Source organism: Sarcophilus harrisii, chromosome 1, assembly GCF_902635505.1.
Source record: "Sarcophilus harrisii chromosome 1, mSarHar1.11, whole genome shotgun sequence".
Lineage (NCBI taxonomy): Eukaryota > Metazoa > Chordata > Mammalia > Dasyuromorphia > Dasyuridae > Sarcophilus > Sarcophilus harrisii.
The window spans coordinates 647,158,461-647,297,644 of NC_045426.1; the positions used below are offsets into that span (position 1 = coordinate 647,158,461).

At 45.2% G+C, this 139,184-nt stretch overlaps 7 protein-coding genes and 3 long non-coding RNA genes across 21 annotated transcripts; 4 read left to right on the top strand and 6 right to left on the bottom strand.

The window, feature by feature from the left end:
* Positions 1–10,425: 10,425 nt before the first annotated feature.
* Positions 10,426–15,288, top strand: ATG4D (autophagy related 4D cysteine peptidase). 2 transcript variants are annotated; one of them, XM_031947522.1, is made up of 11 exons: positions 10,426–10,641; positions 10,778–11,127; positions 11,464–11,538; positions 11,638–11,811; positions 11,897–12,218; positions 12,300–12,364; positions 13,620–13,750; positions 14,563–14,641; positions 14,726–14,802; positions 14,891–15,010; positions 15,080–15,288. In XM_031947522.1, exons 2-11 carry the CDS (start codon positions 10,824–10,826, stop codon positions 15,260–15,262), a joined length of 1,530 nt encoding a protein of 509 aa, XP_031803382.1. In that variant the 5' UTR covers positions 10,426–10,641; positions 10,778–10,823; the 3' UTR covers positions 15,263–15,288. The 2 variants fall into 2 exon arrangements, with proteins under 2 accessions (XP_031803382.1, XP_031803381.1); XM_031947521.1 differs by having other exon boundaries at positions 10,428–10,641; positions 11,455–11,538.
* Positions 15,289–15,331: 43 nt separating this feature from the next.
* Positions 15,332–24,990, bottom strand: KRI1 (KRI1 homolog). Its single transcript, XM_031947520.1, has 19 exons — positions 24,827–24,990; positions 24,665–24,738; positions 24,312–24,417; positions 24,049–24,163; positions 22,433–22,487; positions 22,099–22,148; positions 21,474–21,570; positions 21,270–21,347; positions 20,063–20,193; positions 19,804–19,930; positions 19,158–19,253; positions 18,620–18,790; positions 18,221–18,296; positions 18,040–18,116; positions 17,691–17,838; positions 17,333–17,463; positions 17,134–17,198; positions 16,525–16,620; positions 15,332–16,434 (listed from the first exon to the last, which is right to left on the bottom strand). The coding sequence occupies exons 1-19, from the start codon at positions 24,918–24,920 to the stop codon at positions 16,014–16,016; spliced, it is 2,208 nt and encodes a 735-aa protein (XP_031803380.1). The 5' UTR covers positions 24,921–24,990; the 3' UTR covers positions 15,332–16,013.
* A 566-nt stretch (positions 24,991–25,556) lies between these two features.
* Positions 25,557–27,602, bottom strand: CDKN2D (cyclin dependent kinase inhibitor 2D). Of its 2 annotated transcripts, none has more exons than XM_031947524.1 (3): positions 27,515–27,602; positions 26,930–27,103; positions 25,557–26,746 (listed from the first exon to the last, which is right to left on the bottom strand). In XM_031947524.1, the coding sequence occupies exons 2-3, from the start codon at positions 27,068–27,070 to the stop codon at positions 26,384–26,386; spliced, it is 504 nt and encodes a 167-aa protein (XP_031803384.1). In that variant the 5' UTR covers positions 27,071–27,103; positions 27,515–27,602; the 3' UTR covers positions 25,557–26,383. The 2 variants fall into 2 exon arrangements, with proteins under 2 accessions (XP_031803384.1, XP_012397378.1); XM_012541924.3 differs by lacking the exon at positions 27,515–27,602 and adding an exon at positions 27,369–27,477.
* A 629-nt stretch (positions 27,603–28,231) lies between these two features.
* Positions 28,232–38,071, bottom strand: AP1M2 (adaptor related protein complex 1 subunit mu 2). 2 transcript variants are annotated; one of them, XM_031947523.1, is made up of 12 exons: positions 37,876–38,071; positions 37,255–37,411; positions 35,182–35,249; positions 34,959–35,089; positions 33,695–33,842; positions 33,189–33,315; positions 32,216–32,364; positions 32,038–32,109; positions 30,682–30,840; positions 30,139–30,264; positions 29,125–29,200; positions 28,232–28,811 (listed from the first exon to the last, which is right to left on the bottom strand). In XM_031947523.1, exons 1-12 carry the CDS (start codon positions 37,915–37,917, stop codon positions 28,789–28,791), a joined length of 1,278 nt encoding a protein of 425 aa, XP_031803383.1. In that variant the 5' UTR covers positions 37,918–38,071; the 3' UTR covers positions 28,232–28,788. The 2 variants fall into 2 exon arrangements, with proteins under 2 accessions (XP_031803383.1, XP_003760513.1); XM_003760465.3 differs by having other exon boundaries at positions 32,216–32,358; positions 37,876–38,019.
* Positions 28,769–30,197, top strand: LOC116420748. The gene is made up of 3 exons (XR_004231167.1): positions 28,769–28,841; positions 29,763–29,891; positions 30,109–30,197. It is a non-coding gene; the product is annotated as an uncharacterized LOC116420748 (long non-coding RNA).
* Positions 38,072–51,664: 13,593 nt separating the features above from the next.
* LOC116420749 lies at positions 51,665–61,781 on the bottom strand. Its single transcript, XR_004231168.1, has 3 exons — positions 61,702–61,781; positions 52,794–52,889; positions 51,665–52,149 (listed from the first exon to the last, which is right to left on the bottom strand). It is a non-coding gene; the product is annotated as an uncharacterized LOC116420749 (long non-coding RNA).
* SLC44A2 (solute carrier family 44 member 2) lies at positions 53,253–77,991 on the top strand. Of its 6 annotated transcripts, none has more exons than XM_012541939.3 (22): positions 53,253–53,389; positions 65,973–66,021; positions 66,385–66,458; positions 67,672–67,756; positions 67,976–68,060; positions 68,251–68,370; positions 69,365–69,425; positions 69,514–69,637; positions 69,846–69,929; positions 70,218–70,330; positions 70,675–70,806; positions 71,447–71,546; positions 71,925–72,017; positions 72,251–72,335; positions 72,486–72,748; positions 73,004–73,098; positions 73,221–73,324; positions 73,814–73,887; positions 74,012–74,082; positions 74,331–74,419; positions 75,322–75,406; positions 75,896–77,991. In XM_012541939.3, the coding sequence occupies exons 1-22, from the start codon at positions 53,353–53,355 to the stop codon at positions 76,015–76,017; spliced, it is 2,145 nt and encodes a 714-aa protein (XP_012397393.1). In that variant the 5' UTR covers positions 53,253–53,352; the 3' UTR covers positions 76,018–77,991. The 6 variants fall into 6 exon arrangements, with proteins under 6 accessions (XP_012397393.1, XP_023352348.1, XP_031803385.1 ...); XM_023496580.2 differs by having other exon boundaries at positions 76,381–77,991; XM_031947525.1 differs by lacking the exon at positions 53,253–53,389 and adding an exon at positions 54,653–56,148.
* Positions 77,992–88,276: 10,285 nt separating this feature from the next.
* ILF3 (interleukin enhancer binding factor 3) lies at positions 88,277–113,295 on the top strand. 4 transcript variants are annotated; one of them, XM_031947530.1, is made up of 21 exons: positions 88,618–88,856; positions 91,435–91,486; positions 97,771–97,880; positions 97,970–98,196; positions 98,310–98,487; positions 99,226–99,373; positions 100,683–100,774; positions 101,143–101,238; positions 101,706–101,817; positions 102,247–102,344; positions 102,935–103,046; positions 103,166–103,276; positions 103,515–103,714; positions 103,948–104,118; positions 105,057–105,194; positions 105,450–105,626; positions 106,120–106,273; positions 106,498–106,551; positions 110,787–111,155; positions 112,329–112,460; positions 112,581–113,295. In XM_031947530.1, exons 3-21 carry the CDS (start codon positions 97,878–97,880, stop codon positions 112,712–112,714), a joined length of 2,706 nt encoding a protein of 901 aa, XP_031803390.1. In that variant the 5' UTR covers positions 88,618–88,856; positions 91,435–91,486; positions 97,771–97,877; the 3' UTR covers positions 112,715–113,295. The 4 variants fall into 4 exon arrangements, with proteins under 4 accessions (XP_031803389.1, XP_031803390.1, XP_031803388.1 ...); XM_031947528.1 differs by having other exon boundaries at positions 88,622–88,856; positions 106,117–106,273; XM_031947529.1 differs by lacking the exon at positions 91,435–91,486 and having other exon boundaries at positions 88,277–88,856; positions 106,117–106,273.
* Positions 113,296–122,666: 9,371 nt separating this feature from the next.
* Positions 122,667–124,940, bottom strand: LOC111719155. The gene is made up of 3 exons (XR_004231169.1): positions 124,587–124,940; positions 123,942–124,147; positions 122,667–123,422 (listed from the first exon to the last, which is right to left on the bottom strand). It is a non-coding gene; the product is annotated as an uncharacterized LOC111719155 (long non-coding RNA).
* Positions 124,941–136,083: 11,143 nt separating this feature from the next.
* On the bottom strand, positions 136,084–138,638 carry LOC100930678 (beta-1,3-galactosyltransferase 2-like). Its single transcript, XM_003760477.2, has 2 exons — positions 138,345–138,638; positions 136,084–137,292 (listed from the first exon to the last, which is right to left on the bottom strand). The coding sequence occupies exon 2, from the start codon at positions 137,277–137,279 to the stop codon at positions 136,209–136,211; it is 1,071 nt and encodes a 356-aa protein (XP_003760525.1). The 5' UTR covers positions 137,280–137,292; positions 138,345–138,638; the 3' UTR covers positions 136,084–136,208.
* Positions 138,639–139,184: the final 546 nt, after the last annotated feature.

Sequence of the window (139,184 nt, forward strand, 5' to 3'; positions counted from 1 at the left end):
TTTCACCGTAGGTAAGTCACTTAATCTGAGAGTATATACCTTTCAAGGGGATGTTGTAAAGAGAACCTGATAAAAGGGAGTTCAAAGTACCTTTGTCTCTTGTCCCCCCACAAAACAAACAATCTGATCCTCCTCCTTACTCTCTCCAGTTCCACAGTCCTTTTTTTTTTCCAAGGTTGGAAACTTGAGAATTTTCTCCAACTCCACCCTCTCCCTTGACTCCACACATAGATTCAGGCCAAACCATCTATTCAACAAGCATTTATTAAGCACCTCCTAGGTACTATGCAAGCCCATGTTAAGCACAATCATGAAACACTACTTATTCTTAAGGAGTTTACATATTTCCTATAAAGTCCTATTGGCAATATACCCCCTTCCTTGGTAACCTCATTCCATCCCACTCTCAATTTTGCTTAAGATCAAGTTTTCTTGCCTGGAGTTTTTATTGAAAGAATTACTTCCTTGTTGACCTTCAGTATCTCTCTGGATCATCCATCCTGTACAGCTCCCTCATTAATGGGTAGTACAGCATAATATAAACAAATTTATTAAACATCTACTGTGCAGCAGTGATAAGCACTAGGGGAGATGCAAAGTTCATAGAAGTCTCATAGAAGGCAGAGGCAACCACTGCTGGGACTCAGAGTGGCCCAATATATCCACCCTTCCCTCCTCTGTACCTCACCATTCTGTTGTGTCCCTGGTTCAATGCTGACTTATCCCCAGAGAAAGTAGATCCTCCAATTCTCACATTTATTGGCTCATCAACAACCCCCTCTCCCCCATTCCTAGCCAGGCTACTCCAGGAGCATTCTATTTTTGGTTCTAGTTCAGAGTTTCCACAGAAAAAAGAAGGAAAAAAAAGTTAACCAGGTACAAACATTACATCAATATTGACAGAACCTTTATTCCCATGTATTAAAAAAAGAATGCTAAGCACAAAAGAACAATAGTGTGCATTACAGAGTGATTAGAATAGAATTTAGCAGCTTATTACTACTAGCAGAGTCAGGTGGAAGGACAGCATAATGGTTAAGCCTAGTTGGAAATAAAGTAATTTTTGAAATGCTGCTAATTAGCCAGTCCACATTTCATCCCCACTGAGCACATCCCCATCAAACACCAAGCTCTATCTTCTCTCTAGTGGCCAAAAAACCCTCTTGGTTTCAGCCCACGTTTTAGACCAATAGTTCTCAAAGTGTTGTCCAGAAAATCCTGGGGGTCTCTGAAACCCTTTCAGAAGATCTATAAATTTAAAAGTTGTTTTTATTTCTAAAGTGATAAATATACAGAAATATAATTCACATAAACAAAAACTTTTGGACAGACCCTCAATAATTTTTAATAGTATAAAAATGCTGAGAACAAAAGTTTGAGAATCACTGTTTTAGACATTCTCCCCTGGAGATCACTGAAGCACCAGGCACAGGCTTTCCCTTCCTTCCATCAGCCACTGCCAAATCCTGGCTGGTGAGGAATGTTTGCAGGTGTTGTGAGTTCCCTCAAGGCCCTGTCCCACATTGATTCATTGTTGGTGGAGTTGTGAACGAATCCAACCATTTTGGAGAGTAGTTTGGAACTATGCTCAAAAAGTTATCAAACTGTGCATACCCTTTGATCCAGCAGTGTTACTACTGGGATTATATCCCAAAGAGATCTTAAAGAAGGGAAAGGGACCTGTATGTGCACGAATGTTTGTGGCAGCCCTTTTTGTAGTGGCTAGAAACTGGAAACTGAATGGATGTCCATCAGTTGGAGAATGGCTGAATAAATTGTGGTATATGAAAATTATGGAATATTACTGTTCTGTAAGAAATGACCAACAGGATGATTTCAGAAAGGCCTGGAGAGACTTACACGAACTGATGCTGAGTGAAATGAGCAGGACCAGGAGATCATTATATACTTCAACAACAATACTAGATGATGACCAGTTCTGATGGATCAGGCCATCCTCAGCAACGAGATCAACCAAATCATTTCTAATGGAGCAGTAATGAACTGAACTAGCTATACCCAGGAAAAGAACTCTGGGAGATGACTAAAAACCATTACATTGAATTCCCAATCCCTATATGTATGCACACCTGCATTTTTGATTTCCTTCACAAGCTAATTGTACAATATTTCAGAGTCTGATTCTTTTTGTACAGCAAAATAACGTTTTGGTCATGTATACTTATTGTGTATCTAATTTATATTTTAATATATTTAACATCTACTGGTCATCCTGCCATCTAGGGGAGGGGGTGGGGGGGTAAGAGGTGAAAAATTGGAAAAAGAGGTTTGGCAATTGTTAATGCTGTAAAGTTACCCATGTATATATCCTGTAAATAAAAGGCTATTTAAAAAAAAAAAAAAAAAAAAAAAAGGCCCTGTCCCAGAGGAAAGACACAAAAAGAGGGCTCTCCATCTCCGGTACCACTTACCTTATATGTGTTCATAGCTTTCAGCTAGCACCCTCCCACTCACCCCTAGGGTATCTACACTACACTATTCCCCACCGTGGGTCATCTCCAGTTGTCCTGATCCAAATCTTGCCACTGGACCCAGATGATTCTGAAGGAGAAAGTGAGACCGAGGACTCTGCTCAGCCCTGACTCACTTTAACCCAATTCACTGGCATGTCATGACATTCCCTTCCTGATGCCATAGTCTTTTTATGGGAAGGAAAGACACCAACAATGCATTAGTATTAGTTGTGGTGTATGAAGGTTATTATTCTATTAAAAATGAACAGGATTATTTAAGAAAAACCTGGAAAGATTTACATGAACTGATGAGCGAAACAAGCAGAACTAGGAATACAGTGTACAGAGCAACAAGAAGAATGTGTGATGATTGACTATGAAAGACTCCGTTCTCAGTGGTTCAGTGATCCAAAGCAATCCAGTAGATTTTGGATAGAAAATACTACCTGCAACCAGAAAAAAGAACTAGAGAGATTGAATGTAAATCAATACATCCTCTGTTAACTTTTTCTGGTTTTTTTTTCTCTCCCATAGTTTTTTCCTTTTGTTGCTTTTTTCTCCCAACATGAGTCATAAAACAATGTGTATTAAAAATAACTAATTAATTAGTTTAAAAAGGATGAACAAATCGCTCCCCCGGGGACCCAACTTCCATTTGGACGGTGCAAATCTCCTCCTTCTCCATTCGACATTTCTGATTAGCAGTTAATAACAGGACTTAAGTCATTGATGAGTTATACGTGACCAGGAATAGCCCCTCCTCCCCCAGTAGGAATAATGACTGAACATGCTCCAAAATGTGTGTGTGGGCACCTACTCTATAAAACATTGCCCTGGTCCTTATGGACTTCCCAGACTAGTAGGAGGACAGGATGCCCAGGCAAGTAATAACACACATTGCACTTGTTAGTGCAGTCGAGTTGCAAAAGAGAATACTTGGGTTGTGGGGGAGGGGTGATAATGATAATGATGGCTTACATTTATATCCTTTCATCATTATAATCATATGACAACAGTTTGTTTGCATGATACAACCCCCCTCCCCCTTTGTTTTTTGCAGATTAGGAAACTAAGGCTCAGAGAATTTAAGGTACTTGACCAATAATGTCCAGGACAGAATTTGAACCCCATTCTCTTTTGCCTCCAAGGCCAGGGTTCTTCTGCTCGTAGCAGAGGTCCCACACTGTATCCACATCATGGAAGTGGTATCTGAATTGGGCTTGAAAGGATGGGGAGGAATTTACTGGATAAAAGATCTCCTCCTTTCTCTTCTATAAATAGACAAAACAAAAATAAGCAGATCCTTCCATTCCTCCACAGTAAATAGGGAATAACTTCCAAGCTGTGAGTGGGACATTCAAGGCCCTGCCCACTGACAGCCTCCCCACCTTATCCCACACTCCTCCTGAACCTTCCGCTCCTGCCAGATTGGTCTTCCCAGAGTCCCCACCACAGGACTTTTGGGGGGAGGAGAGCATTCCATAAAGCCTTCTATGCCTGCCAGCTGCGATGATTCATTTTGCCGTCTGCCTCCAGCTCCTGGGAGATGTTATCCCCTTGACTTGGGATGCCCCATCATTCCCTTCCACCTTACTCACCTTCCTCCTCCAGGAAGTTTCCAGGGCAGCCCTGAATGCTCAATCCAGTTATCTACACCCCGCTGTGTTCAGTGGGAGCCAATGACTGAGGCCAGGCCAGCTTGCTCTTAGAAGGGAGAGTGTTGGGTCTGCAATCGAGACAGGATTCCAAATCTAGCCTCAGGCACTTACTGGCCATGTGAGTTTAGGGAGGTTTCACCTTCATTTTTACCATCTGTAAACTGGGAATAATCACAGCATCTACCTCCCAGGGTTGTTGTAATCCTCCAAGGATTAAGTGAGAAAATATTTTTTTTTTCACTCTTCCTGTCTTCATAGTAGAGGGGGCAGATTTTTTCCTCCCTGAGGAAATTGGGGTTAAGTGACTTGACCAGGGTCACACAGCTAGGAAGAACTCGGGTCCTCCTGATTTCAGGGCTGATGCTCTATTCACTGGGTCATCTACCTGCCGCGAGGGGGAAATTTTTTTTAACTTTTTATTCTTTTTCAAACAAAGACAAAATGAGAAAAGAAAAAGAAAACTTTTCATCCACACAGCAGAACATAAGATTCAATATAAACAATAAATTTCCACTTCAAGAAAAATCTATGTAATACATTGTTTTCAAAACCACTCAGCTTTTCTGTTCTTCCTTTTAAAAATTTTCCCCAGTTACATGTAAAAAAACAACATTGGGAGGGGGGTTATACGTGTAAAATCATTTTTTATGTATTTCCTTATGAATCATGTTGGGAGAGAAAAATCTGAACAAAAGGGGAAAACCCCAAGCGGGAGGGGGAGGGGGGAACAAAAGAAAAAGTGAATATGTGTTCACTTGTAGCATGTGTTGATTTATATTCGGTCTCCCTAATTTTCTCTTTGGAAGTGGATGGTGTTTTCCATCCAAAATTTATTGGGATTGCCTTGGATCACTGAATTGCTGAGAAGAACCACATTTATCATAGTTGATCATCACAGTTTTATTGCTACTGTGCACAATGTTTTTCTGGTTCTGCTCACTTTACTCAACATCAGTTCATCTAAGTCTTTCCAGGCCTTTCTAAAATCAGCCTCTTCATCATCTTTTATAGAATAACAATCTTCCATTACTTTCATGTACTATAACTTATTCAGCCATTCTCCAACTGATGGGCATGTACTCATTTTCCAATTCTTTGCCATCACAAAAAGAGCTGCTACAAACATTTTTGCACATGTTAGTCCCTTTTCCTCCTTTATGATCTCCTTAGGATCCAGACCCAGCAGAGACATTGCTGGATCAAAGGGTATGCACAGTTTGATAGCTCTTTGGGCATAGTTCCAAATTGCTCTTGAGAATGGTTAGATCATTTCATAACTCCACCAATAATACATCGATGTCTCATTTTTCCCACATCCCCTTCAACATTAATCATTATTTTTTCCTGTCATCTTAGCCAATCTGAGAGGTCTGAGGTAGTCCCTGAGTTGTTTTAATTTGCATTTCTTTGATCAATAGTGATTTAGACCATTTTTTTCCCCAGATCACTATAGATGGCTTTAATTTCTTCTGTTCTGCGATGGCTATCAGATAGTAGGTGCTTAATGTATGTTTTCATCCTTCCTTCATCTTCTCCTGTCTGTCCAATGAGATTGTGAACTCCCAGGAGATAGTGTATAGGGGCCAGGGATTCACAGTCTATGGGGAGCCCTAGAGTTATTTCCAAGTTTTCTTGAGCCGAGATTTAGGTAAGTATCCCCAGTTTTATAGTGTGGACAAATTAGACAGCATATCTCAGCATCATAAAAAAGCAAGTAAATTTTTTGTCTCACCCATAGTTATTATGATTTTTCAAATCCAGATAATGGATTGATAAAGGCAGATTCACCTTAAAGCATTTCTAAACCCAACACAACTTTTTTTTTTTTTTATCATCTTGTATTTTCTCAATCAGTCAATACCGAGACTGCAATTACTATTATGTGGAGCTCTGCAAATTTAATATTATGTGGTCTGGTAGGAGGTGAAGAGATTGATCACTGTGATAACATTTCATTCAATGTGTCTAAGTCAAGAACAAAGTGACCTGTCCCCATTCCATCTTGGATCAGGATAGCTGTACTTGTAAGTCCAACAATTCAATTAGCAAATAGTAATTGGGCACCTGCTACATGTGTTGGACCAGGAATCAGAAAGACCACAGTCTCAGAAATTTACTAACTCTGACCCAGCTGCCTCAGTTTCCTCATTTGTAAAGTGAAGATAGTAATAGTAACTACCTTCTCAGGCTGTTTTGAGAAGCGAGCAAGCTAAGACATTTGAAAAACACCTTTACCCACCTTACTGCTGTTGTATAAATGCTAGTTTTGCAAAGGAGGGAATATGGCATTGTGGGAGGAGCCAGGCAGTCCAGAGTTCTGCCTCTCTGACATACACACACTAGCTCTAGGATGCCAGGAGAGAAACCCAACTTTTCAGAATCTCTGGTAAATTCTCTCTACTTATACGTTGCAGAGAAGGACTGATTGAGAAAATACAAGATGATTAAAAAACAAAAGTTGTGTTGGGTTTAGAAATGCTTTAATGTGAATTTGCCTTTTATCAATCAAATCCATTATTTGGATTTGAAAAATCATAACTCCACCTTTACCAGGGGAGTTTCTCTTCGAATTTCAGGTTACAAGGATGAAATCATAGATCTAGATCAGAAAAAAAAAAATTCACAGGCTCTGTGCCAGCTCCTGGGGAAAAAAAAAAAAAACAATCCAAACAATCCTTGTCTTTAGGGAGCTTGCTATTTGGATGGGGGAGCAAGACACGTAAATAAACAAACAAGTATAAGATCCTTTGAAGATGGAGCTAATGCTAACTAATTAGCACTAACAGTCGGGGGAAGGTTTGGGGGAGGAGATGATCCCTGAGCAGAGCCTTGAAGGAAACTCAAAGATTTACAGAGGGATGGGAGCAGCCTCTTCCCTACCAGCCTCCTCCCCATTTTGCAGATGAGGAAACTGAGGCTTAATTTATTTACAACCACCTAGCTAAGAAGTGTCAGAAGTAAGATCTGAACTTTCCTCTTCCCGGTGCTTATTTGCTGTGCCAGAGAGGCAAGGTTGAGGAGAGGCCATTCTGGGCATGGAGGACAGCTTGCTTGTGTACCAAGGCAGGGAGGTGGGAAATGGCTTTAGAACCTGGGATTCAGCTAGGCATCCAGTTCTGCTGGAATGGAGGGAACTGGAAGAGGAGGAGAAATGCATGTGTAAAGGTAGGTTGGAGCCACCTTGTGGGAAGTAGTTAGTTTTACCCTGCAAACAATAGGGAGCCACTGAACATTTTTGAGCAAGGAAATTGGTAAAACTTGTGTTTGCAGAAGTTACTTTGGCAGCTGGGTGGGGATTTCTTCATAGATCCTGCTCTGCTGAGTCATTATGTTACAGAGATAATTGGGCTCTTGAACTTTATGCCAGAAGAGACCATTTGAGTAATTTTCTATTTGTTGAAAGGGAAGAGGAAGGGAATAAACATTTATATATCTCCTACTACGTGACAGGTCATGTGCTAATTCGAATTTTATCATTTGGAAATGCTCAAATGTTCTCATTTGACTCTCACAGGTTATTGAGATGTATAATTCCCATTTTACGGCTGAGGAACTGAGCAGACAAAGGTGAATGACTGGTCTATGGTCACAGAGTTTATGTTTGAAGCTGGATTTGAATTCAGGTGTTTCATCTCCAGTAAGTCCAGCACTATCCAATGTGCCACCTGGATACCTATTGGAAAAGTGTTGAGTGTGGTTCTCATTTGTCCATCTAAAGTTAGACAACTACGGGGCAGAGTGAATAGAGTTTTGGGTCTAAAATTTGAACAAATCTTCTTCCTAAGTTCAAATCTGGTCTCAGATATTTATTAGCTGTGTGACTCAGGGCAAATCAATTAGCCCTGTTTCCTTCAGTTTCCTCATCTGTGAAATGAATGGAAGCAGGAAGTGGCAACCCATTTCAGTATCTCTGCCAAGAAAACTGCCAAATCGGGGATTTTGATGATGAAGAGTTGAACATGACTGGAAAGATGACTAAACAGCAGTAGATATATCTGGGGCAAGCATTCGTCCCCCGTGAATTAGACCTAAAATCCAATAAGAGTCATGGATGATCTGTTGGAGAAATTTCCGAATTTTAAGGATACTAACTGATCAACACAAAAGTTTCATTCCTTTTTGGATTGTATTACATACAAACATCCTCTCATTGACATCACACGGCAGCCACAGTTTCCAAAGAATCAGTTGCTACTGACCCAAAGGACAACACGGCAGGCACATTCAGGTGGGTGTACTTCCAAGAATGACCTAACCAGGGGGAGTAGAGTTAGAGATATAATAGGTTAGGAAAGGAAGTTTATGACTGGAAAGAAGCCAGTCTCTAATTCAGGTAAACAGATTGGTGTTCATCCTTTGTTCTGGAAAATCAGTGACCTCACGAGGGGGATGTCTTGACTTGCAAGACATTGATCTCACTCTCTCCTACGGAGTCACAGGAGTGCGGTGGTAAGACCCGGGGGAGGACCACTAGCCATGGCCCCCACAGGAAAATGAACAGAGGAAGGCCTTTGAGATACTGAGTGGCCTTAGGAGAAAATATGGATGGGAAGGTAGGGGTGGGCTCTGTTTATTGCCCTGAAGAAGCCCACACAGGAGAGAATGCAGATTCCATTTGATTCGAGGCAATGAAAAATGGAAATGGCAGAAGGCCATTACAGGAGTAAAGAGAAAAGTTAAGTGTAAGAAGGGTTATAGCCAGGTAAGTGAGAGAAGGGGGTATAATTGGTATGGTCCTGGATTCAAATCTTGTCTCTGTCACTGTAAATACTGAAATCTTTAGATTTCAGACTCCTCCGCTATAAAGTGGGAGAGAAGAGGAGGGAAGGTCGAACTAAGTGACCACTAAAGTAAAGAAATGTTCCTCTCAATAGCAAAGATCCTAAAGTTCACAAAGCACTTGACGCAGTTTTCATTTTGTTCTCAAAAACTCTGCTGCCTAAAGGCATTTGGAGAACTAGCGTAATAGGGCAGCTCGGAGGGGCCATCGGGATGGGGCCGGAGGCTTTGTGGTTCAGGTCCCGTCTCTGTGTCACGGTTCGCCCTGAGAAGGGCGGTGATTTGCCCAGGGCCAGCAGGGGTCGGAGGAGGAAGCTGAATCCGAGCTTCCTGGCTTTGAGGAGGGCTCCCTACCCTCAGGGGGTCTCTAACAGGCGTTAGCTGGATGGTTCAGAGGGGTCGCACACAGCTCATGGCGGGCTTCCGACGTTAAGGAAAGATGCTCGGACTTCGCCCTGTGGGCAGTCCCCAAGGTTCCCGAGCAGCGAGAGGAGCGAAGCTGTGCTTGGGGAAGGCTAACGCATCTCCCCGCCCAGGGCAGCTCAGCAGGGGGGAGCGGGGCTTCTCTGAGGCAGGTCGGGAGGAAGGGCAGGACTGGGGGAGCGGGGGCGCAGAGGGCTCGGGGCGTTAGCGAAGGGCTGGCGGCCGACTAGGGAGACCCGCTTAAGCAGAGAAGGAAGGGCCGGCGCAGCCGGGCCTGGCTCTTCTCACGCTCCAAGAGCGCCCCCTGCCCCTCCAGCCTCCTCTCCGGACCAGCGGGGCGCCCAGCGGCTTTCAGACCCTGGGCCAGATTTGGACTCGGACGCGCGCGGGCTGCTGGGAGTCAAGAGATCCCGGGTCCGAGGGCTCCGTGCTCCGCTCTGAGATGCTGCTGTCGCCGGGCCCGGCTCAGCCGAGCACCAGAGTGGCGAGGCTGGGCGCGTTGGGCGGGACCGGCTCTGGGGGCGCTGGCCCCAGTTAGCCGCGCCCCCTGCTCCGGACTGAGGCGAGGCGACCCTGATATCCGGAATGAGCCCAGGGCCGGCCCCGGGACCCCTAAGCCGCACGGTTCCGGCACCGACCCGGGCCACGGCCCACTTCTTCCTTTTCTCCCGGATCCTCCCTTAAAGTTCCCCTCCGCCTCGCATAGACTGCCCCGACTCCAGGGCCGCCCTGAGAGCCCCGCCCCGCCCGAGCTCCTCCCCGCCCCGCCCAAGCTCCTCCCCGCCCCGCCCAAGCCCCTCCCCGCCTCGGGCTCAAGCCCGCCTCCAGCTTCCCCGCCCTCTGCCGTTCGTCCCCCGCCCCCCAGCGTCTGCTGCACCCCCGAGTCGCACCCGAAGCCCGGCCTAGCTTCCGCTCCTCTAGACCCGGCCCCACCCTCTCCCCGCCCCCAGCCCGCCCCGGCTCCCCTCGGCCTTGGCCCCAGCCCCTCAGAATCGCCCAAGGTCCGCTTGCCTCAGGTGCGCCCCCGGTGCACGCCCCGCCGCGGGCTGCCACGCCCCGGGAGGCCCCTCCCCCCGCACTCCCCGCCGGCCCGGGCAGCGGCCGGGGCGGGGCCTCGCAGGGCCCGGCCTTCCGGGAGCCGAGCGGCGGCCGCTAAGATGGCGCTGGCGAGCGCCGCCGGAGCCAGGCCCCCCACGAGAGCCGGAGGCAGGCGCGGGGCTGCAGCGGCGGCCGGGCTGGGCTCCGAGTCCGAGTGAGCCGCGGCCGGTCCTTCCCGCTCCTGCCCCTGCCGGGGCATGAGCGCCCAGGTAGAGGGGGCGGGGCGGAGCGGGCCGGGGGGGGCGGGGGGAGCGGAGGAGGAGGGGCCCGGGACCCCGGGAATGCCCGGCGGCCCTCGGCCCCCCGTCGCGGCCCTCGGCCCAGCCCCGGCTCTCCCGCCCACAGCCCCGCGGCAGCTGGCCGAGCCCGAGCCCGAGCCGGACCGAGGCCCATGAATTCCGTGTCGCCCGCCGCCGTGCAGTACCGGAGCGGGAGCCAGGACGACGTGTGCCGCCCCGAGGCCAGGAAGCCGCCGCGGGCCCCCGGAGCTCGCGGTCTGGCGGCCGGGGCAGGATCCGGAGGCGGCGGCGGCGGCGGAGGAGGAGGTAGAGGAGGTGAAGGAGGCCACAATGGCCTAGTGGCCGCAGCCGGAGCAGCCGCTTCGGCCCCCCCGGGCCCTGCCCCCCCCAGCGAGCCGGACGAGGTGGACAAGTTCAAGAGCAAATTCCTCTCCGCCTGGAACAACATCAAGTATGGTGAGGACGGGGCTGGGGGGGGTTGGGCTGGGAGAAGCGGCGTGGGCCCCGGGGCAGCCCCGTAGTGGGAGGCGCTGGGAGAGCGGGGGCGGCCCGTGGGAAGGACCGGAACGCAAGGACTGAATGGGTTGGGGAGGAGGAATGGAGACCTGGCAGCCAGAGGTAAGGAAAAGCCGGCACTTGGGTCCCGGCCCCAGGGCAGTCCTGCTAAGTGCCGAGACTCGGAGTTGGAATCCCCCAGCTTCCAGGGCACCCGCCTGCCCACAGGCTGCCTGCCCCGGGTCTCTGCTTCCATATTCCCCTCCAATCCGTCTCTCCTTCCTTGAGGCTGGACAGTTCGCACCAAGACCAGCTTTAGCAAGTTGTCCGCCGTGCACCTGTGTGGCCGTCGGTACCGCTTTGAGGGGGAAGGTGAGCATGGTGGGGCCGGGAGTGAGCCATCCGGGCCTTGTTCCCCTTGGGTGGGGACCCAGGGTCCTGCAGGCCCCTGCAAGGAGATCTTCTCCCTAGGTGACATTCAGCGGTTTCAGAGGGACTTTGTCTCCCGCCTGTGGCTCACGTACAGGAGGGACTTCCCTCCCCTGGAGGGGGGCAGCTTGACCTCAGACTGTGGCTGGGGCTGTATGCTGCGCAGCGGGCAGATGCTGCTGGCCCAGGGCCTGCTTCTGCACTTCTTCTCCAGGGGTGAGACTTAGTGGGAGATTCTGAGGGCAAGAGGAGGGACGGGGATGAGGGCTCTCCACTGGCCTGACCCTCTGCCCTCCGACAGATTGGACTTGGTCAGAAGCTGTTCTACACCCCGGCCCCAGGGAGCCTGAGCTCCTCAGAACCATGTCTCCTTCTCGGGCCGGAGCAAGCTGGCAGCGGGTTCCCTCGCCAGCCTTGGGCCTAGGTCGGGCCACCTGGACCACCGGCGGGGCCCTGAGCCCCAGGGAGTTTGAGCAGGAGGAGCAGCACAGGCGCATTGTTTCCTGGTTTGCTGATCAGCCTGGGGCTCCCTTTGGCTTGCACCGGCTGGTAGAATTGGGCCGAAGCTCGGGCAAGAGGGCAGGAGACTGGTATGGTCCCTCTGTGGTGGCTCACATCCTCAGGTGAAGTAGTCACTGGTCTGGGAGGCAGAGGGGGGAGCTAGGGGTTGCTGCTGGAGCTCAGGGCTGCTCTCTCGTCCTCAGGAAAGCCGTGGAGAGCAGCTCAGAGGTGGCCCAGCTGGAGGTGTATGTTTCTCAGGACTGTACAGGTGAGGGGCCCCCAGAGGCCCAGAGACTTCACCTATTTTCCCATAGCTCACAACCTCTCATGGTAGGAAGAGTATGACGGTGAGAGCCAGGGACCAAGGTTTCTAGAGCCGAGGCCCTAGTCATCTTTCTGGGCCTGAGCTTCCCCATCTTTAAAATAAAAATGATTTAATTCAGTTCTTCAGCCATCTTTTAAGCCCAGTACAAGGTGCTGAGGATCCAAAGATGAAGAACTACACGGGCCCTGCCCTCAAAGATCTTACACTCTAATTGTGACAGGAGATGTCGTGACTATGACATGAGGTCAGGAAAGGAAAGGGTCAGATTGAAAATAATTTGGCCCATGTTAGAATGAGCGATAAAGAGCCATGTGAAATAAGGGTCGGAGGTGGAGGCCATATCATTGAATGGATTGAAGAGGGGAGAAACTAGGGGCAGGGAGACCCAGTTTTCCAGGGAGATTACAGTATTCCAGATCTGAGAGGTGATGAGGGCCTAAGCTGGGCCTGTGGAATTGTCAGGGCAAAGCCAGATAGGAGGATTGGATAGGATTCAAGGGATAGGACTTGATTGGATTCGACAAGTCAGTTTTCCAGGTTGGGCCCCTGAGGAGAATGAAGCTATTCATGAGTAAAGAGGCAAGGAAGTTGTAGGGAAAGTGAAAATCTTAGAATCCCAACAATCTTAGAAGCGAGCGCATTCCAGGATTGTGGTGAAAGAGGGCAGGAAATTCTTCCAAGAATCAAAAGTTCTTGGGCCTTTACCAGGACCCTGGAAGGAGCATCTCTGAGTAGGGAAACTAGAGAGCCAAGGAGATAAAACTGTCCCTTCTTCTCAGAAGAGGCCCTGACTCAGAACCTGTTATTCTCACTTTATGCACAGTCCAAGCAAGCCTGGTTATCTGGTTCCCCAGCTTCAGGCTGATTAGAAAGGGCAGGGGACATGGAGAAGGGAGGCCTGATAAGGAGGGAGGAGACAGAAAAGTCAGGGTAAGGAAGGACTGCTTACAAAGCTGGGCAGCTAAAGGCTGTTCATTCAGCAGAAGCACACTTTTAGTAGTAGAGAGATCTACTTTGCATACTTAATAAAACCCTAGAAATTAGCTGGACCCACCCCCTCATTTTACAGAGGAGAAAAATCTCTCCAGATTCACACAGGTGAGAATGACAGAACTGACATTTGGCCTGAGCTCACATCCTGCCCCTTCCCTCATACCCCATTACTCTTGCTTCTCTAATGGTGTTCATGTTTTCTCAGTCTATAAGGCAGATGTGGCCCAGCTAGTGGCCCAGCCGGACCCGAGCACTGAATGGAAGTCCATCGTCATCCTGGTGCCAGTGAGGCTGGGTGGGGAGACTCTCAACCCTGTGTATGTGCCCTGTGTCAAGGTAGGAGTCCTTCATAACCCTTTTAAGTGGTTTGGGAGAAGGGTACTTGGGGCTCTGGGGATCCCGCACCCTTCCACACTGCTCTGGTACCCTAGGAAAGCTGTCTCTCATTTTCTTGCTTTTTGCTTTTTTGGGAGGCAATTGGGGTTAAATGACTTGCACAGCTAATGAGTATCAGAGGCTGGATTTGAACTCAGGTCCTCCCATTTTTTTTTTTAAACAACAAAACTGTTTCAGTACCCATCAGCTGGCTTTGGATCCTGTTTCCTGGGCCATTGCATTCATCCTTGAGTCCTGTCATCCCATTTTTATTAGCATGAGACAGTGGGGCAATGGAAAGAGATAGCCGGGGCTAAATGTGTAGTTGCCCTATTGGCTACTAGAGTGACTTTCTGGTTCTTGGTCCTTTTCCTGCCCCATAAAAGGGGACTAAACGAGGTGATTTCTGAAGTCCCTTCCGGCTCCTTGTCTGACTCAGAGCAGCAGGGGCAGCCAGGTAGTGAAGCGGCGGGGGCACCCGGCCTGGGACAGTTGTTGGCTGCGGGACATTGGGCAACTTACTTAACCCCAGTTGCCATAAGGGTGTAGAGTTAGAGCTAGAAAGGGCCTAGAGGCCATCTGGTGTTTTTATACATGAGGAAACAGGTCTGGAGGAATGAGTACTTGCCCAAGGTCACAAAGGGATCAAGTGAACTGACACCACTTGCTTTTCCTGTTGCCTGTGTGCTCTCACAGTCCCCTCTCATGGGGTCTGAGGGGGCCGCTGCAGGAGGAAGGCAGGCCCTGAGTCCTGTCTCTTCCCCTTTCCCCAGGAACTCCTGCGGCTAGAACTGTGCATCGGAATCATCGGCGGGAAGCCCCGGCACTCGCTTTACTTCATTGGCTATCAGGGTGAGTGTGGCCTCCCCTACCCGCCCTCTTGTCCCCTCCCCTGCCCCTTGTCCACCCCTGCCTCACTGCCTGCTTCCTCCACAGATGACTTTCTGCTCTACCTCGACCCCCACTACTGCCAGCCCTTTGTGGATACCTCCCAAGAGAGCTTCCCCCTGGAGGTCAGTGAGGTGCTGGGCCGAGCCTGGGGAGGGGCCGGGAGGTTGGGCAGTGCGACCCAAAGGCCCAAATCTTCCTTCTGGCTTGCAGTCCTTCCACTGCACGTCTCCCCGGAAGATGGCCTTCAGTCGGATGGACCCCAGCTGCACCATTGGCTTTTATGCTGGCAACAGAAAGGAGTTTGAGCTGCTGTGCCTGGAGCTGACCCGGGTGAGCTGGCCCGGCTGGGGGATGGGGGGGTGGGTGCCTGCAGCCCTTCTGACCACGGCTCTCCTGCAGGTTCTCAACTCTTCCTCGGCCACGGAGCGGTATCCCATGTTCACACTGTCTGAGGGCCATGCCCAGGAGTACGGTCTGGAGGAGGTCTGCTCCCAGCTCACCCAGCAGAGCCTCCGGCTGCCCCAGGCCGGGAAGCTTGGCAAGGCCAAGAGACCCAGCTCAGAGGACTTTGTGTTTTTATAGCAGGGACAAGGGGAAGTGGTGTCTGTAATATATACGTACATACATATATATATTTTTTATTTATATACATGTGATGGAGCTGCCCTGCAGATGGAGGGGGTAGCAATATTCTCAGGCTCACTGGGGATTGGGGCTGATTACTGATCCTCAACACCTTTAAAGCACTCCTGCCCCCCAGTGCATGGGGGTGACTGGAGGGCAAGACTGTGATTCTGCTGTAGCAACATGTTTCCACTGGAAATCAGCCTGGGCTGGGGGGGAGGGGGGGAGGACTGGGAGGGCTGGGCTCTCCCTTCCCTTTGGCTGGGTTGTAGCCCAAGGGTGAAATTAAAGCTCTACTTGATAAGTGTCTGAGTGCATTGAGCTGCTTCCTAGGGCAGGCTGTGGGCAGAGGGCAGGAAGTCTGCTGACAGTTGTGCCCTCTGGGGCCAAAAGGAGGAAGCCTGTCCCCCAAAAGATGACCCAGCCACAGAGACTTGAGAATTGAGATCTTCTAGGCCATTCACCAGTTGTATAATCAGGATCAAGAACTGCTCCAAGATCCTTGGAGGTCATTTAGTTCATTCTCATTAATCCAGAGGGGAAATGGGGCCCCCCAAAAGAAAGGTCACACAGGGAGAAAGCGCTTGGCCCAGACTTGCTCAGCAAGTGCCCCTCAATTGGGGTGTTATATATAAACCTACTTTTATTTGACATTTTCAGCTCTCCCCTCACCCTAAAGGCAGCTGTGGGGACAGGAGAGCTGGGAAGCTCAGGCAGGGGCCTGGGCCTGGGGCTGGGCTCGGGCCCGCTTCTTCCGTTCCCGGCCCAGCTGCCGGTAGTGCAGCCGCTTTGCATTTAGCCCATAGGCCTGCAATCTCTGGTGGCTGAACTCGAAGCCTCCCAACTTCACCCGGGGTCCCAGAAGTCTCCCTTTCTTGCTCCGAAGACTCTTCTTGGGTCTTAGAGGTGGGGCCACCTGTGGCCCAGATAAGGGCCCGGTCCCATCTGGCTTCTCCTGGGTCTCTGCAGCAGCAAGGGGGGCCATGCTTTTGTCTTTGGGTACCAGGAAGTCCTCCTCCTCCTCCTCCTCAGAGGTGCCCTCCAGTTTGGGCTTCTTCCGGCTCTCATTCAGGGCCTCCGGTCCTTGGCGTTTCCTGAGTGGGTGTGCTGGATCAGAAGTCTCCTCAGTCCTGCAGAGAGACAGAAGCCCAAGATTGCTCTGTGGCCCTCAATTACGAATGGGACCAGTCTGTTGGATCCCCCCAAACCACGTGACTCACAGTTGGGCAAGAGACTGCAGGATCTGCTGCTTCTTCCGAATGTTCTTTGCCTTCAGGTTGTACTGCTTCTGCTCCCGCAGCTCCTCCTGCTCTGATCTGCAGACCCATTAGGCCCCGTCAGCCAGGGCTCCGATAGCCCCCCAGGCCCAAAGAGCTTTCAGTAATCTCCCCCTGCCCCCTCATAAGACCTATTCTCAAGCAGCTTACAACCTATTTTAGGAGGTGGCCAGCTCGTTCATAGGAGAAAAGAAGAGCTTTAGTCCAGGGCTTCTTAGCCCATCTCAAAATAATTTTTCTGAATGTGTAAAGCACAATACACAGAATTACAAGGGAAATGCTTATCTAAATGTGTTAAACATTCACAAACCCTAGGCTAAGAAACTGGCTCTGGACCTCAAGCACAATCAGAGAGCTAAGAGGTGACTGGGGGACTCACTTTCAGCCAGGAGGCTTGTGGAAGGTTCCCTCCCTCAGAAGTGGGCTTTAGAGGGTGGGATTGACTTCAGAGCAAATAGCTGCTCAATGTGGGGTGGAGGGAAGAGGCAAAGGAGCGGGAGTAGTCCACAGCCACCTCCCTTAAGCGGCAGCGCACCCATGAGGAGGCCTCACCTGTACATGCAGGTCTTCTTGAGGGAACACCAGCGATTGAGCTCCTTGTCATCCGAGGCCAGGATCTGCATGGGCACAAAGGAACACTCGGGTGTCCCACAGCGTCCCACGGCCTCCCACAGGGTCCCACAGCCTCCCACAGTCTCCCTGGACCCAGGCTGACTGAAGGAGAAGGGGGTGGGCCGGGGAGCTCAGCTACCTCCTCTGTGGTCAGGCCAAAGTCGCAGGGCACCACCGAGCGATACTTAAAGCGACAGGGCAGGTCGTCGATGATGTCCTCGTAGTCCAGCCTGTAGTATTCGTCCAGGTACTCTTCGAAGGTCTTGTTCTCTAGCCAGACAGAGCAGGGGCCCTTTCAGAGGTTCGGGCCTCCTCCCCCAGAGTGGGGGACGGACAGGAGGCCTGGTCCAGGGCCCAGCTCCCCTCACTAAGCACAGGAGGCAGGTGCGAAGAGCTGGCCTCTGGGAGCTCAGGGCAGTGGGGGCTAAGCCCTCCGCGGGTGACTCTGCTGCCCAACATCAGATAAAATTATAGGGAAAAATTACTCTGGGACTCACCAGGGTCAAAGACAGGCCTGTCCTGGCTGACAACTTCGGCAAAGTGGGACTTCCGTCTCTTCTTGCCAGCCAGCGGTACATCCCACTTTTTTTTTTTCTTCTTCCCACTCCTGACAGATGGTTGACTGGGGTCATAATCCGCGTCCATCTGCCAGAAAGGTTCATGTGGGTCACAAGAGGCTTGTGGGTAGGGAGGGCCCAGACAAGCTCACACTAGCCAGAGAGACGGCACTGGGGAAACTTAGGGAGGCCAGCCCAGGAGTGGGGCTCTGGAATCTGTCCAGCCATCTGCCTCTCTGCAGGAAGTGCGGGCTGGCCGCTCAGACCCATGGGGTCAGGGAAAACGTACAATGAAGTCGGGGTCCTCGCAGTGGGGTTCCGCTGCCTCCTCCTCGGCCCCCGTCCATGTGTCCCAGTTCCATTCATCTGGTTTGACAGAAGAAGGGGGGAGGGTCAGCTGTTTGGTCAGCACCCACCCCCTCCAGGGTTTGGACGAAAGGGGCCGGGAGACACAGGGAAAGAAGACTCACCGTCAAAGCCCTCCTCCTCCTCAAACTGCGGCTTCTCCTCCTCTCCAATGCCGTAATACTCCTCTCCAAAGCACTTCTGCAAAAGGGGGAGGGAGAAGGTCAAAGAGCACACTGACCACCCGGAGTAGCAGCACTGTGCGGGGGCTCCATCCATCTCCTCAATAATCACAACGCAGGTTAGTTAGGGTTCCGTGGGGTCTGAGGGGGAGACTGGGGCCCAGGGAAGCCAGAGCTGGGACCCATCACTGAGCCCAAAGGTGAGGAGGCTGTGGCCCTTGAGTCAGAGGGGAGGGGCAGGCCGAGTGTTTAAGCTGAGAGGGCACGGCGAGAGCCGATCGGCCCGGAGGTCGGTCCCTGGCGGCCTGGGGCAGGCTTAGCCCAGAGGCGCAGGGCTCTTACCTGCATGAGCTGGTCATGCGTGGAGGGGTCGAAATCTCCCTCCAGGTCAGCCTCCTCGAAAGCCCCGGCCTGGTTGCCTGTGATCTCCCGCAGCTTCTCCAGTTTGTCTAGAATCTCTCGGCGTTTCAGATTTTTCAGCTGCTTCAATTCTTCCTGCTTCTTCAGCTTCTCCTGTCGGAGGGAGGAAAGGCTGCAGACCCCATTGTCTGCCCCACTGTGGGGCTCCTGCTCACAGGCCTAGGGGGAGGGTCTCCGAGGTCCTCTAGTCCGGGGCCTCGTGTGCCCTCCGCACCCGAGACTTTTTTATGTGATCCAGGTACATAAACCAGGTAGACAAACCAAACATAAATCAAGATTTCACTATTCCCACGTTGTTATGAGATCCCACCTGAGATCTCGAACCACACTTAAAGAAGCTTTGCTCTAGGCCACGCCCCTAATTTTACAAACAGTGAAAATGAGGCCCAAGGTGCACACTTCCCACTCCGGGCGCAAGATCTTCCCACCGTTCCCCAAGGGCAGCCCCAGAGCTCCTTACCTTCTTCTTGCGCTCCCGGGTCGCCTCCCGCTTTTCCTTTCTCCGCTCATCCTTCCTCCGCACAGAGGAGGTGATGGTCCTGGGGTAGGTCTTTACCTGTAAAGGAAGAAGGCCACAGGCCTTGAGCCACGTCCAGGGGACCACGGCCCTCCTTGCCCCCTTCCCCCAGGAGGAGCTGGGTGGGAAGGGATAGCGCGGAGCAACAATTCACCCTGACAGTGTTTTGCTCACAACAGCTCTGGGAGACGGGCACCACACATTATGTGTTGGCTTAAGACCTAGAACAGGAACTTCTGTCCTCCCACAGTGAAGATGAGTCTCGGGGGTTGCTTGCAGGAGGTGAAGTTAAGTGACTCGCATGGGATCAAACAGCCCAGCCATGTCCAAGGCAAGCCTCGGACCTGGGCTTTGCTGACATTTGGGGCCAGCTCTCTCCCTAGTACCCCAAGCTCCTGCCCAAGCTTTATAGGAAAGAAACAAGTATGTCAGGGCCCTGTGCAAGTGTCCGAGAAGCAGTGCTTCCCCGTTAGTCACCAGAGTGAACACCTGTTGGGCTCCTGTGTGCCTAAAACCCCACAGTGGGAGAGAGGTCAGACAAGGGCTCCTGCCCTCCCAATAGTGGCTGACCGAAGCTCAGGGCCCTTACCTGCTCAGCATCTGGCTCCTCGAAGCGGAAATTGTACTTCCTCTCAAAGTCCTCCTGCTTCTTCAGGAACAGCTCCCCCTCGTCAGAGGAATCATCCACCACCAGCTGCCCTCCGGCACCTGGAAACCTGGGGGGAAGGAGGAAGCCAGACTTAATCCCTCTGGAGCTGGCACAGAAATCCAAGGCCCCGGGCCAGCCTCCCTGCTTCTCCCCAGCCACATTCCACAGCTTTAAGGGACAGGGAAAAGCTGCTGCTTACCCTTCGTCCTCCTCCTCTTCCTCTTCTTCCTCCTCCTCCTCTTCCTGATAGCCTTTGTTCAGAATGTAGTCTCTCAAGAATTTCTCCCCATCATCCAGCTGAGGGTTGCTCCAGTACTCTCTGAGGTGGGTCTGTGGATGAAGAGGACTGGAGATGAACCTGCTCCCCCGAATAATCTTCAGGGAGAAGAAGGGCTGCTAAGCCCGGGCGGAAGCTTCACTTGGGGACAGGGCCCAACCTGACCCCATCAGGGCCGAACCCCCGCACACGAAGCACATTTGGGGATAAAGTCCCCAAATGGTGGTTTACAGCACCATGTGAGGTCTCATAACTTAATGTGGAGATTGCAAAATTATTACTAAACGTGTGATTTCTTACCTATTTTATGTAACGCTATACCTAGGGTCACATAAAAATTTCTCAGGCAAAAAGAGGTATTGAGCAGAAAATGTTTAATAATCCCTGATCTATGAACCCCTTCATCCTCATGAATGCCTTCCTTGTCACCCTGTTCTCCTCCTACCCCCTTCCCCTGGCGTGGAAGCCTCAGGGACCCTCTGCCCATCCAATGAGTCAGCTCCCCTACCTCCCCCGCTCTGAGTCATTCCTTCCTCTCTACTCACTGGGCCACAATCTAGTTAAGTTACTCACTGATCCTTCCGGACCACGGGGATGTCCTGTCTCCGAGCTTCCCCATCTGCTGCCCACAATCCATCCTTTAGGGCAGCCAAAGACATTTCTAAGCACACCTCTGACCTCCTCATTTCCTGCTTAAGTGGTTTCTACTAGGTGGGGAGCTTGCAGAATAAAACACCAACTCCTGGTCTAGCATCTAATGCCCTTCAGCGTCCTACTAACCGCTTCCTCCTGGCTGATGCTCCATCTGCGCCCCCCAAACATTTGCCCGGAGCGCCCGTATGCCTCAGCTCTGCCTCTCAGATGCTCTGTCCTGGTCCCAGTTTCAGCTCGGGCTCCCCGAACTCTCAGATCCTCGGCCGCTGGCCTTTGGCGCTCTCAAGCTTTTCTTTAGGCCACCTAGCAGCCCCTCACTCTCCTTTCCTGCCCCACTGTCTGCACTGTGTCCTCCCAGGACTCCTTGAGGAAGAGGACGGCTGATCAGTTTTTACCTTTTACCTTCAGTGCCTTGTGCAGAGAGAATCTACAGGTCTGTTGAACTGAACCAAATGAAAAAGAAATGCTTTCTCACCAGCTCCTTCAGGTCTTCCTTGTCTTCAGCGTCTTTCTGCCCCTTTAACCAGTCTACATAGTCAGCCTCTTCCCGAGCCTGGAAGGAGAAGCAGAAGAATGAAGGCGGACCGGAAGCCGTGCCCGCGGACAAGCTCTGCCCTCTCCACCCGCTGCCTCCCAGGACGGGGCCCTGGCTGCACCCTTCCCTCGGGCCCTCCCTCACCTTCTCCTCCTTGGTTTTGGTCCGTTTCTTCAGCAGACTGGAACCACCCTCGCCTGCACTCTCCTCCTCATCGCTGTCTGCGACAAACTGCCGGAAGCTGCCCCAGAGAGAGGAGACTCAGTCCAGTGATGTGGTCTACCCGGACCCCTGACTCTGCATCTCTCCCATGGCCCACCCTACAGACCCGGCCTGAGCAGGTCAGGAGGGGTTCACAGAGGGAGGGGGCCTACCCTGGAGCCCATATCTTTATCCTGCCAAGGTTCTCTGGTAACGAGCATGAAACTGAAAAATGGTTTTCTATTTTAAACATCCTAGGGACTAATTGGTGTTTAATCAAGTGTCTTAAAACCCCTGCAAAAAAGGCTTTTTAATTCTTTGGGGCTCTTCTGTTATGTGATGGAGAGAACACAAAAAGGAGCTTTGGCAGCCTGCTTCTTTTAGGGCTTAAAAGCAGATGTGGATGGAGAGAGCGGAACATAAGGAGGACCTCTGTGTGGGCCAACAAGCCCAGAGGGGCAGAAACACTGGCTATGTTTTGCAACTCGAATCTCTGCTTGGCCTTTTACTGGCTCCCACCAGGCTCCATCTGGCCCTCTCCCAAAGGCTTACTTCCATCCAAACGTACCTCTCTTTGAGGCGCTTCTGTTCTTCAATGTAACTTCTGGAGGTGGTTTGCTGGGCAGGAAAGAGAATGGAGGGCTGTTAGGGCAGTAAAGACCCCTAAGGAGGCTGCTGTGAGTCCTCCCCCCTCCCAGACATGCAGCTCCCCTGCTAGGACCAGGTTCCCCCTTCCACCCCGAGGAAGGAACAGCAGGGAACTGGTTCATCTCCCAGGCTCATTCAGGGACAATGTTGAAAGAGATGACCATCCTATTACCCAACCAAGAAGCATCTCTTCCGCCCTTACTGAATGCCAGATGCTACACTACATGCAGCTGCCACAAACACAAGGTGTTTACCCGATGCTTCTGCCTTTCAGCTTCTTGGTCAGAGTCCTCCTCGTCTACATACTTCCTGCAGGAAAATCAGGGACACCAGTGGGTGCGTGGGGACAGTTTTTCCTCCCCAACTCTGTAAAAAGACCCCGGCCAAAGCCACTGAACACGTATCAGGTCCTTCAGGGCTCCAGAATGGATTTACAGGAATACTCTTTTAAAACTGAAAGGAACCTAAGAAATCACTTAACTCAATTCATCCATTTCACAGACGAGGAAATTGAAGCTTGAAAAAATAAAATAATTTGCCAAGGTTACAAGTATATTCCCATGCTGAGACCTGAGCCCTGGTCCTTGAACTCCACACCTAACTGCCTCCATGGCAATAATTCCATTCTGAGGTTATTTTATCATATCTTAAGTATTTCCTTTACAACACCTTGGGTAAATAGAAAAGACAAGGCTTATTTATCATACGTATGGGGAAACTGAGGCTAGGAGATAGGAGATAAAGCGGCTTTCCCTAAAGTTACACAACTACCAAGCATGAGAACAAGAATCTGAATCTGGGCTGTGCCTCAGTTCACCCTACCACTGGTAGCCAACGGAGAACAGCAGTGGGCGAGTCAGGAAGACCCAAGTTCAAATCTAGCTTCAGACACTTGAATAACCTTGGCAAGTCCCTTGGGCAGTCTGCCTCAGTTTCCTCAGCCATCATATGGGGATGATACTAGGAGCGGCTCCCCAGGGTTGCTGTGAGGACCAAATGACCCTACTGTTGTAACCCTGGGCAAGTCACTTAACCCAGTTTGGCTCAGTTTCCTCATCTGTACGAGGAGCTGGAGAAGGAAAGGACAAACCGCTCCTACAGCTTTGCCAAGAAAACCCCACATGGAGTCATGAAGCATCAGGCCCAACTCAAAATGACACAAAGCCAGCCACTACCACGTGTGCAGCCCTGTGTGCGCTAGGCAGCGGGGAAACACAGACAGCCAGGAAAGCTTTGTGGGGTCGGGTGGAGAGAGAAACCGTCCACAAGTAACGCCACTACGCAGCTCCTACGCGTCAGGCACTGACTCTGAGAAAGACCGGGAGCTCTCGGGGCGCGGGCACCGGCTGTCCGCACAAGCAGCAGCCGGAGAAAGGTGGAGCCGGTCACCGGATGGCAGGCCCCGCCTGAGGGGGCTCGCCAGTCTGCGCGCTCTAAAGGGCCGGCCTTCACCGGGCTCTGGAGGCCTTGGAGACTGTGCGGCAGAAACAAGGGCGGAACACAAAGTGTGTACGGGGGCTACGGCCCGAGAGCTACTGCTGGGTCAGCGTGGCGAGAAAGAGCAGCAAAGCCGGCCATCACTAGGAAAGAAAACAAGGAGAGGAGGGGGGGAAAGGCCCGTGCCTACAGCGGCGCAGGGAATGGAAACGCGCCCTGCCGCTCCGGGAAGCTGGCCCCCGGCTCCGCTCCGGGAAGCTGGCCCCCGGCTCCGCTCCGGGAAGCTGGCCCCCGGCTCCGCTCCGGGGCCGCGCCGCCACACCCCCCGCCTTACAGCCTTCTGCCTCCCCAGCGTCCCGGGCTCCGCTGGGCGCGGGCACCTAACGATGCCTGTTCCGGACGGACCTCGGTCCTCGGCTCTGGCGGAACTCACCCCTCCTTTTCCAGAATGACCTTTCTCTCGTAGTCCTTCAAGTACATGGGCTTTTCTCTCTTCTTTTTCTTCTCTTTCTCCGGGGGTCTCCCATCTTCCTCCGAGGAGGGGGGTCCTGGGATTCCCGGCCAGGAAGAGACGTTTTAGACGAGGCAGACGGCTGCAGACCCTCCCTCCGCTCCTCGGGCGGACGAGCCCGCCCCTCCGCAGGGGCCCCCTCCCACCCCAAATCCCCCCGCCGCCTCCGGGGGGACAGCCCCTACCCGGCTCATTGTAAAACGTGGCGCCCTGCTGGTAGATCCGGGGGTCCTTCTTCTTCAGCAGGGACAGGGTTCGGTAAAAGCCCCTGTCCAGCTCCGGGTCAAACTCCTACGAGGCAAGGGCGGCCCAGGGATCAGGCCGGTCCCGGGAGTGCGGGAGTGCTCCTCTCCCCGGGACATCCGTACCTCGGGGGCCGCGGGGTCTGGGGCTGGAGGCGGAAGGGACGGGCGGGTTGGGGGCCCTGGGGAGGGGCTGCCGGGGTGGAGAAGCTTCGGGGGCAGGATGTCCGGGGGAGGTCCCTGGCTGGGGTCCCGAGGGGGAGGGGAAGGGGGCGGGGCTAGGGGCCGGTCCTCACCACCCGCTCCTCACTGGCGTCTGAGTCGGAGTCGGAGCCGGACTCGCTCCCGCGGTCCCCGTACCGGTCCTTCACTGGGGGCGGGAGGGAAGCGCGTAAGCGCGGCCGCCGCCCCCGCCCCCGGTCCGGCCGCCCGCCGCGCCCCCCGCCCCCCGCACTCACGCTTCTGCAGCTCCTCGCGCCGCCGGTAGCGCCCGTACCGCGCCGCAAAGGCCTCGTTCACCCGCAGCTCGCAGGGTCCGCGCGGCTCCGGCATGGCGGCTTCCAGGAGGCGGGCAGGCGGGAGTTCTGCACTGCGCCGGCGCGGACTCCTCCCCACGGGAGAGCTTAAAGGGGCAGAGCAGCGGCAGCCGGCCCCGCCCCTCCGCCGCACTCGCTCCCGCCCCTCCGCCGCACTCGCTCCCGCCCCTCCCCCTCCTTCCCATCCCGGGGGGCCGGGGAGACCCGAACCCCTCCCTCCTCCCGCGGGGCTGGCTGCCGGGAGGTGAAATGCTCCTTTGAACTGGCTGCTCCCGAGGTTGCAGATACGGGCCCTTGGGTGCGGGGGAAGTCCTGGCCCCTCCCCAGCGCCACTCGGAGGGCACAGCTGGGGGCTCTTGCTCCATTCGCGGTTTCCTGCCACCCTTCCGTTCCCGATGCCCAAACCACCGCCCCACCCAACCCCAGCTGGACCCTGGGAATCACCCGCCCTCACCCACCGCCCTCCCCCCCACCGCCCTCCGGGGCTAGCCGCCTCCCTTCCCCAGCACACATGTTCTTTAAACTCCTTCTCTGGATGCTGCTGCACACGAGACAAAACCCCCCAAACCGAAGCCCCTCCCCCTACTAATACTCCTTTCCTCGATACCAATCTCCCCCCCCAAAAAAAAAAAACCAGGCGGCCAAAGCTAGCTCGTCAAGGAATGCTCAATATTAATTTAATGATTAAAAACATTAAATTATCACACAACATTTCTTCAGAAAGCATAATAAATAGAATCTTAAAAACTCTGTACAAGAGGCTGGAAAGAGGCCTTCAACGAAAGAAAATGGAACACTCCACCCGCCACCATTCATTTTGTTTCCCCCCAAATTCAATTGTGTTCCTGGGTTTGCAAAAGGAAGTCGTGCCCTCCTCTCCCCTGCAGCCCCCCTGAGGTGACTTTGCCAAAAGATAGCTGCTTCTGGGAACCTAGAAATCCCCTGAGGTGGGGGTGGGGGTGGGGCGGGGAGAGCGGGAGGAAAAGCGGAGCCCCCGGCCCCGGTGGCCGGGCAGGGGATGGAGAGAGCCAGGGCATTGCCCCAGGTCACCACAAAGGGCCCGGAGCTCGCCCGAGCCGGGCCGGCCGGAAGGAAAGGGGTGGGGGCTGGGGGGCAGAACCGAACCGTTTATCAGGCCACCTTCCCCGCGGTACCCAGGAGCTGGCTGGAGCCGGGAGTCCCGGACGGTCTCTGCTCGCTCACTTGCTCTCCCCCGAGTTTCACATCACACCGAAGGGGGGAAATAACCACACAAATAACACCAACAAACCATAACTTGGGGTGGGGGTGGGGGCGGGGAGGAGACGGACCTTCCGCCCTCGGGCAGGCACGGAATAGCAAGCGAATTGCCCCCTCTCGTCCTCCCGGAGACACAGAGCCCGCCCCCACCCTTCCCCCTTGTTTTTCGGGGCTTCCTGGGGCTGCCCCCCCAGTGCCGAGCGGCACCCAGCTGTCCTGGCTGCTGAAGGGCCCCCGCGTTCACAACGACGGAGTAGGGAGGTGCCTCTCCAAGATCCGCCCCAACTGCCCGGCTCCGCACTGCCGAGCCAGCTCAAGGGGCGTGAGGCCCCCGGCGTCCCGGTGCTGCAGATCCGACTCCCCGGCCAGGAAGCTGACCACGGCGGCGTGACCCTCCCGCACGGCCAGGTGGATGGGCAGCGCTCCGGAGCCGTCCGGCACGTTCACGTCGGCGCCGTGCTCTACCAGGATCCGGAGAGTGTCCAGGAAGCCCGTGCGCGCGGCGTCGTGGGCCGGGGAGGTGCCCGACCCGTCCTGGACGTTGGGGCTGGCTCCCTGCTTCAGAAGCTCCAGAGCGATGGCCGAGCTCCCGAACATCATCACCTGCGGAGGCGAGGCGTCGGACCGGGGCAAAGCACGGCGCTGCGCATCCGGGCCCGAAGGGGGGACGGGAGGAAGCCCGGGGAGAGGAGGCGGGGGTCCCCTTCCCCCCCACTCCCGCCCCTGCAAGGCCCCGAGCAGCCTCCCCCAGCTGCCTCCCCCCGATCCTCCCGGGCGGGAGCCCACCTGCAGGGCGGTCTTGCCGAAGCGGTTCAGGGAGTCGGGATGCACGAACTCCTGGTGAAGGAGGCGCCGCACCTCGTTCACGTCTCCCCGGGCGGCCGCCCCGCTGAGCCGGTCGCCGGCGCTTATCTCTTCCAGCAGCATCTCCGACCTGCAGGCCCCGCAGCCTGGATCCGACTGGGGAGAGAGCGATCGCGGAGCGGGGTCAGGCCGGTGGGTGCCGGGCCTTCCCCGGCAGCCCGGCCCGGCCCGGCCTCCCAGGCTCCGGAGGCGAGCGGCGGGCCCCCGGCGCCTGGAGAGGTGCAGAAGCAGCGCGGGGGGAGCCAGAGGGCCGCCCCTCGAGCCCGCCCGACTCGGGCTCCGCAGCGCCGGCTTCTCAGCCTCTCCGAAAGCCGGCGGCCTGCAGCCCAGCCCGGACCCCTCCCCAGCGGGCTCCTCCCACCTGTCAGCCAGGATCTAGAGAGAGGCTGGGAAGGCCGCCCGGAGGTCCAATCCTCCTCCTTTCCCTACGGCTCCTCCGCCTCTGCGGCCCGGCCCGGCCCCCGCCCCTTGGGGGCCGGGCTCCCCTGGGGTCTCCCCCCGACTCACCCTCCCTCCTCCTCCTCCGGAGCGGGCGGGGTTCACTCTGAGCTCCCGCAGCCGCGGCCTCCGAGAAGGGACGTGAGGGGGCGGAGCTGCGGCTCCCACGTGGGTCGCTCTGAACCCCGAGTATTTGTTTTCTTACGAATTGACACTATGTATCGGTCCCCTTTGCCCGGCTCCCGACCCTTCGGGGCCCCGCCTTGTCCTCCGTCCCGGCCAATGGCGACGCGTCTCCGAGGCGCCTTCGCAAGCAGGGGCCCACGGCGTCGCTCCTGATTGGCCGGCGGCCGGCGACCGGCAGAGCGCCGGTAATGGCGGGGTTTTCAGTTTCAAACGCCAGGGGCAGGCGGGAAAGAGACACCCAAGTAACTGACCGAGGGAGCAGTGGCGGGGTCAGGGTCGGAGCGGCCCGGCCAGCGACGGGGACCACCCCCACCCCCGTCCCATCAGCGCTCGAATCCAGGACCCTTCCTTCTGCCCCGCCGACATCCGCCCTGAAGCGTCCCCGGGGCCCCTCCTGGACGCGGAGCCCCTCCCCCAAGGCCCGGGGGGGCCCCAAGCCCACCACTGGAGGCCGCTTATTTCAGACCCCCCCCCAGACCCGCACTCTATCTGCCATCCCAGCCTCCTGGCCGCCTCTTATCCGGCCGGGCCCAGGCCCCTGGCGCCCCCTTTCCCCGCTCCTTTGCCTCTCACACGGTGAACAAAATCAGTGGATTCGTCTGAGTCTCAACGTTCTTTAATCTTAAATCCTAAAACTAACCAGGGAGGAGAAAGACCGTTCTCAGAGCGGAGGAGGGCGGAAAGCTCCGGGCAAGGCACCGAGGCAGCGGAGGGATGCGGGACAAACCCGTTCCCCGCTTTTACTTCATTTATAAATAGAAAGGAGAGCGCGCCAGGCAGACCCCTGCGGCCTGAGGGAAAAGCCCCCCTGAGACAGGGAGGGGGAGGGGCGCCGGCTTTTGGGGGTCATCTGCAGGCGCCCCCCCCCCCCCATGAGAAGCGGAGGCAAGGAAGGGTTTGAGACTCAGACAAGCAAGAGTCACCAGGGCCCGCCCTCCCAACTACGGACAAGGCCATAAGTGCCCCTCCCACAGCTCAGGGCCCCTAAACACAAAGCGGCCCCCCATTCATAGACACAGAGGAGACGTTTCTCAAAACAGACACGAGAACAGGGGCCGTCCCCCTCACAAACATACACACTCTCAAAAAAAAACTTTGGGCAGGAAAGTCCGCGGGGCAAGACTTCGGCCTCCAACGGTCCAGGAGCTGCGTCTTTTCTAGCTGGTCCGAAGCTGATAATCTACAAGGAGGGGACAGTTGCCTTAGAGGGGTAATTGGAAGTGGGGATTAAAAAAAAAAAAAAAAACCTCCTTTCCTCCCTCTTCCTTCCCCCCAATATCTTTAGTCTAGGAAGAAAGGGAAACTACTAATGGTCTCAGGGGGGGAAGGGAAGCCAGACCTAGCCAGGGGTCTCATCTAAGCTTGGAGGCCCCATTCACCAATTACTCTCCCGTAATCACCTATTAATCACCCATTACCATCTATTAATCACCCGTTAATCACTTGTTACTCTCTAGTCTGGGTTGCCCCCCATCTCATAGGTATCCTCTTACCCCCACTTTGGGTGATGTATCGAACCCAGGGAAGGGCTTGGTAACCACTCTTCTCAATGATCTTCATGTACCGGACCTGTAAGAGAGCAGGGGAATTGTTTCAGTGGGTATCATAACTACTTATCCAGCCACAACATAGCCAATCACGCAGGTATTCCTGCCTTCATTGTCTCCCTCCCTCCAAATCACTGGTTATTATCATGGCCGGAATAATTCACATAAGCCAGTTATGCCCTCCCTGCTCCCCAAGGATCAACTTTAATTCATCTCTGCTTGAGAGTTAAGGTTTTCAAGGTGTCTCTCATCTTACTCTGTGCATTCAATGCTCCAGGAAAAGTAGACTGCCCTCTGTGCCTTCCACCCCTTAGTCTTTATTCATTATTCTCTGGGCCTATTAAATTTCTGCCTATCTTGGAATTAATTCCCAGCTCAGTAGCCAACTCCACAAAGTTTTCCTTCTCTTTCCTATTGATTATTTATTGATTATTCCTATTGATTATCCTATTGATTAATAGCTACCTTGGCCCTCACACAAAACCATGTGTTTTTAGCCAAAGTTTCTTAAGCTGCGGTTCCTGGGCTTTTTTTTTTTTTTAACAAATTTTGATGATTTTAATATAATTGTTTTCCTTTGTCAGCTAGGTGGCACTATGGAGTCCCTGAATTCAGATTCAGTCTTCAAAATCGTGTGGTGTGACTCTGGGCAAGTCATTTAGCTTTGGAATCATCGCACCTCATCTTCCTGGGTGTGGTGAAGATCAAATAAGGTAAGAGCTGTTCAGTTTTGTCAGACTCTACATGACCCAGGTGGGGTTTTCTTGACAAGGATAGTAGCCGAATTTAATTCAAATCTTCCCAACTGTAGAGCTAGTATGCAATTTATCTACTTAGCTGCCCCATTTTTTTCTGTATTTTTTGGGGGGGGTAATGAATGAATAAATGTTAAAGTCATTGCCCCGAGATCGTCTTTCCCTTTTCCCCCAGCTTCCCAAACTCTGCCTCCCTCCCTATTACCTGAATCCCAGAGACAGTGAAATAAGGAATCTCAAATTTGACAGCAATGGGAGGCCGGCCCTCCACCTCCTCCTTCTCCACGCTGGGTAAGCCAAAGTGTGCCCTCATTAGGTACTCCTTTCCTCCCTGCAAGGTCAAATGGATGGTTGGTCAGATGGACAGACAAACAAGCAGGAGGATGGATGGGACTTTGCCCTGGGGATCCCCCCTGGGCTATTGGATAGAATATAGATTTTAGCATTGGACCAGACCTCAATCCCTCCATTAAAAGAAAATGAAAATGCATCCCAGAGACTTGTTCAAGGTCACACAGATAGAAAATAGCAGAGCTGGGATTTCTACAGGTATCCCCTGACGCCAAGCCGCGAGCTTTCTTGTCATTTCCTTGGCTGGCTGAGTGAGCCCCAGGGGGTTCACTTCATGCTCACAGCGCTTCCCTCCTTAGGGTCCAGCCCCATCTGAGCGTACAAATCTAACCGAGCTGCTCCTTGTGCTGTCCCCCTGCCCCTGCCCCCTCCCACCGCCTGCTCCCCCAGCTCTCACGGGAAAGGACTTGATGTTCCAGATAACCACATTTTTCTCAGGCAGATACTTGGCACTGCCCACACTGGTTTTGAATCGAGGGGAGTCTGCATCACTGGGCACAGGGACCGCAATCTCCACACTGTTGGCCACTGACTGCTTCTTAAACTGTCCCTTTGCCTGGCAGAGGTGGGAAAGAAGGCAAGATCAGTTTGGGATATTTCACATCCTTTTTCTATGCTGGTCATCTCTCCTAGCCTCCCAGTCCCCCCACCTCCTCCTCCTCACTCCTCCATCATCTAGCACTCCAGGCAGGTCAGTGTCTTCATTGAAGTGATACCAATAACCAGCATTTATAAAGTGCAAAGCACTCTTACGAACACGATCTCACTGGATCACCCCTGCCTTTGCAGTTTGGCTCCCCACTTCTCCCACCCCTCCAAGCCAAGCCACCCTGTCCTTCATGACCCAGCTCAAGCCCGACACCCTCAGGCAACTTCCTTTCCCCAAACCCCAGAACTGGGAGAAAGGAAGCTTTCCAATTCCCAGAACTTGGAGTGCTCCAAGCATGCACCCCCTTGGGCTCCCTTAGTAAGTGGCCAGCCAGCTCCCTCCCTGAAGACTTGTAGCAATGGGGAACCTACTACCTCCTAAAAGATTTCATTCTACTTTTGGACAGCTCTCATTGCAAGAGTTTTTCCTCATGTGGAACCACAACCTGGTTCACTGTGGCATCAATTCATCCTTCTCATTCTGTTCTCAAAGATGGAACAGAGCAAGTCAGTCCTCCTTCCCCCAGACAGCTCATCAGATCCTTGAAGGACAGCTGTTTTGATATTCCCTCCCTGCCTCCGTGTCTTCTCTTTTCCAGGCTAATAGTTCTCTAGTTCTTTTGACGGATCCTGGCAATCATGTGATTTCCAGTCCCCTCACCACTGAGGGTCATTCTCTTCTCGATTTGCTCCCGTTTCCTGTTTCCCCAAATGCATTCACTTCAGAATGTCGCAAGCTTCAAATGTGATCTGACCAGAGGAGAGGCAAGTGGGGCAACATCTCTCACATTTTGAACCTGATGCCTCTTAATGAAGCCCAATTTGCCTTCACCTTTTTTTGGGGGGGGGGGCGAAGGGGGGCACCTGCCACGGTATACTGTCAAGTCATTGAGGTGGTGGTTCCCTAATGTAGCAATCCTTTTTTACAGGACCCGTTTTCTAAGAACTCTCCACCAGCTGATTTTTTGGACCCAACTGCAGGATTTTACACTGACGTTTTAGGAGATCTAGCTCAGAGAGAGCTCTCTGGATCACACTCTTATCAAACACGGTAGCACAATTTCGGGGTAGAAGATGGGCCGGGGAAGTGCAAGGCCTTACATACCTTCACCATAATTTCTACACGGCTGTGGGAGAACTTCTCAATGACAGACTCAATCCAGATGAGTGGTTTTACCTACAGGGAGAGTCCCCAAAACATAACCTTAGGGCATAGGATTAAACAACACCTTCAGAAAAACACCAGGGCTGGGGCCAGAGCCCACTTAAATGGGGAGGCCCACCTGGGTATTGAGCCGATAAGACATGAGCTCAAAGTCTCCATCGGGTGGGATGAAGGAGATGGTTCGATCATTGTCAAATCTAGAGAGCCGTACACACTGATGGAACTTAACATCTTCCAGTTCGACAGACTTGTTTTTATTGCCTGAAACTCAGAGGAAACTTGTTTTAGTTGGACCTTACCACCTGGAGCTGGGTTCAGTTTTCCACTCTGATCCAAGTGATGTTGGACAAGTCATGTTACTTAACAGAGCCTCAGTTTTCTCCTATGTAAAATGAGAGAGTTGGGACTAGATCAAGGTTTCTTAACTTTCCTGTATCAGAGAGCTCTTTGGCAGGCTGGAAAAGGCTATAGCTTCTAAAATAACTCCTAAAATAATGTCATCAACAAGACATGTAGGATTACAAGGAAACAAATTCTATAGAAATATCTTTAATTATTAATAATCAAAATTAAAAAAAAAAAGTTTACAGATTCCAAGTTAGGAATCTAGTTAGGTTCATTCCAGCTTTAATTTCAGTGATGCAGCATGTTAAAAGTGATGCAGTAGTCTAAAATCTTTGTATAGGTAAAGCATCTGAGACTCATAGAAAAGACATAATTTGCCCAAGTTCACGTGGCCAGTCAGCAGAATTCCCAAGACTTGAACCCAGGCAGGCCTTTTGGCTCCACATCACCTTGGCTTCTTCACTCATTGATCATTCTAACGCCCCAGTCATCCCCAAGGCTGGTATGCCCTGTTAGAGCATTCCAGGATTCCCCCAAAAGGTCATGCTCCCCAAGTTCTCAGAGTAACTCCCAGCCCGGGCCACCTGTGCCCCCCTTCCCCTGTTGTCTGGACCTCTCCATCCGTGACAGCCACCCTAGTGACGGGCTCCCAGAGGGCTATCTGTAATACTCCCCTCCATCCTTCCCCCTTCAAGGACGGCCCAGAAACGAATTCCTAGGGAGGAAGCGGGAGCCCAGAAACTTACGGCCAGTGAGTTCAAAAAGCACCCTGTCATTGAGGCCCAGTCTCAGCTCCGGCATGCCCGACAGGAACACCTTCAGCTTAATGGTGCCCACGATCTCACTCAGCAGCACGCTGCCATTGGCACTGACCTGAACCGACGGGGAAGGGGAGTCAGCAGGGGATGGGAGGGGACCCCGATGGGGAAAGGGAGTCAGTGGGGGACGGGAGGGAACCCCGATGGGGAAGGGGAGTCAGTGGGGGACGGGAGGGGATCCTGATGGGGAAGGGGAGTCAGCGGGGGATGGGAGAGGACCCCGATGGGGAAGGGGAGTCAGTGAGGGACGGAAGGGGATCCTGATGGGGAACAGGAGTCAGTGGGGGGAGGGGAGAGGAAAGGACCCCAATTCTCCCAGCTCTGCTTCCTAATAGCAGCACCACTGGGGGGTGGGGAGCACCATCCCGTTTCACCCACTGATAATTCCTATCCCCATTGCACTGACCCCCACCCTTGGTGTCCCAAGAGCTTACCAGTAGATTGACAGACTCAATCACATCAATGAAAACCTCATTCTTCTTATATTTGATGCCCTCCGAACGCCAGGACACAGCATTGGTGACTGTTGGAGGCACCCGGGACCTGCCCGTCTCTAATTTGTTGCCTTGCTGGGTGATATACCTGGAGGAGGAAAGGAGAAGGGATTAGGTCCATGTTCTTATTCTCTCTACCTCCCCTTCGGAAAGGCCTCCAGCGGGGTTACCAGTATGATTTCACCTGATCCTCACAACTACCTTGGGAGATAGGTACTGTTAGCATCCCCATTTTACAGATGAGAAGCTGAAACAGACAAGGTGATTTACCCAGTCACACAACTAAGTACCTGGGGCTAGATTTGAACTCAGCTTCTTGACTCTAGAACCAATTGTCCACTGGGCTACCTAGTCATTGCACTTAATAATAATCCTTATTTGTTTGCCTAAAGTCATCAATGTAGAGGCTAGCGGAGCTGGGATTTGAATATGATCCCCTTACTACAAATCCCACTTTTTCCTACACTAACTCTGTGGGGGGATAGTAAAATAATTATCCCAATTTTGAAGATAAATCAATAATCTCAGAAAAGTGGCTTACAAGAGCCAAGAGACAGAGTGAGAACTCCAGTGCAGGCCCACTGATTCTATGTTCAGAGTGTTATACCACATCAGGCTGCCTCTCTTTTCCCCAGGAGGTAAATCATAGATAGAAAATTGAGAGGGATTTTAGAAATCATCCCATTTTACAGATAAGGAAACTAAGGCCCAGGAAGCTCAAATCACTTACCCAAATTCTCCCAGACAGTAAATAACCATGCTGGAAGTCTTTGGACCCCTAGATTTCCCACTTATAAAATGAGAAACGAGGAGGTTGGAACAGATGAGCTCAAATGGCCCTTCCAGGGTACTAGCCCTGGAGTTGGAAGAACCTGACTTCAAATCCAGCCTCAGACACTTACTGTGTGATCCTGGACAAGTCTTTAAACTGCCTCAGTTTCCTCATCTGTAAAATGAGCTGGAGAAGAGAACTCTGTATGACCAAGGAAACCCCCTATGGGATCACCTATAGTGGGACAGGACAGAAATGATTCGAGAACAAAAGGGCCTTCACTGTGGTATGTCTAGCAGAAAGAGCAAAGGGAGAAGTGGAGTGTGTTAAGAGCTGGGGAGCTCCAGGACCTTCTGCCAGAGTCTCAGGGAAATAACAGTTGTGTACGGAAGCCCCTAGGACCCAACGGGCCCCCAGCCCAGTTCCACTCACTCTTGGAGGATCTTGCTGTCCGTGGTCTGGGGGAAGCCAAAATCCATGAGCTCGTCCAGCAACTCATAGACAATGACGAAATTGTCTCGGATACTCTCCTCCTCGAGCTCCTTGAAGTACTCAGAGAACACCTGTCAGGAGGTGAATTAGATGGGGAAGGGAGATGGTCAGCACCCTCAGGAGGACCAGAGTCGGGGAGGGAAAGTGGGGGCAGGGCACTCACCTCCACAGCCTTGTACAGGAACGAGTAGACCAGGGAGGCGTTGGCATTCTTGAGCGTGGTGGCCACCACTGTTGGCAATCTGGTCAAGGAAAAGGCGCCGGTACAGAGGGGTGGGGGTGGGGTGAAGCAGGAAAGCGGCCCCCCAGTGGGGTCCCATATCACAGCCAGAAGAAGCTCCCACCCGGCCTTGTGTGAAAAGTGCCCACTCAGGCTCCTGTTTGGGGTGCCAAGGCTCGGTGGAAGAAGCACTAGGCATGGGAGCCTCAGGGGAGCTTGGATCCGAACACTGATTTGCAGCTAACTAGGGGGGCAATCCTCTCTGAGCCTTAGTTATGACCCTTCTCTGTAAAATCCAGGGAATTTGACAAGACGACCTCAAATTACTCTCAATCTTAGGAACAAAAGCTGAGGGCTGGTTCGAAAGTAGGGGAGGAAAGTGCAATGAAAAGAGTGTTGCATTTAGAGTCTGCGTCCAACACTTGTGTGCAACTCTGTCTAGGTCACTTTAAACATCCCTTGACAAAAATGTATGGAAAATGCTTCATAACTACAAAAAGGGGTTTGAAGACCCCAAATACTTCATAACCATAAAAAAGGGTTTGAAGACCCCAAATATGTCATAATCATAAAAAAGTGTATGACTACCCCAAATACTTCATAACCATAAAAAAAGGTTTGAAGACCCCAAATACTTCATAACCATAAAAAAGGGTTTGAAGACCCCAAATACTTCATAACCATAAAAAGGTGTATGACTACCCCAAATACTTCATAACCATAAAAAGGGGGTTTGAAGACCCCAAATGCTAAACAGCCATAAAAAGGGGTTTGAAGACCCCAAATACTTCATAACCATAAAAAGGGATTTGATGACCCCAAATACTTCATAACCATAAAAAGGGGTTTGAAGACCCCAAGTACTTTATAACCATAAAAAGGGGTTTAAAGACCCCAAATACTTCATAAACACAAAAAGGGTTTTGACTATTCCAAATACTTCATAACCATAAAAAGGTATTTAATGATCCCAACTACTTCATAAGGACAAAAAGGGGTTTGAAGACCCCAAATGCTTCATAACCATAAAAAGGGGTTGGACTATTTGAAGACCCCAAATATCTCATATACATAAAAGGGTTTGAAGACCCCAAGTACTTCATAATCATAAACAGGTATCTGAACACCCCAAATACTTTATAACCATAAAAAGGGGTTTGATGACCCCAACTACTTCATAACCATAAAAAGGGTTTGAAGACCCCAACTACTTCATAACAATAAAAGGCATTTGATAACCCCAACTATTTTATAACCAAAAGAAGGGATTTGAAGACACTAAATACCTCATATCCATAAAAAGGGGGTTGAAGACCCCAAGTACTTCATAAGCATAAGAAGGAATTTGAAGATCCCAAATACTTCATAATCATAAGGAGTTTGATGACCCCAAATACTTCATAACCATAAAAAGGGGTTTGAAGACCCCAAGTACTTTATAACCATAAAAAGGGGTTTGACTATCCCAAATACTTCATAACCATAAAAAGGTTTGAAGATTCCAAATACTCCGTAACCATAAAAAAGGATTTGACTATCCCAAATACTTCATAAACATAAAAAGAGGTTTGAAGACTTCAAGTGCATAAGCATAAGGGGTTTGAAGACCCCAAATACCTCATATCCATAAAAGGCTTTGAAGACCCCCAAGTACTGCATAATCATCAACAGGGATTTGAAGACCCCAAATACTTTATAACCATAAAAAGGGGTTTGACTATCCCAAGTATTTCATAACCATAAAGATTTGAAGACCTCCCAAGTACTTCATAACCATAAAGAGGTTTGATAACCCCAACTTATTTCATAACCATAAGAAGGGGTTTGAAGACCCCAAATATTTCATAAACATAAAAAAGGAGTTTGAACACCCCAGATTAGTGGTCCCAGGTCTTGGCTGGAGGGCCAGGCTGGTTGGGCAGACAAGGGCACAATCCAGGACACCCAGAAGCAGCTCTAGCCCGCTGCCCTCTTCCTCCTTCCCTGTCCCTAAAGTCCTGGCAAGAGGAAGGATGCAGTAAAGGTTGCTATGTTTGATCCACAGGAAGTGCACCTTCCCATGGGTCAGCAGTGGAGTCAGGGCTCCTTCTTCTTCCTTCTGCATCAGCAGGGGCATGAAGTGGTCAATCTCTGCCATGTTCACATCCCCCTTGTAGTTCCGGGAAATCAAGGGCTGGTCAACGGGAGAAAAGAAAGGGGGTGAGGTTCTTCCCCAGTCCAACCCCTCCCCCATTCCTTAGCAGGCTCAGTACTTTCATCCCAACCTAGGGAGAGCCTGCCTACCTGCTCACCTGGGATGGAGGGAAGGAGGACCTGAGGGCCCCCCAAGGGGATGGGGCTAGAGGGAGGAAAGCTCTCTTCCCAGGGAACTCTCCTTTCTTCCCTCTTTCCCTCAGGTGGGCCAGCCCAACTGCCCGACATCTGAGCCAGTGATGGGCCCAGGAGGCTGGTCACCCAGGACACCCAGATTCTTTCCTCCAGCCAGAGAATGGGGCGTCTGGGCCTGCAGGGACTGGAGCGAGGGGGCAGCAGAAGGCAGCCTGTCTGGGGATTGTCTGCACCCCTCCCCCCACCCCGTAGGTCTTATCTGTTCGGACTCTCACGCCCCCAATCCCCAGGAAAGCAACTCTTTCTCACCTTCCCCTTCATGTCCAAAATAAAGATGGCAGAGGCAGACATGGCGGGGGCAGGGTCTGGACAGAGCAGAGGCCTTGCTAGGGACGGCAGGGAGGAGATCCTCAGTGCTTCCTCCTTCCTGCAAAGGCAGCGTCACCTCACCCAGGTAGGAGCCCCAGGTCCAGGTGAGCGGCTCTTAAAGGGGAGGTGACCCAGGTGAGCAACTTTTTCTGCCGACAGAAATTCTCCTCCTCCCTTGGGCGGGGTTAAGGAACTATCCCAGGGTCCTATGATTTTGAGTGGGGAGGGACTTCATTTTTTTTTTTCTTAGTTTAACTTCCTTCTTTTTTTGATGGGGAAACTGAAGCCTTGAAATCGGGAAGTGACTTTCCTAAGGTCACACAGCAGTGGAGTTGGTCGTGGTAGTCTCTGATTTTGACAAATTTAGTGTCCTTTCACTCTAATACATTCCCAAGAAGGAGTTAAGCAGGCAAAGAAGTGTAATGGATGTCAGAGAAAAGTTCCCTGGAAAAGAAGCAGCCAGGCAGAGAGCTGGAGCCAGAGCCAACTTCTGGACAGCTGGCTGGCTGCCTTGAGGAATGTCAGAAGGGAAGTGTGTTGGGTGGACCCTTGAGTGAACATGCATTAGAACTGCCCAGAATGCCCGGCTATAGATAGACTATGATGGCATCACAGGGGGAGCAGGGGATGGATCCATCAGAGCCTGAAATTGTCACCAGTCTGTGCCTCAGTTTTCACTTCTGGAAAATGAAAAATCTACCTTTCCTCCTCCCTTTCCTCTCCCCTCCTCCCCCATCAACCTGCTCCCATCCCTTTTACTATCTTCTACCTCTCTGACTCAGGATGCACAGCCCAACTCAGTACAAGAAAAGAAAGAATGAGCTCTATGTTAGTGGAAAGTCCTTTTGAAGAGACCTCTGTCCTAGTTCTTTCCATTCTTGAGTTCCCCAGGGTCCAGGGTAATGGAGTATATTGTCCAACCTAAACTAAGACTGTAGTTTTTGGAAAACCCATACAAAGGAAGGGGCCAGAGACCTCAGTCCAACAAAGCTCTTCAGCAGCTAGTTCTCCCACTGTGTGTGTGTGTGTGTGTGTGAATTTTTACAGTTAAAAATTTCCTTCCACTTTTATTTCTTTTCCTCTTTTTTCACATTTTAAATTTTTTATAAACAGCTTTGCAATTATTCAGACTTAAATAATTCTGTATTGGGGGAGAGGATATCTGCTACATCCATATTAAAGATGTCTACATTCCTACTATTTGCTGACTTCTACAGCAGCAGAAAAATTAGTTCTGGAAAGTAGATATTTTTCAAAAGTTTTAGATCAGCGTTTTTTTTAAACTTTTAAAATGTTTTATTGTTTCTTCCCTCTTAAATTTTATCACTGTTTACCAACTCCTCCCCCCTTACAAATAGAAACCTTCCTGTATATCAAATATATAGTGGAACAACAACTTACAAGATACTTGACATACCTGAGGATATACATTTAGTTCCCCAAATTTTTTGTTCTTTGAACACTTTTCAACATTGAAATATGTTGTGAACCCTCCAAATAATTTAATATACTCCTCATTCTGCAAATATTTATTGATTAAGGCACCGTTAAAGAATTTTTTAGAGTAGAAGGAAACAAGCATTAAGTACCTACTATGTGTCAGCTAGGCCATTGGGACAGGTAGGCAGCACAGTAAAGTACCAGACCTAGAGTCAGAAGGATCTGAGTTCAAATCTTAGCTCAGACACTAAATGTGTGATCATGGGCAGGTCACTTAACCCTGTTTGCAGTTTCCTCATCTATATGAGTTAGAGAAGGAAATGGCAGACCACTTCAGTATCTTTTACAAAAACTCCAATTGTTGGTAGAATTGTGAACTACTCCAAACCATTCTGGAGAGCAATATGGAACTATGCCCAAACGGCTATCAAACTGTGAATACCCAGCAGTGTTTCTACTGGGCTTATATCCCAAAGAAATCTTAAAGGTGAAAGGGACCCACATGTGCAAAAATGTTTGTGGCAGCCTTCCTTGTGGTGGCCAGAAAGTGGAAACTGAGTGGATGCCCATCAATTGGAGAATGGCTGAATAAATTGTGGTATATGAATGTTATGGAATATTATTGTTCTGTAAGAAATGACCAGCAGAATGAATACAGAGAGGCTTGGAGAGATTTACATGAACTGATGCTGAGTGAAATGAGCAGAACCAGGTGATTGTTATACATTAAGATTATAAGATGATATACGACTCTTTACAACAATGAAACGACTGATGCCAGTTCCAATAATGTTGTGGTGAAGAAAGCCATCTACACCCAGAGAGAGGACTGTGGGAACTGAGTGTGGATCACAACATAACATGTTCACTCTGTTGTTTGCTTGCATTTTGTTTTTTCTCAGTTTTTTTTTTTCCTTTTCTGATTTTTCTTGTGCAGCAAGATAATTGTATAAATATATATATATACATATATTGGATTTAACATGTATTGGATTACCTGCCATCTATGAGAAGGAGTAAGGGAAAGGAGGGGAAAATGTGGAACATAAGGTTTTACAAGGGTCAATGTTGAAAAATTACCCATGCATATGTTTTGTAAATAAAAAGCTTTAATAAAAAAATAAAACCCCAATTGGTGATCAGAGAAATGCAAATTAAGACAATTCTGAGGTACCACTATACATCTCTCAGATTGTCTAAGATCACAGGAAAAGATAATGATAAATGTTGGAGGGGATGTGGGAAAGGTGGGACACTAATACATTGTTGGTGGAGTTGCAAACTGAGCCAGGCACTCTGGAGAGCAATTTGGAACTATGCCCAAAGGGCTATCAAACTGTACATACCCTTTGATCCAACAGTGTTTTTACTGAGTCTGTTTTCCAAATAGATCACAAAGGAGGGAAAGGGACCTACATGTGCAAAAATATTTGTGACAGCTCTCAAGAAACTGGAAGCTGAGTGGATGCCCATCAATTGGAAAATGGCTGAATAAGTATATGAATGTTATGGAATATTAATGTTCTGTAAGAAATGATCAGGAAGATAAATACAGAGAGACCTAGAGAGACCACATGAACTGATGCTGAGTGAAATGAGCAGAACCAGGAGATCATTGTACACGGCAACATCAATATTATAAGATGATGAATTCTGATAGACGTGGCTCTTTTCAGCAATGAGATGATTCAGGCCATTTGCAATGATCTTGTGATGAAAAGAGCCATCTGCAATCAGAGAAAGGACTGTGGGAACTGAGTATGAATCAACATATTTTCACTTTTTTTGTTTGCATTTTTCTCATTTTTTTCCTTTCTAATCTGATTTTTTTTTTCCTGCAGCACAATAATTGTAGAAATATGTATAGAAGAATTGTACATGTTTAACATACATTGGATGACTTGCCATTTAGGGAGTGGGTGGGGGGAAAGGGAGAAAAGTTTGGAACACAAGGTTTTGTAAGGGTCAATGTTGAAAAATTATCCTTGCATACGTTTTGAAAATCAAAAGCTTTAATTAAAAAGTTAGATGTCATGAAGAGTTGGACAACAACAGCTATGTATCACTCTGCCCTTTTATGAATAATCACATTTGATACAACCCTGAAAAATAGGTGCTAGCACAACAATCATTTTACAGTTGAGGAAACTGAGGAAGACAGAAATTAAGTGACCCAGAATCACACAACCAGTAAATATCTGATCAAATTTGGATTTGGATCATCCTGACTTCAGGCTTCTCTTGGACCATTCTTTCAAATCCTCATGGGGATTCTGAGCCACAACCAAAGTTCTTTTCCATCAACTATCTGCCAAAGGGTGAAGGATATACCTCCTCATTAGTCACTGCTTCACTCACAGTTCTGGGTTCTTTCAGACTTCTTTCCCCTTGTGACCTTGTTCATCCTTTTGTATGTCTGTGAGTGTGTATGGGTGAATGGCAGGTAACTTGCCTGAGGTTACACAGCTAATGTCAAGTATCTGAAGCTTAAATCCAGATCCTCCTGATCCCATCCACTGCACTTTCTAATATCCCCACCCTTTGTTTCTGAAGTGGGACACTCCCTTACACTATTATGGTGAGGGAATAAATTGTCTTTCTGATTCTATTCACTTCATTCCGTACTAATTCATATAGAGAACCAAATTTCTCACAATTTGTCCCATTCCTTCTTAGAGTACAATCAAACTCTGCTTCAATCATACACCCAATTATCTCCTTTTCCCCAAATAACATCTCTCCTGCTAGGGAGAGCCAGTCTCTGAATGCCATTTTTACAGTATATATTGCTGAGAAGTCTCCACCCTCAATTTTGGGGCAGAAGCTTGAGGTTATTCCATTCCCCACCCCCAAACCACCCAGTTTGATGAAAGAACTGGGGAGGGAGATTGATGAGGTGCTGACAATGGATAATTGCTCTGCTGGAGGTGGGGTGAGGAAATTCTGTGTATGGCCACCCAGAGCTAGAGTGTCTGGAATTCTCCCAACAGCAGTCAGCAAGGCTGGATAAAGAAAAAGCTTCTGGAGGTGGGAGTCAGGACCACTTATAGACCCTGAGGTCTTGGCAAGAGATTTCCCCTTTCTTAGCCTTCCCCCTCACCATGTCATCATGCAAAATGGGGATAAGAAGTCTTATGTTGGCTACCTCACTGTGAGAAAAACATTCTGTAAATCTTCATGTGCCCTAAATGAATGTTTTGAGGGATTTTGATCCCATAGAAGTAACTGCATCTTTCTGCATCATTCCACATCTTTTTCATAAATCCTTCATAGAAGACATCCCCAAATGCATTAGAGGCTTTCCTCAGGGACTTTTAATAACATCTGAGTTATATAGGATTTAACACACATCATTGCTTCTGGTCTTTACAATACTTCTGAGACTCTAGTCATTGCTTTCTGGAAGGATGAGAGACTCTGGATAGCATTGCCCACTAGGAGGGTGCAAGATTGGGGTTCAAGTCCCTAATCAGACACTTTCTCACTGAGTGACCCCAGACAAGCCATTGGACTTCTATAATCCTGAAGGTGATTCTCTATGATTTATTTCCAAATTTATAGATTAGTCAATAGTCAATGAATATTAAGTGTCAGTTCTGTGCCCAGTTGTTGTTCAGTCATATCCTTGTGATCCTATTTGGGGTTTTCTTGGCAAAGGTACTGGAGTGATTTGTCATTTTCCAGATGAGGAAATTGAGGCAAACTGGATTAAGGGACTTGCCCAGAGTCACACAGCTTTGAACTCAGGAAGATAAGTCACTCTATCCACTGTGCTCCCTAGCTGCCCATTATATACCTGATACTGTGATGTTATCTAGAGACACAAATATGTTACTCTTGCTCTCGAAGAAGCCCAGTCTAATGGGGGAGACAACATGCAGACGGCTAAGTTCAATCATGGTAAATACATCAATTGGCTAAATCACCAGATGGTAGGTATTAGAATCAGAGACTAGTATGTCCAGACTACCTGACTGGGTTTTATATTTCCCCAAGAAAGTCATGGATAAGAAAAAAAAAAAAAATCACCAAAGACCATGAAATATTTATAGCAGCATTTTTGTGATAGCTGAGAGTTGGAAACAAAATATATGCCCTTCAATTGGGAGAGCTGGCCAAACTAATTGTGGTGCATGAATATAAGGGAATGTACTACGATGCTGTAAGAAAGGATATTTTATGATGAATGCAGAAAAGCATGGAAAAATATTATATGAGCTGATGCACAGAGAAGAGCCAAGAGAACAATATACACAATGACCAAAACCATGTAAATGGGAAGAACAATGCTAAAGATCAAAAGTAAATGTAACAAAATTATTAAAATGAGAAGAGGAGCAGTTAAAGGGCACAGTGGAAAGGTAGATAGAACACCAGTCCTGGAGTTAGTAGGATCTGAGTTCAAATAACTTATTAGCGGGGTGGTCCTGGGCAAGTCCCTTTACCCTGATTCTCTTCTCCCCCCAATAAAAAGAAAAAGGAAGGGAAAAAAAAAAGATCAAGGAGGACTCCGATGAAGAAATATGAGAAAATATCCTCAATCTATCTTTTTTGCTGAGCTGGGAGATCCACAGGTGTTATACATTGCCATTGTTTTTGAAGTTTCACAATATATCAATGAGGTTGACTTTTTTTTTCCTTTTAAAAAATGTTATTTTGGGGCAGCTATATGGCTCAGTAGACTCTGAAATTAGGAGAATTCTAAATTCAAATATGGCCTCAGACACCTAATACTTACAAGCTGTGTGATCTTGGGCAAGTCACTTAATCCCGATTGCTTGAAGAAAAAGAATTTAAAAAATGCTATTTGTCATTTGGGATAGCTCTGGAGAGAAATATGTGATGATATAAGAAGGAGAAACAATGGAAAAAAATTTTTTACAAAAGACTTGTTAAAGAATTAAAGAAGATTGGGAAAAGCTTCTTGTAAGAAATAAAATTTTAGCTGGGACTTGAAGAAAAGCCAGGGAAATGGGGGGAGGGAGGGTAGGAAGGAGGAGGAAGAGAGATGAAGAAGAGGAGAGTGGCAATTATGGTGACCATCTTTTGGGAGCAGCAGCCAGAAGGCCAATGTCACGAAGCACAGAGGACATGGGTTTTGTATGTAAGAAGACTGAATTGTTATCCATCTCTTCCAAGATGACAAAATTTAAGCATATCCTCAATATATATTTACTGAATGTTTGTAGATAAGGAAACTGGGGGTTGTAGAGGTTATATGATTTATCTATAGCCATACTGTAAGCTTGTAAGAATCAGAGGCAGGATTTGAACACAAGCCTCTCGACTTCAAGTTGCACACTTTTTCCATATATTATTAATTTATATATTTATATTTATATATATTAATTTTTTCATATAACAAGCATTTATTTCCCCACCACAAAAAACTGACTAAAAGGAAAAAATTTATAATGAATTACAAAATCAAGTAAAGCAGATTTCTGCCTTGACTAAACTTTTGGTGATACAATAGATAGAGTGCTGGGTCTGGACTCAGGAAGAACTGAATTCAAATCTAACCTCAGACACTTCTTAGCTGTGTGACCTAAGGCAAGTCATGTAATCCCTGCCTCAGTTTCCTCAATTATAAAATGGGGATAATAATAGCTCTTCAGGTTATTGTGAGGATCAAAAGAGAAAATATTTGTAAAAATGAGTAGAGTAGTGCCAGGGATACAATAGGTATTATATAGATGCGTATTTTCTCCCTCCCTAGAGTCAGGAAAACCTGAGTTCATATTTGGCCTTAGATACTTAAATATGTGGCCTTGCAAGTCAGTTAACTTTTTTGACTCAGTTTCCTCATCTGTAAAATAAGCTGGAGAAGGAAATGGCAAACCACTTCAGCATCTTTGCCAAGAAAACCCCAAATGGAGTCATGAAGAGTTGGGCATGACTGAAATGACTAAACAACAAATTCTTCCTTCCCCAATGTCCTCAAATGTATATCTCATTCTACATTTTAAATCTCTCTGAAAGAGATGGGTATTATGCTTCTTGTTCATTTTTCCCACTTATAATATCTTTTTTGCCCAAGGAATTTTTATATGACCTTGATTCACAAGTCAAACATTGACAGATAATAAATCATAAGGAAATTTATTTTAAAATGATTCTTTGGCATATATATATATATATATATACACACACATATATATAATTTTACCATTTATTAAAGATGAAGGCAAATTTGCGTACTAATGAGATGAATGTGCTTTATTTTTACATAAATAATTAAATCTTGGCAGAATATTGGGTGCTGCAAGATAGACTATCTTCAACATTTTTCAGAGTTGATCAACCTTTTTGATATTTCATGATCCTCCCCCTCCTCCACATTTAGTTATGCCATATGGGGTGGAGACCCACTATTTAAGAAGGTTTGGTTGGTCATGATATTAATCAGAGTGCCCCAATTCATTTTTCTTTGTCATGTTGTTATTGTATAAAGTATTCTCCTGGTTCTGCTCAATTCACTCTATAGCAGTCCCTATAAGTCTTCTCAATTTCTCTGAAACTTCCTGTCATCTTACAGTACACTAGCATCCCATTACATCCATATTCCATACTTTATTTAGCTGCTCTCTCCCCACTTGATGGAGACCCTTAATTTCCTACTTTTCAGGTCCCTCATTCTTTCTATTATGTCAGCCTCTTGAATATCACACCTCTCAGTGTCACCCTTTGGCTCAGGCTATCAGAATAGCTTGTTTCTTTTTCCATCCTGCATGTCCTGGAACATGTTTTTTTAATACCCCTTGCAGTTCATCTTGGATGATATTTTACAGCCTCCTTATTCCCAATGTTCTATTGCCCTTTGAGACATCTACAATTCTGCCTCCCAGATCATCGCAGGATCACAGACTTAAGCCTGGAAGGGACCAAGTTGATCATATCATATCAATCATCAAATCTTATTCAAGAGAATCTAGAGTCATGTTCCGAAAGATCTAGATCCAAAGACCTTTTCTGGCATTTCCTAGCTGGGTGACCTTGAATATTCAATTTTTTTGTGCCTCAGGTATCTCCTGTATCTGGGACTTTATCTCAAAAAAAAAAAAAAAATTCATCCATGGATTGTTCTCTGCATCCCCCAAAACAACAAAAGACAAACCCAATTCGTTTATTTCAAATGAGGAAACTGAGACTCAATGATTATGTGACTTTCTGAGATGAGATTCAAACCCAATTTAATTGCACTCTAGCAATGATGGCATTCCATGATTCATAGCAACCACTGAACATCACTGAGACAGTGCTTGGTACACTCCCCCACAAGTTTCCTTTTGTTTGTATCATCCCCCATTAGACTGTAAGCTCTTGAAGAGCAGGGATTATGTTTTGTCTTTTTTTCTTATTAAAGCTTTTTATTTTCAAAACATATGGACAGATAATTTTTCAACACTGATTCTTGCATAGCCTTGTGTTTCAGATTTTCCCCTCCTTCCCCCTACCTTCTCCCCTAGATAGCAAGCAATCCAATATAGGTTATACATGTTAAAATATATATTAAATCCAATATATGTAAACATATTTATACAATTCTCTTGCTGCACAAGAAAGATCAGATCACAAAGGAAAGAAAATGAGTAAGAAAACAAAATGCAAATAAACAACAACAAAAAGAGTGAAAATGTTATGTTGTGATCCATACTCAGTTCCCACAGTCCTCTCTCTGGGTGTAGATGGCTCTCTTCATCATGAAATAATTGAAACTGGCTTGCAATCACTCATCTCATTGTTGGAAAGAGCCATGTCCATCAGAATTAATCATATAGTCTTGTTGTTGCCATGTGATCTCCTGATTCTGCTCATTTCACTTAGCATCAGTTGATGAAAGTCTCTCCAGGCCTCTCTGTATTCATCCTGCTGGTCATTTCTTACAGAACAATAATATTCTATAACATTCATATACCATAACTTGTTCAGCCATTTTCTATGATGAGTATGAGGGAACACTAATGCATTATTGGTGGAGTTGTGAATTACCCATCCTTTCTGGAGAACAATTTGGAAATATGCCCAAAGAGTTATCAAACTGTGCATATCCTGTGATCCAGCATCAGTGTCACTACTAGTCTGTATCCCAAAGAAAGCATAAAAGAGGGAAAAGGACCTCATATGTGCAAAAAATGTTTGTAGTAGCCTCCCCTTTTTTAGTAGACAGTTCATTTTTTAATAGCTTTTAATTTTTTCCAAATACATGCAAAGATAATTTTCAACATTCACCTTTGCAAAATTTTGTGTTCCAAATTTTTCTCCCTCTCTCTCCTCCTCCCCACCCCCTCCTAGAGAGCAAGCAATCACTGTAGGTCAGTCGTCAATCATGTGCACTTCTTCTAAACATATTTCCATATTTGTCAGGTTGTGCCAAAAACAGATAAAAAGAAAAAAATTCGAGAGAAGAAAAAAATGCAAACAACATTACAAAAAAAAAAAGATGAAAATAGTATGCTTTCATTCACATTCAGTCTCCATAGTTGACTCTTTGGATTCAAATGGCTCTCTCCATCACAAGTCTATTGGAATTTCCTTGAATCATCTCATTGTTGAAAAGAGCCAGGTCCATCACAGTTAATCATCACATAATCTTGCTGTTACAGGGTACAATGTTCTCTTGGTTCTACTCACTTGGATTAGCATCTATTCATGTAAGTCTTTCCAGGCTTTTTTGAAATCAGCCTAGCAGCCCTTTTTGTAGAGGCAAGAAACTAGAAATTAAGTCAATGCTCATCAGTTATGGAATGGTTGAATAAATTATAGTATTTGAGGGGAATGGAATATTATTGTGCTATAAGAAATGATGAACAGGCTGATTTCTTTTTTTTTATTATTTAATAGCCTTTTATTTACAGGATATATACATGGGTAACTTTACAGCATTAACAATTGCCAAACCTCTTGTTCCAATTTTTCACCTCTTACCCCATCCCCACCCCCTCCCCTAAATGGCAGGATGACCAGTAGATGTTAAATATATTAAAATATAACTTAGATACACAATAAGTATACATGACCAAAACATTATTTTGCTGTACAAAAAGAATCAGACTCTGAATTATTGTACAATTAGCTTGTGAAGGAAATCAAAAATGCAGGTGTGCATAAATATAGGGATTGGGAATTCAATGTAATGGTTTTTAGTCATCTCCCAGAGTTCTTTTTCTGGGTATAGCTAGTTCAGTTCATTACTGCTCCATTAGAAATGATTTGGTTGATCTCGTTGCTGAGGATGGCCTGATCCATCAGAACTGGTCATCATCTAGTATTGTTGTTGAAGTATATAATGATCTCCTGGTCCTGCTCATTTCACTCAGCATCAGTTTGTGTAAGTCTCTCCAGGCCTTTCTGAAATCATCCTGTTGGTCATTTCTTATGAACAGGCTGATTTCAGAAAAATCTGGAAAGATTAACTGATGCTAACTGAAATGAACAGAACCAAGAGAACATTATATTTCACTTTTTGTTGTTTGCTTGTTTTTTTTCCTTTCTCATGTTTTTTCCTTGTGATCTGATTTTTTCTTGTGCATCATAATGAATATGGAATATTTAGAACATATTTAGAAGAACTGCACATATTTAACCTATATTGGATTGCTTGCTGTCCTGGGGAGGAGGAGGGAGGGAGAGAAGAAGAAAATTTGGAACATAGGATTTTGCAAGATGAATGTTTAAAACTATCTTTGCATGTATTTGGAAAAATAAAATACTGTTTCAAAAAATGATGCAGTCAGGAAGGTCTGATCAAGTTCAAATCCTGCCTCAGATGCTTGTAATCTCTGTGATCCTGAGCCAAATCATTTAATCTCTTTAGTGCCTCAGTTTCCTTATCTGTAAAAACAGGGGATTTATTATCCCCTAGGTTACTAGTAATAATATATTTGTTCTTCTCAGGGCTGTTGCAAGGATCAAATGAGGTAACATGTAAGATGATATATAAGCATTGATTGTTATTATATTTAACCTAAGCCCCTCATTTTATATATGAGGGAACTGGGGTCCAAAGAATGGAAGGATATACCAACGATCCCACAGGGTATAACCAGGGCTTTTCACTGTACTACTTGGCTGGCCTGACCAAAGCTCCTCTTCTCTCCCACCAGGGCTAAGCAAATACCTAGATTGGAGGTGGGGGAGGAAGTTCCTGCTCTTTCCAAGAGCCTGCTAAAACTCCCCATGCCTCTTACACTGGCATTCAAGGCCCTTCACAATCAGGCTTCAATCTATCTCATCTTCTCTTTCATCATTGAGGTAGGGCAAAACTGAGATGAACACAAAGACTTCTTGATTCCTGCTCAGTGATTATTTTTATGCAATACCATCTTCATTTCCATCTTGATTACCCTTGCATAGCTCCAGAAATATTCATAAAAACCTGGCTCTAGGGGTAAAAGGGATCTTAGAGATAATCACCCGCTGGCCAGATAAGGCAGCTGAGGACAATTATCCCCCTCACCCAGGGATATGAAGTTTCTTTATTTAGAGGCCCACAAAACAAAGTTTTTGTTTTTACTATAGTCTGGCCCTCCAACAGTCTGAGAGACAGTGAATTGTCCCCTTATTTAAAAAGTTTGAGGACCCCTGAACTAACCCATTCATTTTTCAGAAAAACAGAGGGCCATATTAAAGAAGTGACTTGCCCCAAGTCACATAAATAGGAACAGGGTCAGAATTTGAGTCTGTTTTCTTACTCCAAATCTACTTGACTGTTCTCTTATATCTGCCTGGTATTTGGGGATCAATTGCTTTCAGTTAGGTAAAGACAGAGAGGAGTGGGGATCTCAGGAGTTCTAGTCTTCCCATCTAGAGCTACTACTACTCACTATATCTTGATGGCCCAGGGGGTTCTGGGGGTTCTGAACACCCAGCTCTTTCCCTTAAGATTCCAGTAAACATCTATTAAATTGAAGCAAACAAAAGCTCCCATCAGACTTAGCACTGTGGAATCTGAAACTCAGCGCTGGTTTGGTTGAAAAATTCATGAGCCGGACAGTTCCAGGGAACAGCTAGAGAACAGAGGCTCCCTGTCTGTTTAGCAGCCCCTCCTCTTCCCTCCCCAGGCTCTGGCAGAGGTATGGGGAGGGTGGTGGGAAGGACTGCCCATCTGTCTGCGGCCCGTTGTCCCTAAAAGTAGTTCTACAGCCTTGAGAAGTTTTTTAACCCGGAAGTTTTGGGGAGAAGGGGTAAAGGGGGAAGGGAGAAAGAGGGGAGGTCCTGGTTCTAGACTGAAGAATTATTGCACCCGACAGGTCTGTCCCAGGGTACAGCCTACCCTGAAGACTGGCGGAGAGGACTGAAAGGCTAAAAAGCTAGGGGAAAGGGATGAGGGTGTCTGAGTTTTGATTCCTAGGCTTATTTTCCTACAATGATCTGGGGAAGTAGCTTTTCAGGCATACCTCAGTTTCTTTCAGAGGGAAAATAATAGTTCACATCTGGATAGGATTAAGGTTTACAAAACATATTTTACATAATCATGCTGTGAGGTAAGTTACTCATTACTACCCCCATAGCTCCCTGTTCCCTTCTGGATAAAATATAAACTTTTGGGTTTGGTATTTCAATCCTTTTTCAGTCTGGCTCCAGCCTACCTTTCCAGCTTTACTGCCTATTTTTTTTCTGGCCCATTGGCTGTCACATGTTTGCAATAAATAATCTCTGTCTCTGCCTTTGTAGAGAGGCTGGACTCCCAGGCCAGGATTCATTCTCTCTTAGCCTATGTCATCAAATGCTTGGTACCCTTCAAGGCTCATTTCAAATACTGATTGCTACTAGAGGCCTAGCTTAACTCATCCCTCATATTTACTTTGTATCAAAAGGTTCTGTGTTTATATTGTTTCCTAGAAGTAAGCGCCTGGAGGACAGGGGCTGTTTTACAGTAGTCTATGTAAAATAGAATAGGGTTTGGCACATTGTAGTAAGTTTATTTATTTTTAATACATATTGCTTTATGAATCCTGTTGGGAGAGAAAAATCAGAGCAAAAAGGAAAAACCACGGGAGAGAGAAAAAAACAGAAAAAAGTATCATATGTTGATTTAGTTTCCTTAGTTCTTTTTCTGGATCGAGATGGCATTTTCTGTCCAAAGTCTATTAGGATTACTTCAGATAACTGAGAAGAACCAAGGCTTTCATAAATAATCATCACACATTCTTGCTGTCTTTGTGTACAATGTAGTCCTGGTTCTGCTTGTTTCACTCAGCATCAGTTCATGTAAATCTTTCCAGGTCTTTTCTATAATCAGCTTTTCATCATTTTTTATAGAACAATAATATTCCATTACCTTTGTATACCATAACTTGTTTGCCATTCCCCAATTGATGGGCATCCACTCCTTTTCCAATTCTTTGCTAGGGCACTTATTTATAATGCTTCTTGAAAATAGCCTGAATGAAGTCAGGGCTAAGGAGTTCACTTTCCTAGCAAGAAGAGACTGAGTTCAAATTAAGATGACTCCAGATTCCACGTGTGTCCTTCACATTTTCCTGGAGAAGACATCTCTTCATCTCTATAAATATCTATACCAGCAGCTCCAGAGCTGAAAGTGGAGGCTTTTATTCCAAGGCCTGAGGTGAGCCTTGGGCAAAGTGAATCAAAGAGAATTTTAGGCTCATTCTTCTAAGATCCTATCTGGCAGAAAGATCACCTTTCTGAGACTTGGGAGGAGGGGATATAGGGGAAAGATTTGGATTTGTAATCTAGGAGACTTTTGTTGTAATTCTGACTCCAATTCTTGCCTTTGAGTTCTGTGATACTGGGTCTCAGTTTCTTCATCTGAAAAATAAGGAGACAATGTTGTTCAGTGCAAATTGCTATGGATTGATTGATATACATGAGATTAAGGAGTTTTACTCCCCATTTTACTATAAGAAATAGAATCTCAGAACTGAAAGAGACTCCTTCCTTGGAGCAGAAATCCTCTCAACACTATTTCAGGACAAATCTGGAGGACCTCAAAAGATGATGAACCTCAATCACTCAATCAGTGAGTGCTCCCTATGTGCTAAGTGAGGGCAGCTAGATGTTAAAGTGGATAGAGCTCCAGTCCTGGAGTCAGGAAGACTCATCCCTCTGAGTTCAATCTGGCTTTAGACAGTAGCTGTGTGACCCTGGGCAAATCACTTTACCTTGCTTGCCTCAGTTTCCTCATTTGTAAAATGAATTGGAGGAGAAAATGGCAAACCACTCCAGTATCTTTGCCAAGAAAACTCCCAAACAAGGTCACAAAGAGTTGGACAGGACTGAAATGACTGAAGAACGGATGTACCAGGTGCAATGAACCTTTTAAGCTTCAATCTACCTCTCTTGTTTTCATCTATTGCGCCTAGTTTTGGCCTCTGGGACCTAGGAGCACAAACTGCTCCTTTTCATCACGGAATTCTTCCAAATACTTAAAGGCAGTTAGCATATCCTCCTACCCATCGTTGCATGTCAAGCCGGTTGCTTCAATCTATCCGGTGGTTTCCAGACCTTCACCTCTTTAATCTCGTCAACGTTCTTCCTAAACTGTGGGTCTAGAAATGGAAAGGAAAATCCATGTGTGAACTGACCAGTTTGAATTTAACTGTAAGAATATGGGCAAGAAACTTCTCTCTGGACCTTTTTTTTTTTTTCCCACCAATAAAATGATGTTGGACTCATGCCCTAGTGGAGATTCTTTTTTCAGCTATAAGTTGGAATTTTGAGGTCCCTTCCAACTCGGGAATTGCTCATTCTGTAAAGATGCTCAATGTCCGATCCAGTTCTGGCATTCTAAGACCGTACAATCAGGTGATTTCCAAGCCCCTTCCTCCGAGATTGTAAATTAGGGATGGGCCCCAATCCGTCCTGGGCTCCTCCCCCGCCCCCGCCCGCTACCCCTTCTCATTGGAGGGGCCGCAGGGGGCGGGCAGCATCACTTAGACTCCCGCCACCTCTTGCTCCAGCCAGCCAGGTTTGCAGCAGCTTCTGGTTTTTCAGCCACTTACCTCCCCCACCATGGAGGATGGCCGAAAGGAGTCTGAAGGACCCTACGGTAAGATTCAATCCCCTATTCTGGTCGGGCCGGAGTGTGTGTGTGTGTGTGTGTGTGTGTGTGTGTGTGTGTATGTGTGTACCATTTCTACTGGGCTAGAGGGGAAGCAGGGCTGTCCCTCAGAGGCACCCTGAGCTAGGGATGGAGGAAAAGGGGTCAGCAGGGCCAGGTTCTTTTCTGTCCAGTTGTCTGAGACACGTGGACAGCCGGGGGTTCCAGGATGGGCTTTCCGAGACACCCGGATCCCCAATCTCTGTCCATGATAGCGCATGCTCCGCTGCGGAAGGGGCCCGTTATCCGCGCCGCTTGGAAACTGCCCAGCATCAGGGAGCTGAGACCCTGGACTCGTCTTAGGTCTTGGAGGCGAGGAAACTGGAATCCTGAACCCCAGGGGCTCCCTTGCCTATCAGCTGATGTCAGGCATTTTCTCTTGGCACGAAGAGGGAAACTGAGGCGGCGGCAGAGACAAAGGAGGCTCCAGAGCTAGGCGGTGGCTGCTAGGGTCCCCAGAGTCCTGACCCTCCGCCTAGGAACTCGGGAAGGGGGGGGGCGGAACAGGATAGAGACGGGAAATAATTGGTAAACTTCCAACTCGAAGGCCCAGCACTAGGCTAGCTAAGGACCCAGGGATGGGGGAGAAGGGAGAGGGAAGAGTAGGAGGAAGTAGCAGATACAGGGTAGCCTGTAAACGCAAGGCTAGCAGGGCCTCGGCTCCCGGAACCCTCCCCTCAAACACAGACTCCCCAAGGGACCCTCCCCGGTCGTTTATGTGCTTAAGTCTTAGCTGTGTTTCCGGCCCTGGAAGGGGGAGGGGACTGTCTCGGGGATGGGGGGGGGTGCGCGACGAACTGGTTGTGTCAGTGAATGTGGGGGTGGGGTGAGATGTTACTAGTGGCCTGGGGGAGGGGTGTCAGCGTCTGCTTTCAAACTTGATCTAGCTCTCTGGGCCCCTTTGACACACACACACACACACACACACACACACACACACTTTCCCTGCCCCTCTCTCTCTCTCTGTTTCCCATCCTCGGCCGCCTTCCCCTGGCTGCTCGATTGGTCTTCTCTAGTTCTCACGGAGCCCGAGAGCGAAAACCTTAGCAGCTGTTGTATTTTTAGCATCGAGGTTCCTAGGGCCCTAAATAGGCTGGGAGAGGACTTCACCCCTTCTTGGGGCATCCAGTCCTAGGCCAGGAATAGGAAGGGAGGGGTCCGGAGTTTGGGAATAGATATAACTCGGAATGGGTGGGAGAGGGTTGGTGGTGGAGCTGGATTGGCAGCTGTGCCCTCAAGGCCGGGGCGGTGTGACTGCGGAAACCGACCTCAGGCTATCGCTGAAAAACAGAAAGGCTGTTTTGGGAGGGGTTGAGACCTGGGCTTGGAGGATTTGGGGAAGAGACTACAGGAATTAACCACCTATGTGTTAGGAGTGAACCATCCTCTTCCTAGGGGAAATGGATGACTAATCTACCCTTTGGCTTCATGGGAACCTAAATTCTCTCTTTTGGGGAGAGAAATTAAGCTCCCCCCAGAATTGGGGGGGCGCTGGGGCCTGGTTCCAGAATAGCCCGAGGCTCGGGAGGAATCTCTGGCCACACCCCTCACTCCCCTCCTCTTTCTCCCTAAGTCTGAAAACAGTTGGCTAAAGATTGGCTCTGAGTCTACTGATCTTCTGAGCAGTCTTTCCTAGAGCCTACTCTGTTTTTTTTCCCCAATATTCTGTTCAGAATCTAAGCAAGGACTACCTCACTTTTGAACTTGTATCCCTAATATCTACCTGTGCCTGGTACACAAAAGATAGTTAATAAGTGCTTGGTGCTTGCTGATTGAAAAGACCTTTAGGAAATACATACTATTTACAGAATTCTGTGTTCCTGATCTGGTTTTATGGAGGCAAGGATGGTTGGAGAATGAAACAACAATAAAAGCTATACTATACATTGTCATATGGTGAGATCTGAGGATGTAAACGAGTGGAGGTGAGATTAGGAAAGACTTGGAAGAGGTGGAATTTGAGGTCAGTTTTAAAGGCTGGCTAAGCATTTAGGAGGAGGACTGTAGGAAGGATATCCCTGTTGCAAAGATAGTTTGATAACAATCTAAGAGGAAGAGGAAAATGTCAAAAATAACCCTAAAGTTTGAAAATATGAGGCTGGGTTATTATTCTTGCCACTGACAAATAGTCACAAAAAAGAGCTGATATTTTGGTTTGGAACATGGGAATTCAGCACTTGTCTGGGGGCCTTGAGAGGTTAAATGATTAGCCCAGAAGTCACACAGCCAGTAGGTGTGTCAGTGTTGAAACTTAGATGTTAGTTCTCTATCCTCTACCCATTGCTTCTCATCTTCATGTTATAGAAGAAAATGAGGAACAGAATGGTCAGTGCTTTGTCCGGAGTTACATAACTATTTAGTGTAAGAGTTACAATTTGAGATCTTCGACCTGAGATGTGGACCAAGCTTGATCTCTGGAGCCAGTTTATGCCTTGGTTTTGGACTTGTTTGCGTTTGAGGCGTGGCTAAATATTCTGGGGGAGTTTTCTTTCCGTTAGACAGTTGGGAGATATTGGTCTGGAGCACTGGGGAGAGAGCTGGATGGGAGACTTAAGATTTGGGCCGCTTTAGCCTTGGTAGGATCCAAGCTTGAGGGAGTGAATGAGATCACCCAGGGAGAGAATCTAGAGATAAAAGAGAAGGCGGAGTCTTGGGGAACACCCATTAGAAGGGTGTTGGGAAGAAGATGAGGAGACTCCGCAGGAAAGGTAAGAGGAGAATCTGGAGAGTGTGATCCTTGTTTCTCTTTGGAGGAGTCAGATCTTTGGAGAGGTCCAAGAAGATTGAGGTTGAAGAAAGAATGGCTACTGAATTCAGCTATTGGGACGTTCATTACTGGTGACCTTTGAATGTGATTTCAGTAGTGGAGAGTGGAAGGCATTTTTATTTCGAAGATGGAGACAGTAAGTTTTGAGGAGATCGGGATGTTAAATCTAGTCGACTTTTTCCAGAAGTTTGGTGGTGAAGGGGAAGGGGGACATGGTCTTGGCTGAGGAAAAAAGGCTAGAAGAAATCTTTTTTCAGGATGGAGGAGAGACTTGGGCTTGTTTGTAGACTGATGGAAAGAAGCCAGTTCTGGGGCAATGATTGAAGATGCATAAAAAGGGAGTGGCAGTGGAGGAGAAGGAGTGAATGAAACCCTGGGCACAGTAAGCAAAAGAAATAGGAGGAGATAAAACTGGGCAGGTAAGTTTGAGCCTGATTATAGAAGGCCTTGAAAAGCAGTCAGAAGATTTTACTTTATCTTCTGGGAAATTTTTAAATAAAGAAGGAACACGATTAGAGCAGTGATTTTGGAAAATTATCCAAGTTAGCTGAGAGAGTGGATTCGAGAGAATGGACTGGAAACCAAGTTAGGAGGCTATTAGGATAATTCAGGTGAGAGAAGAGGGCTGCCCTAAATTACCCTTGGGAGACTTACAAGAGATGAGGAGGGGAACTGAGAGAAGAGATATTTTGAAAATAAGACCTACTGGTCTTGGATGGATATGTGAGGTAGAAGGAGGGTTCAGGGGCCTAGAGTCAGGAAGTTGTTTTTGCTGTTCAGTTTTAGTCATAGCTGATCTTTGTTATCCTTTTTGGAATGTTCTTGGCAAAACATACTAGAAAGGTTTGTCTTTCCTTCTCCACTTCATTTTACAGATGAGGAAACTGAGGCAAACAAGGTTAAGTACCTTACCTAAGGCTACACAGCTAGTAAATGTGTCTGAAGCCAGATTTGATGGCCAGTCAGATTCTTAAAGATGAGTCTTTCTGATTCTAAACCCAGTGGCTTATCCATTTTAACATCTAGCAGTCTGGAGTCAGTGAGACTCACCTCAAATCTGCTTCAGAACCTTCCTAATTGTGAAACCCCAGGCAAGTCACACTGGATGTCTCAGTTTCTGTGAAATAGGGATAATAATAGCTAGCACCTGTCTCACAAGTTGTTTTGAAGATCAAATAAGATAACATTGTATCTTAGCATGGTGATTGGTACATAGTGTGTATTCTATAAGCATTAGCTATTATTGTTATTATTATTGCAATTCATGTCTTTTTATTTTGATGGAAATACTCCTAGAGAGTTAGAAACTCTAAAAGTCAAGATAGCTTTAGAGTATTTGACAGAAATATTCTGTACTAGTATTCCTTCTGTAGAAAAAAGGGAACTTTAGTGTGCTTATACCTCCTTTTCATATGGACCAACATAAGTGTTAACTATTATTATCTTAAAAGTTTCAAGTTTGCATGGCAGGGTCAGTAACAAAAATGGAAAAGCTATTGGGAGGGGCGGGTTTAGGGGTGATGATGACAAATTCTGCTTTCCATACTTGCAGATAGAGGTGCCACTCAGACAGTTGGAATTCAGGGAGAGGTTGGCAATGTTGGTAATAAATTTGGAAATCATCTGCATGGTTTATGATAATTGAAGCCATGGAAGTCAGTGAGATCACTAAGGGAGAGAACTATACGGAGCCTCTTTCATCTTTGGTTTTAATGGCCATTATCAAGTCTGGGGCATTGTCATAGCAATCTCGTTATGGTCTGATCTCCCTTTGAGGTGCACTTGTTCTCTGAGGTGGGGAGATTTGACCACAATAAGCACAAATCAATACATCACGAAAATGTTCATTCAGCCATAATTGTTTATGAGGGTAGTGTTGGGGCTATAAAGACACAACAGTGCTATTGAGAAACTTGTTCTTAATTATGGAATATTACTGTTCTGTAAGAAATGACCAACAGGATGATTTCAGAAAGGCCTGGAGAGACTTACACGAACTGATGCTAAGTGAAATGAGCAGGACCAGGAGATCATTATATACTTCAACAACAATACTAGATGATGACCAGTCCTGATGGATCAGGCCATCCTCAGCAACGAGATCAACCAAATCATTTCTAATGGAGCAGTAATGAACTGAACTAGCTATACCCAGAAAAAGAACTCTGGGAGATGACTAAAAACCATTACATTGAATTCCCAGTCCCTATATTTATGCACACCTGCATCTTTGATTTCCTTCACAAGCTAATTGTACAATAATTCAGAGTCTGATTCTTTTTGTACAGCAAAATAATGTTTTGGTCATGTATACTTATTGTGTATCTAAGTTATATTTTAATATATTTAACATCTACTGGTCATCCTGCCATTTAGGGGAGGGGGTGGGGGGGGGGTAAGAGGTGAAAAATTGGAACAAGAGGTTTGGCAATTGTTAATGCTGTAAAGTTACCCATGTATATATCCTGTAAATTAAAGGCTATTAAATAAAAAAAAAAAAAAAAGAGAAACTTGTTCTTGGTGGATACAGCATGGAACAACATGGATACAGATCAGTGTATACAAAGTAATTGTTGGGAAAGGAGAAGATACTAGAATTTGAACAGGAAGCAAGATAAATTGCCTGTGGGAAGTCCTGTTCAACATGAGCCTGGATGGAAGGGTGTTTGGTATTTTATGAAGTGGAAGAAAGGAGAGGGACAATCTGAACCAAGTCAGATTAAAGGCTGTTGAATATTGTATGCGAGGAACAGGCTGGTTTGGTGAAAGAAAGACAATATACAAGAGGAGAAACTGAAGTAAGCAAAAAAGGAGTAGGCTTAGGGTCTGATTGCAAAGGACTTTTAATACCAGATCAAGGAACTTGTATTTTGTCCTGGAGGTCAGAGGGAGCTAGCTAATGGGGCTTCTTGTTCCGGAAGAGTGATGACAGGGCAAAGCTTAACCATGTTTTAGGGAAATCACTTTAGAGAGAGGGAGAGACTGGTGCTAGGTGGTAGAAGGCCTTGTATTCCAGTGGAGAAGTTTTTACTTTTTTCTCCAGGCAATGAGATAATAAGGGACCTAAACTGGAGTGCTGGCTATTTTACCTAGAGAAAAGCAAAAGCAATTAGGAAAAGTAGGGGAATTTTTGGAATAAAGATCACTAGTTCTACCGTAGTCATGTTGAATTGGAAAGGTCTCAACAAATCCTAACTGCAAATGTCCTGTAGGTAGTCAGAGAAAGGAGCTAATAAGACTTGAGAGGAGGGGCCAGGACACACATAGAGGGCCATACATGAATAAGGATGATCCATTAAAGGCAAATAAAAAGGATTGCTTAAACTAATAGGAGAAGATCCAAGAGAGTCACCTGCCAAATCAACTGGATTTGGCAAATAATAGATCATTGGTGATTTTATGGAGAGACATTTCAATTGTGAGTGATGAGAGGGAAAGCTAGTTTGGAAGGGATTGAAAAGCCAGTAAGAGAAGAGGGATAGAGAGCTCTTTCTAGGAGTTTCCCTTCAAAGAGGGAAGATCTAGGATGATAATTTGAAAGAATGGTACCATGGAGAGAAGGGTTTTTTTTTTTTTTTTTTTTTAAAGGATGGAAGAGATTTGGGCATGTTTATAGACAGCAAGAAAGAAGCCAAAATGGAGAGATTGAAAACTATAAAGGGGATAATTGCCAGAGCAAGCTGCCAGAGAAGATGAAAGGAGATGATCTAGGAAGAGGATAGGATCCAGGGTATAAGTAGGGTTGGCCTTGGAGAAAAAAGCTACCTAAAACTTCTAAATTCCCAGACAAGATCAAGTTCTTAACCTGGGAATTTGTGAACTAGTTTTTTCTTTCTTAAAAAAAAATTATTGTTGATTACAGTTAATTTTATATATATATATGTTGAAATACCTATTTCAATATAATTGGTTTCCTTTGTAATTCTCTGCATTTTATTTTATGCATTTGAAACATTCTGAGGAGTCACCAGATCTCACTGGATTGCCCTTGGGCAGCAAAAGCAAAAAAAAAAAAAAAAAAAAAATCTTTGTACTATGGCTATAGAGAAGATAATGGGGGATAGATCAAGGAATGTTAAGATGTAAATTAGGGAAAGAAAGGCAGATCCTGACCTTTAGCCTTAATTTCCCACCTACCCCCCCCCAAAAAAAAAAATAGGAAATGAGACCCTCTCCTGAGGGGGAGGAAGTATTATGGGATTTTTAGCCCCTGCTGCAGGCATGCAGAGTTGTAGTCATCCTGTTTGGTGAATACCTTACTTGGGAATATAGCAGAAAGATGTCTCTTAGGGTCAAGTCCTGCTCAATAGGCTAATTATCTAGAAGTCCTGGGCTCTATGTAGGGCTGGACTCCTGATCTCAATGGACACTATATCCTTGCAGCGAGTGGCCACCCACAGCAATGTAAACTGACTATTTAGAGAAACCTCGGCTTGGCTATTTTGGGGTGAGTTATAATATTTCTATTTGTACCTTTCCTAACTAGCCAAGGAGACTCACAGTCACAGTCCTGGACCCACAGCCATGGCTTTCATTGCCCTTCTCTTCCCCCACTGTTCAGCCAGCCACAGAGCCCTTTTGTCCTGCCCCCGCCTAAGCATTCCTTATGCTGCCAGCCAGTGGGGTATGGGTCTTTCTTTCACCCCTTACATACCTCAGCTTAAAGCAATCATAGCTAGTTCAGCAGAATGTCTGTGTTTGAGGGGGGAAGAGAGATGGTTAGGACTGCTGAATTCCCTTATAGTCCTATTAATACTGTATGTGGCCATATGCTTGCATGACTTTCCCTCCCCTTAGTAGCTGAAGACTAGGAAGTGTGGGGACCAGGACTGGGACTCAACATTCATTCAACAAGCATTTAGTAAGTGCCTGCTAAATACCAGAAGAGAGGAGGAGTGAGGTAGGGTGAGGTGTCAAATTGGGTCTGCTATACTCCTCAGTGAAGTCAGAACCAATTAAAATGTAATTGGGAAGTATTTAATAAAATTAAATATTATGTATATATACACAGAGAGAATGTAAATTTGAGGTTTTCTAAATCAATATGCATCTTGAATTGGATTTGATATCATTGCTATAGTAATAGAGTTGCTTAGAAGTCCCATTCTTTGAGACCCCATTTAGGGTTTTCTTGGTAAAGATACTATGTGGTTTGCCATTTCCTTTTCTAGCTTATTTTAGAAGAGGAAACTGAAGTAAATAGAGTTAAGTTGAATAAGGTCATTAAGGTAGTAAGTATTTGAGCCTGGGATTTGAACTCAAGTCTTCCTGACTGGGTCAAAACACTGTCTATGCACTGAGCTACCTAGCTACCCACTGGATAATAGAGAGCCTTTCTCAAAGCCAGGAAGATTTGGGTTCAAATCCTGCTTTTGAGATATTGGCTGTGTGACCCTCAATAAATTACTTAAGTAATTTCCCACTTACCTCAGTGATTTCAAGTTATTCTTCTCAAAATTGAAGAGAAGATACTTGTAAACTATAAAGTACTGACCCTTGTTCCAGTAGTTCCTTATACTGATGAGGTCATGGATCCCATCCCACTCATATCCACTCATAGGTTCCTCCTGGTTCTCTCTTGGGAACTAGAGATATACAAAGACAAAAATGAATTGGTCCTTGTCAAATACATTCTGTTGGAAAGAGATCTGATATCTCCTTGATGTTCAGCTGATTCCAGTGAAGTCTCTCAAGGACCCTGAGGACTAGAGATCTTTCTTTTTTTTTTCTTTTTTTTTTTTTTTTTAATAGCCTTTTATTTACAGGTTATATGCATGGGTAACTTTACAGCATTAACAATTGCCAAACCTTAGAGATCTTTCCTATTTCTTTTCTCAAACCCAAGAATCAATCAATAATCAAAAAAAATTTATTAAGCATCTGTTATGTTCCAAGCACTGTACTAAGCTCTGGGAAGAAGGGGAAGAAAGATCTTATCTAGAGTAGGAACATTTAGCTAGAAAAAAATGGTCCCACTTAAAGTGTGATCTTCATTGAGTCTCATCTCTTTGCTATAGTTTTCTTGGCAAAATGAAAAGGCCGAATTAAGGTCCTTTCTGTCTCTAAAGTGAAGGGTTAAGAAATTATTTTCCCTATAGTATCTACAAATAAACCATTGGGAGGGGAGCTTTGAAGTAGAAAAGCCAGTTATAATAGAAGATTGATTATTCCGGAGGCTAGGTCCCCATAAGGAGGAGTTGGGTCACCAGAAATCTTATCTCCCTTTAGAAATCTGCAAGTTTATTGTGGTGTAACTTCCCATTGACCAAGTAGCTGTTGACTTAATGGTCACCGAAAGGATGTGACCTCTGCCCAAGCTCTGGCCTGTTTGTGATTTCCCATCCTTTGAGTTAGGGCCATGTAGACAGACTTTGCATCTGATGCTGTTGTCAGAACATATTATAGGATCATTAGGGACCAGTGAATCCAACCCCTATTTTTTCCTTTCCCAATTAGGAAACTGGCAAGTTGCAGAGGCTTAACTTGAACTAAGATCTTTGATCCAGATTCCATCTTTCCATTTCATGGAAACTAGTTAGCCCCATCTGTGGTTCCCTGTCCCACCCAGTTTTCAAAAGAGGTATCTCTGCTCTGACCTAGAGTCACAGATCATATGATCTGTCTAAGGTCACATGGCTAACAAGTGCCCAAGAGAAGGCCATATCCAAGTCTCCTTTTGGTAAGAACAGGACTCTTTATACTATGTTATCAATTTCTCACTGAGGTCTTTTGGACAGGTAGAGAGAAATAGAGAATTTAGGGCAGCTGTGTGGTACAGTGAACAGGGTACTGGTCTTGGAGTCAGGAGGACTTGAGTTCAAATGTGCCCTGTGTGATCCTGAGTAAGCCATTTAATTCTGACTGCCTCTAAGAATCAAAAAGGAGAATTCCAGTCCGAGGGCTTAAGTGCAAATTCTGATTCTGCTGCTTACTCTATGGAACATTGGGTAAATCATTTAACCTCTCTGGGCCTCAGTTTCCTCCTGTGTAAAATGAGGGAGTGGACCCGGATGGTCTCTGAAGTCCCTTCTGGCTTTTAATCTGTGATCTCATGATTTTCCTTCCATAGGATATTGTGTGCAGTGAGACACAGAGAAATAAGGAGCTAAGATAGTATAGATATGTATAGGATTGCCTAACTGTGGTACTAGGCAGAATGGGGGTGAGTACCTGAGAGATATAAAAACAAAAGTGAAGAGCATTTGTTTCTTTCTCCATTGGTTGAGAAAGCTCACAGGAGACATTCTGAGTTGTGGTTTAAAAATGAGTAAGATGAAGGAAATGGGAGAAAAGTTTTCACATGGTTCTTAGATATAGGCGGGATTTTTTTTTGGGGGGGGGGTGGGGAGCCAAGATCTTGTACAGTTTTATTTAAATGTAGATTTTAGGGTGGGAGACAGTGGATAAATGAAAGTTAAAACTGGAAAAAGATATTGGCTAGTGGCGGAAGAATTTGGATTTTAGCCTGTAGGCGGTCAACAGTCACTTAAGATTTTTGAATAGGAGAGTAACTGGACTGATTCCCCGTTGAGAAATGAGTGTAGGATGGATTAACGAGGGAGAGAAATGAATTTAGAATCGGAAGGTGGAGATTTTAATCTTAGCTCTGCACCTTGCGACTCGTGTGATCTTAGGTGAGTCACTACACTCTTGGATTTTCATTCTCTCCTTTTTGCAAAAAGAATTTCACTCGATGACCTTCGAGGTCCAGACCTTGCAACTTTAAATCCTGCGATCCTGCTAGATGAAGGCGGAGAGAATCTAGGTTTAGAAACTAAAGCAGTGGGAACGAGAGACAAGATGGAAGGAGGTTGGAGGCAAAGTCCGGTGGAGTAACTACAGATACTTGGAGATCAAAGAGCAGGAGAGACTGGGCACCTCGTTTTACACAAGCCCCGCCCTTCTCCGCTTACTGAGTACTTTCCCTGGTCTTGCCTGCCCCTTCACTTCAGCCTAGAGTGGGCACGTTCTGGTCCAGCAGAGACCGGGGGCGGGGGGAGGAAGGGCTATCGGAGCAAGTTGGCTCCCGGGAGCTCTGGCGGTCTCCTCGTGGGAATGTAGGGGGGGTCTGATGGGTGCGTTCCGAGAATGGTGCGTGTCCCTCGAGAAGCCAAAGTGTCGCCCCTCCCTCACCTGTCCCACCTCGTGGGAAGTTAGGATTTGGAAGGGTACTTAGGCAATGGTTATCACTACAGGCCATGAGATATGTGACCTTGCTCAAGTCCCTTTCCCTCTCTGAGCCTCAGTTTCCCCTTAAGCGAAACGACGGGACAGAACTGGGAGATCCCCAAGGGCCCTTTTAGCAATGACCTTCTCGGAGGCTCCGAGCTGCCGCCCGCCCCCGCGTGTCTCCCCTTAAGTGACAGGAGCAGCTGCCCCCTCTGCTCCCCCGCCCCGCCTCCTCCCCCTCCCCCTGGCCCCGCCCCGAGAGGCCCCCTCTCTCAGCTCGGCCACCGCCCCGGCCCCGCCCGACCCTTTCCACTGGGCCGCGGCTACCTCCCTAGAGAGTTTAGGGGGTGGGGGCACTAGCCACCTAGCCGAGCTCGGCGGGGCGGGGGTAATTGAAGGCAGTCGCTAATCGGGACCGGTTAGACCGGTCAGATCCTCTGGGTAGAGTCTCATTGGACTGTCTCCGCCCAGCTGACCGGCCGGGGCCCGGGATCCCGGGAAGGGGCCTCGGAGCAGAGGCAGAAGCAGGATGGGGGGTGAGCGGCAGCACTACTACGGCCAGCATGGTAGGTGGGCATCTCCCTTGGCCCTCTCCACCCACAGCCTCTGTCCCTGCCCTGCAGGCAGCTGGCAGGGCTTCCACTGAGATCCCCAGTGCTCTCCAGCGCCTGTGGGTCCTGGAATGCAGGACGGAATGTGCTGCGGGGTGCGCTAATCTCTGCGCCGCTCTGAACCCCTTTCTCCTCGTGCAACTCCCGGTGGTTGTGTGTGTGTGAGAGAGTGTTAATGTTGTGGTGGGAGTGGGCTTGGAGATGCTTGTAGCAGTCCCTTGACTTAAGCCCAGCCTCGTGCTCTCAGGCAGCTTCCCCCTTCTGGATCCCCACATGCAGCGGGACTCGGCACTGGGGCCAAGGCGCGGGGGCGGTGATGCTGCTGCCTGTTTGAGCCCTTCCCGGCTCGCCTTGGTCCCTTCCTCTCCTTCTCCGGCTGCTCCCGCGCCTGTTCCTTTCCCTCCCCTCAGAAGCCCGCTGAGCACATCGTGAAATGCTCCTTACGAGTCTAATACTGGCAGAGGGGCTGGCAGAGCCTGGGTGGGTGGGTAGGGATTCTCCTTGCCCCGGCTCCAGATTCAACCCAGCCCAATTGGCCCTTTCCTGGGCTGCACTCCCCTCCCCCAACTTCCTTGATTTGTTTCGCTCTGCGGGTGGGGGGGAGATTGTGTTAATTAAGATAATGTTAGTAAATTAATGTCCTTTGAATCCCTAAGGCCGCTGGCCAGCCCTGGAGATCTTAGCGTGGGAGGCAGTCTAACAATGTGCTTCTGTTTTTGCTGCCTCGTGTTTCTCTCCTGGGACACCCCCCCCCCCCCCATTCCCTCCCACCAGGTTCATCTTCCCATCCCTTTGGGAGTAACCCCAGCGACTTCCCTAATGAGAATTTTAAGGAGAAATCTCGGAGAAGGGGTATCATTAGGATGTAGTTAGGAATTTTTGGCCAGGCTCTGAGTGGCCAAAATTCTGGGTCACTCAAGGCCAGAATGGGGGAGGGGCTGAGGCCACTGGCTTCCCTGACTGGGCTTTGGGGTGTGTTTCTCAGGAACGCCTCAGAAATATGACCCAACATTCAAGGGCCCTATTTACAACAGGTGAGATTGGGTCTAATGGGGGAAGGGAAAGGGTCCCTAGCTCCCTTCTGCTTAACCCCTCCCTGGTCCTCAATCCACCTGACTTCCAGCCTCTGTACTATGCTCATTTCCCAGCACCCTAGTTCCCTTGGGTCCTGCTCAGCTCTTCCCTACTTCTGGTTTTTCATCCAATGGCTTTTTATCCTGTGTTCTGGTCCACAGGCCCCATTCCTCTTATCATACTCTGCTGGTTCCATAGCTCTCTTGTTTCTTCCTTATTTTCCATAGCTCTCTTGCTTCATCCTTGTCCCATTATTTTTTGGGGGAGAGGGAGTGGAATTTCCCACAGGGTTGTGTGGGACTGACCTGCTTTTTCCTTTTCAGAGGCTGCACCGATGTTATTTGCTGTGTGGCCCTATTCATAGCCATTGTGGGGTATGTGGCTGTGGGCATTATAGGTACGTGGGGGGACTACTTTTTTGTGTTTTTTGTATTTGACCCTTAGGAATAAAAATGATTAATCCAACCATTTCATTCAACAGACATTTAAGTACCTACTATGTGCTTGTGAATCCCCCATTTTAGTGGGAAGCAGTATAAAGGTGAACAATTCTCAGGCAAATCACACTTCAAAGAGATGGGTATATAAAAATGAACTAGTCAGGCAACATTTTTAGGTGCCTACTCTGTGCCAAGCACTGTACTAAAAAAGGCAAAAGACTGTTATTTCTTGTTCCCAAGGGACTTGTGTACAGGGGAATCTCCCTTGGTCTAATAGGGGTATATGTGTGTGTTGTTGTTGGGGTTTGTCCTTCATAATGGAGGAGGATCATGACATCAGGAAGATAATATCATGATTTACAAAGGCATTGGATTTAAGTGAGACAGGGCTGTGCAAAGTCACCAGCTTCATTCTATCCTCTGGAGGTATCTGGGTCCAGTGGCAAGATAAACTGAACCTTGGAGAAGACCCCCAAGTGTATGCTAAAGGCAAAACGGTAGACCCAGTTAGGGTTCATGAAAATTGAGAGATCACTTGCAGCTGAAGTGAGCAGAGATGGCACCAGATTTGGGCCTTGAAGAACAATAGGAAATATTTCAGGAGGCAGAGCTGAAGGAGAAAGATAATGTAGAGCCTGTGGAATACAATAAAGACACAATGTAACTTGGAAACAGCAAAGGGCAATTTGAGAGAAAGAGAGAGAGACTGAGAGATTGCTAAAGTGCTTTGAGGTTCACTAAGTACTTTTCTTCACATTAACCCCTGAGAGGGAGGCAGTGAGAAACAGTGGTGAGATCACTGGCTTCCAAGTCAGAGGACCTTGGATTTGAATTTTGTCTCTGCTATTACCCATTATGTATGTGACCTTGGCCAACCCACCTTTAAAACTGATGAGGTTACAATGTTAAATGGCCCTTCTAGCTCATTTCTATGATTCTATCTCCATTTTATAGATGGAGATACTGGGACCTAAAAGAGGATAAGCCATTTAGCCCTTGTATTTTGAAGTGTTCTTCACCATCCTTCCCCTTGGTATATAAGGAGCAGATATCCAGGTCCCTTGATTCCAAAGGCAGTGGCTGAGCATTTGGGGGATTATGGTGATGGTATGACAATTGAGGAAGAAGGGATAGGGTATATTGAACTAAAAAATGTTGACTTATCTGCAGCCTGGACTCATGGAGACCCTCGAAAGGTGATTTATCCTACAGACAGCCGTGGGCAGTTCTGTGGGCAGAAGGGGACACCTAATGAGTAAGTTTTTTTCCCCGCTCCCCAGTGCCTCCCATGATAGCTCCCCATTTCCCTTGACCTTGGCTCCTGGCCAGTTCCAGCCATTGGCCTTAGCAGGCTGGCTTATGAAGGGCAGGGAAGTCCTGGGTCCTGTGCCATTTATAGGGAGGTATGAGATGAAGGGACCTAGCATGGGCACTGAGACTGATGCCCTCCCCCATTCTTTACAATGCCTTCCAGGAACAAGCCTTTCTTGTTTTACTTCAACATCCTGAAATGTGCTAGTCCCTTGGTGCTACTTGAGTTTCAGTGCCCAACCATGCAGGTGAGTGACCCACACATATCCCAGATTCAGGCCCCCTTTCCTGGCCCTTCTGATGTGGGGAGGGGCGGGAACCAGGACGACTCTGGGCCAGGTCTGTGGGTGGTGGCCACTGTGTCTGGTACAGACTGGAGGGAAAGCCAGACCTTAGTGCCCGCTGAGCCCTGTTCTCTTATTCCTTCTCTTCCCCCAGATCTGTGTGAAGAACTGTCCTTCCAGATATCTCACCTATCTCCAAGCCTCTGGTCAAGCCCAAGACCTGGACTATTACAAACAATTCTGCGTTCCAGGCTTTGGCCAAGGCAAAAAGAAGGTATTTGGGGCAGAGGGAGGTGAAAACCTACCAGGAACATTATTTTGTTGCATAGGGTGAGGAAAAAAGGGTCACAGCCCGTGAGGCCGGGGATTGAAATGGAAAAGAGCACCTGGAATGGAATCTAGGTTTTTTGATCACTACCAGTGTGTTCCAGTGTTCACTGGCTCTCGGTTCATTATTTTACTGCCTTGTCCCTCATCTATGTAAAAAGAAAATGAGAAAGGGTTAAAGCCCCTTGTAGCTCTATCTAAGCTTCCTGTGACCTGGGTGAACTTGGTAATCCACTTCCTTTCCCTGGGCCCCAGGTCCCTTATCTATGAAATGTAGGCTGGGATAGGGAAAGGGAGGAGTCAGACTGAATAAATATGAATAAGCTGTATCTACATTGTGAATGTTTGACATTAGCAAGTTTTCCTTACCCCTCCCCTCCACCTTATGATGTAGGTGTTTAAGTATTCTCATTTTTGTGTATGTCTCCAGACCTTGTGATTTCTCTGGTATCAGGAAACTGTGGGAAGCTCTCCTCTGCTAATGGAGCTCGTCCTTCCTTCAGTTTTTAGTCTGAGAATGTAGTCCTGAGGCACTGAGATTAAATGATAGTCCAGGGTCCCAAGGCCAGTATTTCCCTGAGGTGAGCTTTGACAGCCAGGTTTCCTAATTCTGAGACTGGCTTTCTAGCAGCCCCCTCTACCTCCACCCCATCCCTCAGCTTCATTTTACAGATAAGGAAACAGACTCAGGGTCAGTGATTTGTTGAGGCTTATACAAAGTGGTGAGACCAAAATCTGAGCCTGAGGTCGGAAGACCTGACATCTACTACTTGAGTTCCCTCTAAGTGCTATCTAAGGTATCTCAACTTTAAATGTGTTTTATTCCGTGACTTAGTACCTAGACCCTGAGGGCTGCTGACCATAGGGGTTGAAAGAAATTGGGGGGGGGGGGGACAGGGCTCCCTTGCTGCTTGACCCCTTTCATCTCTCCTTCCCCCCAGAGTCCTATTGAAGTTCTTAGGGATGGAGACTGCCCTGCGGTGCTCACCCCCAGCAAACCTTGTGAGTGTTGGAACTAGGGAAGGGAGGGAGGGACTTCTGGGGAAGAGGTCAGGGTGGACCCTTGACTTCTGACCATTGTCCCCAACAGTGGCTCGGCGATGTCTCCCGGCCATTGAGACCCGCAAAGGCGTGATCACTGTGGGCAATGAGACCACATTTGATGATGGACATGGCCAGAAGAGAAATGTGTCAGAACTGGTAGAGGGAGCCAAGTAAGGAGAGGGTTCCCTGAACTTCTCTTTTCTCTAAGACTGTTTCTCCTCTTTCTTTCACCAGGAAGGAAGGCAGAGCTCCCTGGATCAGAGCAGATTCATTTTCTCAGGGTCTTTGGGAGGGGATGAAGGGACCAGGCTGAGTTGGGACCACCTTTCTTCAAAATACTCTATTTTTTCCCCCTTTAATCTTTCTAAATCCCCCCAGGAAGGCGAACGTGGTGCTGGAGGCACGGCAGCTGGCCATGCGTGTGTTTGAGGATTACACTGTATCCTGGTATTGGATTCTCATGTGAGTCTGGACCCCAAACTCTTGGGGAATGGCTAGGGGGAGAGAGCTCACGTCACAGGACTGAGGATCTGGCATTTCTCTTCTTTTCTCTTATTGTCCCTGTGCCTCTCATTCCTTTGGAAGGAAAAGGTCTAGGTCTATCTGGGGCTTGGTCTCTGTGTCTCCAGCTCTCTTTTATTTTTGGCTTCCTTTGGGGGAGGGGGTGGAGTTGGTGCAGGCAAAGTGCCTAGGGAGGGGGAGTGGTGGCCTGACTCACTTCTCTTCCTCCTCTCTTCCTGCCTGCCACAGTGGTCTGGTGATTGCCATGGCTTTGAGCCTCATCTTCATCGTCCTCCTCCGCTTCCTGGCCGGGATCATGATCTGGATTATGATAGTCATGGTCATCTTGGTGCTGGGCTACGGTGAGAATCCAGGACTCTCAGACCACACCTTTTCCACATCACAAAGAGCCCTGACAGTTCCAGATGTCTCTGAGGTCCCTCAGTTCTCCCTACGTTTCTCCTGCTCCCTGAAATTCCCCAGAATGGGGATTCCTCTGAAGACTCTCAGGTTCTGTGAGACTTCCAGTCTCTCCTTGTGCCTCCAATTCTGTAAAATGCTCTTAAGATCACTCCCCCCCAAACCTCCATTACTTTCCAGCAGGCCCATTTCTGAGATATTCCTGGTGAGGTGTCTTCGCTTAGTTTACAGTATTTTTTAAACTGGAGCTCAAGGGCCCAGAATCACCTTCTCACCTCCTCCGCAGGAATCTTTCACTGTTACATGGAGTATTCCCGACTCCGAGGTGAAGCTGGCTCTGATGTTTCCATTGGGGACCTGGGCTTCCAGACTGACTTTCGGGTATATCTGCACTTGAGACAAACCTGGCTGGCTTTCAGTGAGTGCACACATCTGGTTCCCAATCCCAGTCATCTAATCTGGACCCTCCCCACCTCCCCATACCCACTTACCCTAGATCTGCTCATTGAGATTTCCTGTTGAGGGAAGGAAAAAAGCATTTTAGCACCCCCTATCTGCTATGTACTGGGCTAAGTGCTTTACAAATACTTCATAAAATAACATACCCTTGGAAGTTAGTGTTTTTATCCCCATTTTAGACTTGAGGAAACTGAGGCAAATAGGGTAAATGACTTATAAAGAGCCACACTGCTAGTAAGTACTTGAGACTGGATTTGAAGTCAGGACTTCCTGGCTCTAGGCCCTTCTAGCAGAACCCAGACATGGCTGAGAGCCAGGAGAGCTAAATAAGGAACATCCCTCTGTCCCTACCCCCATCTGCCCCACCATTGGCCTTTGAGCTACAAAGACCCTGGCCAACTTTGCCCTGATTGTCTTTATGACTGTGGGCATCTCTCTAGGTCTCTACTTTGCCTTATTTGTAAAGGGAAGGAGAGGGAGTTAGGCTCCCTTCTTATGTCAGTGGCCCATTCCAGCCCTGCCCTTAAGCATTATGCTCCTTTCCCTGGGGGGATGGGATGGGGTGGGCTGGCTTATCCTCCTTCCTCCCCCATCCAAAGTGATCATCCTGTGTGTGCTGGAGCTCATCATAATCCTCCTGCTCATATTCCTGAGAAAGCGCATCCTTATTGCCATTGCCCTCATCAAGGAAGCCAGCAGGTGACAGAACTGGTGGTGAATGGGGAACTGGGGGTTGTAGAGAGAGGAGCTGGGCTGGATACTGGGGGTGGGGGGGACTGGGATTGGAGCTAGCCTGGGAACTGAAAGGGGTTAGGAGGGAGCTGGGCAGGATACTGGAAGGGATTGGGGATGGAGCTAGGCTGGGGACTGAAGGGGATTTGGGAGGTGGCTGGGCAGAGGGCTGGGCCATTTTGGGGAGGGAGCTGAGCAGAAGACTAGAGGGGATTGGGGAGGGAGCTGGGACTGGGAGCTAAAGAAAAGACCAGAAGCAGAAGAGATTGAAGGGAGTTAAGACTTGGGGGAAGCTCAGTGTCAAAAACACCTCAAACCTTAATATCCCCTCTTTTGTTTCCTCAGGGCTGTAGGCTATGTCATGACTTCCCTGCTATACCCACTTTTTACCTTTTTCCTCCTCTGCCTCTGTATTGCCTATTGGGCCAGCACTGCTGTGTATCCATTTGCTAATTCCCAGCCTTCCACTCTTCCCTTTGCCCATTTGTCCATTTTCCCTAGCCCCTCATCAGTCCTTGCCCTCCCTCCTTTCCTTTTCCTTGGGACCTTGGGGAAGGAAGGGGTCTGGAGTCTCTTACCCTTAGCCATGATCCCCAGGGATGGGGTTTGGGCTGGAGACCCTTGCTTCGCAACCATGTACTTGGAGTTAAGAGCCTTTATCGAGCACTTAGCTTCCTGTCTACTTCCAATGAGGCTATCTACAAGGTCTTCAATGACACTGCCTGTGCAGCTGCTGGACAGAGGTGTAATCCAGAGGTGAGAGGCCAATAAACTAGGATGGGGTCAGGGAAAAGCCTTCCAGGGAGTCATCTGCAGTCTTGGCTAATTGCTATGTTCCCTCCAGGTCCCCACACCAATCACAGCCCTTCGTCCCTTCTGACCTTGCCTCTGTCTATCTCCCTACAGACTTTCCATAACTCAAATATGACCCGATTGTGCCCTGATGCTCGATGCCAGTTTACCTTCTATGGTGGGGAGACTGGCTATCACCGGGCGCTGCTCGGCCTGCAGATCTACAATGTCTTCATGTTCTTCTGGCTGGCAAACTTTGCACTGGCTTTGGGCCAGGTGACACTGGCCGGCGCCTTTGCCTCCTACTATTGGGCCATAAACAAGCCAGATGACCTTCCTGCCTTTCCTCTCTTCTCCTCCTTTGGCAGGGCACTCAGGTCTGTAAGGGTTAGGGCTGGGACCAGAACCTTGGACACCAACTCTGGGGAATAGGGATTGGCACTGCAGGGGAAACTGAGGTGGGGGACTCCTACTGACACTCCCTTTCCTTCTACCCTAGTCCCACCTTCTCCCAGATTGTATCCAATTTATAGAGGGGAAAATCAAAGTCCATTTGGAAGGGAAAGGGCCTCATCCTCCCCTGTTTACATCACAGTGGTAAGTAATTAATCAATCACTTGTTCCCTGTTCAGGTACCACACAGGCTCCTTAGCCTTCGGCTCCCTCATTCTCGCCATTGTGCAGGTAATCCGGGTGATACTTGAGTACCTGGACCAGCGGCTCAAAGGTGAGGGGGTTAGTAGGGGGAGGCGGGTGATAAATCCTGAGGACAGTTGGTTTGTTCTGGGCTCGGAGTTAGGTGTCAGGAAGTGGAAGGGGCCACTTCATACATTGTTTTACCCCCTCCAGCTGCAGAGAACAGATTTGCCAAGTTCCTCATGACCTGTCTCAAGTGTTGCTTTTGGTGCCTGGAGAAATTCCTCAAATTCCTCAATAGGAATGCCTATATCATGGTGGGTACCTCAGGAAGCCCTGACCTTCCTTACTGTCTCCCCATATGGTCGTGGTTCTCCCACATTGCTCCAAGGAACATACATCTTCAACCTCCCTCTGAGTGAGCTCCTCACTACTCTCTTTTAGCACTCCAAGTAACCCTGGAGACCCTGAACTTGGTATTTCTTTTCCACTTCTGCCCCCTCCCAACTATTTCCTCCATCTGTCCCCTAGCTTCTTAAACTGTGGATCTCAATCCTAAGTGGGGTCTTGTAATTTAATATGGGGCTTGCCAAATGATTGGTTTTCAGTAAATGTTTAATTTATATACCTATTTTATATACTTGGGGATCACAAAATTGCTTGGGTGAAAAGTGGTCAAGAATGAAAAAAATTTACAAAGCCCTCATTCATCTCAATTGGACAACATGATGAGCTCTTTTGAAGATCTGCACTTTCCCTACGGCCTTCCTTCTCCCCTTACCATATACCTATATACACACACACAGATTGCCATCTATGGTACCAACTTCTGTACGTCTGCCAAAAATGCCTTCTTCTTGCTCATGCGGAACATTATTAGGTAAGAGCAGAAAATGTCCTCTCCTCCCCCTCCTTTATGTTCTTTTCTGGTTCCCCTAGTACCCCCATTTCTAGGTTTCTCTTCCCTCCCTCGTCTGATTCTCAGCTTCTCTCTTGCACCCCAGGGTAGCTGTCTTGGACAAGGTCACTGATTTCCTTTTCCTCTTGGGAAAGCTTCTGGTGGTGGGGAGTGTTGGTAAGTCACGCTTGCCCTTCTCCCAGTGCCCAGGGGCGAGCCCCAAGCTTCTCCCGCCTTGATTCTCCATCCTCCACAGGGAAGAGGAGTACGGTGTGATGGGGGCTAGAGTGGGCCCTTTGACCTCAATGAAGCCTGATTTCACTCTGGTTCTCTGGGTCCTGGAGTGGGGAAGGCTCTTGAGGTGAGTGGGTATTTTGGAAATGCTCTTCCTGAATTCATGCCTCTGGGCTTCCTTATTTCTCCAGGAATTCTGGCATTCTTCTTCTTCACCCACCGAATCAAGATTGTAGAGGACACAGCACCTTCCCTCAACTACTACTGGGTTCCCATCCTGGTATGGAACTTCCTGAAGCCTGGACGAGGGCTTACATCTCATAGAATTCTAGATTGAGAGCTAAGAGGGAGCTTAGTGGTCAGTCAGCCAACTCGTTCATTTTATTGATTAGCGCAGTGAAGCGTAGTAAACGGGCCAAGATCACAGTTGTCTACAGTCAACAAGCATTGATTAAAGTGATAGATAAGGAATTAGGGGCAGGGCTTGTAGTTTCAGTGTCTGCTAAGGCAGATGTTTAGTGGCCCAGACCAGCCTACATCATCCTCAGCACCATGCTGGGGACAGCGCTGAGGACCAAGCCAGAAAAACCCTGGCCAGTGCCCCACTGCTGTGTGTGTGTGTGTGTGTGTGTGTGTGTGTGTGTTAAATACACACACAAACACATATTCTAGAGCTGGAAGACATTTACTCAGCTTGGTCAGGGTCACAAAGGAGGTAGGACTTAAGCTAAGTATTTTCTCTTAGGGATTGGAATGGAACCATTGGTGTAGGGGGAGTTCCCAAGAGAAGAAACTCCTTCACCAATAGAGTCTTAGAGAGTTGCCTAGAGCAAGGCTAGGTTAATTGACTTGCCCAAGGAATGGTGGTTAGAGGCAAAATTAGAACTTGGTGGTCTTCTTAGCTTTGAAGAGCTCACTTTTCACTTGGCCATGTAGGGACCACAAGGTTATAAAGGTAGACTGGGCTCTGGCCAGAACCCATTTCATTCTGTGTCCAGCTAATGAGTCTGGCTGTGATCAGGAGTGAGATTTGGTGAGGAGGAGGCTGGCTAGAAGAAAGTTTCTTTTAGGGAGCTGCATCTGGCAGCCTGTGCCAGGTGGAGGTGGGAAGATAACTTTGAAGGAAGCCAGGGACCAGGACTGGGGCGGGGACAGTGACTGGGCTGTCTCTCCCTTGGACAGACGGTGATCATCGGCTCCTACCTGATCGCCCACGGCTTCTTCAGTGTCTACGGAATGTGTGTGGACACACTCTTCCTCTGTTTCTGTGAGTACCCAGGGGGCCTGGGCGACAGCTCTCCCACAGGGTCGTGCTGCCTCAGCCCCTCCCTCTTGGAAGGCTTGGTTTGTGTTCTTGCTTTTCCCCTCCATGAGGGAATGCACAGGGACTGGCTTCCCCACCTCCCCACCCTGCTTCCTTCTCCCCTACCTCACACTCACTTCCCGCTCCACTGCTGCCACCCCCGTGCCCCTCTACTCCGCACTGCAGCTCTGACCATCTTCTCCCTGACTGCCCAACTCCCTCCTGGGGGGATGTCACCCTGAGGGACTGAGTGCTTGGTGTTTCTGGCCTTGGTTGGGAAATCTGTAGCTGCCACTAACTGGTTTCTCCGTCTTTGTTTCTCTCTCTCTCCCATGTCCCTGACCCTTCTCTGCTCCTCTGCTGCCTGGCTCCCCATGTCCCCTTGTCTTTTTCTCCCTGCCTGTCCCCCTCCTTGCCCTACCCCCCAATTCCTGGGGGTGGGGGGGAGCTCAGGTGAGGACCTGGAGCGTAACGATGGCTCCCCCGAGCGTCCGTACTTCATGTCCCCTGAGCTGAGAGACATCCTGCTGAAGGGGAATGCTGAGGCCGGGAAGAGTGAAGCACAGGAGGAATAGGGTGTTCTTGGGTGTGGGGGTGTTCTGGGCCCCTTGCTGACACACGGAGTGCCAGGGAGATGTAATGTGTTTGCAGACTGGGAACCAGGCAAGGGCCCAAGATTCTTTTCTCACTGGGGATGTGGCGGGATGTGGGCACAAAGACATGAAGCCTCCGTGGCAAAGGCAAAGAGAGAAGGGTGGATTCTGTTTGTGTCTAGGGTAAAGTGTCAGTCACCCCCTAGGTCCCTGTCCTGCTCCGTGGCCTCATCTCCCTCCTGCTGGCCAAAGCTTTTCCCATCTTCCCTGCCACTTCCTCTTGCCCCAATCCCCTAAGGTCTGTGCCCTCTCATGGACCCCCTCTCCTGGGCCCTCTCTCTGCAGTGGAGGACCTGGAGCGGAATGATGGCTCCGTGGAGCGGCCATACTTCATGTCTTCCAACCTGAAGAAGCTCTTAAACAAGACCAACAAGAAGCTAGCTGAAGCCTAGAACTCCTCCCAGGCCTCCATGGAAGGGAGGGGAGGAGGTGGTTTACATTAGGGTCAGCACACGCCATGGCCCCCGGAGGGCTTCAGCCCCCACTAACTCTGCCAACTCCACTCACCCTCCCACGGGCTCTTCGATGAGGGGGCCTCCTTTAGTGCACTATGGTTTACACTCTTAGGGTAGGGCAGCCAGTCCACCTCCCCATCCTGGGCCCCTTCTTCAGTGGACTCATTCATCTACAAGACTGCCAGTCCCAGGCCCTCAAGTTATTTTGGGGAGGGAGGGGATAGTCTTGTGCTGAGAGATCTCGAAGAAAGATGTTCTATTCATTCTCTTGGTTCCCTAATCAAGAAAGTTTTTTTTTTCCTTGTCAGTCCTTTTGGCTTGAGGTTAGGCTCTTTTTCTCTGACCCTGAAAAGGGTTGAGGAAGGGACAAGCTCAGCTGCCTGGATTCAATTCTGGGATCCACCTGGCCCAGGAGGTTATTTTTCAAGAGTGAGTGAAGGGGAATGTTAATAACTTACTCTGCTGCTTTAAAGATGACTTTTTTTTAACCTATTCCTGGCCAATGTGTCTCTCTACCTGAAAAGGGTCTATTTTTCTGACTCATTTCATACTTGTGGGTGACAAAACTCTATTGAATTTTGCATATGTATTCCTGTTCTTAGGCTCAGAGGCCGAGGTTGGATGTGGGTCGTGAATGGACCTGCCAGTTGGTGTGAGTGTGTGTGTGTGTGGGGGGGGGGGGGGGGGGGGGGGGGGGGGGGGGGGGGGGGGGGGGGGGGGGTGTCTGTCTGACAGAGACAGAGAGTGAGAGCAAGTGCACTATACCTCCCTTTTATCTGTACTAACATCTGCTTTTAGCTTGTTTCAGGCTGGTTTGCAGGGAGGTACTGAGTGGTGGGAGGCCCTTTGTTTTCCATCTTCTCTCCCATCAGGGAAAAGGGGAGAGGGGAAAGGATGGGAAGCTGGGGCCTGATGGAATGAGGCAGGCATAGGAAATGTTAGTCTGGGGAGGAGAATGAAAACTAATAGCCTTTTAATGGAAACCTGATGGAAGGGCTGGGAAGGTTCTCCTCCCTCTCTGTTGATATGGCTGGGATCCCAAGGGCATTCTCGTCATATGAAAGGAGGAAGGCTTAGCAAAAAAAAAAAAAAAAAAAAAAAGATAACCAGGAGATGGTACTGGGCAAATGAGCCTTCTCTTTCTTCTTAGGCCCTAGGGTCAAACTCAGCTAATCAAGATTGTTTTGTTTCACTTGCTTATGTGGATGTAGGTTCTTGAGCCTAATATTTTAATGTCCTGAAATTCTATCCAGTAAGCTTTATTTCATTTTCCCAAAGAGGGAGTACTTCCTAACTTGGGGCCTCCCGCATCCTGTGCCTGCTCTAAGATTCTGTCCTCCCCAGGGCCCTGGGCCCCATTGTCTGTGTGCCCCCTTGATTCCTCACTCCCTATGTCTAACTGCATTCCAACCATTAATAAAAGTGCCTATTTGTACCAGGAGCCAGGCCCTGTGGTGCTTTGTTTTAAGAAGGGCTGGGAGGGAAGAGGGAACCTGCCTCCAGATCTGGGACCAGTATCCCAAATCAATCCCAGGTTTGTGTAAGCTGAGTCCAGCAGAGACAGAATTCTGAGCAGGAGATTTATCCTGCTCAGGTCTCTGTCCCCCACCCCTCACCCCCCAAGGAGTTGGGAACAATTGTCCCTTTTCAACTTTGAGTCCCACGACCAAAAGAAAACTCCAGGGACCAGCATCACATTCCAGTGCAAAGAGCCTAGCCAGTTCTGTGTAAGATTCATGTTGGGCATTAAGGGAGAGAGAGACAAGGTGAGTTGATGATTAGGTGAGGTCTTAGATAATGTATATATCCATCCAAATAGAGATAAAAGTAAGCACTCACTTGATGCCCCACTTAGATCTTAATTCTTCACCGAGGTCAGCCAGCTACTACATGATGATTTCCTTTGTCAGGGTGGTTTGTGGACTAACTATAGAACTTGACTCAAAGCCTGGAAATCCTGGGTTCAAGATTTCCCTCTAATATGTCCCTTTAAAATGTAATGATCAACTCTTACTGCTTTAGTCAACTCCTAAGTGAAAAAGGTTTGTGGATAGTTTCCTCAAAAGGAGTTTCTTAGGTTGATGAAGTCGCAGGTCCAGAGTGAAAAACAAAATTTTTTACCTAATTATACACATACAAGAAAAACCAAATGGAGAATACAGATAGTCTAGGATGGTTATGTAATGCAGTTAAATGAAGAACTCATATGTTGGTCAGTCAGCAGAAGTGTGGCCTAAATGGATCAAAGATGGGCAATAAATTGAACCTAGGTTCAATAGAAAAGTGGGCTTGATGGAATTTAGAAAACTGCATGTTACTTCTTAAAAATGGAAAATTTCCCCACCTCTACCTTTATACATTGAAAAAATAAAAAAAGTTCTTTTTATAAATACGCAGTTGAGCAAAACAAAAGCCACCACTGACTTTGTCCAAAACTTCCACATTGCCATCTACCTCAAGTCCATCATTTATCAGAAGAGGAGTAGCATGCTTCGTCCTGAGATTTGGAATCATGGTTGATCACACACTGGTTTGAACATTGTTCTTAAGTCTTTAGAGTGTCTTTATAAATTTTTTTCTCTTGCTCACTTCACTCGGCATCAGTTCCTACAAGTCTCAAGGTTTCTCTGAAAACTCGTCCTTTTCATTTGTTATTGCATGATAGTATTCCTTGGCATTCATATACCATAATCTGTTCGGTCATCTCCTGAGAACCAGTTCTTTGTCACTAGGAAGAGCTACTATAAATAGCTGCAGTGCTTTTAATTACCCATATCTTTGAACAATAGCATTCTCAGAACTCTTGGTTCTCCGTAATAGAAGGCTACAGTCTTTAAAGGATTGTTACAATCACTCATAGGAAAATGAAGAGGTATATGGTAACCCGAGGTGGCTGTAGCCAATGTAGGATGAACTATTCTTAAGGGACTTAATAATTGGGGGGATGTATGGTTGGAAGAAGAAGTGGACTGGCCATGAAGGAAAGCCTGGGATAACATACTCAACTGTCAGCTTGAATGCTCTCAAAGTATCTATACTTTGAGAGATCATATAGGAAAGCGCTCCCCCCCCCCCAAAAAAAAAATGCTAGGTAAATCCCTTTAAGTGAACTTGCAAGAGAATGTTGTTAATTTGCACTGTGGATGCACATTTAGGAGATCATTCATTTGTGAGAATTGTTCACAATTATCGAATAGTCAACAATGTCAGTTGGGCAATGTGAAAACAAGCCCCCCAAGGAGCCCATAACATCTAAATATTTGAAAAATACAAGACAAACCTGATGAGGTGAGATTTGGACGGAATTCTGGAGGAAATCAGGGAAGATATTCCAGGGATGAGGGATTGTCAATAAATGAACATGTTGGGAGACAGGAGTGTCTCATGCAAGGAACAAAAAAGAGCCCAGTGTCACTATTTTTAAAGAATATCTGAAAAGGAAAGTGTAATAAGACTGCAAAGGTAGGAAGGGGTCATGAAGGTCTTTAAATGCCAAACAGGACTTCCTCTCAGATACTGGAGGTAATAAGGAGCCACTGGAATTTATTGATTAGGATGGGTGAAGGTCAGACCTGTGTGTGATCTAGGAAATCACTTTGAATGCTAAACAAGGGTAGATTATAATGAGAGACATGAAGCTGGGAAGATTTGCAGTAATCTGGGTAAGGGAGGAGGGCCTTGAGAAGGTATTTACTATGAGTAAGGAAGGGGCTGCAAGGGAGAGACATGAAGGCAGACAATAGAAAGGTTTAGGAGCAAAGAGAATAAACTTTGTTTTGGGTGTGCTAAGTTTGAGATGTCTATGGGACCTCCATTCTGAGATGTCTAAAAGGCAGCAGCTATTAATGAGGGAACTGGAGTTAAGGAAAAAGACTAGGAGAGAAGACCTGGGACAAAGTCTTGAGGTACACTCACAGTTAAGGGACATGTCTTAGATGAAGATCCAGCAAAGGAAACTTTGAAAGAGCATTCAGAAAGGTAGGAGAACCACCAGAAGAGAGCTGTCACAAAAATATAGAAAGTATCTAAGATGATGTTCACTAATGTCAGCAGTTGGGCAGAGCATTGGATGGAGACCTAAACCTAACTTCAGGAAGACAAGTTCAAATCTAAATCTAGACATTTCTAGTGTAGATCCTGGGCAAATCACTTCTTTGCCTGTTTCCTCATCTGTAAAATGGGGATAATAACATCTACCCCCAGGATTATGAGTTTCAAATAAGACATTTGTAAAGCATTATATAGATGCTAATTACTAAAGGCTGAAGAAAGGTCAAGCAGGATGAGGATGGTAAATTGAATAAGTACAATTTCATGTGAATAATGAGGTCAGCAGCCAGACTGCAGAAGTTTTCCAAGTGGGCTGGAGAGAAAGTGGCCCCTAATATAGTTTTCTCAAGTAATTTTTTTTTTTTTTAAAGAAAGGAGAAATATCAAATAACAGCTAGCAGGGATGATCAGATCAGGGAATTTTAAGGATGGAAAACGGTAACAGGGAACTAACCAGAACATAGGAAGAGACAAATTTAGAGAATAGGAATGACTATGGAGACATCTACCAAAAATGGGAAGGGAAAGGATTAAGGATGCCTAAAGGGGAGTTGCTTTGGCAAGAAGAATCACTTCTTTATGAAAGATAAGTGTGATGGAGGAAAACAGTGGAGGAAGATGTCTGAATTGATATGAAAAGAAAAGAAGAGAACACTTTTTTTTCTTTCTTTTTTTTTTTTTTAATGAAGTAGGAAATACAGAACTCAGCTAAGAGGATTAAGAAAAGGAGGTATCATGGGAGGTTTGCAAAAGAATGAGGACTGGAACAGCTGCTGAGGTGAGTGGGTTGGTGAACTGATTATAAGAGTGCCTTGCTGCAGTGAGGGCCTAGCTAAGATCATGTTACATAAATTTGTGGTGGACCCAGTCAGCAGGATTTCATAACAAATGAAGGGAGTAGATCAGCTGACTGTCTTTCTCCAATTCTATTCAGTGGCATTTGAATCAGGGTGAAGAATGGTGGGAGTTTGTTGAGGTGCATTTAGCCATAGGATAACAAATACAAGAGTATAGAAAATAGTGTAAAGTTGAAGTGGTTCATCAAGGTGTTTAGATTGAGGAGGGGGTGAGTGAATGTAGAGGTGATTAGGAAAGAATTGAAGGGGATAGGTATGGAGGTCATGACAGGTTAGGAGTTTAAAACAATGATGGAATGATAAACAATTTTAAGAACAGTTGAGGGTGATAGCAATATGAGGAACATGATCATCTTTTTATTCAGCAGAGGTGGACTTTAAGGAATAGATCACAGAAACTCTGAAAATAGATAATGTGTATGTTAAAATGTGACAGAGAAACAGGAATTATGATAGGAAAGCTGTGAGTCGGACAGTAAACTCATTTACTGTCCTGGACACCTGTACAGTTTATAGCTGATAAAGGTACTTTTGCTACAGATGCCTGAAATAACTAGGATGTGAAATTTTTTTTTAAACAGAAGTACAAACAAGGGGAGAGAATTCAAGGGCTAAAAGGGATTTCTATTGGCTGAGGAAGGCTTTTTGGAAGTGGCATCATACATGCCATCACTGTTAGTTTCTGGAACCCTTTTATGTGATTCTCACATTTATTTGTCAAGCCCTTAATTTTTCCTCCCTCCTTCAGTTCTGCCTCAATTGCCTATTGAACATCTTAAACTCAACATGTTCAAAACTGAACAAATTACTTTTTACCCTAAACTGTTTCCTCTTCAAACTCCTAATAATATGGATGATACCCCCCATCCTCCCAGTAATCCAGGTGTGACAGCAAGCTGTCCAAGTCAAGTCTACATTCTCTGTCATTCCCTGTAACCAATTTATTGACAAATCCCATCAATTCTACTGCCACATCTCCATGAGCACCTCTCTTTTCCCTCAAAACCCCTCCTCTGATATTGTCATCCACCCTGGCATAGGCCCTTATTCACATCTGGACTACTGAAATAGCCTTCAAGTTAAGTCTCTTCACACATACACTTATACCTTTATACCTTTATTTATTTATGTGTGTGTACACACAAATTTCCAGTCTTATACTACTTCTTCCCATGAACTCTAGGATCCATTGACAATCTACCTTGCTATTTCTTTTCTAAGACACTTCACTTCCTGATTCTGTGCATTTTCACTGGATTGGTCTTCCCTTCCACTTCTACTCCTGGTTTCTTCAAGTCCAAGTTAAAATCCCATTTTCTATAAGAAACTTTTTCTAATCCCCTTAAATCTAAGGCCTTCCCTCTGACCCTACTTCCATTGCACCTTATATTTTTTGCACATACATAACTGTTTGCATGTCGTGTCCTCCTCCAGTATAATGTAAACTCCTGGAGGGCAGGGACTATTCTTTTTTCCCTTGTATTATTAAAGGCATTAGAATATTAGATTTATAATACACAAACCCTTTGAGATTTGCAAAATGACTTATATGTACTAACTCATATTCCCAGCACTTAGCAAAGTGCTGAATACAAGGTAAATTCTTAAATGCTTGTTGACTAGCCTCCTGGAACACTCCTCCCAAACATTACACATCATAGCACTGCCCGCCCCCTCCCTCTACAATCCAAGACTAAGGCTGAAGATTTTGGAAGCTCATTGATGCCCTCTGGTGGAAAGCAGTTTTATTTCAACATCAATTATGATTTATGCTTCCCATTTGTGCTCTGGATAATCTAATAAATCTTTACTATTGATGCGGATGTGATCCCTTTAAGATTCCTTTCTTTCTGACTCCCAACTCCCCCCCTAGTTAATGTAATTACCCTTTTGACTCACAAATTCTGGTCCCTTTGAATTCCAATAGAAGATCCGGACCTGTCCCAGCCCCTATCAGGTCTGAGCCAACTCCGGGGTATACCCAAAAGCCCCTCTAGCATTTAAATCTCCCTTTATAAAAGGGCCACGCTGGGACCCCCATCTTTGCAGAGATTCCAAACATGCTAGCCATGTCAGGACCCTCTGTCCACTGGACCCTCTGTCTGGTGCCCTTCTTATCTCTACTTTCGCCTATACTTTAACCTTGCTTCCAAACCCTATAATAAACTTCTTTTATCAATCTAGCTTTTCGGGCCGATAAATGCTTTTACTGGGGACTTGCACTGCTACCAGGCCTCATTTACCGCCATATCCTTGCGCCGAATCCGAGGGGGATGCAGGGGAGCTCTGTTTGGCTCCCTGTACCCCAAACCTGCCACTAGACCTCAACTAAACCCTAATTTCATTTAGGTACCCCAAATCTAGAACTCATCACTATCACCTTACTCTGAATGTTTCTACCTTTCCTTAATTCCTGGAGAACTATCTTGTTTACCCCTATTTTTTCTGTCTTTATTCATCTTTCCTCCCCAATCCCCAAATATTTTCCTTTGATCTGCAGTGTTACTTAATTCTCCCTAAGGAAGTGAAAATCACAGGAGAATATATACAAAGAGAAATGCAAACTAGTCCTTGCCTTCAACAAAATTATATTCTAACAAGTTTCTGTTCCAATGTACTGAAAGATCCTGCAGTCCTTAGGGTTACAAGTAGGCAAGATGATGGTAAAAGATCTTTAATGTCATATTTCTTTTTCCCCCTCAATAGTATTTTATTTTTCCAAATACATGTAAAAATATTCAACATTCGTTTTTGTAAAACTTTTGTGTTCTAAATTTTTTTCCCTCCCTAAGACAGCAAGCAGTCTGAAATAGGTTAACTATGTGCAATCCTTTTAAACATATTTCCATATTTATCATGTTGTGCAAGAAAAATAAGACCAAAAGCTGGAAAAAAATCACAAGAAAAAAAGGTGAAAATACACTTCAATCCATATTCAGTCTCCATACTTCTTTCTACATGTGACTGGCATTTTCCATCCCAAATCTACTGAAATTGCCTTGAAGCACCAGATTGTTGAGAAGAGTCAAGTCCATCACAGTAGATCATGACATAAAACTGTTGTTACTATATACAACATTCTCCTGGTTCTGCTTGATTCACTTAGCATCAGTTTAAGTAAGTCTTTTGTCAGTTTTTCTGAAATCAGCCTGTCCATTTCTTATAGAATATTCCATTACCTTCATATATCATAATTTATTCCAGCTATTTCCCAACTTGTAGAGGGCTGGAATTCTGGAGAAATATACTTGAAACAAGGATACTTATAGCAGGGTGTTAACTCTGATGAGATGTGATTGATGAGATGATTATTCTCTAGTTCACAGATACTTAATACTTAGTAAAGGGCTGAAACTCTTAAAAGGTGTGCTTGAATCAGACAATGGAGCACTTAAGGCTAATTACTAGTCGACAATGACTATTAGCATGTTTAGAAAAATGGCCCTTCTCACTGTTCCTGGCTGGCTCAATGTTTGGTGTATACAGATAGTCCCAGACAAGAATTAGCGGGGGTGGGGTGAGACAAGTGGGACTCAACTTTTTGGCAGGAGGAGGAGAGAAGTTGGTGGGGAGCCTCGTGGCAGTTTGTCTGTCTCCTTCACTTCTCCCCCTAAAGACCAAGGACTTTTACTTATCCTGACTCTGACTGATTGTGAAGCCTCCAGGGAGCTAGACTGGACTAGTGATGTACTGGTTCTCTAGTTTATACATACTTAGTGTGCTGTAATGATGTAGTCATACTGAGGTATATAAGGGCTGAGAGGACTGGAAATAAGAGACATTCCATTTTTGACCATCCTCCTGGTGGCTCTCCTGCTTCCTTCACTCCTCCACTAAGAGCAAGGCTGGTCCCGAGATCCTCCAGAGAGCTAGCCCAGACATTACACCAAGTGATGGGCATCCACTCAATTTCCTGTTCCTTGCCACTACAAAAATTTTTGCATGTCTGGGTCTTTTTTATGATTTCTTTGGGATATCACCCAGTAATGATATTGTTTGATCAAAGGACATGCACAGTATGATAGGCCTTTGGGCATAGTTCCAAATTGCTCTCCAGAATGGCTGGATCGTTTCACAACTCCACCAATAATGTATTAGTGTCCCCGTTGTCCCACATCCCCTCCATACGTATCATTACTTTTCTTGTCATCTTAGCCAATCAAAATAGATGTTCCTGACACTGAAATTCTCTTCTTTGGGTCTTCAATAGCTTTGGCTGATGAGGGGAGGGGTCAAGAGCTGCACTGCTAGGTTTCATTCCCACAAAAGTTGTTTTACCCGTCTCACCAGGGACAGTGATTTAGAATGGCTAGATATTTTTGTGTCTATCACCCCCAGGTCTCTTTGGCTTATCTGCCTTTTGGTGGCCATTGGTCAGTAACTGGTGTTGGGATTGGCTGTGGTAAGCCCCTTTTCCACATAGGTTTCCCTCCAGGATTCAGAGTTGGAAGTAGTTTGATCCAATTGGCATATGTTGCCATTTTGCCTCTTCCTGAAGGTGTCTTGCTGCTTTAGGCAGACTGGCTTGCCTTGTTGAAAAGGAGGCAAATAAGTTCAGAGAAAAAAAAACTCTCTAGTGATTTTACCCTATGGAGTTGAGAAGAGAACCATGTTGAAGTGAAAGCGGTGTTGGATATTCCAAAACTTCTTAGGTTCTAATCCTGACATTACGTGGGGAAAAAAGGCTTCACTTTTCTCTGCTATAAAACCGGGATCATATCCATAGTACTTACCTTACCAGGGTTGTTATGAAAATCAAATGAGAGAATTATTATAGAATATCATGTGAAGTGAACAAATGCCAAGTATCAGTAAGCAGAATTGGAAGGGACCTCTAGCCCACTGCTTTGTTTATCAAATCAGGCTACTGATGCAGAAAGGCTTTCTGGCCAAAGATCACATCAGTAATAAGCAGCAGAGCCAGCAGGATCCAGAGTTAGGCAATATGACTCAATTATGTTTGTCCTAGTCCAGATCATCTGCATTCTATTCCAGCTTTCATCCTGGGTCTCCCAAGTTCCTCTGCAAGGACACAGTGGGAACCAAAAGACTAGGAAGGGGCCTTTTCTCCCAGAACCAAAGCAGGATAAGCTATTTTAAAAATCCCCAGGCACTTGCCTAGACTAGAGCAGCACTACTTTGGAAATGAAGAGAGTTCTTAGAACTTTCACCTGTCCTTACACATTTTACAAAGAATAATAGAGGCTGTCTCTATCCATTTGTAGTCTGTGCTAAAATTTGGATATTTAGTGAAAATTGATGAATGAAGGCAACACAAAATTGTGGTTTTTCTTTTTCTTTAGGCTTTTCATTAATAACTCACTGAAGTGGAAAGTGGCTCTATAACTATAGCGGATGAAAAGAAAAGAACAAACAAACAGAAAAGTCCCAGGTTGAGTTCATTGAAGAATGTCTTTTATTGCCCTTTGCTAAGCACAAAAGTGACTCTGAACATTATGGATTTGGGCTAAAAAAAAGTTAAGGCCCTAAAAGCTTGCAGCTTTTTGCAATTGCTTTTGCAAATTTAATGTTAAAGTCACAGTTAATGAAAGGCAGGAGTGTTGGCAAACTACTGCTCTAGTACTACATGTGTCTGAGTACCACGTAGGGCAACATTAACAGGTTTCTCTATATAGCCAACTCCCCTCCATTGCGCCTGCTCCCCCATGCCTTCCCCTTTTAGGGTGCCTTCCATTTACTCAGTATTTTTGTCTGTTGTAGGCATCTCTCTCCCACTAAAAGGAGAATTCTTTGAAGGCTGGCACTGGTTTTTCGGGTTTTTTTTGGTCTTTCTTTGAAACAGGGCAGGCACATAATGACCAAGTAATAAATGCTTAACTTGTCTTAATGTCTAAATTCTTTAGCTTATACTCTAGGTCTGCCCTTCCATCCTCAGCTGTTCTATTTATGGGTAACACCACAGAACATTACAATTAGACCCTTAGAGCTGCAGTTAGGAGCTCTAGAGAAAAAGATCTGGATCAAATGGAATTGATAAGAAACGGGTGGGATCGTCAAGCAGCTAGGCAGTGGGAGGTTAATTCGGGGCACGCACCTTCAATCAGGTAAATACTGCATTTCTCTAGCTCAAGTAACAACAAGAAGGGAACCGCCAGGTCAGGAGGGCAACGGATGAGTGCAAGTACATCATTAAAACGGTGCATTACTGGAAAGAGACACCGATGCGAGAGGCGGTAGGAAACGGGCGGAGAGAAGCACGGCGAGGAGCCCGACCTAAGTCGGAGCCGGGTAACCAGTCAGTAACCACGTAGGACTTTCCGGTTTGGAAAGCGCTAGTGTCCGGCGTCCTCCAGGGGAGTCTCAGCGCCGCGGGGAAAGCTCGAAGCACAAAGGCGCCACAAACGGTCCCCGGGGACACCTCCTGTAAGACACCCGCCCCTCCCCCGCAGCTTAGTCTTAGGAATCCGCCTGGAGGGCCGAGAGATGACGCGACGCTCCTCAGAGGCAAAACCTGAACCCAGGCTCTGAGCGCCTCCAGGCGGGCTCCGGCTTCACCAAGCCTGCAAGGGTCAGGGGCAGAACTTAAACCCAGGGCTTCCTGACTCGGGCGAGGAGCGCAACGTGAAGGCGAACAGCCGAGGCGATCTCCGCCCAGCCTGACAGCGGCTCCTCACCCTGTTCTGAACGAGCAGACTGGGAATCACGGGGATCGTTCAAAATTCTTGCTCTGCTGCGTCCTGGCTGAGTGTTCCTGGACCAGTCGCTAGCCCTCACTGGGCCTCGATTTCCCCGTCTGTAAAAAGGAGGACCCGGACGTGACAATCACTCCCTTTTTCGGGAGCAGTCCCTTCATTCAAAGGCCGCCGCAGAGCCGAGAAGTACGAATTAGAACTTAAGCTGGGGTGGAGTGTCACGCCTTCTCCCGCAGATGCTTCTGCAAATGCGTATGCGTTTGCGCCTGCGCAGCTCTGAATCCAGGATGGCGGCCCCACTCGAACTTCTGCCCCCTTGTCACGTGACGGCAGCAACTCCCGGCAACCAGCCGACTATAGGGTAGAGAGAAAACGCACCACTAACATGTGACCAGGAACGCACGGGACATCATAGGCTCTAGCCACTGTCACGTGTTACGAACTACGGTCTCCGCTCTCCCCACCCCCGCCCTCATCTCTACAAGGGTCCCGGCGGAGGAGCCTGCGCGGAGAGAAGAGAGAAAAGGGGGCGGGGCGCCATTGGTCACGTGCCCTCATCTTTCCGGCGCGCGCTCCCGCCCGCCTGCCCGCCCGCTCGCCCCCGGCCCCGGCTCCTCCTCCTCCTCTCGCCATTGCAGTCGGACCGAGCAGCCCAGCGCACCGCGTGGTTGGGGGACCCGGGGGCTGTCGCTGGAGGAGGCAGCGGCGGCGGCGGCTGCTGCTGCTGGCGAGGGGGTGCCGACAAGGTAAGGGCGGGCCCCGGCGGGGCTCTCCTCCGTCCCCCTCCCCCCTGCGCACGGCGGCCCAGCGGCCTCCCCCGGGCCCGATCTCCCGCGGGCGTGAGGCAGGGAACCGGGGTCTCTGACGCGCCGTGCGGCGCCCTCGGGAGAGCGGTGCGGCCGCTGCCTCTGGGCCTTGGCGCCGGCCCCTGTCCCCGCCCGCCTCTTGCTGCCGAGCCCCCTCCCCCATCCCCGGCCTCGCTCCCGCGCTCGGCCGTTACTCTCCCCCATTGTGCCGAGGAAACAAAATGGCGGCGGTGAGGCCCCGGTGCGCGCGCATGTTCCCTTCATCCTCACGCCCCCCAGCCCCGTGCCCAGCGGAGCTTCGCGCCGGTGTCGGCGGCATGCGCGTGCTGGCCCCGCATCCTGCCTCCTCTCACGGGCCCGGCTCGGCCTCGTCTGGGAGGGCGTGTGTGCGTGCGTGCTAGCGGCGGGCTGCTTACCTCTTGCTGCCGGCGCGGCCTCCGGCTTTGTCCTCCGTCCACGCCCCCCCCTCCCCAGGCCGCTCCTCCGGGACCCGCGGGCACGGCGGGGATCCCGCCCACCCCCCATCCCCGGGCGGCGGCGGAGTCTCTCCTAAGCTCGGTTTCTGGGCTCGGGACAGCCGGCGCGGGCCCGCGGCACACGCCCCTTTTTGGTACTGCATCCCCACCGGGGACTCCCTTTATACTGGGATCTCTGCTCGCGGCCCGGCCCTGCCCTGCCCTGCGCCTGGGCACCGGGTCCGGGAGGCACGGGCGGGTGGGCCTCCGGAGGAGGCGAGCCTTGCTTGGGCCCCTGTGCGGATTGTGACGAGCTAGGATTGCCTTTGGCCTGGCTTTCTCGTTGCTAATTTTGAGGTGATGGAAAGGCTGCGTTTTTGTCGTTTTGGAAACTGCCACTGGTCTTTTTGGTGAACGCCGCTGCCTCCTTTGTCCTCTTCGGGCGCGTGGGTGCTCCTTTAGGTGCTCAGAGCAGAGCCCGGGCTAGCCTGTAGTCTTCCATCTCTGTACGGGCATTAGGCTTGCTGATCTTTTCCTTGCTGCTTCGGAAAAGGGAGGAGGGATGGGGAATGACTTGGGTTTATGTAGCTAAGGATTATTTTCTGTAAAAGAAAAGGGAGATTTAATAATTGGCTTTAGGGAAACTTTTCCATACCCCACTGGAATCTCTCCCAGTTCCACCCCCCAAAAAAGGAAAAGAAGAATCAGTAATGAGTGCTCGAGATTGTTAAGCAAGTCATCTCCCAGACTGAACTGGGGATTTGATTAAGCCTTTCATTGTTCCCTCTAGATTTCACTGATTTGAGTTTTTCTTAACATTTGTAAATTTAGATCGGTGAGAAGTTGTTTGCTACATCTTTGAAATCTCATATTCAGTTGAGTTAGGATGCTAAGGTACCAAATTTGGTCTTGCAGCAGCCCTGATGTTGAAGTGTGGAAATGAAGAACAGTAAAACGGTGAATTCAGAGGTGGGGAGAGGAAGAGATTCTCATGGCACTTTTCTGTTACTTTGTAGGCCTGCATTATTGTCTTTTTCCATCTTTAATGTGCAAAAGTAATCTCAGATTTTAACCAGCTACTATTTTTTTGCAGAGATTGTGAGTGAAATTTGGTTGTCTTTTTCTGCACCTAAATGCTGGCGGAAGGTCTGTGCTGAATGTAGAACCTGGCCTCCTTTACATTAGGGTCAGGTTCTTGGCCCTTAAGTTTGTGATCTAAGGACATCACCGTGCAACTGAACTGTCCTTAATCAAGTGGAAGCCTTTTCACTGAAGGAAAATGGTCCAAGGGAACAATTTCTTTAATTGTTTGCAGTATACTCACAATTCTACAGGCTCCTTTTCTGTTAACTGTTGAAATCAGATTATTTTTTTCTCAATTTGAGAATTTATTTTCAAGTGGTATATTGTCATTAGTGTTAATATTTTGAATTTCCAGAGTCTTAAAATGTGCTTTTTTGTACATTCCATCTAAACACCACTTGTGATAGAATAGAGGAGATATCAAAAGAAGAGCAAGTATTAGAGTTTCCTAAGAATATCATCTTCTTTATTTATGGCAGCATCATCTAGTCTGTCCATCTTTTGGTTGGTCTTTAGCAGAACTTCTATATTGAGAATGAAATCTGCTTTTAAAGTTTAGTTTAAGTGGGTACCTAACTATATGGACTTTGTATCCTCATGTAATTTGTTTCAAATTGCATCTTTAATTGCTTCAGAGAGAAAAAAGTTTTTTTTTTTTTTTTTTTTTTTTGTGATATGTGGCATGCAAACCTATATCTTTTGAATCCAAGGCTAGTGTTTTTTTTTTTTTTCTTCTAAACAAAACTTCTACCTCTCAGCTGAGGTGTGGGCGTCATATTTCTTGCTACAGTTTTTGGTTGCTTAGGCTACAATAACTTTAGCTTATCTTTTTTTTTTTTTTTTTTTTTTTTTTTTTTTAAGGTAAGTGGATGTCTGCTTCTGCCAGACATAAAAATGTTAGCAGAAATAATGCTTCTAAACATGAGTTAGGTGTATTTGTTTTGTTCATCCTCATCATTTATTAATTTTATGTCTCCTAGGGTATATGATCTGTTAAACATCCAGAGATTCTTCCAAGACAGTACTTGACAGGTATAACAATATAGTTGACAAGTGAACCACTTAAGTTAAAATAGAATTAGAATGGTTGCTATTCTTAAATGTACATGAAAAAGAATGACCATCCTAATGGCTTAATTTAACAAACTTTTAACAATTTTGAATTGCAGCTTCTAGTTACCAAGATTGCATTAGAGACTGACTTTTATTGCATATTATTGATACATTTTTAGGGAAATATGTAATGGTAATAGTTGAAATGAATCATTCTCATTATTTTAACATGTGTACGATGCCTTCACATTCAAATTTGGACTCTGGATATTTGAGATGTTGAATCATTTCATCTGAGCTAGTCCCATTGGAAATACTAATTTAAACATTTTTTTGAAAATGCTTATTCTTAGGCTTACTTTAAATGATTTTGGTTAAAGGTAATGTCCTCAGTCAACAAGCATTAAGGGCCTATGTGGCCTTTAGGACTGTTGCTAAGCAACTGGACCACATAAAAAGGCATAGGTCCCTGTTCTCAACAAACTCATAGTTTAGTGGAGGAGTCAAGCATGTAAATGATGTTGTGCATACAAGAAACATGTATGATAATGGGAGGCTAAAGCTGAAGAGTCAACTCCTGATTATTCCATAATGGATTATTAGACTACTTGATTTCTTCCCCTCCCCCCTGGACTTTTTCTGCCATTTCACTTTTTTTTTTCCTACAACTGTCACAAGTGGCTTGGATAAATTAAATGAGATAGGACACATAGAGTTACTTTTGCTGCTTCTTAGTTTAGTAGTTTTGTGGTCTAAGATGGGAACTACTGCTTTAAAGGGCATTTTTCCTTTTTCTGTGGGTTTTCATAGTCCCATACTTTTACAGTGACTTTGACCTTAACTAATCAAAAACTTAGCTTGGGTACTTGAATGTAGTGAGAGGTGAGTGAGAAAGATAGCTGATTAGTAGTTACACCACCATAGACAATTCCTTCTTATAAATGGAAGATTACCAATGGTTTTTAAAAGTTTTACACAGAATTAGTTCTGTGAAAACATTTATGTGAGGGTTTCATTTTATATCATAATCTTAATGCCTGTATTTGTATTAGATCTTGTTTATAAATAAGTGGCATTGATACTCATGTTGATATCTTCAGATTTGTTAAGTCAATTAAATTATTTTCTTCATAATTCCTGAAGATGAATAACAATTGCTGCTTCATTTTACTGATCACTCAGAGTGGTCAGAAATGGAAATAAGATATACATGGGCTAATAATATAACTCCAGGCCTTAGTGCCCTTTGAATGGAAACTTATTCCCTCTGGGATTTGTATCGACTCTCAGGCTCTTATTAAGACTTGATTGATACATTATTTCATAAGTATGAAAATTCTAATCACTGATATATAAATAGAGCTAATATTGATAGAAGCACGTTTAAGAGTTGCTGTGGGGGGGGGGGAATCACTTCATCGAATTATTTTTAATTAGGTCGGTTCTTGAACACAGCCTATTTTTAAGCTACCACCAAACCCCCTACCTAAAGCCTTACTAGCGTTGGTGTAGAGCTTTGCTTAACAAAGATTGTGCTCAGTTGATAAAAGGCTGAAGAATCTAGGGCCAAAACCCCTTCTTCCTATCCCAAATCTTAACCACCTAGGATTGGCCCCATACCACAGTGAAGCATTAGAGAGAAACTTACTAGATGTAACTTGATTTTTACTAGCCAGTATAACATTTTATATTTGTATGGCTCTGTGGTTTACAAAGTACTTTGCTTGCAGTGATGTTAGATGGGTAGTGTAACTTTGAAAAAGTTATTTTCATTTTGTATTTTATTTTCATTTCATCTACAAAATGAAGAAACAGGTTTGGAGGACTTCCTGGGGTCATACAGTTATGAAGTGTTGGAGTCCTGATGATGCTAATCTAGTTCTTTCTTGACCTCAAATCCAGTGTGTTTTTACTCACTATTATGCTTTAAACTGATTTTTATTTTGAATGTTGTCAGGTGGCCCTGGCTTTTGTATAGGGCAGGATGAGTATAAGAAACTTGTGAGGTAAGAATACAAGAACACACTCCATTTGAAGGAATAGGAATCTTTTTTTAATGTCAAGTTGAAAGAATCTCATTCTGGTAATTAGGAGAGATTGTCAAATGGCATTTTGAATGTTTTCTTTGTATTATACATGTATTTCAGGGCTGGTGAAGTAGACTAGTGATTGGAAGAAAAAGTTGATCCCTCCATCATTAAAATGCTTTTAATATTTTTTCTTGTTAATAAAATTTTTTTTCTTGTTAGGATGCTTTTTCTCTAGTTGAATATTTAGAAACAGAATCTCAGACTTTAATAAGACTCACCATCAAGTTGGCTTGTTTTTACCTTTTTTTTTATCACATGCATGGAATTAGGATTCTGGGCGTACTAGAATCTAGGCCTACCATTTTTGTTATTTTCTAGAAACTTTGCGCTAGCAAAGGTCTATGGATAGAAGGGCTACTACTATCTTGAAGGACTATGGGAAAATACTTTCCAGTGGAAAACATGCCTTCGAGGAGAACAATAGAAATGCATACTTAACTTGCTGTAATCAATTTTCTGTTAATATTTTACACCTTTTCCTTCAGACTATTCCAAGCCCTTCTAGCTCTACTTTTTATATTTATATAGTACCTCATTTATCTCTCAAGTTTGTAATGTTATTTATCTCCCAACACTATACCTCCCCCCAAAGGGTTTTTTTTTTTTTTTTTTTAAATCAAAGATTATACAAATGTTCAGCTTTGTGCAGCTTGGAGAATTTTTTTAGGGTATATGAAAACTGTTGATTGCTTTCTCTCAGCTGAATAAAGGAGAATTCAATGCTTGATGAGAGCAAGAGTTTGAACTGGATTGAGTTAATTGTGCCACATATGGGTTAGTTGTATTTCACAGCTTTATTTTATTATTTCCTTATAAAATTAGAATCACAAAGACAGTTGTGTTGTAGAAGTTTTGGGGGCTGTGTGCCAGAAATCATATGCACTACTTAAAAACTTTTTTGGAAAGGGATTGCCTTTTACAAATAATAGAATCAAATTAATGAGATGTATTCCACAATTATTTATTACCAAGGGATTTTTAAGATTGATTTAGATTGTATATATGAAATAAATAGAACAGCATATCAGTTTATTAGGCTGTAAAGGACTCTAGCTTTTTAAAATAACTCTGATAATTACCCCTTAATTCTATCCATGAAAACATACATCATCTATTGCCATGTAATTGCATTGTGGCCTGATGCTAGAAGAAACAGCTGGTGAGGTGATTTATCAAAACTAGATAGTATGGTATTAAATATTAGAAATTAAATTACTTACTAAGACTTTTCATATGCTACTTGCTTTCATTCATTGGTCTTATTGACTTGGAGGCAATAATGAGAATACAGTAAATAAAGGTATCGTACTTTTTATACTTCAGTATCATAATTGGTACTTTTTCTTTTTAAGTCACTACTATATTTTATTTCATATTACTTTCATTTCTTCATGTAATCTTTTTACTATACCAGAAAGCTATCCCTTATAACAAAGACCAAAAAACAGAGGGAAAAAAGTAGTTTACAAAAACTAAACACATCATATACATCTTTTGGTATATGCAGTATCCCACATCCATAGTTCCCCACCTTTGCAAATAAGGTAGAAAGGTGTAAGTCTTCTCATCTGCCTATCCTCCCCCCTCCCCACCCCCCCTTTTATTTATTTATTGGTAACGAGGCCTGTGAGAGGTATTTTTTTTTAAATTTAATAGCCTTTTATTTACAGGATATATGCATGGGTAACTTTACAGCATTAACAATTGCCAAACCTCTTGTTCCAATTTTTTACCTCTTACCCCCCCCCCCCACCCCCTCCCCCAGATGACAGGATGACCAGTAGATGTTAAATACATTAAAATATAAATTAGATACACAATAAGTATACATGGCCAAAACGTTATTTTGCTGTACAAAAAGAAACAGACTCTGAAATATTGTACAATTAGCTTGTGAAGGAAATCAAAAATGCATGTGTGCATAAATATAGGGATTGGGAATTCAATGTAATGGTTTTTAGTCATCTCCCAGAGTTCTTTTTCTGGGAATAGCTGGTTCAGTTCATTACTGTTCCATTGGAAATGATTTGGTTGATCTGTGAGAGGTATTGATTGAAGAACTCCCAAGGAAGAACCCCATCTTCCAATGCAAATCTGCTTTATATTGGTACTATGGTTTTAGAGAGTTTCCTGGGACAGAGATGAATGCTTGCTCAGGGTCACCCAATTTAGGCTTTGGGGCCTAAATTGATTGTCATAAATTTGGTACAATATCATTTTCATTTCCAAATATATCTCTCTCCCCTCTCTTAGTAGCTAGAGCTATCTCATAATGAAGAAGAAGAAAATGGGAAAAAAAAAAAAAAGCACTTAAGTAAAACTTGCCAATGAATCAGTTAAGTTTGACAATATATGCAATATTCTGCACCTCTATCTTTGCAACAAAAAAAAACAAGAGAGGGACATTAATTTTATTTCTTTTTTGGATTATGCTTGATCATTATAATTAATTATATAGTGTTAATTTAAAAAAAAAAGTTGTTCTTTCCATTTATATTTTTATTTTATGTTTTCCTGTTTCTTCCTTCCCTCTATCATTTCATATATCTTCCCAGTTTTCTATGTATTCTTTGTTTTTGTTTCTTATGATGCAGTTATATTTCATTAACATTCACATATCACAATTTGTTCAGCCGTTTGTCAGTTGATGGGCATCTACTTTGTTTCTAGTTGTTTGCTACTACAAAACATGCTGTTATAAATATTTTGATGTGTGTGGGACTTTTTTGCTCTTTGGAGGGCCCAGTGATGGGAACTCTTGAGTTGGAGAGCATGAGCATTTGAGGCCCTATTAACTTAATTCCAAATTACTTTTCAGAATGATTGAAACAACACTACCAATATGACCTTTGTGTGCCAGTCATGTTTATTTCATACATACTGTCACTCTATAGAGTATTTCTAGATTAAAAAAAAAATACTGAATATAAACAGTATTTTAGCCTAAATAATGTAAATAAGTTCATTGTTGATGAAAAGGACTTGCTGCAACTCTTCTTGTTTTATGGAGTTAAGAGTTTGAAATGAAAAGAATTCTTTTTTTTCCCCTGTATTTGGGAGACAGACCACAAATTAAGCATCAGTAGTGTTGCAAAGTGTTTTGGTTGGAAATTTTTACTTTATATGCTTTGTGAAATCAAGGTACATTATTGACACCTGTAGTTCAACCTTCCAACCTTTATTTTGTGGTCCAAGCTAGTTCATACTATGGTTGTAACCTCTTAAGTAAAAACCATCCCACATTGAGCCATGTATCTGAGTTAAGCAAATACCTGATGATTTTTAAGGTTAGCATCTGGTGGCTAGCTATTATTCTTTACATTATTCCAATTCAGCAAGTCAGACACCTGAGGTATTGAGCGATTGTGGCATCTGTTGATCTTATATTTATGTGCATGTCATGGCATCATGATTGTTGAACTTCTTAAATAGGTAATTTTGTGTAGGTCCTTGAAGTGAATTCTCCTGCACATCTGTATAAAATGTAAAGCCTTTGAATTTATAATTGGAACTATTATGTGGTTCCTAGACCTTGTGGGATGATGTTAATTCAACCAGAATTATGTATGTAAAACTTTTCTCCTACAGTGTTGCTCTAGTACCTTGACCATATTTTGGAAGTATAAGAGTCAGCAGTTATATAGATTGAGTGATTTGTTAGGAGCTTATCTTTATCAATTGTTCTGTTTTCTTCATTCTTAACTATGAAAAGTATAGGAGAGAAAAATATAGGAGAGCTATGTAATCTGGTGTACATTTAAGTTGTAAATGATAGATGAGATTTGAGGGATTATCTTGATTGAGGATGATGTCATATATTAACATATTTGACATTTGTTATTTTGAGTAGGTGTGTTCTTCTCTGAAGATTTAAGGATCTTTCTTTCCATTGCTGTTCTGTTCTAATCTTCATACCAACTCCACTGCTTTGCTATATCTTTTCTATGTCTATAGTATCTTCAATACCATTCTAGTGGTATCACTTGAAGGCAATTTATAATTGGTTTTTGAAACCCTTAACTCCTCAATGAATTGTTTAAAAATATAGTAAAGCACTGTTTTACTATATGCTCTTGCTTCATCAGCATGACAAATAACTACTTATTAATATTTTAGTAACTACTGATGGAACCTACAGTTCACTGGACTGAATACCTTTTCTGATTTTTTTAGATAAAAGTTGCAGAATTGATACATCCAAGTACAACTGTCATACGGTTTGAAAAATTAGCAAAAATTTAATTCTCAGACACTACAAAAGAAATCGCAAGAGATAAAAAATGGTAAGCTACTAATATTCTTAGCTCTTGCATTTATATGGTAATCTATTTCTCTTTAAGATTTATAACCTTGAATTGTTTGTATTTTCCAGCGGCCGATGCGTATTTTTGTGAATGATGACCGCCATGTGATGGCAAAGCACTCTGCTGTTTATCCAACTCAGGAAGAATTGGAAGCTGTTCAGAACATGGTATCCCATACAGAACGAGCACTTAAAGCTGTGTCTGATTGGATTGATGAACAGGAAAAAGTCAGTGGAGAGCAGCCTGAACCTGAGGCTATGGATGTGGTAGCTGAAGAAGAAAACAAGGAAGGGGGGTAAGTTTCTTTTGTGTATTAAAAAAAAAAAAAGTGGCCAATTGGCAGAGGAATGGCTGAGTTTCCAACCAAAGTGAGTCTTTCTTCATAACATTTATTTGTTTGTCTCTCAGGGAACAGAAGACTGAGCACTTAACCAGGACTCTGCGAGGAGTGATGCGGGTTGGCTTGGTAGCAAAGGGTCTCCTGCTCAAGGGGGATTTGGATCTGGAATTAGTCCTTTTGTGTAAGGAGAAACCCACAACTGCCCTTTTGGACAAAGTGGCGGACAACTTGGGAGTCCAGCTTGCTGTGAGTATAACTCTTTGGAGGCAGTAACCCTGCTCACTACCTCTGTCACAGACTAAGAATCATTTTTGGAGAACCATTTTGTAAAATTTTACAACTTGCTTTCTTCATTTTAGATGCATATTTTATATGTATGTTAAACTGAATATTTTCATCTGTATGGTATTAACCTGGTCTTTTAATTATTAATGTTTTCTACTTCATTGTAAACCTACTAAGCAATATATCTTGTGTTTATGATAGTGCCAAAAGTAAGACTAATTTGTTTGATACCAGAATTAATTAAAATGTAGATCCTCCCTCCTCCCCTTTATTAGTCAACTTTTGCCTAGGACACAGAGAACAAAATTGAAATTCAAATAATCTGAGAAATACAATTTAACCTCTACTGCTCAGTGTTGCTTCACGTAGTAAACGTGTTCTTAGAAAGTTGCACAAAAATAGATACTTTTTTTTTTTTCAAATGGGCTCAGGATGCATTTATTGCTTAATATGTTAAATACTTTTGTAAAGCATAAGATTTAACATCTCTTACCATATCTTTTTTTTTTTAAGTTCAGTTTTTATTTGAGATTTTCCTTAAGTAAGCCACCATCTTTCTCAGCTGTGAAATGTAAATGAAAAAGCTAATAAACAAACCCTAAATAATTCTGTCTTAATATAGAGTACTGGATTGAGATAGTAATTACAACTTGGGGTGAAAAGTATTTTGAATTTTTTTTTTTTAATTCTGTTTTGCAGGCTATTACAGAAGACAAATATGAAATAATCCAATCCATTGGTGAAGCAGCAATTGTAATAAAAAATACAAAAGAACCTCCATTGTCCTTGACCATTCATTTGACATCACCTGTTGTCAGGGAAGAAATGGAAAAACTTTTAGCTGGAGGTATGGAAGGCTGAATATAGTCAGCACAGTCGTCTGGAAACTTGAAAATATTGGTGTTAACTCACTATTCAAATGTGCTATTCAGTTTTAGATTGTATTGATCAAATTATGCCTAAATAGATGTCATCACCTTGTCTTAAAATCAAATCTTGTGTTCACCTTTGTGAAACTTAAGGGGATTGACAGTGGTTGTGCTAAAATTGAGTAGCACTTTTCATTTGGGACTTCACCATTTTCATTTGGGGCCTTTAGTGTGTTCATGTAAATGTTGTGAAATTGTTTTTGTGTCGATCCATTATGTGGCCCTTTGAAACAGTGAAAACATGGTAATTTTAAACTCTTCAAAAATTGTTGAAGACTACTTGAATGAATTCTGCATGTTCATGAAGTTGGAGATAATGCAGTTTGTGTTGCCGCAAAAATGACAGGTGCTTCATTTGGTCTCTTCATCTGGCCATTTTTAGTGGTTGAAGTTTACAAAATCTCCAAAGGTGTGATGTGGAGTTTTGGATAAAGTTAGGCTTTCATCTAAATATATTTTTGAAATTATAAGTTGACTTAATGTCTGATCATTTGAATTTTTTTTGTTTTACTCCGATAAAAAAACAAATTCTGTATCGTAAACATCACACGAATGCTCATAAGTTTGTAAAATAAAGCTTTTGAACTAGCCTTATCTAAAACCCTGATCTACAGATTAAAAGAAAAAAAAATTAACTTCAATTTTGCTGCAGCACAGTCTGAAGATGCTTTTTTTTTCTGTGATCTGTTGATTGCCTTTGGTTCTGATATCTGACTTCGTCTACCAAGCCTTCTAGTTTGTCGACTTTAGGGACGCTGGACCTTTGACCAACAGGACTCTCTCTGTCACAGGCTGGGGCCAAGGCAGTCAAGCCTTGTGGGCGGAAGTGGTTCCCTTCGCTCTAGAAATTTTAAAATGACATTGAAAGCAGAGAGGGATTTTATTTTAATACTCCCTTTTTCTTAGTTATTATTGGTTTGTGGATCAGGTAGTTTTGGGGAAAAAAAACCCAGAAAGTAATAACATGTAAAGAAAGGATAGAATTTATAAACCTGCCCTTTAAATAGGACTTTTCCTTTTGCAGTAACTTCCCTTTTTGCAGTTTTTAAGTTTTCCTCTTAGGGAAGAGTCAAGTACACTCTAGGTTCTCCTTCCCTGGTAAAGGGTAGAGATCATCATCTTTTGGGAGCCTCAGCTGCCCTTTAGGAAGCTGCCACATCCCCTTTCCACCTGACAGAAACCCCTTGGTCAAACTGTACCTTGTCTTCTTATTCCATCCATGAATAGAAACGCTATCAGTCAACGACCCCCCGGACGTTCTGGACAGGCAGAAATGCCTTGCTGCCTTGGCGTCACTCCGACACGCCAAGTGGTTCCAGGTTTGCATCTTGTTCTTATATTTGTCTTTAAGTAGCAAATTCATAAACTTTAACTGGCTAACTTTATATTAAAGTACTTAACATGGGATGACAGCTGTGCTGAATTTAGTGCCTGTTGAGTACAAGCGCTAAAAGGAGCACTTGAATGAATTTAACATCCCAAAAGGGGACTTGTTAAGGAGTAGAAGCATAGTTGCTGCTTTGTGTTAAGAGTAATGTTGCTTTTCTACATCATAATGACTCAACTATAAACTTTAATGTTGTTCCTCTACATTGTTTACCCTTGACAAAGTAGCACTGCAAGACATTCTTTGCCTTTGGTGTTTGGGGGTGCTTTGATTTAAAGTGCCTGTGCTTTGTTACTCTAGGCCAGAGCTAATGGGCTGAAGTCGTGTGTCATAGTCATCAGGGTTCTGAGAGACCTATGCACCCGTGTTCCTACTTGGGCTCCCCTTAGAGGATGGGTAAGGGTATCTTTTGATGGCCATTTCTACAGTTTTATGTACTTTCTTTGTGTGATTTTCTATGTGAATGGCAAAAAGTTTCCTGTAACCTGAAACCATTTCTAGCTTCACAGAAATTGTCATTTTGGAGATTTTATTATTTTTATTATTTTGTTATACATATTTTTACAATCATGTCTTTACCTAAACTTCATATTTCCCCATACCCAGCATAATACTTGAAAACAGTAGTTCTCTAATGTTTGTTGAATTCAATTCAATCAGCTAAAGGGCTTTGATATATCAGACTCAAAATTTTCTTTTACACGAGTTTAAGTCCTTGTTTTAGGAAGAATTGTTGAGCATGCAGAAGCCGCAGATACACACACACACACACACACACACACAGAGAAATAATCTCTTAGGAATCTTTTGGCATTTTTTTCCTTTTATCTTTTTTTTTTTTTAAAGTCACTATTATTTTTCAGCCCCTGGAGCTTCTCTGTGAGAAGTCAATTGGAACAGCAAATCGACCAATGGGAGCTGGCGAGGCCCTCAGAAGAGTGTTGGAGTGCCTGGCATCTGGAATCGTTATGCCAGGTTGGGTGACTTCTCAGCTTTAAAACTTGCAGGGAAAGGAAAGGGACTGAGGCTTGTTCCTCAGTGGTGCATTGACTGGGTTAGGGCAACAATACCTTGTCCACTACTTAGGTTATAAGCATGTGACTACCCTCTTGCACCATCATATCCAGCCCTGTGCCGGAATCCGCAGCTGTGAAATCAGTGCTTTAGCGGACCGATTCAAGGGCAGTGGTGACCCACTCCCACGTGACTTAACATGCTCTGAAATACATGTGGATTATTTCTTAAAAGGGCTGGACGCTGAGTGGGTCACCTCGCTCAGTGTGTTTCCAGAGCTGGGTGTGGATGGGGCGGGAGGGGGAGCACCTGATTCCCTCTACCAACACAACCTCTTCAGAGACGCTAAAAGATAATCCTCTGCATATCTTCCTTGTTTCCTGCCTTCAGATGGTTCTGGCATTTATGACCCTTGTGAAAAAGAAGCCACTGATGCTATTGGGCATCTAGACAGACAGCAACGGGAAGATATCACACAGAGTGCTCAGGTATAGTTATCTCCATTACAAATGTGAACCCTTACCCAGTCTTTAATAACTGGCCTCCAGTTCTCTTACTGGGTATTTTTAGTGTAGCTCTTTGAAACTTAGTCAGATATGGGACCAAAAGTAAATGGATTTTATACTAATACAGGGGACCCCAATCTGGTTTTCTTTTTCCCATGGTGCCATATGTGGTTGTTTTCTATCCCTAATTATGCTCGAGTGCTGTTTTAGACACCGAGATCAATGGGAATTTATTCAGTTACTGTTGCTGTTAATAGGGCTTGTTTCCCTACATAGTTATGATACAACTTCATGTGGCGCATGGGCCCTAGGTTGGGAACCCCTGTATTCACGAGAGGGCAAGGGGGACAATCACAGGCTGGTCTTCCACCACAGCAAGGTTGGGGACCCTAACAGTCAGGATTGAATTCTGACTTGTTGGGGGCCACCTTGCTGTTGTAGGGGAGAAGTCAGCATTGACACTCAACTTTTGGGGTCGGGAGGGTTAGAGACCCCTCATGAGTAGTAGTGAGCACACACCATAATTGCAGTCAATGTAGAGTAGACAAGTAAAACTCCTCTTCCCATTTTAGCATGCCCTGCGACTTGCTGCTTTTGGTCAGCTTCACAAAGTCCTTGGTATGGACCCTCTCCCTTCTAAGATGCCCAAGAAACCAAAGAACGAAAACCCAGTTGATTATACTAGTAAGTATCCAACTTTAAATTCCATTGTTTGACTTGAATTGTCATCTTGCTATCAACTCACTGATTTCTTGTCAATCTTAGGTTTCAACCTTCATCTTTTTTTGTATTTATTTTTATAGTCCAGATCCCTCCTAGTACCACTTATGCCATTACCCCAATGAAACGTCCCATGGAGGAGGATGGAGAAGAAAAATCTCCTAGCAAGAAGAAAAAAAAGATTCAAAAAAAAGGTACTGAATTCCTATCAGATGGAGGAATTAGCAGTAAGGTGATCGAAAGTTTCAGTTTGGCTGGGGAATTTGTTGTTAAAAATGTGTGATGATATATTCTGTGGTAATGAATAGCAGAAAAAACTAAGGATAGTTATGTTCCTGATTTAAAAAATGGTACATATGCTGTTAGGTCAATTGGGTAAAGTAAGCTGACTTATTCGATTCCTAAGAAGAAAAATACTGTGTTCTTATTTAGAGGAAAAGACAGAACCCCCACAAGCTATGAATGCACTGATGAGACTGAATCAGCTGAAACCTGGGCTACAGTATAAACTGGTCTCCCAAACTGGCCCAGTCCATGCTCCTATTTTTACTATGTCTGTTGAAGTGGATGGAAGTTCATTTGAGGCTTCTGGACCATCCAAAAAGACTGCCAAGTTGCATGTGGCTGTAAAGGTAAGTGTGGCTCATGATTTGTAGTTTGATTTTATTGACAATCATAGCAAATCAAGTCCAGTTCATGTTTAGCTCTCCTTGAACTGTTGACACTATTTGACTATCATTTGTGAAAAATAAGAACTTTGAAAAACCTAATTGGCACCAAAATGTTTGTGTTTTTGAACAAAAACTGCTTCTTGTAGAAACATTTGTTGATAGATTTGGGGGGGGGGGGCCTCTTTCCTCTACAGGTGTTACAGGACATGGGTTTGCCTACAGGAGCAGAAGGTAAAGAATCAAATAAAGGGGAGGATTCTGCTGAGGAAACAGAGCAGAAACCTGTGGTTGTTGCTCCTCCACCTGTAGTGGAAACTGTTGCTACTCCCAGCGCTGCTTTTCCTTCTCCAGACCAGACGTCAGAGGTGAGTGCATAGAGGGGCTCTGGCCAGAAAGCTGTGGAATTCCTTGCCTGGCTTCTGATTGATTTTTCAGCTAAGGAGCAGAAATTTTCTGTTTAGGCTTTTCCTTAGGAAGTTTAATATTTAAAAGCCATGGGTCTCTTAAAGCTCCAATTGCTATTCCCCTTTTATTTCATATTTGACAAAGTCTGCCTTAAATCAGATCCCTGGATGAAGACACTGTCCATACAGTTTATAGTGACTGGGGGTTATGGGTACTCAACTGGTAGCATGGCTCTGTGTGCAACAAGGCTGCCACTCATTTGGACTTGGTGAGGTTGGCATAGGAAGAACCCTGACCAGGTGTGGAGTCTGGAAAAACCTAAATGGAATCTTAGGTTTTATACCTTGTCTCTCTCTAATTTGAGATGAGTCATTTAACCCTCCTGAGCCTGTTTTCCTTATCTAGGAAATGAGGGTAGTAGTAATAATAATAATTGATAATATTGATAGTAACACAAATGGGGATTATACTGAACTTCCTTTACAGGATTGTTATGAGAAAACCTCTTTAATCTTAGTGAGAAATAAGCATTCTTACTGGTTTGGACTAATTTTAGAGAAGTCTTAAATTTTTAGTGAGCAAGTGTAGACATTCTTGAAAGAAAAGAAAAGAAATAAATGGTTAGGCTTATGTTAATGTTCTAGACCATGGGAGCACTTAAGGCAGTGACTTTCAGTGTAATTGATCCAAGAGAGATAAATTGGCAGATTACATGTACATTAACTACATGAACAATATATAGTGAGAAAGAGAATGAAAATAATAGATTTAAAAAAAAAAATTGTTGTGAGGTCCTGTATAAACTGCTGGGAGGATCACGGTATGAACTTGGTTAGAAAATGAAAATGAGACACAGAAAATGTCTGAAATTCTAATCAGGGTTCACATTTGTTTTTAGAATGTAAAACAACAGGGTCCAATTTTGACCAAACACGGCAAGAATCCAGTCATGGAATTGAATGAGAAGAGGCGTGGCCTTAAGTATGAGCTTATCTCTGAGACTGGAGGAAGTCATGATAAACGCTTTGTCATGGAGGTGAGTGAAACATGTGCTTCAATCTTTGTATTATTTTGAGTAAATGGAGTTAGTTATAATTTTCAGGATATATCTGAAAATTAGTGTTTTCCAATTTACATCTTAATGAAATATTTTAAGTGCTATTGTATCCTGGAGCCTAGCATTTTTCCTGAGATGACTTAGCTCTTGTTCAGGCACTGAAGAAATTGTTGCTTTCTCTGTCTGATCATATTGATTTCATGCTCCTCCCCATATACTTGTTTTCTCTCATAGGTTGAAGTGGATGGGCAAAAGTTTCAAGGAGCTGGTTCAAATAAAAAGGTTGCAAAGGCATTTGCTGCTCTCACTGCATTAGAAAAGTTGTTCCCTGATGCTCCTGTTGCCTTGGAGCCCAATAAAAAGAAGAGAGCACCAGTACCTGTGAGAGGAGGACCGAAGTTTGCTGCAAAGGTGAGTACCTTTGATGATGGATAGTGGTAATACACAGAAGTTGTTTTCATTCTTTAATTTGGTCTTTTCAACAACCTCATAAGGCAGCTGCTATCACTATTATCCCTGACTTTTGGATAAAAGGTCTTGACTATTCAGTTCAGTCACACACCTAATCATTAACTAAAGCAAGTTGAGTCCTGCACTTCTTATTCCAAGTCCACTGTTTTATTCTCTGACTCATGTAGGAAATATTTCAGTGTGGATTTCTGGCCCCCCAATCATCTATCTATTTTATTTATTGCTTCCTGTCTATAATAGATAGACAGATCTATCTATATCTATAATAGATAGACTTTTTCTAGTATGGATTTCTTAATCTGACTTCAAGTTGCCCATATCTTTCTCTGTGGGAATATAGGAAGAGTACATTGCATGTTCTACTATTAGAAGTATTGTAAATCATTTGTGTGAGTTTAACCAGACTATGTTTTTAAATTTTCTCTTATAGCAGCACAACCCAGGCTTTGGAATGGGAGGCCCTATGCACAATGAGGTTCCTCCTCCCCCAAATATTCGTGGTCGAGGTAGAGGTGGGAACATCCGAGGTCGGGGTAGAGGCCGAGGTGGATTTGGTGGTGCCAACCATGGTGGCTACATGAATGCTGGTAAGAGTGCAGATTTTGTTCTCTTCTGCTTCTAAACTTGTTTAAGATTTTGGATTGTTTAATGTGTGGAATTCAAAATTCACAAATGAGTATTTGTCACCAATGTTCCCCATTGAAGTCTTTTCAGAGGTTAATTTGAAAGCTGTGAAGAGGAGCTGTCCCTCCTGGCTGCCCTCACTGAGGCCTAACCAACAGTCAAGTAATTTTATTCTGTCCTATTCTAGGAGCTGGCTATGGAAGCTATGGCTACGGTGGCAATTCTGCAACAGCAGGATATAGTAAGTGTTAGTTTGTGTTCTATCAGTTAAAAGTTAAAAAGAAACCCACAAACACTACTTGCCTTAGAACAGTTGAAACCTGGCCTACTTGTACCTAAGACTTAATAGCACAGCCCTTTTTTGGCAGATGGGGCAAGTTGTTGAGCGAGAGATTAATATTGTTTAACCTTTAAAGTGCAAAACCCATGTGACTTGACAATTCCTTTTTAATATGTAAATATTTTAAATTTCTCTGCTTTAAGCCATGTGAAGCAATACACCACTCTTGTGAATATGCTTTCCTGACAATGCCCAGCTATTTGTATTCAGAAGAAGCCTTCATTGGGGGGTTACAGGAGCAGAGAAATCTAAAACATGAGTTTCATATGTGGCGCTCTGTGCCATCTTCAAAACAATTCTAATTTTTTTTCTCTGCTCTGTCTCCCCCTTTTGTAGGTGACTTTTTCACAGACTGCTACGGCTATCATGATTTTGGGTCTTCCTAGATCATCTAAAAGTATTGCACAAAAAACAGCTTTTTACTCCAATTTTCTCGAACTCCAAAATCCAAAGTGTCCGTGCTGTGTCCCTGTGCTTCACTGGGTTTCTCAACCGTGGCTTTTCACCGCAGCTTGTCTGAAACTCTTAGCCTGCAGAACTTAAGACAGTGGCAGTTTTTATTGTGATTTGCCTTTGAACTTGGTCGTATTGATGTTCACAATAAGCGGAAAGTAATTTTCAGAGAATGTTTTTTGTGCCAAGTTGCACAAAATTCTAGAGCCAGCTTTGTTCAGCATAAAGGCAAAAGCCCACCTTTGCTTTTTATGGAAAGCATTACTTTATTTAAGGGACAGATACAGAAGCATTTTAATCTACCTTTGTCTTAATTTACAGCAGGTTTTGTATGAATTTTAAACCTTTTAACAAACTCCCAAACCTGGTTGATACCTTTGATGGTAATAAGAAAGACTTCACCATGTCTGAATCTAGTGCAGCCCGACTCTTTTTTAAGCATGCACAATGTTAAATTGTATGTGGAATCGTAAGATGTGCTAAGTTAACTTCTCCATCCTTTTGTAATACACTGGTGGGTTATTGCTTGAGGGATGGGATTAATTGTGGCTGATAGCTAGTTAGTGTACTTTCAAAGGAATTGTAACTGTGCTTCCAATACTGGTACAATAAATATCCAGGCATTAAGGAGTTGATGTAAAATTTTGCAAGTCCTGATCACAGCTGAAAATGCATGGATTCAGATTTTTTTATGGGCTTTTTTTATAATCAAGTATAAAGGGCCTTAAGCACTTGACATTGGTTGCAAACCAGCAGCAGGGATTTGTGTTGCTGGGGCTTTTGCTATAATGACTTTTGGCCAAGACCTGGAAGCTTATCATGACTTCTAATACAGAAGTATGTGGAGTCATTTGGTCATTCCATCTAGATTCTCTTTCACTTGTAAGTGTATGGCCCTTTATTCTTGCTGTAATACTATGTTTTAAATTTGTATGGTCCTCTTCTGTCTTGTTTCGGTCAGCGGTTCTTATCGCACAAAGCCTGCATCTTTGCATTGACTTGCAAGATTTTGAGTTTGTTCAGACACAGAAATTGGTCAAAAATGATTACTTACCACTTGTTCAAAGAGGTTTGAAACATTCAGTGAATACTTTTTAAAACTTTTAATGCATGATGTATTTTTTTTAGAAAGTTATTGTTTGAGAATAATGTCTTTTTATACCAGGGAATAGATGTTGTCCTGAATGAGGTGGAAAACTGCCACCCCCTCCCTTTTTTTTTTTTTTTTTTTTTTTAAATCAATACATGTTAAAGTAAATCATTGGATACTTTGGTGTCTTCATTCATGTTCTTGATTGAGGGAAGAGACTGAACATAGGTGTTCAAGTGTATGTTAAGCTTAGTGCTGATGTTATTAAACCCTTCTTGAAACCTAGATTTGGGGAGGCCATGGAAATATTTGTTTGTAATCTTCCTGAAGGAGAAATTTCTGCTTTCCCCATCTCTCCACAATCTCTTCACTGAGCATTGCATGTTTGCTTTGCTGCATTGTTGGATGTGTCTCCTTTCTTGGCGTTTTGGCTTTGTTACTTGAAAATGAGCTTGGTCTAATTGTTCCTCAAGCTGCCCAGGACTCAGTGATAGTGGTCTGGTGGGGGCTGGGGTGGGATGAAGGCTCAATTCCATAAGTCCAATAACAAAAGGCCACAAAATAAATATCTAGTTATTAGAATGTGAAGGCCAAGTTGTGCTGTTCCACCTCTCCTCTCCTTTGCCACGGGCTAAGCTTGCCCCTTTGCCGTAAGGGGTTGGTACTTAACCTTTCTGTTCCAGTTACCTGTTAGCAAAGACAGTGTCAACTTGTCAAGGAAAGCACACTCCATGCTGTATCTATTCACAGAGAGCTTAGGTGCTCTTGCTTTCTGCTTGGGTTCACTGGACTGAATTGGAAAGTGTCATTCCCTGTATCCCTCAACCCCCACCCCCTCAAGTCACTTTGGTTTGGGGGCTTGAACTGTCTGTCTCTCTCGCTCTCGCTCTCTCTTGGTCTCTCTCTCTCTCTCTCTCTCTCTCTCTCTCTCTTATACACACACACACACACACACACACACACACACCCTCTTTACCATCCATAAATCTACTACGAAAAACTTGAGGTGGTTCACATACGAGATTGACTTTGAATAGTCTCTTTAAAGCTGACTTGCTTCTTTGGTTATATGAAGCCCCAAGTTACTTGTGCAAGCCAAAGAAAAAATACATAAGGTATCTAAACTGAAGAGCACCTTGCACCATGCCTTACATACATTGTAGGCATTTGGTGTTGCATTTTGTTAAAGAAAGGGATCATTATGTCCCAGAGCTGGATGTGAGGGGCTGATGGAGGTCACAGTCTCACCTTCAGTTCCTGAGAACATGGCAGCTACATCCATCTCATGCTTTGCAATCCCACTGCATGTTCATGCCTCTCTGGGGCTGTGACCCAGAGCTGAGCTCTAAACTTGGCTCCCAAGCATGGTGCTAGTGGCGTATTGAAAAGACCTGCCTGGTCAGGGTAGGGGCATTTCCTAGGTCCCCTATCCGGGGGATATCTGGGAGAAGCAGTGCTTGCCTTTTGGCCTTAATTTGGCCTAAATGTATATTTTGGCCTCATCAGCACTCTTGCACTGTGGGTTTCTGGGATGAGCCTGAGGGGCACATCTTCACTTGTAAGGGATTGCTGGTCATTTTACTAGGAATGATCCTGCGATGAAACAGCTTATATTGCCAAGTCTACATTTGGGGCCTTCTAACCAGCAGGCAATCTCAGAATAATTGTCTGATTTGGCAGCTTCAATCCAGGCATTCCTTCTTGCTGATACTGCCCCTGGTCAAAGGAGGTTTGTGACTGTAATGAAGACTTGCCTGTCCTTCCAGGGAGATGAGCATGGGTCTGTGCTGGCCTTATCACAGTGAAGTACAGGGGCAGAGAGGTTTCCATATAACAGTCCCAGACTGGCTGCTTCTCCTCGGACCCTGGGGTTAAAGTCAGCCTTGCTTTTCTTTTCCTTTCTTTTGGGGAGGGGGGTGTGGCTGGTGGGGGAAAAGGTGGTTTTAGTGTGATTTCATCAGTGTAGGGAACTCCCAGTGTAGAAACTCCCTTCACTGATGCAGATTGGCAACTTGTCTGAAACTTCATGGCCATAGCCTGGTTGCCTGGGGCATTAAGAATTGTGTTGACTTGCCCTGAAAATAAGCAGTGTGTGTGAGAGACAGGCCTGGGAATCCCAGACTGGCTTTCTGCCATGCCATGCTGCCTCAGTTCTGCTTTTTTCTTGGGTGCTTTGGGGAGGTGTGGGTGTGTTAAGTGGTCATAAGTCATCAGCTAAACCAGCCCATCTATGATCTTTTAAAACATTAATAGCCACTGCAAGAGCTAACATCTTCCCTGCTTACACCTGAGCATCTCCTGAAGGAGGATTAATTCTTAACATCAGCTGATAAGGGGTTGGAGAGGATTTGGGAGCAAACCCAGACCACTTTTCTTCTTGAATGGATGGGTGATTGCTCAGATTTCTCTGGACCTCAGAATAAGTCCCTAAAACCTTAGCATTAGCTTCTGTGAATAGATGGAGTAGAAGTCCTAAGGGAAATAGATGTCAGGTATATCCTCAAAATGGGGTTTAACATGAGTTACTTTTACTTTCTTGAAGATAGAATCTTCCTCCTTCTGCTACCTAATTGATGCCCTCCCTTCCATTTAGGTCAGTTCTACAGCAACGGTGGGCATTCTGGGAATGCTGGTGGAGGCGGGGGTGGCGGTGGAGGCGGCTCTTCTGGCTATGGATCCTACTACCAAGGCGACAACTACAATTCACCAGTACCCCCAAAGCACGGCGGGAAGAAGCAGCAGCATGGGGGCCAGCAGAAGCCTTCTTACGGTTCTGGGTACCAATCACACCAAGGCCAACAACAGTCATCATACAGCCAAAACCAGTACAGCAATTATGGCCCACCCCAAGGCAAACAAAAGGGCTATAATCATGGACAAGGCAACTATTCCTCCTATTCAAATTCCTACAACTCCCCAGGTGGTGGAGGTGGATCAGACTATAACTACGAGAGCAAATTCAGTGAGTTGACTTTGGGTGACCCATGTCCTCATAGCACCTCTATTGAAATCAGGGCATTTGGGTGGGGTAGCAAACCCCATGGAAATATTGAAGTTCCTTCTAGTCTGTTAGCTGGTGAAGGCAAGTTGGCATGGGCTACAAGCTCAGGCCTCCTCTGCCTCAGCTCTGCTCTGCTCTGCTCAATAGCTGGTAAGGACTTAAGAAGGTGGGGCACAAAGTGGCAATACAAAAAAAGTATATTTGAGAATTTGCAGGATTTTTAAACTCCCAAATTAGATTCCCTAGCCCCTAATTCCTTGATTGTTTTACTTAAACTCAGTCCCATTATGTAGCTGGATTCCAGATGAGTTTTAGACTTCTTTATGTCCAGAAACATGAGCTTCCTATTGACCCTGGGTAGGAATGAGGGAGTGGGGTGCCACTGATTTATTGGTTTGAAGTCAGGCCTTGCCATGAAACAATTGACTTTGCTTAATGTCCTTAGTTATTGCCTAAAAAGAAAACATGTCAAAATAATGATTATTCCTTAATAATGCGATTTCCTTGCTCCTCATAGTGATTTATTAACCTCTCAAATTGAACCTAAGTATATTTAGTGGAACTGAGTGGTTCTTACCCATTGCTGAGCCATGATTGTTTTTTCATTGCCTTCCTATAAAGGTAGGCTTAGATGAAATGATCAGTTGTCCTGGGTGTAGGAGTAATATCTGGATTTTTTCTGAAACAGTAAATTAGCTGGCATAAATGCTGACTTTTTAAGAAACCACACTGGAGGGAGTTGCAGGATGAGAAACATGTAAGGAATTGTCAAGGGAAACTATCCCAGAAATAAAACTTGCGTTAATGTTGTAAATAGGAAATTCAACAGCACTGATCTGTGAAATTTTTTTATTTTAAGAGAGCAACTTGGTCCCTGGACTGATGCCATTGAAGGGAAATCTCATAGGCAGGAACTTGGTCAGCTTAGTGTGGACACAACGAAGTATCACTTAAGCATCAGCCACCCTTCTTTAGGAGTGTAGTTCATCTATCAGCAGGTGCAGAGCCTGGTCCTTGGTGTAAGCTGCAGAGCTCCAGGCTTCTTTGCCTACCTTGATATAGGGGTCAGGGCTTCCCTTGCTAGGGGAAGTTGAAGGGGAAGTTAACAGTGCTTTGTTCTGCCCTCCACTCCAGATTACAGTGGCAGCGGGGGCCGAGGTGGTGGTGGGAACAGCTACGGGTCAGGTGGATCGTCCTATAACACAGGGTCACATGGCGGCTATGGAGGCAGCTCTGGTGGTGGCTCCTCCTACCAAGGCAAACAAGGTTGGTATCTGTTCTATCTGGGTTTGGGGCCTTGGGTTCTTGAAAAGGGCGGTGGGAAAGAGAGTATAGCTGGAACCTTCTCACCCTAACTCCAATTTATATTTTCTGTTCTCTCCTTAGGTGGCTACTCTTCACAGTCCAATTACAATTCCCCAGGCTCAGGCCAGAATTACAGTGGGCCTCCCAGTTCCTACCAGTCTTCGCAAGGTGGCTATGGCAGAAATGATCACAGCATGAATTACCAGTACAGATAAACTACCTTTACTCCCCAGGGGTGAAGTTTTGTTACCTTCTGCACTCGCCCCCCATTTGAATATTCAGTTTTATTGCATCACAGTTAACATGTCAACCCTTCCCCCCAGGTTTCATGTTGCCGTGTTCTGTGTGATATGCAGGCGGCTACTCTGATGGTGGCATCTCCCTGTAATTCCATACTTAGCTGTGTTTGGGACATCTGTGTATTTAATGGTTTGTTAGTTACCATTACAACTTTGTCTGAATAGAGTTTTTGAGTTAATACAACTCAGTATCCCTTCGTCTATTTAACATTGGTGTTAGTGTTAACTAAGTTCGTCTTTAAATAGTTACGTGAGGGATACGTCATCTGTTAATGCTTTTGTGAAGTGAGTTAAACAAGCTTTCTGTATTTTAATGCTTTAGTGTTTCAGTTTTATAAGTGAAGATTTTATTTTAAAAACCAGTGGGAAAGAGTGGGGTTTTTTTTTGTTTTTTTTGTTTTTTTTTTTTTTGTTTTTTTTTGTATGTCTGGGTCATTCAGGCAGGATATCTGAATTAAGCTGAATGTAGACAAATAAAGATGAAGAAAACTCTTTGGGCCGATGTCTGGCCTGCGTGTCTGTCCCACCAACCCTGGAAAAGCTGCCCCCTCACCTGGTTCAAAGCCAGGGAGAGAGCAGGTACAGGGTGGCAGGTGGGGAAAGACAGGTTGGAGGGGGCAGGATTCTCTTGGGGCTTCTTAATCCCCCGAGCTTTTGGAAACAAGCACCTTTGGTAGGTAAAGTCTTCCTGTCCGTAAAGAGCCATTTAAACATCCCCCCAAAATGACAGAGGCAGGGGGTAGAGGGACACCATCAAGATAGGCTGAGGTGAAGTGGGATGAGGAAAGTTTTCTCCATAGGGAGAAGGAATGTTAGATTTTTCTATGCATATGTGGGCTAGGCTAGGATCCTTGAGAAGGTCCAGAAGCACAGAGCTATTGTTTGGGTAAAGCCTCCATTTCCTTTAGCCTAGGGGTTGGTGTTTATAGCTACTCCAGAAGCAGGCTTAAGTACAGAAGGCATATGGAGAACCAGCCATTTGCTTGGCATCTCTCCTTGCTTTGACTAGAGTCCCAATCCTGCCTTTTATTTCCTGTCATGGCGTTAAAATTGCCCTGCCAAGATGACTTGTAATTAAGGTTGTTGGAGGGGGAGTAATTGAGTAAGTGGATATCAACAGCTGAAGGAAGCTGAACGCCAGGACTTGGGGGTTTTTCCTTAAGTTGCTTGGTTTAGGCCGGGGTCTGAAGGCCTGAGAAGATGCTCTGCTTGGGCTGGGCCAAGTAACCCGTTTTCAAGGCTAAATGGTGATGAGAGGGGAGTCGACTTAGGCTGTCTCCTTGACTTCCTTGGAGATTTCAGCGGACTTGCAAGCTTAATATAAGTCAATTGTGTAATGACAGCCAAAAAGAGTAGTTGTGATCTTTGTCTGTATTGAGAAAAGCAGTGTCCAAGCTGGGGGTGGCAGCAGTCCTTCTGTGCCCTACCCTGTTGAGGTGCCACATGAGTGAGACAGGATAAGCCTTGATGATTAGAGAGGAGGAGGGGGAGGGCCATGCTGCCAAATGGTCTTGAAAGAAAGGTCAGTTAAAAGAACTGGGGATGTTGAGCCTAGCAGAAACTCTGGGTCATGATGGCTCTTTGCAGGTATTTGAAGAGGTGAAAGAGGGAGAAGTCTTGGCTTCTTTTAACTCTAGAGGACAGAGTTAGGAGCAGTAAACAAGCAGAGCACAGTTTATGAGAAAAGCTGACGTGGTAGATGGCTTGTTTTTCAGCTGAGGTTTGAAGTAGGAGCTGGAAGATCTTGGTGAGATTCTGGATAAGGTATGGGTCAGGCTAGAATGGCCTCTGAGTGCTAAGGACCTTGGAGATGCTTAATGCTTTCTTGTTTGACTGGAGAAGCTATTTCTGAAAGAATGGCCTGCTCTTGCACAACCTGCATGACCTTGGCAAAGTCATTTCACCTCCTCTGGACCTTAATGAAAGAGGATAGGACAGTGATCAGAGGTGGCATGGTGTGTCAGATGGAGCATGGAGTCAGAAGGACTTGGCTTTAAATCTTGCCTCAGCTGTTTTACAATCACTATGATGTTGAACAAAAAACTTTAAGGTTTCTGAGCCTAAGTTTCTCATTATAAAATGAAGAAGTCAGACTAGGTAGTTGCCAAGGTCCCTTCAAATTCTGTCATGTGACCCTAATGGAATTGATTTGGCCAAGGATAAGGAGGTGGGAAGATGCTCCTCAAGTGGCAGGGAAATAAAGAGGGATGAAAAGGGCCATAGTCTTGGTCCAGGGGACTTCAGCCCCAGAAGTCAGCAGTGAGAGCTGGAGAAAGAGAGAAAGCCGATATCTCACAGGAACATCAGTATGTAAAAGGATTGGAAATGATAACTGGTCCTATACTGGGAAGAATCCACAGCTCAGAGGTCAAGTGTGATGCCTGGTATAGTAGCTTTCCATCTTTCACCAGAAATTGAACAGAAAAGCAGATTTGGTAAGTAATACTCGTTTTGTATATATAAAGCCACTGACTGACATAGCTGGAAAGGATTTCTGGGTCACCTGATCTACTTCTTTGGGTCTCCTCTGTGAGAGAACGAGGAATATTTTGAGTGATTTGTCCAAAGTTTTAGGCAGTAAGTTAAGTCAAAGCTCCACCCTAAGTCTTTTGCCTACACGTTCACGTCATTTAAAGTTTCCAGTTAACATGTTTGACGTGTAGTAGTTTTGTAAATACTTGCTGATAGTAGGCTCATAAATGCTTATTGATATTGCACTGCTCTCAGGAGGCCTGACCCTCAGCAGAGGTATGTGCAATAGTCTGGGTGGGCCCAGGGTTTGGACTTGGTTCAGAAATCATTTCTATTTCATTCCCTCATTTTACAGGAGAGGAAACTAAGGCCCAGGAAAGGAGAAGTGACTTGAATGAATGAAAAAGCATTTATTAAATGTTTATTATTTCCCAAACACTAGATACAAATAGAAGAGTGAGACAGCCCCTTTTGTCAGGAAACTCATGTTCTAATTGGGGGAGACAGCATAGATAAGCGAGGTCAGCTATATGACAGAAGGGCCAGGACTGTAAGGGTATGACTGAAGGGTAGATGGCGAGACCCAGTTCTTAGGAATCATTGGCAGGTCAGATGGCAGTCCCCTGAGAGTCAGGAGGGAATTGTGATAGGGCAAAGAGCAAGAGCCACAGTGGTCCTCCATCTTGCTGGAATGATTATAGTTGGTGACTGCTCATCTAAGTGGTGTGAGCAGCTCTATCATAACTTGACCCAGGTCTGCTGACTCTCCAAGCCCAGCACTCTTTCCACTACACCACAATGCCTTATCTTTCACCTGTTCCCTTTAGCTGGTGGACAGTTAAGTGTACTTTTTAGTCACCTACATGTAGGTCTCCTATTTAGAGGGACTTGGTTGGAAAATGGAGTATAGCTGTGTTTCATGAGAGGATCATCCCAAAAGACACCATTAGGTTCTACATGGTTGTAGGGACTCCTTGGGTGACCTAGAGTTCAATTTGCAGTTGTAGATTAATGTCCCAGGTCAGGTCTTAAATCAAACTCATCATGATCTTCCTGGAACTCTATACTGTTCCCTAACATTAGGCCTTGGTTACAATTTTAAATAATTTTTCCAAGGTTTATTAAGCTATAAAAGCAAAAATTTAGTTAAAACTGTACTATGTCTTTTGGGACACCCTATCAAATGCATACTGTATCCTTTGGATGCTTCTTCCTCCTCTCCCATGCCATCACGACCAGAGGAAAGTTCATTTTTGTCACTTCATTTTGTTCACTGCCTTTAATGATTATATTGCTAGTCCAGAGAGTAAAGTAAGTAGGAAACTCACGCTGTTGGCCCTGAGGAGAGAGGATCATGATTGCTAAATAGATAATACTGGGAAACATGTATTGCCTCTTGGAAGGTAGGCCAGTACCCCTGCAGTTCCTGGGGAAGAAAGCCATTGACAAAGGCAAATTGAAGACAGCTACATTGATGAAACTTAATTTGGTACTGCTGGAAAGAGTTAGGAAGCTGTGTATGGATGCTTCTTCAAGCACTTGGAAGCATGACTCTTAAAGCTTCCAAGTAGATATTCTTTACATTTGGGGCAGCAACCAAGACCCTGATGAATAGATTAGTGGTTATCACATAGTGAAATCCACTGTAGTAGAGAGGGTACTTGGTTTGGGGGCTGATTTCCTTAGGTATTTCTCTACTTCCTTGTGATCCTAATGGGGTCCATAGTCCTATAAATGTGTCCTTTAATGAAATTCTTGACCTGGGGTTCCTTGGAAGGCAGCAGGTACTGCAGGTAGTGGGACAGTAGCGAGCTACCCATTCTGATCCTTTGAGGGTCTTAAGAGTCAGATTGTGATATGTATCTAGGAAACCTCCTTGGAGGAAATCTTGGTGCTTTCTGCTTTTATCTACCAACAAATCCCATAGGAAAGAGGAATGGAAGTGGGCCCATCAGGAAGACAAGGTGGATGTCCACTCAGATAACACAGCTTTGTGGCCCCATGTGCGTCAGATGACCTGGTTTCTGCTGGCTTCCTGGGGTTTGGTCCTGACCAACATCAAAAGGAAGGGGCCGGCAGGATTTGCCACGCACTTGTTTGGATGGTTGAACAGGAAAGGGGTAGGTGTGGGCTTGCACCTTCTCCACAGGGTACTGAATCTGCCTCTGGACCCTCTCATTGATGTTGGATGACCTTCCAGTAGTATTGAAAAGTTCCTCTCCTTCCATTTCTCTCCCCCACTCTGGACAGCACCTGAAAAACCTGAGCACCGATGTCCCCATGTTAGTCTTATGGTGTCAGTAGTATACTGAGGTGGAAGGAACAAAAGACCAGATCAGAGTTAGTGAGCTTAGGTTACAAACAGTTTCTGTCCTCACTCCTTCCTATCCCCTCTGGCATGCTAGATGATGTTTTCCTTGTGGAGAATTTAGTTGACATAGATCTGGGAGCAGCAAAGGAGATAAAAAGACACAATGGTGAATGTCTGCCTGCCTTTCCCTTGATGTGGCAGGAACTTGGATGGGGCCCTAGAAATTGGCCAGTAAAACTGTTCTGGGGGTATCCTTTGCAGGGCCTTGTTTTCTGCTCCCAGCTCTGAAATCTTCCTTCCCACTGAGGAACTCATTATATAGCTCACAGGGAATTGATGAGAGAGGGAGGGAGTTTTAGTGTGCCCTTCAACTTGATTAAAATGGGGACAAGAGATGATTGGATCAGTTAAGAATTCCAACAATACTGATAAGGGGCTGAGGCCAGGTAGAGGTGGGGAGTGTGGCTATTGAACTGGGCAAAGTTCTCATAGGTTTTATCCATAAGAGTCTTAGGACTGGAAAGGATTTTAAAGATCTTGTCCATCCCCTTCATTTTGCAAATGGAGAAACTGAGTTTCGGAGGGGGAACAGTGATTTGCCCAATGAGTGAGTTGGTATAGGATCACAACTAGAACTTAAAGTCTTCCAAATCAAGGGCCCTTCCCACTGCATCAGGTTGCCTTCCCTTCTAACCTGGATTTTTTTTTTTCCCTCCTTTTAGCAGCCCTTCATAAGAGCCTTCTTCCAGCCCAGACTCAGCTCTCAGGGATAGTGTCAGGATTACAGGGGACCTTCTACCAGCTAGCTATCTTTGCTCTAGCCAAGTCACTCTAGGAATCCTCAACACAGATAACATCTTGATTCCCTAAATGAAGGAGGATCTTGGTTTTCCCATCTTCATTATTGCTGCCTGCCATCCCCTCATTTTAAAAATCAATTTTATTGCATCACAGTTAAGATGTTATCCAGACCCAATTTCTTTGTTGCTGTGTGGTCAGCGGATCACTCAGGCTCAGTGTCCCATCATTTCACAACTGGTTGTGTGCCTGGAATATCACTGTGGTCCTGGTCTTTTCATCAGCATTAGGGCTTCTTTTGGATAGAGAAAAGGGAGTTGATAGCTCTTGTGGGGGATGTGAGGTAATTATTGTTAACATAGGGTGTTAAAAGTTTGATTTAGGAGGTGACATTGAACCAGAAAGTGGTCCCTTTGCAGATACTACAAATTCAAGAGCCCCCTACGGGTTCTGAAATTTTCCAGGAATTTTTTTTATTACAGAATTTGTGGTGGGGGACTAAGCCCCAAAGTTTCCTGCTACAGGTATTCCATTCTATTGGCTGTCATCCAGCCTCCTGGACAATTCTTGTATGCATCAGCTTTCATCACAACAGAATTTCTGGGACAGTTTAAATACCAGACTGGAAGAGGTTCTCCGGTGTTCAGTGTGAGTCCAACAAACTTTGAAGGACCTGAATTCACTTGAAGATGGCACAGGATAGTTTCTGAGATGGCAGTCTCATAACTCCTCAGATTCGGGGTCTCCAACCCTGTGATCTGGTCCAGTGCCTGTTCTGAGGCACCTGATCTTCTTTGCCCACCAACTGCCCTCCATGGAATTGAAGATTTGTAAAAAGCTGTATTCTATCTTATTCTGGAACTAAAGACCCTGTGAACAGTGAGATGAAAAGGATTCTGTAGTCATGAGCTTACATTCTAGATAATTAACAGTCTCCTTTTATCCTGGATCTTTTAATCTTTTTACTCTTATGGCAAACTGCCTGTCAGAAAGATGCCTTAGATCCCTTGTCATCATTTCCAGTGTTTGTTGTTGTTCTTGGGACACACACTCTCTCTCTCTCTCTCTCTCTCTCTCTCTCTCTCCCTCCCTCCCTCCCTCCCTTCCTCCCTCCCTCTCTCTCTCTCTCTCTCTCTCTCTCTCTCTCTCTCTGTTTCTGTCTTAGTAAATCTTTGCTACCATCATATTCCTTGTTCCCTTCAAGTGACTAAACGTCTCCCATCACTGCAGCCTTTGAAGTTCATGCTATCCATTTTTAGACACAGTTCTGATATTTGGCTGTAATCATACCAGTTTCTGATTACTTTACTTGCTTTGTCAAGAAGTTTAATACTTGGCTTACAGCTTTCCTTTCCACCCAAACCCTTGCTTTTGTACTTGTGGACTTCCCTCTACATGTTGATGTCTTCCTTGTATACCTTGGCCTTCCAGTTAAAATCAAATCCCACAAGCTTCATCTTCACAAAACTTTAGCCTCCTACAGGGGTGGTAAGAAATGCTTGTGAAAGCATTTTGTATATCTTGTCCTAGTTAGACCTCTTCTGGAGTACTGAATTTAGTTCTGGGATGCATGTTTTAGGAAATCACATTGAGAAACTACAATATGTTGAGAGGATGGTGAGGGCTCTGGACACAGCCATGTGAAGATTGATTGAACAAGTGGGGGATATTTGGCTTAGGATAGTCTGGGGGGAGGGGAAGAGATAGCTTGTAAATTTTTGAAGGGCTACTTATGAAAAAAGAAATTAAACTTTGTACTTCCTGGTCCCAGAGCGTAGGACTAGGAACGATTTGATAGGTGAAAAGAGGCAGGTTTCAATTAGGGGGAAAAAAATTCCCTGCAAGTACAAAGATCCCACTGGACTGCTTTAGGAGTTGGTGATTTTCCCTCTCTGGAGGTCTTCAAGCAGTGATCAGATCAAATGATTTGGTTGGGCTGTTGTTACTGAGATTTCTATTCAGCTATGGGTTGGACTAGACACCCTTTGAGGTACCCTTAAGCCCTCAGCTTTAGTGATTCTATCATTTAAATCTCTTGTACCTACCTCACAGGGTTGTTAAGGAGGATCAAATGAACTATTGTTTGTAAAGTGCTTTACAAACTTTAAGGCACTTATAAATGTCAGCTTTTATAATTCTGTGATACAAAGCACTGTAAAAATGGGAAGTTATTTTTTTCCTATTATGTTATTGATGGTGGCTGCTCTGTGTGTCTAGCTGCTAATGACTCTCTCGGTGGACACTCCAGTCTAGGTGACCACACTGTTTTGAACACTGCCCCATTAATCCCTGTGTCTTACTTCCAGTCCTAGAGTTTTGTGCTGGGGGCCTGGGGTTTGTGGGGTCAGGAAGCTTCTTGTAACTGAAGTGTATGCCTGGATCATTCCAGCACCCTGAATCAAGATGAATGTAAATGAATAGGGATGTGTGTGGGGGGAACATCCCCACTGCCAACTATATCCCTGACAGATGATGTTACCCCGCATCGACTGCTTAGAGGGGAGAATTTGCAGCCTTCTTCGTGAGAGGCTGGGCACAAACTTTCTCCAGAGACAGGATGAAGGAATATTCAAGCAGGGCACCGGAAGAAAGAAGAGAAAAAAATCGAAAATGGAGTCAGAAGCCATCTGATTCTGAGGGCTGATAACAGGAGGCTTGCCCCCTTCTGTGCCTGCAGACGTTCTCCCAGCTGCGGTTTACCCTGAGAGGCCAGAATATCAAGACTTACACATCTCTGTTGTCCTGAGATGTGATTCTTTTCAGAACCTTAAGTTCCCAGGTTCAGTTGCTGGGCAAGTTGCTAATAGACCTTTAGGGTCTAGGTTGCTGTAGCATGTTGATACACAGCTCAGGAAAGGGCCCAGAAGGTGAACTCAAGAGCCTCTTTTTATCCTGTTCCACCAGCTTACAGTGCCCAGCTGCTAAGCCATCAGGGAAGCTGAGACAGGAGGACTCAAAATCTACATTCCCTAGAAGTTTGGGAGACTGTAGTTGGGGAAACGGGTGGTGAGGAAGTTTGCTGCTTGATTCTTCTCTCCTGTTATATATTTTTTGTTTTAAGTAAATGTCCTCTTGCATTGCTATGATGTCATGTGATTAATTCTGACTGGTGGGGTTTAGAAAGGGAAAAAATGGCGTGGGAGCAGAAGTTCATAGGATCATTGATTTAGAGCTGGAAGTAATCTTGGGTGCAGTCTAGTTTGACCCTCTCATTTTTCAGGAGACAGACTGGGAGAGGTTGTGACTTGCCTCATGTCACAGGTAGGGCACAAACTAGGACAGTTGGGGTTTGAACCCAGGTATTCTACCTCCAGAATTTTCCCCACCACATGCTGTTGACTGGATGATGAACCTAGGAACCTGAATGTATGGTCCTCTACACAAATAAAGGAAAATGGGTCTGCCCTGATGGATGTGTGTTTTATGTGTCACCCTGTAATGGAGAAATTTCAATGTCTTCTCGGCTCTGGTCTCCCATGGGAGTGAATGGCCCAAGTCCTACCTCTCCCCATCTGTGTTTTTAGCCAGACAGTATGATATTCAGAAACTGGGAGGGGTTTGGTAAGTTCACAGGAATTTTGGACCATGGAATCAGACCCGATTTATGGATGGGCAGATTGATGTCCTAGAAAAGAGGGGCCAAGTGAGTTAGCCTGGTTTCTCTACCACAGATCCAGCATTTTCAACACTACAGGCTCCCTGGGAACCCTGAGTTGGAGCAAGCAGAATTTTGGCTGTGGTTCAGTGCGGGGTGGGGAGGGTGTGCCGAGTTTTTGAGACCCACCCACCTGGTCTTGTCTTGCTCCATCAGACTGTGCATGGCCAAGACTACTAGGAAGCATTGGTTTTGGTGGCATAGGAGCAACGTTGGTGGTTCTCAGATTAATTGGGGGGGGGGGGGTAGCTGCAGCTACCTGTCAAATATGTCTAGAAAAGAGTTTTCATTGTATCTTAATCACGGAGCCTGAGAAGGCCTTTTCACAATGTGTGTCCCAGCTTCATCCTATCATTCCCTGTTCCCAACCCCAGAGGGGCAAGGGAATGGGTGCTTCCTGGGAATAATCAGTTATGCTGTCAGAGTGCTGCATTAAAGATAGTTTGGTCCAGCACTCCCTCATTATACAGTTGTAGAAACAGGTCCAAGACAATGACACTGCCACCAGTGATGACTCCTTGGTCAAAGCCTTTTCATTTATGGGGAGGGGGTGGGTGGGAGTGGAGGTGTTTTCTTATTAAATTTGTATCTTCTGCCCTCCTTTTCCCTACCTTTTCCCTTTATCTCTCTGGATGAAGGCATTTCTGATAGCACTTTTATTGGAGATAACCAAATTTATGAGAAAGGAGGTGGGGGATGGCCTGGGGTGATTCTACCTTGCAGTATAAGAGATGCCTGCTGGAAGGCAGGAGGAGGAAGTAAGTTAAAAGAGTCCAGCAGAGAAGGGTTTCGTTCAATCTGCCACCAGAGTGGTGGTGCTTTTCTGAAAGTTGGGCCAGACTTGAAGAAGCTCCTGATACTCAGAGGGATGGACAAGGGATGAAGGATGAACTGTGGAAGTCACAGGGGTTGTATGATCGGCCAAAGACCAGAAAGGTGTTGAGGGGACTGGGGTGGGCTCCATCTCTCGCTGGCGCAGGCACAGCCCCACAGACTTCCTCCAGGTGGACAGCTGGCATTTTCCCGGCGATGGAAAGCACTTTGAGGGTCAGTTGTCCCGACAGCACATAGCCAGGGTTGCAGCAGTAAGGTGGGTACCTGGCTCTGGAGAGCATGTCCAGGGGCACATACTGAGGATGGATCTGCCTTAGAATGGGGAGTCTGTTTCTGTGATAGAGCCAGTGATGAAGTCTGGCAGGGCTGGCTGCTCAGGCGTCAGTATCTGCTACACCAGGAAACCAGGGTTTAGGAAGACATTTCCATTCACCTTAAGCACATAGTGAGTCCTGGGGCAGAATTGCACCACCCACTCCAGGCCATGAGGGTTTTGAGGGTCTGGTTGTGGTAGATATTCAGGAAAGCCACTTGGAGATCGTTGTGCTTATCATCTAGCAGACAGTGGGAGGAGAAATGAGAAGACAGGCCTATTAGGAAGAGGCATGGGATGATCACAGCAGGTACCGTGCATTCATTCCCCCATGTAAGTCGAATGGTGTTCCTCAGAACCTGGTCCTGGGCCTGAGTCATCACCAACATCAGCAAGAAGGGGATTCCCTCCCTCCCCCCGAAACTTGGCACTTGCCTGGGTGGTTGAGAAGGAAGGGGAAGATCTGGGTGGGCTCTCCTGGGGGAGCGGAAACTGGGCTTGCCATGTGAATTTCTCTTAAGATGGGCGGGAGGCAGTGTCTCTTTGGTGCTGGGGCTGTTTTGGTGCTCCCAAAGGCTTCCAGCCACCTCAAGACCATTCTGCTAGTAGCACCATCAGCCCCTCACAGCCTGCACCCAGGAAGACTGCCAGTACTGGATTCTACCTGAGCAGCCTCATGACGTCAGGGTTCTGGGGCAGAGAACAGGGGGAGAATGGGTCAGTACAAGGAACCAGGGAGGGATCCTGGCCTTTCTCCTACCTGTGAGAGACAGAATTACTCCCCGATGGCTTGGGGGTACAGAAGAGATGGGTTGGTGGAAAGGAGAGCAGAGTCGGGGAACGGTGCTTCCTAGAAATGTGGAATTGCCAGCATGCTTATTCCTTCACCCTGATTGTACAGACCTCAGTGGATGGGGGTGATGAGTAGTAATTCTCCACAAAGTTTCGGGGTGTTGCCTATAGGATCTGGATGGGTAATTAAAGGGAGAATTTGATAGGAAACTGAGCAAGGGAATTGAGCATTTGTATAGTCTAATGAGGACCTGAAGTTCTAACTACTAGAATCTTATAGGCTGAAAAAAATGCCTTAGAATTCATTCTAACCCCTTCATCATACAGGATCAAAGAATCAGACTGAGGTGTCGAGTGTCTTATCTTCCAAACTTCTTATTTCACAGAGGAAAATCTCAGAGAAATGAGTTGTTTGTGGTTGCATAATGACAAAGTCAGAGCCAGGACAAGAACCAGGTGTCCTGGCTCCCAGAGTAGGGACACAACCTGGAACTTAATGGTCACATTACTCTTTCTTTTCTCTTTCCTCTCCCTTCCCATGTCATTTCCCCAGAGAATCTAATATTCTCAAGAGATTTTAGGGCTTAAGCCAAGATTATAACAGCCTTCCCACCTCATCATTTTCACCCTGGTCAGGTCATAGCAGGAATTCTCGCTCACTTCCTGGAGGAACAAGAACCTTGGCTTAGCCTCTACACTGACCTCCATCCACTTGACTGTTTAGCTTTATTGCATCACAGTTAACCTGTCACTCCCCATCCCTACCTGCAGCTTGTGAGGCAGGCCATTCCAGCAGTGGTATCTGCAAAGGGGATACCCCTGCTCTGGTGAGCTTCACAAGGCTTTAACAGCACAGTTGACCAAGCATGGGACATTTATAGGTTTTCTTAGCAGGAGAATTTCCACTGGGTTTATAGAAAGTGTGTGAACTTGCCTCATCTCCCCTGTTTCAATGTGAACCACCCACCTCCAGAGCATCATGGTGGGAGTGGGGGCTGAAGCCACTTCTGCTTGTCAGCTCTGAGGGGAGATGGAAGAGGGAAAAGAAAAATGGGTCATTACTCAGCATCTTGACCCCACCTGTACCTCCTTAGTTCTAAAACTCTCCACCCGATGTCAGCCACCTACTGACCTTTGGCTTCACTTTTATTTTGAAGCAGCATCACTTCCAAGCCTCAAAATTGTGAAATTGGGCACCCCAATCTCCTCTCCCTCTGTCACACTTAACCTGACCTTTTTCATTTTACAGATGAGAAAACTGAGGCTGACAGGTAAATTGTCACACAAGCAATGAGTGGGAGAGCCAAGATTTGAACCTGTTTCTTTTTAACTCCAGATCTATTCCTCTTCCCCACCTGTCACTACTGTCCTTTGCCTTAATTTCCTTCAAGTGCTGACTTCCACGGGAGGCCTTTTCTGATTCCTCCAGATGCTGTTGCCTTTCCTCTATGTTACCTTATATCTTTTATATGTATTCATAGATAATATGCGTGTATCATTTCCCTTAACAAACGTGGAAGCTCCTTAAGCTCCAGAAACTCTTTTATTTTGATCTTTGAATCCTGAGATTTTAACATGATACCTGCCCCATAGTAAACCCTTAATAAATGCCTGCTTATTGATTCATTCCTCTCTTCTCATTTCCTTTTATTTATTTATTTGGCTGAGGCAATTGGGATTAAATGACTTGCCCAGGGTCACACAGCTAGGAAGTGTTAAGTGTCTGAGATCAAATTTAACTCGGGTCCTTCTGACTTCAGGGCTAGTGCTCTAACCTCGGCGCCACCTAGCTGCCCCTCATTTTTATTTTTTTTATAAGGTGTTTGCATTTTTTCTTTTTAATATATATTTTGTTTCCCCCCAATTACATATTAGAACAAAATTTTGACATTAACAAGTTCTAAATTTTTTCACTTCCTTCCCTTCCCTCCAAGACTGTGAGCTATTAGAGATAGGTATACCATGTACAATCATGTAAAACATTGCCATATTAGTGTTTTTGTATATAAGAAGACTCATATAAAAAAATTGAAAGAAACTAAAAAATATCCCACTTCAGTTTGTATCTAAACATGTCAATTTTTTTCCTATGCAAGTCCAGATAGTATATTTCATCATTAGTCCTTTCAAATTCTCTCAGATCCTTTCTGACCTTCCTAATACTGATTCCCAGGATAGAATTTAAATCAGCAGATTTTTCTTTTGCTGAAAAAAGATACAGGTTCAAAGTGATTTCATCCATTTCATGGTACATAACCTCAAGGGGGGGATTCTCACTGCTGGGCAACCATCCCCTCTACAAAATCTTCTCATTTGTCACAGGAACTGTGCCAAATCAATTTCTTAATTCTTAAGCCTAGAGGAAGGCTTAGGGAAGCCTGCCAGAGTCTGTTCCTGATGTCATGTTGTCCAAAAAGAAGGTAGCAATTTTGTAGATTGAACTCAAGGTGTCACTATAAGGTAAGTGAACAGATTTACAACTCTCATCAGAGGTTTCGTCAGTTATATACTGAGATCATCAATGTACCTTTGGAGATGATCTACTTATATCTAAATCTTCCATTTATTTATTATATCATAGTTTTTGGGGTGGTTGTTCATATTATATTCCATTTGGAATTTTCTTGGCAAAGATACTGGAGTGGTTTACCATTTCCTTCTCCAGCTCATTTTATAGATGAGGAAATTGAGGCAGTCAGGACAGTGACTTGCCCAAGTTCACACAGCTAATAAGTACTGAAGCTGGATTGGAACTTGGGATGATGAGTTTTCATAAATTCAGACCTGGAACTCTATCCACTATGACTTGTATTCTTTGGGAAATGTCTCCCAATTCAGTTTATAAACCACATAGGAAGATCAACCTTGATTACATTGGCTCCAAATAATCAATAGTTAAATCTATAAAATCCCTTCTATTTTTGAATCTTGTGATTTTTTTTTTTTTTTTGACTTGGGCCTTTTCCTAAATCAAAACTACCCTTGAGGAATAGCTAGGCTGGTATAGAGAATAGGTTGTTGGGCTCAGGAAAACCTGAGTTCAAATCCTACCTCAGGCATTTCCTAGCAATGTGACGTTGGCCAAGGCATTTAATCTTTCTTAATCTCCATTTCTTCATCTATAAAGTGAGGGTAATTCAGTGGCAGAGTAGAAGATAAATAATTTAATAAATGCTTTACCTATTTATCTAGATATGACCTTGAAAGGACAATACTTATTCACATTTACAGTGTTACAACTTCTACTTTTCTGAACATATTGTGAAATATCTACTACCTCTAAATCAGGGATTCTTGTATCTTGCAAGATATTTCACAATATGTTCAGAAAAGTAGAAGTTGTTACACTGTAAATGTGAATAAGTATTGTCCTTTCAAGGTCATATCTAGATAGATAAATAGGTAAAGCATTTATTAAATTATTTACTATGGGCCCATATGATACTAAGTGCTAAGGATACTGATGTAAGATTGAACCAGACAATTCCCACCTTAAAGGAGTTTACATTGTAACACATCAAAGGAATCCAGAAAGAGGAGGGTGGGGGAAGGTAAACATGTATGGCTATAAATGTCCAGGAAGTTCTGTTGAGGTCTGGAATGGAGCAAGATAAAACCAAGAATGGCCTATTGAAGCTTAGTTGTATGAATTTCTCCTGGAACCCATGTTGACAGTAGGGATTGAAGGCTAGATCAGCGATAATGGCTCAGGGGTTAGCAGAAGGCAAAGGATAACCAAGATTTGGGATTAGTTAAATAACTGGACTTTACAAGTATTCTTTAATAGGTCAGCCTCATTGTAGAAGGAAGTCCTAGTGGAATAGGCTGAGGGATCTTATCCTTGACTCTTGCTGTTTAACATTTTTTGATCAATAGGATTTTGATACCTTGAGTTTTCTTCTTCTGAAAACTTCCTGTTCACATATCCTAAACCATTTATAAAGAGAGGAATGGCTTTAGTCTTATAAATTTGAACCCTTCTCTCTCTATAGAAATAAGACCTTTATCAGAGAAATTTCTGCTTCTAAATTTAGCATCATTGACTTTATTGATGGAGAGCTTGAAATTTTTTATTTAATGAAAAATTTCCATTTTATCTCCTATGAATTTCTCTATCTCTGGTTTGATCTTGAATTTCCCCCCATCCATAGATCTAATAAGTAATTTTCTTCCATGCTTCTTGTTTTTTGATGTTATCCTTTATGTCTAAATCATGTGCTCATTTGGAGTTTGTCTGGATATATGATGTGAGATAATTGATTTATTCTTAGTTTCAGCCAAACTTTCTAGTTTTTTCAACAATTTTGTTGAATAGTGAGTTTTTGCTCTAGTAGCTGGGATCTTTGGGGTTACCAAATATTAAGTTACTCTCTTCATTTGCTTTTATACACTGTAGTGTAATCTGCCTCTCTGACAACCTCTGTTTCTTCTCTAGTATCAAATTGCTTTTAATAATAATGGCTTTGTAGAATAGTTGATCAAGATACCCAGATCTATATCTGGTAGAATATTAGCTACTTGAAGATCAGAGACTATCTTATTTTTGTATTCTTGTATTTGTATGTGGCATTTATATTTTTGTGCCTACTGCCTAGTGTTTAACACAGTGCCTGAAACGTAATAAATGTAATAATGCACTTTTTTTTGGTTGGTTGATTGATTGAATGAATGACTGGAAGAAAGGCTAAGGTGACAACCTTATCGTGGACATGCATATGATTTACACTTTCTTTAAATATGCCGGAAGGAAGATAGCTGTCACAAATTAAATTCCTTTGAGGAGTTTGGAATAGTAATTCAGAGTGCAAAATAATTGAGTCTACCAATAGATGGCACTCAACTTACGCTCTTATCTCCAATGGAGACCATTCATTTTTATTTTGTTTTTTGCCCTTCACTTTTCAGAAAGAAAGCAGTGTTTTTTTGTTTTGTTTTGTTTTGGACTACTGTTTCTTTAGTTCATCCTACTGTTAATTAACAAAATATTAAAATATTGTAATTATTACAATTATCTTGACTCAGTCTTTTTTGTCCTTTGGGAAAATTTCCTCTCTCAATTTCTCCCTATACTCAATGGATTCAAGCATATATTATATAAATTGTAGCAGTTTTAATACTCAAAATTAAAATGAAAGTAAAATACATTTCACCTCTTCAAGAAAGACATTATGATCTTTCTTTCTTTCCCTCTTCCCCCTTCAAAATCTTCAGTGCTAGGAAATTTCCTATATATTCACAAGGCTCCTTGCAGAAAGAAAGACTTAGTATTCACAGTAAGACATTCTTACTCCTCCTCCTCCTCAATAGCCCCCCTCACCCTTACCCCCCAGTATCTAGGATAAAAATCAAAGCAGTTCAAGATTCTGGGTGACACCTGATGTTAATAGGGCAATTTCCTTCTTCTCAATTTAGTCTCAGTACATCCCTTCTTTCTTTAGCATAGCCTTAGGATAAGCCTTTTAAGATAAAAAGGTCCCAGGATCTGTTCAGCCTTGTCCCCACAATGCCTAGTCTCTGGAGAGATTTGTGGGGAGAGATTGTGTGGCAAAGTTTCTTCATATTATATACGTTGAGAAGAATACCTTTCATGTGGGCATATCCAAAATTTTAACCCACTGATACTGAATCAACTCTAATCAGATGTAATTCAAAAGGGATTGATACAATTTTAAACTTGGATTTAAAAAACCAACAGTATAAGAAGGTGGAGGTTTAATTAGATGACAGTTTGGGTGAAAAAAAATTGGGGATCTTTTATAGGTGTGTGTTGCTTATGTAGATTATGTGGGTCCACATGCATTTGCCTAAATACAACTCATGAGAAATTATACATATCTCTGGAATCTCACTTTTCAAAGAAATTGATTCCTGTCAGCAGGGGAGCATGAATTGAGCACATGAGGCTGATCTGTTTTTACCTTTTCAGAAAGAATCATATCTGTGTGGTGCCCTAAATATTCCTAGTCTAGGAAAAATGAATTTTGGGTGTAAGCTGCTTTTCCTGATCATTATCTTTTAATAAGGAAGGAAGCTAATTTGAAGGCTTGTCTTCAAATGTAACATGAAGATTATTACAAATGCCGAATAGCAAATAAACTCATTTATCAAGCCAAAAGCAAAGAGAAATCAGAGAAATTATATCTTTAAATATACAATATATACACAGAATGAATGAGCTCTCCCACCCAGACTAGATTTCTCAGCTCACTTTGAGAGTGTTCTTGATTTTACCCCATGAGAAATCTTCAAAGTATCTACTGTAGCAAGCTGGAAATAGTGACTTGTTGGCTCCTTCATATGTATGCTGCTTCCTATAGTATTTTTCTCCCTCCAAGGCTCTCTCTTTGAAGAGAGCCTCCAACTGTCTTGTGTACTCAAAATCAAGCTGGGCTGGGCGGGGATCTCTCCTTTTCTAAGTTCTTGAAAACTGCCTATCTTATAGACATGAATTGGCTAATAATGGTTCTTTCCCCCATGAGGAGAGTCTCATGGGAATGTCTGGGCTTGAGCTGCGGGTTCCATTAGTAGACTGAAAGTTCAATGTGTCAACAATGTGACAGGGCAGGTACAAATCTTAAGGTGCATTCAGAGACAAGAGTCCAGAGTTAGGTCAGAGTTCCAGAGTTACACTGGAACTGCCCTGGATGAAGTCCCATGTTCAGTCCTTAGTGCCACACTTATGGATTGACATTGATGAGGTGGAAAATATCCCAAGGATAATTACAAAGATGATAAAGATACTCAATCTCATATGACCAGTCCAGAACGTGATAATGTTACCAAGTCACCCAATGATACCTGCCTTCATTAAGGGGAACATTGAAGCTGGAGGAGGATTCTATGCCCCATCTCACATACATGTGTGTCCTTTGTACATGTGTTGCCCAGCCTCATAAGTTTTCTAAATATGCTTTCTTTATTTTCCATGAGTGCTTCTTCTGTGTGCTCCTTTTTTTCTCCAGTAGGGTGGTGATCTGTGAAAGTGTGTACCCCTTTGTGTATGGGAGGATTTTCCTTATCATTTATTCTTTTCTGTGCTGAAGTGGGAAGCTCAGCAGCACAGTGGATAGACTGCTGAACCTGAAGTTAGGAACATTTGACTTCCAATCTGGCCTCAGCTACTGGACAAGCATTTAACCCTGTTTGCCTCAGTTTCCTAACCTGTAAAATGAGCTAGAGAAGGAAATGGCAAAACACTCCAGTAGCTTTGCCAAGAAAACTTCAAAGGGGGGGTCATGAAGAATCAAACTTGACTGAAAAATGACTGAATGCATTTATTTAAATTTTTTTGTTTTGAATTAATAATAGTAGTTAGTATTTATACAACCCTTTAAGGTTTGCAAAGCACTTTATGATATTATCTCATTTTAACCATACAACAATCCTGGGGAGGTGGGTGCTATTATTTATCTCCATTTTACAGATGAAGAAACTGATATTGATGTTAAATGTCTTGCCCCAGGGTCATATAACTAGTAAGTATCTTGAGGTCAAATTTGAACTCTGGGCAAGTCATTTAACCGTGTTTGCCTTGTTCCTCATTTTAAAGTGATCTGCAAATGGAAATGGCAAATCACTTCAATATCTTTGTCAAGAAAGCCCCAAATGAGTTCACCAAGAATTAGACAAGACTGAAAAATTATTTAATAAATACCAGAAAGATATTTATCTGTCCCCACGATATCTAGATATTGCTTGTCTAGGAGCATGAATCAAATTCAGAACAAAAGCTATCTCCCTCATCACCATCCCTTGGTCATCAATCACCAGCTTAATTCCTTCCCATGAAATCCTGATTACAAACAATACCACCATCAAAACCATCAAGCAAACTCATTTATCTAACCCAAAATTAGAGAAATCATACAGATTAGAATGTACTAGAAATTACATGTAAGTGATTGAACTCTTTAGAGGGAAGTGAAATTAGATTTCGGCTCAGCCAAGAGAGAAACCTAAAACTAACTTTCAGGAAAGGCCACATGTGAGGGAAGTGCCATAGGCTATAAGAAGAAATTAAGGAATAAGAGGGCAGAAAAGGGAGGAAGTTGGATGGAGTTGGGAAATGGAGGCAATATTGTACATCAGTGTGTACTAGACAATAAGAAGAAATAGCCAAGAAGTTCAGGAAACATTGTCTGGCATGAAGTCCTTAGATAATAGTAATAGGGAGCTTCAATTAATAGATATCTCCTAGAACTCCAAGATAAATCATATTAAATATTAAGTTCTTAACTATTTAAATGACCAATAATTACTTGACTTGCTACTGTAATAATTTCATCCTTCAAACTATGGAGGAACCAACAAGATTCTATTCTAATTTCCCTGAGATTGTTACAATGATTTCCTGATTGGTCTCGCTCAATTCTCTTCTTTCCAGTTCATCCTCCACACAACTGCCAATGTGATTTTCATTAAGCAGGTATTGGATCATATTAGTTCCTACTTGATAAATTGCAGTAATTCCCCATTGCCAGGTGAGGGAAGCTGTATGTGTGTGACCTCCAGTTTGTTCATTCTGAATGCATAGCTTTGGTTCATTGAGCTTTATAAATTCATCTTGTCCTCATTCAGATTGCTTAGCTGTTTTTGTGGTGGTCCATGGTCTTTGTGAAAGAACAGGATCAGAAAACTGAGTATAAACCACAAAGGACCAAAACCAGCCACCCAATTCGTGTCTGCCTTAATTTACCCCTGGCACTCCTTCAACCAACTCCCTGACATTTTTCTTTCTCTAAGGGCATGATGGACTTGCCTGCCACTCTAAATTTTGCAATCTCAGCAGACCTGCACAATATACCGACCTCTTCTTTTCCTTGGCATTATTTCAAAGGCCAAACCCTCCATTTGTTTCCCATTAAATTCCAAGTCTAAAGCTTTGTCTGGAGTTCCCCTTGCAGATGTCTCTTGCTTGAATAAGCCTGATGTTCTTTTCTCAGAAGAATTTGCTCTGTTTTGGAAACAAAGCTGAGGTACTGACTCATTCCTAGACCTAATTGTGCATCCTCTATAAATAGTCTAATATTGCCTTTACCCTCCCTGTCCAGTATATATGTGGATAGTGTTTACTAATATGGCAGATTTTCATTATGTCATAAGTTATTCATCATTTATCACATGGAATAAATAATAAAAGGTAGAAAAGAAAACTCTGTGTGACCCTAGGCTGGTCATTTAATCTAGACTGCCTTAGTTTCCCCACTATAAAATGGGGATAACAGTATTTTCCCCTAGGGTTGTTATGAAGATAAATTAAGATAATGTCTGTAGAGCACTTTGTAAACCTTAAAATGTTACATAGTTACTAGCTATTATTATCTGTGTACATGATGTATTCCTCCAGCCAAATAGAAGGGACTGATTTCTTTTTGTCTTTGAATCAGGGCTTCAAATCCAACACTCTTATCTATCATACCTATTATCGGTGATGTTATAGAGGAGTTTTTGGACAAGATGCCCTCTGGATTTCCTTTTATATCCTGAAATTCTGTAATTCTATGACTTCCTTATTATTGTTTGGTCATTCCAGTTGTGTCTAATTCTTTTACCCTATTTGGGATTTTCTTGGCAAAGATACTGGAGTGTTTTGTCATTTCCTTCTCCAGCTCATTTTACAGATGAGGAAACTGAGGCATAGGGGTAAGTGGCTTGCCCAGAGTCATACAGTAAGTGTCTAGGGTCATTGGATACATTCTTAAATCGAGTAGTATTTGGGAGAGATAAGTGTGTTGTCATTCTAGGACAGGCACTCCCTTCCCTGTGCCCCCAAAACCCCCTATTAATGGGAGTCTCTTTAGACAGGAAGGCTGGGTCCAGAGATGCAACACTTGCAAGAAGTGTTTCCTTCTGTGGGGATTTGGTGGAGGAGGAACTGAATTATAGATCTGGGAGCAGCAATCAATATGCATTTATTAAGCACCTTCTATATGCCAGATACTATGCTAATTGCAGGAGTAGCAGGAATCTGAAAGGGATGATGAGGAGGAGGCAAGCACACTGTCCTTATATCATATAGCTTGGAGTGAGAAGGGACTGGAACTGGGGTGCCCTCTGGGGGGAAAGAATAGGTGTATCCCTAATACATCGTTGGTGGAGTTGTGAACTGATCTAACCATTCTGGGGAGCAATTAGGAACTATGCCTAAAGGGCTGTAAAACTGTGCAGTGTCTCTACAAGGTCTATATCATAAAGAGATCATAAAAAAAGGAGGGGAAAGGACCCATGTGTAAAAATGTTTATAGCAGTTCTTTTTGTAGTGTCAAGGACCTGGAAACTGAGTGGATGCCCATCAATTGGAGAATGGCTGAATAAGTTATAGTGTATGAATGTTATGGGATATTATTGTTCTGTAAAAAACGACCAGCAGGATGAATACAGAGAGGCCTGGAGAGACTGACATGAACTGATGCTGAGTGAAATGAGCAGGACCAGGAGATCATTGTACACGGCAACAACAAGACTATATAACGATCAATTCTGATAGAATGATTCTTTCCAACAATGAGATGATTGAGGCCAGTTCCAATGATTTTTGTGATGAAGAGAACCATCTACACCCCGAGAGAGGATGTGGGAACCGAGTGTGGATCACACATGGAATTTTTCCTTTTTTGTTGTTGTTTGCTTAGATTTTATTTTCTTTCTCATTTTTTTCCTTTTTGATTTTTCTTGTGCTGCAAGTTAATTGTACAAATATGTATGCCTATATTGGATTTAACACACACACACATATAATATATATATATATATATATATATATATATTACCATGTTTAACATATATTGTACTACTTGCCATCTAGGGAAGGGAGTAAAGGGAAGGGGGGATTGGAACATAAGGTTTTGCAAGGGTTAATGTTGAAAAATTATCCATTATATTATATTATATTGTTGAAAAGAGCCACATCCATCGGAATTGATCATCACATAATCTCAGCATCAGTTTATGTAAGTCTCTCCAGATGTCTCTGGAATCATCCTGCCGATTGTTTCTTATAGAAAAATAATATTCCATAACATTCCTATATCATAACTTATTCAGCCATTCCCCAACTGATGAACATCCACTCAGTTTCCAGTTTCTTGACACTACAAAAAGGGCTGCCCCAAGCAGTTTATGGCGATACATTTTAAATATGCCTTGGGTGCATCAGGGACCATGAGCCTGTAAGATGACCTCGGGGTGGGGGAGTGTGTTGATTGGTTTGATTAACTGGCAGGACTCCTAATGCTTGACAACAGTGCAGGTTGATAAATACTCCTGATCACAGATTCTTCTGTGTGTATTCTGCTGTTTCAATGAACCCAGCAGGTGTGAAGAATCAAATGTTGTTCTTGTAAGAGTTAGGGTGGATGACATCACCCATTGGGTAGCAAGATGAACAGCTGGGTTTGTGGTAAACCAAAGTCCAATCCCTTTGATCTTTGAACTTGAAATTGGGGAGGGTGACCTCTCCACCAATATGGTCTGTGGCTGCCTTGGAACCACTGCACACAGAAGGGAGGGTGAGGAAGTAGAGGTTTAGTTCCTGGAAGCCAAGAGTGTTAATTTAATTTTTGTTTAAAAGTCATTTAATCCACGAGTTTAATGTATTACATGTAATTGAGAAGGAAATTAGAATTATAATGGGAGTGTGGACCTGAGCAAAAATAAGTTTTAAGAATTATGTATTTTTGTGGGTACCTTTTATATCTCAGGCAGAACCTGGGCCTTATGACTCCCTAGGAAAATGTCTCTGAGTGACAGAATCCAAGCTAATCACCCCACCCCCCTCTCTGTCTCTCTGTCTCTCTCTGTCTCTGCTCCCCCCCAAGGGATGATTGCCCAAAGGCTCTTCAGCTGCTCCTTGAGGGCTTGGACCATCATCTGGTGGCTTATGCAGATCACATGCTGACCAGGACTTCAAGTGTTACCTTCTGGGAGGACACACATGCTTTGTTTGCCATTTACTTTGCTGCCTTTTCTCCTCAAATATGAATGAATAAAGCGGATGCTCCTGGGGACAGGACATGCATTGATTCCCATAAAAATTCACATTTTCTTTGTTGACTTGGCTCATACTTTCCCATTAAGAAGATTCCAGTTTTCTCCCCAACTTCATGTGACCCCAAAAGACTACTTATTCATATGAGGATTTAAATGTTTGTTTATTGAAGAGGCTACTGGGAAGTGGGCCTTTGGTGTGGGAAAGACTAGAAGGAAAGGGTGAGTTGCAGGATTCCTATGCTAGAACCTAACTGGGAGGGCAGGTGGTGTTGGCTTTTTGAAAGTCCGCCCAGATCCAGAGTAGGTCCACAGGCTTGATGGGATGGACGATTGCAAGCTGGTTGAAATCACAGCGTTTATATTCCCTCCCAAAGACCTGGAAGATACCCACAGGGCTGGGAGTAGGTTTCACCTTCAGACTCTGCAGACACAACCCCACAAACACATCCTCCAGATAGATTGCCTTGATTTTCTGGGCCACAGTCAGGACTTTCAGGGCAAGGCAGCCAGACATCACGTAACCAGCCCCAGCGCAGTAAGGTGGGTAGATGGTTCCAGGGAATGCCTCTCGGGGCATGTACCACTTGTGGCGCGGCTTCCTCATGGGCATCCTGTTCTTGTAGATGTAGCCAGTGATGAAGGCTGGACGCGGGGGCCCCTCAGGATGAAGCACCTGATGCACCAGGAAGCCAGGGTTCAGGAATACATCGCCATCCACCTTGAGCACATACTGGGCAGTCTGGCAGTAGCGGGCCACCCACTCCAACCCCATCAGGGTCTTGAGAGTCAGGTTGCTGTATGTATCTAGGAAGCCCACTTGGAGCAGGTCTTGGTTTTCATCATTCTCTTTCTCTAGTTGGCACTGAAGGTGTCTGTGTAAGTGCAACGGGAACAGACCAAGCACAAAGAGCCGATGGATGGTCACCCCAGGCACAATGGTCTCCTCCCCCCAGGTGGTCCGGATAGCCTCCCGGGCCTCGGTGTCCTGAGGCTGAGTCATTACCAATATAAGCAGGAAAGGGGCAGTCTCACCCTGACACTTGTCTGGGTGGTTGATCAGGAAGGGGTAAGAATAGGGATATTTCACCACTGCCACACTGGGGGTCAAATGTTGTTCTGAGAGTCTCTCCATGGGGACATTGAGGGCATCTGGGGCCAAGGAGATCAGGGGCATCAGGGAGCTCTTGGACTTAAGGTGAAGTTGGAGTTCTGGAGGTTTCAGGGAGCCCAGCTTAGCCTCCAGGAGCAGGGCCAGCAGTACTCCACAGGCTGTGCCCAGCAGAGCCCCCAGCACCAGGTAACTCCATGACCACCTCATGACACTGTATGTCCTGGGCAGGGAGAAACAAAAGGGTGCATTATAGGGCCCGAGGCTATATCCAGGACCTAGCATCCTTCTCCAAAGCCAGAAATATGGAGCACTGGGCCAGAGTTCTCTAGGTAGAGTGCAGGAAGGAGGCTGAGTAGTCTGCGTGAGGAGTCTGGACAGGGTTCTTGGTGAACACCAGTGAGACAGGTGAGGGAGCACCCCCTCCCTTTTTTTTCAGCCTCTCAGCCTTTCTCCTACTCCTCACTAGGAATAGGAACTTCCCCTCCCACTCTTCTAGAGAGAGAGATCTTTATTCTGTTCTGCACTAAATTGTTGCAAAGATAAAGGGATAGCAGGACCTTCAGGAGCACATGGTCCCATAATGAATAGTAGCACCAATAATTCCTCCTCCCAAGGCGAAATAAAAGGGCTGGCATCTTGCCCTCTCTAATATGGAGGGTCAGGGCACATCTTAGGGTGAGAGAGTGGTACAACTGTGGGTCCTATTCAGAGCAGTATCTTTGTGGCTCACAGAGTCTTAGAGATGGATTCAAACCCCATCATTATTATTTTCCCCTCTATGTGATTTTGGAAAAAATCCCTGGCTCTCTCTGGATCTCAGTTTACACATCTGTAAAATGAGTGTGTTAACTCCAGAGTGAGAGGATTTGGAGGAAGGTGGAAGCATATCTTTGTTTTTGGACAAGGCCAATACAGGAATTTGTTTTACTTGACTATACATGTTTATAACATGTTTTTGTGCTCCTTTAGTTTCTCATAACAGGGGAGGGGGAAGAAAGTAGAAAGACAGAATGCAGTCTTTAAAATAAAATTGAATTTAAAATTTTTTAAATGAGTGTTTTAGACTACACATGGTCTCTAAGGCTCCTTCCCACTCCTGGGATCTGTGATCCTAAAAGAGTTGGAAGGGTCTTTCTGGGGAAGACTGAGGCTCCTGGGGAATAAGTGAATTCTATGGTGAATTGGTGGCAGTTCCAGAAATAGAATCCAGGCCTATTGCGTCTTAAGCCAGGGACCATCTCTCCACAAAAGGGGGTTTCCTCCCAAGCTAACCTGGAATTCTTCTCTTCTTTTTCAGTTGCTCTTCCCAAGATCCCTGTCCTTCAACCCTGCCAAATAGTTCAGAGCTCATGGAAGTCACTGACTACCCACTGGATGCCTTACAGTCCTGTTTTTAGGCTAAGTTCATAACAGGACTTTGGCTTACCTTCTGCCCAGAACTCCTTTCCCTACCCTCCTCCCCCCATCTGACTAGCTTTATTGCGTCACAATAAACATGTCACCTTTTGTCACTCCCAAGATTCAAATTGCTATGTTTTGTCCCACTCAGAGTACTCAGAGTGGAGTAGTTTCTGCACATTCTACAATTAGCTACATTTCTCTGAGATATCCATGTATTTTGAGTTTGTTCATAGCTCTAGGACTTCCTTTGAATAGAGAATGTGAATTCATACCTATAATATTTTCATGTCCATTAACTGAATGATCCTGGCACATCCTCTATTAATTTTTGAATTGAGATGGAAAAGCTTTCTTTTTGTATTCTTTCTCTTCCTTTAGCTGAAGTTGACTTAGTTTCCTGGTTTTAATCTTTTGCTTTTTTCCTAACCTCTCCTTTTTTGCTTTTTTCACTGTCCTTGTCCCCTTTTCAACTGCTTAAAGTAGATGATCCCCAAGAGTCTTGTTTTGGCCCTCTTTCTTTCTCTTTCTATACTTTCTTCCTTGGCAGTCACATTCAGGATCATAGATTTATGTGAAAATGTGCTGGTTCTGGATTTCCAGGGAGGGAAAATGTATACTTTAAGTTTAATGTGCATTTTCTCCATCACTTTATCAAGTCTAGACAATCAATAAAATAATAAATAAAGCCATGATTTGTTGCTTTTGCCAAGT

Excerpts from the sequence above, each read along its gene's own strand:
- AP1M2 (XM_031947523.1), bottom strand. The coding sequence starts at position 37,917 with ATGTCTGCCTCTGCCATCTTTATTTTGGACATGAAGGGGAAG. Across the intron at positions 37,412-37,875 it reads TTTTGGACATGAAGGGGAAG|CCCTTGATTTCCCGGAACTA; the intron begins GTGAGAAAGAGT and ends CCCGTTGACCAG. Across the intron at positions 32,365-33,188 it reads GCTTTTTGAACTCACTGGCC|TTTCAGGCAATAAAAACAAG; the intron begins GTAAGTTTCTGG and ends GTTTCCTCTGAG.
- KRI1 (XM_031947520.1), bottom strand. The coding sequence starts at position 24,920 with ATGCCGGAGCCGCGCGGACCCTGCGAGCTGCGGGTGAACGAGGCCTTT. Across the intron at positions 16,621-17,133 it reads AAGAAGACCTGCATGTACAG|ATCAGAGCAGGAGGAGCTGC; the intron begins GTGAGGCCTCCT and ends ATGGGTCTGCAG. Across the intron at positions 16,435-16,524 it reads CTGCAGTCTCTTGCCCAACT|GACTGAGGAGACTTCTGATC; the intron begins GTGAGTCACGTG and ends GTCTCTCTGCAG.
- SLC44A2 (XM_012541939.3), top strand. The coding sequence starts at position 53,353 with ATGGAGGATGGCCGAAAGGAGTCTGAAGGACCCTACG. Across the intron at positions 71,547-71,924 it reads CTCATCAAGGAAGCCAGCAG|GGCTGTAGGCTATGTCATGA; the intron begins GTGACAGAACTG and ends TTGTTTCCTCAG. Across the intron at positions 73,325-73,813 it reads ATAGGAATGCCTATATCATG|ATTGCCATCTATGGTACCAA; the intron begins GTGGGTACCTCA and ends ACACACACACAG.
- ATG4D (XM_031947521.1), top strand. The coding sequence starts at position 10,824 with ATGAATTCCGTGTCGCCCGCCGCCGTGCAGTACCGGAGCGGGAGCCAG. Across the intron at positions 13,751-14,562 it reads TGTATGTGCCCTGTGTCAAG|GAACTCCTGCGGCTAGAACT; the intron begins GTAGGAGTCCTT and ends CCCTTTCCCCAG. Across the intron at positions 14,803-14,890 it reads AAGAGAGCTTCCCCCTGGAG|TCCTTCCACTGCACGTCTCC; the intron begins GTCAGTGAGGTG and ends TCTGGCTTGCAG.
- LOC100930678 (XM_003760477.2), bottom strand. The coding sequence starts at position 137,279 with ATGAGGTGGTCATGGAGTTACCTGGTGCTGGGGGCTCTGCTGGGCACA.
- CDKN2D (XM_031947524.1), bottom strand. The coding sequence starts at position 27,070 with ATGCTGCTGGAAGAGATAAGCGCCGGCGACCGGCTCAGCGGGGCGGCC. Across the intron at positions 26,747-26,929 it reads TCGGCAAGACCGCCCTGCAG|GTGATGATGTTCGGGAGCTC; the intron begins GTGGGCTCCCGC and ends TCGCCTCCGCAG.
- ILF3 (XM_031947529.1), top strand. Across the intron at positions 101,818-102,246 it reads ATCTGGAATCGTTATGCCAG|ATGGTTCTGGCATTTATGAC; the intron begins GTTGGGTGACTT and ends TCCTGCCTTCAG. Across the intron at positions 103,715-103,947 it reads AGTTGCATGTGGCTGTAAAG|GTGTTACAGGACATGGGTTT; the intron begins GTAAGTGTGGCT and ends TTTCCTCTACAG.